At 39.4% G+C, this 144,179-nt stretch overlaps 2 protein-coding genes and 1 long non-coding RNA gene across 4 annotated transcripts in view; 2 read left to right on the top strand and 1 right to left on the bottom strand.

Moving 5' to 3' along the window:
* Window positions 1-8,525, bottom strand: part of ADRA1B (adrenoceptor alpha 1B) — a 19,312-nt gene extending 10,787 nt beyond the window's left edge. The window contains exon 1 of the mRNA XM_075056712.1: window positions 7,142-8,525. Within this exon, the coding sequence (XP_074912813.1) occupies window positions 7,142-8,102 (961 nt within the window). The 5' untranslated portion in view covers window positions 8,103-8,525. The remainder of the gene's footprint in view (window positions 1-7,141) is intronic.
* A 26,332-nt stretch (window positions 8,526-34,857) lies between these two features.
* LOC142044401 (uncharacterized) lies at window positions 34,858-104,845 on the top strand. 2 transcript variants are annotated; one of them, XR_012654307.1, is made up of 5 exons: window positions 34,858-35,034; window positions 52,390-52,477; window positions 56,820-56,904; window positions 93,077-93,146; window positions 94,623-94,703. It is a non-coding gene; the product is annotated as an uncharacterized LOC142044401 (long non-coding RNA). The 2 variants fall into 2 exon arrangements; XR_012654306.1 differs by lacking the exons at window positions 93,077-93,146; window positions 94,623-94,703 and adding an exon at window positions 104,459-104,845.
* A 27,121-nt stretch (window positions 104,846-131,966) lies between these two features.
* Window positions 131,967-144,179, top strand: part of IL12B (interleukin 12B) — a 47,079-nt gene continuing 34,866 nt past the window's right edge. Inside the window, exons 1-2 of the mRNA XM_075056693.1 lie at window positions 131,967-132,147; window positions 138,847-139,057. The gene's annotated coding sequence lies outside the window, so the exon portion shown is untranslated. The remainder of the gene's footprint in view (window positions 132,148-138,846; window positions 139,058-144,179) is intronic.

Genomic DNA, 144,179 nt, shown 5'->3' with positions numbered 1-144,179 from the left:
GACAAGTGAAAGTAGCAGACATACACAAGTGTAGAATCTGCCCATAAAGAGCACATCCCCTTATGTGTATGTTCATGAGTAAGAACAAAGCCTAAGGAAAACATTTTCCTTGCTGTCTCATAGGCTGAGAAAGGTTATTGTTTCTATTTTCTTATCCTAATTAAAATTAACTATTTCTTGTCATCCACACTATCTCTCTCCTAAAGGGTATCTCATACTTCAGATGAACAAATCACTTCTATGAGACCTGCATGAACTTCATTCACAATGGCTCAAATTTGAGAGCCTTTTAAAGACTCCAAAAATACTTATCTAGAATGGCCAAAATAAAACCAGGACAAACTCCGTTGAAGCTTTGCTGATGGAGGTTGTAGTACAAATAGGGATCAGATCCTTTTACTAAAACCCAGAACTGCTACACCTTCTTATATTACAAGCAATTGTAAAGCAGAGTAGCTATATTTGCATTTTTAAAGGGACAGTGCCTATGTATTTAACCACAGAGCTACTAACACTGGTACTCCTGGCACAGTAAGATTGTCTCTGATTGATAGGCAGAACTTAAGAGATAGTCTATCATTTCCAGAGATCCTGCTCTGGTCTGCAGTCTATGACTGTCCTTCCTACAGCATCATACAAAAGATAGTGTTGATGCATAAAGCTTTGAGAGTTGAAAATTATTTTTAAAACCTTATGGTACAACAGACCATTTGCAAGTTGGTATTTAGACGAGCAATTGAAAAGACAGGAGCTTTATTTGCCCAGCCCAGAAAGAAAAAGAAAGAGGAAAGCTGTGGTTTAAAAAAGAACAATAAAAAAAAAAAGCAACAGGATTAAGGTTTTTCATGCCTCATCTATAGTTGTCATATTAGCAAAAATTCTGAGTATATATTGAGTAACAAAATATGGAGATACAAGATATGGAAAATACACGAGATATGGAAAAATTCCATCAAACACTTACATTTTTGACACAAACCCTATATATCCTTGCATACTAGTCTACCACCTCTCAATCCAGAATAGCTATGATGACTTACACCACAGAGAGAGTTCATTTGTGTTTGAATTGTGTTGCCCTCTCATAAATATGATAAAATCAAGATCAATTTTAGTAAAAATCTTGTTTGGTACTCTAAAACTGACAGTAGATAGGGTCAGAAACCTGATGTTATTGTTATTATTATTTTGTCCAAAAGAGTTAAGACTTTTGCAGCTTGCTAACTAGAAAGAATATGGGCTAAGTTTATGCTTGTTTTGCAAAGGATTAGCTGATTAAGGGAGCCTAGAAAAACTAATCTAAGTCTGCTGACATTTCATTTGTTATACTTAAGTATCTTCAATTACTGGGCATGCTTTGGTGTCTTTTTCTCTCCTTCTCGCTTCTGACTTACAACTGAGGTGATCTGCCTTGGACATCATTGGTAAATAACAGGACTCTAGCATGGAATTGAGTAACACAGCTACAAAGATATTGTATGAATTTGCATTATATTTTTTCTCTTTTGTTACTTAGAGACTGATGGTTATTGCTTTTTGGTTTCTAGGTATCACTTCAAAGCCCATCAATATAGCTCAAAATCTTGCCATGGGCAATGGAGGAGGACTTTAATGAAGATACTAAAAAACCCATCACTTTTTGTTCATGTCTGTATTTCACAGATAGGTACACTAAAGAACATGCAGCTGAGGTCCTGAGGTATGGCCTCAATGCTTTAGGACCATATGCACATGTATAACTTTACTCAATACTTTCATTATGACTACCAACCTGAGCAATAGCACATGTGTTTACAAATGCTGTTGGCATCAGGGCCTTGTGTCCACTGCTTTGCTGGATGCTGGATGCTGAAAGTAGTGTTTCCTCTGAAATTATCACTTCTCTTTTGTCTTTGATTTCAATAGTTTTGGGATTTCCTATTACTGCCCAGTGGCTCAGTCCAGAATTTTGTTTTCGTTGGAGCTTTCTGATCACTGGAGTTGCTGCCATCGCTAAGGTTGAATAGTCAACATGAGTTGATGTCTTTGTATTTTTTCTGTATTGCTTTGCATATTTGTTTTTGTAAGACTTCAAGATTTCCCTTTGTTCCTCTGACCTGCAAATCAAAAGCCTACATAGGAAGTACCCCAGAACTTGTGCAGTTTCATCTGCTTTGATAACAATCGGTTTTGTTCTAGAAAGTAGAATTCTTTAAGTAACTGATAATTGGCATCCTTTGCAAATGAAAAGGCTTAAACCAGGGCTTAAGGGATGCTATTTTAGTAGTAAAATGAATCATCTTGAAATAATCTAGTCCTCTACATGTGACAAAACATGCTGTACTGGTCAATGAATGCCCTTATGATGTTTAGTTTTACAGGAATTGGCTAGAAAATAGGAGGAGAAGGTTCCTGCTATCACCTGTGCAGTTGAACATTGTACCAAAGATTGACCTGCAAATGGGCAGAGGGTCAGATTGCCACATATATCATTAATTTGTCCAAATTCTGTATAACTATTAACTTGAGGGCATCAAATCTAGAGAGCTAGGCTAGTTAGAGAGGGGAAGAGGGGGCAAGACCAAAATGAGATGAAAGACAAACCAGGCCTAAAGCCTTGCAGAAAGCAGAACCCGGTAGCATTGACAGCACTGGACCTAACATCTTGAAGTGTTTCCCATGGGAAACTAAGTGGCCTAATTTGGTATTCTTGGTGCAGAGATGCAGAGGTTGGCCTGATGTAACATAAATCTACATACTGTACTTGAATAACATTTTATTTTAAGAAAAATTTCATATTGGCTGACCTGTAGCATGAAGAATATTTTATGTTCTTTTTATTATTTTATAGAGAGGTTTCAAAAGCTTAATATATAAGGATAGTCAAAACAGTTGTATCTTCATTATGAGGCTCTTGGGACTTTATCCCACTGCCAGTTTAGTTACAAGAATTTTGTTTCTGACTTCAGTGGATAAGATCACAGGTTTTGTGGGAGCAGGAGGGAGTTGGGTTCTGAACTGGGAAGTAAATAATGCTCTGCTGATCTCCACTGGAGTTAAGCAATGGGCTGGGGAAGTTAGTTAAAGTTGGTTTAAGTACTGGAGGTGCTGAGTTTTCCCTTTGGGGGGGGTTGGAGGGGGTGTATCTGGGAGAAGACTGGCAAGCCACTTTGATATCTTAATTAACAGGAATTAGACTAAACTTTTACCTAGTAGCCAGGGGGAAACATATGATCCGTCATTTTGGGTTCATTTTTTAAATAAAACCATTGGCATAAAATTGGATATTCCTTTGTTTAAAGGAGGGAGTTTTAATGAGTGTTACCTTATTTCTGCAGGGCTCTAGTATCTACATAAAAATATTTTACTCAGCGTTTTTCAGCAATGCATATTTAATATAGTCCTGATGCCTAAGAAAGGACTGTATGAGGGGGAAGAAAAACATTTTTAAAGAAGCAAGATATTTACTCTTCAAAGCTGAGTCACTGAATTTATGGCACAAGAAGTTGTCTCAAAGACACATCTTCATTTCATTTTTTATGCTGTACCACAAATAATTTTGAGTAGCACCACAACTGTTTACAGACATGGAGCGTTTATGAATGTGCACAACAAGGATATTCTATAGCTCTATTGCTATCTGGAAAAAATATCTGGTAGCTACTGGAATAAAACCAAATTTCTCACATGATTCTCTTTGATACCAGTTTTGCTGCATCATCAGGTGCTTAACACTAAAGGTAGCATGATTCAGTCCTACAAAAAGAGATTGTGGGTCATTCTTTGTTCTGATTGTGTCATGATGTTCAGTACGTCATAGTGCCAGTGCTGTAATTGCTCTCCATAGCTGTATAGAGCTCTGTCAGAGAGCTTTCCTTGCAAAGCCTTTTGATTGTTGCTTGAAAAACAATCTGTGAGTGTTAATATTATTTCTTTTCCTTTGTCATGGAATATTTATTCAAGCAACATCCCTGCTTTCAGCACCTCATCAGTTCCCAGTATATATCTGCTACCTGATGCCATAACCCTTTGTCTGGGATATCAAAATGGGTAGCTGCAGAATGTATGGAAATGCTAGAGTGGAAGAATTATAGTTTTGTCTGGGAAACTAGTAGAAGAGCTGAGAACACTTTTAACATGAAGGAAACTCTTCTACATATAAGCAGATTTGTTAAGACGTGGTTTTGGGGTGTTGCAGAAAGAATGTTTACTGACTTGTCAAATGTTTTGTGGTTGGATCCTCAGAAATCCAGAGCTGCTCTGCTAACGCCATTCTCCAGAGTCATGGCATTACTGAGTGAAACAGGGAGCAACAAAAAACAGTAAAGATGCAGATGTGAGGGTATGATTTGGGTTAATGATGCAAATATAAGGTGTGAAAAATACAGGCTAAGGAAGAAGCCTATCCTTCCGGTAAAGTGAAGGTAAGTATCTAATCTGGACTCAGTAGCAGAAAAGGTATTGCAGTTTGCAGTCCTACACTGATGAGTGAGTGGGTTGTGATTAAAGCAGTCCAGGGCACCTATGGAGGGTTTTGTAAATCATCAGTACCTTTTGGATTCTACAGTTTGCCTATCACTGAAATTTATTTCATACCATTGTGTGCTTTTTGTAAGGGTTCTTAATAGCATTTCATTTAATTTTGTGACTTCAAGACACAAAGCAAAAGATTTCTGGTATGAAGAATGCAGCACTCAGCAAGAAGTCTTCCTCCACTGCTGTATCCTCTTCTCCAGTTAAGGATGGCTGCATTATGCATGTCACAAAAAGGTCTTTTCCCCACCTGTTTTAGTGAGCAATGCTTTAGTCATGCCTAACATCATTAATTAACTTTGCACTGATACACAGAAATGAAAAGTCCAAGGTTCTGGAGTGTGCTGAATAATTTAAAAAAAGATATCAGGGACAAGGAACAAAACCAGCCCTATTCCTAGTCAGCAAAACAAAGGGAAAGTACCTACTGTTTAAATGCATGTGGATACTATATTGGGTACTATGTATACCTTTTTTCTCCCTTTCTTAGACTAAAGGCTGTCAGTTAAGAGTTGGGCCCCTGAAAGGATTTCTAGGCAGAAGACAGGAGAGCCAGCAGGCTTCATTGCAATGCCAAGATGCTGATTTTTTCACTCTTCTAACCAACACAATGGTAACTCTTTCTGAACCTCAGCTCTGTGGGGCACCAAGTGCTCACAGCACTCAAGTGAGCGTGTTGGGGGTTACAGACACTCAGTCTGTATTGGGTCAGAGGCCACAGCAGTGATTTTAGCCCTTCAGCCCACCCAGCACCACTACCAGCACACAGTGTGTTGTGGTGGAGGCTCGCAGCCTGTCACCTCACTGATGCCTTGGACACAATTTATATGAAAGATAAAATTGTATTGTGACAAGCAATACATTCTCCACTCAGGTGTCTTAAGCAATGACTCATTAAACCTCACAGGAAAGACCAGGAGTTTTGAAATAACTTCTCAAAGGGAAAACTGACACTCTTTCAGGAAACTTAATTGTTTCTCACATGGCTTCTGCCCTGTGACCATAATGTTTTTAATGGACTGGTCTGCATCTGTGTTCATTGACAGCATCAGTAGCTATACTGGCTTCTGCTAGCTAAGGATATGCTCTACTGCATTCACATTTGCTTTTTTTCTCCAGAGTTCCTTCAGTAATACAAAATCAAGGAGGGAATCTACTTTATCAGGGGATCATGACCTACTAGCTACATATCTAGTACTACTACTGGTACAATGTGGTTAAAATATATTTCTGTCCACAGGTATGTATTTTTGCAATGGTTGGAAACTTGCTCTGTGTTATAAACTTTCTTTAAGAGCCAGCACAAGGGCTTAAACTTCAGTAGCCAAAGAGAACTTTGCTCACAATTTTCCTTCTCTTTGGATTTTTTCACATCCTTAACATTAGCTTTATGCAGATCTTGAATCATAAAGATTTTTAAGTTTATGATACATTAAGCTAGAGATTATAAAGTTGCCCTGCAATAGCTTAAGTGGTTGTCTTGCAGTAAAGATTCTAGTCTAAATGGTATTACACATTCACTGAAATTATAATTTTATAATACTTCACTAGGCCAGGTTGCTGAACTCAGTTTGGTTTTCTATAACAGTCTAAAAATATTCGCTTACTACTCAATTAGAAATGTTTTGGTAGGGTAACTAAGTAAATACGAATTCAGAACATTAATAAAGGCTTTTTCTCCCTTTTCTTTTCCCATCTCTTTCCATATTTAGGCTGCCAGATTGTCTCTGTCTCAGAGAAATGAATTTTGGACAGATATGTTTGAGAGCTTACTAATTCAATATCTTGAGATATTCCGCTTCAGAGGTAGTGCTAGTATGAAAGACAATACAAGCAAATTTCAGAAGGACTTGGGAACACAGAGCAAATCAAAAAAGCAAACAAAGGGCTACATCAAATGCTTTAATAATATTTTAAAGTTGAAAGTGAACAAAGTAGCTGCCAAAACCTCACATGGCAATCTCCTGAAATGCCTGAACTAAGCAAGACCTATTGAAACCAATGAGAACCTTTCTGTGGGGATCAGTGGGCTTTGTGTGATTGCTTTTAGGATTTGATCAGTGATGTTTGAACTGAGAACTAGAACTTTTTCAGCTTCCCAAAGCTCAGGGGAGTTTTGCACCTCATCATTAGATCAAGTTCATTTCCATTTAAGACACCTGATAATGCCAGAAGACCTACTGTATTATAGTCCAAACATGTAACAGTAAATTAAAACAAGAACATTTCAGTGCTGAAATTCTGCGTTCTTATCTAGGATTTTTGTTAAAACATCCTATAAAAATGTTTCTGAAACCTAATTCAGTTCAAAGACCATAAAGGGCGATTTAATGTATAAACTCTGAAGATGTGGTCCCCTGATTTGACATCTGCCCCATTACTGAGAAGCACTACCAGATGAGCAGACTTTCTGCAGGCTGCACACTTCACAAAGTTGCAGCATGACTCTCTGAAAAAGCCAACATCAGAAGTAAATCACTTTCACTTCCCTTCCTTTCATCTGTTCACTGCAGTTCTCAAAATGACATCTACATATCATTCATCTGATTTTTTTTCTATGATATTTTTGTAGTAAACATCTAACCCTCTTCCTCCCCCTCCCCTTGCAATCCCTTGATTACCAACTTACCTAGTGGCAGAACAATGAAGAAAGGTAGCCAGCACAAGATAAACATGCCAACCACAATTCCCAGCGTCTTGGCTGCCTTCTTTTCTCTAGAGAATTTAAAAAGTTTGAAAGCTAAGGAGTTCCTGGGATTGTGAGCCTTGGATTTGGTGTTGTTTAATGTGTCCTCGTGAATGTTCCTGTAATGAATCCGTAAAGTCAGCTCCTTGGAGTTGGACATTTCTTTCATAACCCCAGCTTCCAGGTTTTTCGTAGTCCTTTTTGCCACTATGTAGACCCGACAGTACATCACGAGGATGACGATTAAAGGAATGTAAAATGACCCCAAGGAAGAAAACAAAGCATAGAATGGTTCTTCAGTGATGCGGCACTCTTTATCATCCTTGGGTGCTGGTTCTTTCCAGCCCAAAAGAGGCCCAATAGAAATCACCATGGAAAGGACCCAGACACCTAGGAGAGCTAAAATTGCCCTTCTTCTTGTTACCAAAGTTGGATACTGGAGAGAATAACGTACCCCTATATATCTATCTATAGAAATTGCACATAGACTTAAAATAGAAGCTGTACAGCATAGAACATCAACAGCTGCCCAGATATCACAAAATATCCTCCCCAAAACCCAGTAGCCAAGGATTTCCAGTGTAGCAGAGAATGGAAGGACAGTAAAACTCAGCAACAAATCTGCTATTGCGAGGTTAATTATGAAATAGTTTGTAGGGATTCTTAAATGTCTATTGCAAGCAACAGAGAGAATTACCAAGATATTACCTATAATAGCAAAAAGTATAAAGGCACCTAGGATAAGCCCCACAATTATCGCCCTACTGATATCCAAGGCAGGTGAATCCAGATTGCTTGCTGTCTCATTGGAGTTGTTTGCAGAAAGATTGCCATTATTTAGTGCAGACACTTTCAAATATCCAGGTATTGATGAATTGGATTTATGGCCAAGGTAGGTATTCATCTTAAAAATCTTCCTCCATAGCAAGTTATGATTGGATCCCTTGCACAACACGCAGATGCTTTGAGTTCAGTTGAAAGTTATCTCTCTACCCAAGAAGTTGCTGCAAAGCCCCGGCCAGTTTTAGATTGAGAACTCATCTCCCCAGGAAGCTGTCAGCCATGAGCACGTAAAACTTGCACAGCGTGAAGTCCTCTGAAGCCTGTCAGGAATAATAGGCTGTTCAAACTTGCTTAATTTCTCGTACGAACTCGTTTAAACAGAAATTAGCAGGCAGAAGTCTTGGCTGGAGCTCGAAAGTAGCTGTTTCGATCATGACGTCCCTGCAATAAAAGACAGGTTTACTGTTTTCCCTTGTGCATTTGTGGTTCTGTTGGAAGGATGCCCCTGTCTAGCTGCTGTGACATGCGTCTCCAAGAAGGGTTTGTCAGCATTTAGGCAGCTCTGCATGAACTCGCTGGCTGTGCTCACACTGCATGTGCTAGTGACATCACTGCGGCTGGCCCCGTCACAGCGCTAGAGGGCAATGCAGTTCAAGTTAAAACTTGCATATCAAAATCTGAAAGCTAAACAAATGGAATATATCAATCTTAATTAAAGCATTTGCCACATAAATCTGGATTGGAAACCTTTTAAAAAAAAAGTTTCATTATCTGAGAAAAATATACTCACTGGGATGTGGTGAAAAAAGCGATTTCAGTACAAAATGATCTAGCGCCCTTTGCCTTTTGCTCACCAAGGAAATTTATTTGAGTTTATTTTGTAATCGAAGCGAATCACATGCCATTTTAGAGAACTAATCATCTCCCACCTTCTAAGGAAAAATAGGTAGGTTCCAAAAATCCCTAGTTTATTCATAGATTCAGTATTTCATGATGGCATAAAAACATACTTGGGAGTAGTTTGTTTCTAATTGTAAACTTTCTGTTAATAAAGAAAAAGTATCAGATGATCAAAATCTCTACTAAGATCTTTATGTTTGTTCTATACTCCTATGTATCAGGCACATCTGTGGCTTCATCTCCTCTTTTCTACCTAGATAACTTTTCTAAGCATAGGTACCTGATGAATCCCAGCCTTGAACAGAGCTGAGCACCCTTACCCACAGCCAAAGTGAAGGCAGTGAAAAGTATAAAGTAGTCTTTTCAAGGTACTCTTTATGCTTAAGTATCTTCCTATATCTTTGCTAAGGGCTGTGAGATCACTGGGACTGTTGTTAACTCATTGTAGCTCTGGGAAGAGCTATCCTCTTACAGTATCCTATAAATAAAAAAAATAGGTAACAACTGATTTATTTTTTAGATAATAGCCTTTAATGTTGAAAACAGTGGTTTCTTGGTTTCTTCATTTTGTGTAGCTTTCGGTCACCAGGTGGGGAGAGATCTTTATAGCTCGGTGCCATTAAAAACAAAAAGTGAAAGATTAGCTGAACATATAACTGCCAAAATACTGTTCTCAACTTTCTGTCATCCGATTATGTCCTACAGCTGTTGTCTGCAGTACTCTGGGTTACTGTATATTGATTTTCCTGTTACAAAATGTACTGTGTTTAAAATAAAAGGTTCATTTTTAATAAGACAGCTATGGCTGAGAGTTGCAGAGTGCTGGTTTTAAGGACAAACCATGTAAACAAAAGCTCTGGTTGAATTTTATTTGAGGAGTGTATGGCAGATGTTTGTATAGCCCTTCCCAACAGGGACTATAGCAAAGCACTATCATTCAAAAACTTTTCTTTGAAACATTTACAAGAATGACATGATAACATGTCATGGAGTCACTGAAGGGAAGAGCAACAAACACTCAATTTATGAGCTTAGCCTCAGCTTTTCTGCCTCTGCTTTCTCCAAGGCAGAGCTTTCATTGCTAATAAAAGCAGTTAACAGCCTTTGATTTTGGACATGTATCCTTCACGCTTACCTTCACGCTGGAATCCACATAACCACTCTCAGTTTTGTTTGTGATTTCTGATTTTGTTTCTCTGCCTTGTCTGTTTAAACCATGAATGCCTTCAGGCTAGGGGCTCTCTCCTGTTGTGAAGGTGCGGACACAGCTGTCAGGAGGTGTGATTACAGCTGTGCGCAGCCAGGGCATCTGATTTGGGACCACTCTCAGTGGAGTTGCGGCAGTGCAGAAGGCAGCAGGAGTAGCTGCTTGCCTGGGCGTCCTGGTAAGATTGGATAGCCTACAGTGAAGCCTGCATCTTCCCATTCTTGGTGCTTAAGCTAAATTGATTAAAACTAGTTTGATCAGATCATTAGGTCCAGACATAACGATGTTACAGCCTTTGGCATGTAAGAAAATATCACTGCAAAATGTGGAGAGGTTGGATAAGAAAAGATCAGTGAGGGAGTAAACTGATCTACTTCAGTTTTTTAGCTGGCAACATGTGGGACGTGCCCAGCCTGCAAAGAATAACACAGTGACCTGTAACTCCTTCCTGGCTTCGGCCACACTACATTAAGATTTTGTAGCCCCGAGGAACCAGATCTTTCAAGAGCCTTTCAACAGCCACTTCCAGGAGTCAGCTAGTTCCAGCTTCCCTGGCAAGGTCCAGGACACTGTGCCAACAGCAGTGGCGGGAAAGGGCAGAAGGGAAGGGAGTAGGGATTCTAACTGGTAGTGTTCGGACTAAAACCCGTTTCTTTGCTCAGTGTCTTTTGCTGACAGGGGTACTGGAACCAGTCTGCTTCTCTTACTAGTGCTGCTGTCTGTGCCCCTCTAGATGAAATGACAGAAGAGTCCTATTCTAGGGGTCAAAGAAGAAGACAAAGCTACTGCTCATCTCTTACATCCCTACTGAGAAATCTGATGTGTTTTCACAGCTCTGTTTACCAGTCTGTGTAATAACATACTGGCTGAATAGTCATGAGGCTCAGCTGATTAATGTTCACAAATTGCCTTGGGATCTTCAGTGCCAGGTGCTATAATAAAGCAGACTGTATTGAAACCCAGACATGAACATTAACTATTTATCTACCTTTGGATGAATGATAGAATTGGTACCGTGAAAAATAGGCTACTTTTTCTGCCAAGTTCAAGGTAGCGCTTCAAGCAAGTGCAGTTGAAAACATCTGATCAGAGAAGTGCAGATAGTATTCGTTGCAGAGTTGCTTTCATTCAGATGAATCATAGTTTTCAATGAAAAAATAAATTTAATAGCCTGGAGATTCTACTCAATATTATTTCAATAATGATGTACAGCAAGACAGGATGCCCTTGAGGTATTCAAGGTACTTCTGCTGGGAGCCTGCTGAAGCAGCAAAAGACTGGATACAGAACATACATTTGAGGAAACATTGAGAACACCTTCATATGTTCTTAGACTAGTTCAAAATTTGAAATATGCTGGATTTTTAAAATGTATTTTGTTGTATCAGATAAATGATGCAAAAGGAGTCCTATTGTCATGGCTCAGTTTTGTAAAAAGCTGTGTTCCTTTTATTCTTCTTTTACAAAATGATGTTAAAAATATGTACTGGCATTTTGATCTGATTTCAGAAACAGAGCAGAAGCTCTTCCAGAGCACTTTTGCAACACCAGTGAATAACAATACAGCCTGCTCCTAATTGGGCATGGGAGTATGAACTGATACAGAATTTAAATGAGTATAGCTACATATAGTTTTATATAATTCCTCTTAATTCTTTGATTTAATTAGAAACCCTGATAACTCACAGAAATAAACAATCAGATATGACTGAAGGAAAACAAAGCTATAGTGTCAGAAATAGTTTAGCTTATTCACTCTGATTTGAACGGTATTGTGAACATGCTTTTGTATTTGATAGAAGTGTTATTGTCATACCAGCACAAATCAGAAAGCCTTCCTCCCATGAAAGAAGTATGAAAAGCAAGAAGCAATGAGGAGGGCATTGGATGCAGCTGTAGAAATATCTCACTTCTCTGCCACTGTCTCTGATACTAAAACATTCCAAAGAAGTGGAGTGAGGATGTGGGCTTGGAGAAGGTTTTTTTGTATGACTGTGGGTTGGTACGTAGACTCATGTGATGCATAAAATGTATCTGCAGCTCAGAGAAAGTGAAAGACACTGATTGTTTGGCACTAGATGATTTTCTTCATAATACACCACCTCTGTAGATGGTGTCAGTCATTGAAAATATACTGATAAAAAGATGAAACTCTTGTCTGTTTTTGTAGAAACTTAAGTGTTAGTTGCATAGCTACACTTACTTTATTGCTTGTTTTATTAATTACAGATGGTGAAAAATGTTACTACTGTTTTGCTATGTGTGTTCTTTCTGAAGTCTTCTTTCTTTCTCTAAGGACCACTGGACAACACTTAAAATCCTCAGACAGTGTGATCCACAAAAATTCTTTATTTCCATTACTGCTGATTAGCAGATCTTTGTCCTTCATAGAAAACCTCTTTGGCTTAGCCAGAGTTGTGAAAAATTTCCAGAGACACTGGAAACACACAGGATTATAGTTTCCTTACATTTCATGATTAAGCAGAACCTAGTTTCCTTTGAATGTGTGCACATAAACCCTGAACCTCAAGAAAGGGTCAATTTCCGTAATGAGAAAAAATGCATATAAAATGCTAATTTTCAGTTGTCCAGTAATAGTATTTTAAAACTTGCGGGTTTATTTTCAGAGTAAGAAAAATATATCATAGGATTGTATTGAAAGCTAAGGTTATTAGCTTGAACTTGCTAAAAGAAGATTGCAAACATTCGCAATTTTGAATAATCTTTTTTTTGTGTGGTGATTCGGTGCTTGTCATTTTTATGTAAATAGAATTTAAAGAGCATTGTCTAAGTAAAATATAGCCAATTAACAAAAATACTATGCTTTTTCTATTGTCACTTGCTCTTAAGTCCTCTTCCAGATTTAGGTTTTGCAGGCCCATTTCCCGCACTAAAACATGTTTTTTCTCAAGCTGCTTTAGCTGTGCATTTCTGCTAGAGCTGTGCTAAAGACTCCCAAAATTACTAGTTACTGATATAGGCCCCATTTCAGAAACAGACTTCATGAGGATGATGTCAGTTCAACTTTTTTGGGCAGAGGGTAGTGGACTGTGTCTTTAGGTCTGGTAAAAAATCAGAATTTGGAAGTCTGGAAAAAGTATGTCCCTGCCTTAAAGAGAGAGGAAAATAACAGCCTCTCTCTCTCTAGCAGCAGGAGGAATGAGTGCATGTCCATGTGTCCATTGAAAATGCTTGGGAAGCTCATGGACCCACTTAATGCTGTCAGTCTTTTAAAAAATGTCACTGAGCAATTGAATTTAAAAAAAAAAAAGACATGCCAATGTGGAATTCACAGTACTGAAAATTACATCCTCTCTAAAGGCAAACCTAGGTGTTACAGGTCTCAGATAGTTTGGGGGGATTATAGTCTTTTAATGCAAACGGCACTTTATCAGAAACCATGGGGCTAATTTGGTGTACAGGTTCCCCTCAGGCTGCCATCTTGTCACATGGCTCACGTTACCATCATTTAGACGGACAGATACTGTTTTGTGTCTTCTGCTTTGAGACTCTTACCTGTGTTTCATAAAGTACACAGTTTGCAAGCAAACACTGCACTAAACAGACCCACAAAGAGCAAAGACAGGGGGAGGACCTGCTAATCTCAGCAGGCTCCAGGATCTCTTTTTCTTCCTCTGTGTATCACAACATAGTATCACCGTAACATCCAGGAAGCACAGATGACAGCAAGCTGTTTCATCCTCCCGAAAATAAGAGAAAACAGGAGTAACAAGGTGCTACATCTGAGTCTCTCTGCCTTTTCTCTATGCTTTATCTAAACTATTCATTTTTTCTGTTTATCTACCTCCATGTTTTGATCATGTGGTCCATGACCATTTGCTCTCTTTTGCCACCTGCCCTCTGCTCCCTGGAGTTGGGGAAAAAGAAGAGGGCAGAGCAGTAGTACTCAGAAGACGGTCTCTTATCATCTTCCTGTAGCACTGGTAGCAATTCTAGCCTGCACACTCTGCTGCTACAAATACAAAGCATCACTTAGCCAGTAGCACCGATGAACAGCTATAAACGGGCTCCTTCAGGCGGCTTGAACTAGGTCATTGGGTTGCTGATTGTCAAAAAAAAAAACCCAACGCTTCTCCCTGCTCGAAGATAGTACTACTGGCATCTTCTCAGGAGAGGACTAAAACTGCTGGAGAAGTAATTATCACAGAGTTAGATAAATACCAGACAAATATCACCAGAGGATGAGGAAAAAAGTGAGAACTCATGAAGTCCTGACCTTTCTTCGTGGTCTGCTGGCAGGCTGGCGTACAGGGTATAATTTTCTTGTTATTTATGACCCTCTTATCAATTCATGCAGACAACTTATTTTCTGCTTGTGGTTGCACTGGGACTATCAGTGAAGCAGAACACGTGGTTCTATCCTGTAACATCCCCTACTTTAAAAAAAAAAAAAAGTTTCTATAGGAACAATCACTCATGTTGTTCTTTTATAAATTGCAGGTTTCTTCTTAAGTGTTTCCACCTACTGGCATTGAACAATAGCACATTTCTGGGAGCATAAAAAGAAATTCTTGTGGTGGAAGAAAATTTTACTTTATTAAGTCTCCTTTGACTTTTTCCAGGAAGTCACACTGGCTTGGAGTTGATTGCAAAATGTGGAGAGATCACAGAGCTATTGGAAGATAATATTAGCTGACAAGATGTTCTGACAAACCATAATGCAGTAAAAAATAAATCTTACTAAGTTACTCATATAAAGTATAGGATATCTTTACTAAAAATAAGAAAAAGCTATGAAGCTATGTTTGACACGTGCAGGATTATAGAGCTGTACTGATTTTTTGTATGAATGCAAAAATAGTGAATATCTGTCATAGAATATCAATGGAAAGATGCTTGCAAAATTGCCCTGTGCTTGGTGAGCTGGTGTGATAGAACTGCCTCTGCACTCTATGTGCTGCTGCTCTGGTTATACAATGTGCAGTCTTGATTGGTTTCCTCTTCTCTATCTAGAGATTTGGTCACTTAGTTGCTATTATACTGCAGTGTGGCTAACCAGAACAATGTGGATTAAAGCCATAAATGCAGGAAGAGAAAGAGAAACATTTCAAAGGGTTTTCTTGTGCCTTCTCAATTGTTGCTTGAGATATGTATGCCTTGTAGAAAAACGAGTCTCCACCCCGAAACAGTGAGCATAGTCCTTATTAACTATGCCTGGAAATTAAAAGGGATGAAAGGAAAATGTGTGTTAGACTCAGGAATCTCTCTCTAATTCCACAAGACTCAATTAGTTAGGAGCTTATTCGCCTTCTCAAACCACTGAGATAATCTAAGAATTCTCAACTCGGCAATGGGAGGTAAAAGTGAATTAACTTAATCTTCAGGAGCCATTTTCACAGGCATCAAACTTTGGGTACATAAACTAAATAGCTTTATTTAAGGCCATGGACTTGCCACAGTGAATACTGGCTAATTGGCAGTGCAGGGTACACAGTGCTCCCTGTAATTAATTTCTAATAATGGTTGATGCTTTGGCTGATCAGAAGCCCTATTTTATTTTATTTTCTTCTCATCTTTCATCCTTCCTTAATAGTCAGATTTTCCCTTGATCCTAGCTGTGACTTTTAAAGTATGTTTAGATTCTTTCATAAGAAAGCTGAGAATGAATCTAAGCTCCAGCAGTCTAAATATTATATACTACAAAGTTTGGCGTGGCTCAGGTGCCTGAAAGAAACGCTGGCTGTAAGTCAGTTGCCAGCTCATGACAGACATCACTTGGCATGCAAGTGGCTGAAAAGCTTGGGCCATTTGAAGGACTCATACTTTAAATAAAACATAGCAGAACACAGAATAAGTGTTCTATGAGAAAGTTATTACAATAAGATGATTTTGTCTTTGGTGAGTGTAATAAAATAGACCTGTAGCAAAAGTGTGCTGGTTGGTCATGGCTGGTCTGTATCCCATCTGCAATGATAACCTGGACAGAAGCTGTCCAAAAGAAAGTGTAAATCCCTTACAATGCTGTGCTAAACTGCACTGAGGAAAGAGGATTTCTTCCTGATCCCGGCTGGAGATGAGTCCTAAACCTTGGTGAAATCTTTGACATATGCAATCTTTCAGGATTTTAATCCAAGAAGGGAATATTTGTGGGAACCAGAGGAGTTTCAATGCTTGTGTTTTGCATGGGCTGACTGTTAGCCTGCTCAGCCCAGCAGTGGAACAGCTGTGATAGCTGAACTAGGCCACTGCTTCTCCCAGAAAGGCTTTTTAGCCTGAACACTGATGTCTGCGAGATAGCTATGTGGCTCCTTGGCCAGAGGTGGCTAAAGCCTGGCCAAGGTGAAGTATGAGTGGATTGAGACAGATCTGTCCATGGCTGCCCAGACTTCACCATGTTAAATGCCATCACAATTTATTTAGAAAGTTGCCACACTTTATTTGAACTATTCTGCAAGGCTCTGAGCAACTTTGCCTCTCTTTAAGTCCTACTGGTGAATAAGAGGGCTTGTTGGATGCTGGCCTGAGCTTCCTAGGTAAAGCAGTTGAATTGTGGTGATGGGGCAGGAGGGGGATACCAGGCTCTCCTGAAAGAATCCTTTCCTTTCCTATGCATTTAAACTATCCAATAACTTGACTCTTTTAGAATAGAATTACAATGGAATGAACTTGAGGTTTTAATCTCCATATTGTAGTCTGGTCTAGATCATAAAAATTAAAATTAATACAGATTGCACAGTCTTTTTTAAAAAAGGCACATGGCTAGATATATTTATTTACATTAAATAAACTAGTATTCATTTAAAATATTTAACGTGACATTAAAAGGGCAGTAATTAAATGTTGAAAAAAGAAAAACATTTTAAACACAACACATAACTCATGTTACTCACTGTCATAAAATAACATTGTGCCAAGAGCTGTGCAAGATTAGAAGTAGATTAGACATTTATGTGGCTAACAAAACAATCACTCATAAACTAGCTAAGATGACTGCATGTTATAAATCTCCATGCCTCAAGAAATAAACTTGAAGGTAAACTCAGGCTGGATAGAAGCTTCTCAAACCAGCAGATTATGTCATAAGTAATTAGTCTCATTTCTGTGCCTTCTTCTGAACCATTTATTCACTCTAATAATTAGATGCTGAGCCTAGAGTAATATTTTCAACAGAACAGAATTGTGGCTGGGAAAGAGATTTTTCAGAGATATCTAGGCTGGCTCAAAAGTTGCACTGAGTGGGAATTGTGCTGTCTTGATATTTTTTACCTTCATCTTTAAGCTCCAGAATACCTTATTGACCCTTAGAAACTTCTGAAAACTTCCTCCCCCCCCCTCAATCTGTGCGCAAGAGCCAGGATTACCTCTGAGCCTGATGATAGCCCTCCCTTTGTTTTTAAATATCCAGGTGGTTTATTCTGCCTCTAGCAGGTCACAGCAATTTGGGTCCTAAAGTACTGAGGCATTGGAAATCAAAACTTGAATTTTACAGGTTGGGGGCATTTTTGTGAAAGACCAATATTTCCTTTTTAAAAAAATAACATAAATGTATTTTTCATCTGTCTCCATTTCATTAAGTTCTGATCATGGTATGCACAGTACTTCATTACATCTTTATGCTGTTCAGAATTTGCAATTGCAGCATAAATACCTTATTGCCAGTAAGTGGATGGGGACTCACTGTTGATAAACACTGAAATTCATCTTGCTGTGGTGATATACCAACCCATTCTGATGTTTTGCCTTGATGAAAATGCCTGGGGGACTCAGTGACTGAGTTTTATGTATGCAATAATACAGGCCTTAAAATATAGACTCTAGATCTTAATTCAAAGAAATCAATGTCAATTTATCATCTAATTTGATCTGTTCCTTTTCATAAATTGGTATTTAGATATATTCCAGGATATCTTTATTGGAATCAAGCCATTTTTTTGTTCTTGAAGTATTTTTTACTTCTAGTTTTGTTAAAATATGGATATCTCTGAGAAAAGGAGACAAGTCTAGTCTTCCTGTCCTATTGGTTCCCTCTCCAGCTAAAAATACTAGAGAAGCTGGAAACTTGTATTTCTCCTCCATATCTCAATAATTTTCCAGTCTTTCCTTTGCTGAACTCATTGCAGTAAAAATGATAATGATAATGCTAAATGGCAGAATTGCTTGGAGAAGTATTGTAAATGGAGAGAAAGTTTCTTTGGTCCAGTGTTGAAAACATTAAGATAATAAAGAAGTAAAGGACAAAGAGGACCTCTTTACTATACCAGAAGGGAATGAAAGAAAGAGAAGTTTTTAGCAATCATAGCAAAAAGAACTGTAACAGTGACTTTTTTCATACCTTCAAATGTGCCACTCCTAATTGTCTGTTCACCTAAGCAGGAGGAAGAACATTTTGCACCATTCTGTAGTCTGGAACTTGCTGAGACAAACTGTCTCTTTTGTGTCTTTTCTTCTAAGGACAATTAGAGACTTCTGTTTAAGTAGTGAATCAAGACATTCCCTCTTCCATAGTACTTTATTAAGACTCAGCTTGTGAGCCAGCTATTTAAGCGTTACACATTCTCCTCCTTCACAATAGTATTTTGAATGCATATAAACATCTCATAATACTTTAAAATATGCCCTAGTGGTTTCACGCCACTCAGAGTAAATAAAAGAAGTGCGTGCTACTCCATCTTTTAGACATGAGTGTAAGAGGAGAAATAAATGAATTTTTCAGTATTACCCCGTGACAGTTGAGCACTCAGTAGCTAGAACACATACTTACTGGTGGAACGGTGAGAAAGAAAAGAATTAGAGTTTGGCTTGTATTTCCTGTTAAAATGAACACTGAACTCTTCTTTGAATTAATGTTAAATATTCATGATCTGCTACTTTTTCCATGTCTTGTTCTTGTGAGAAGCCATGAAAATCTATAACCACTCTTTATTTCTCCACAGAAAAATTAAGTGAAAGGAAACATCCATTTCTTGGCTTTTTCCTGTCAAGATTTGGAATAATTATGTGTACAATTAAAGCAGCTGGGAAAGACCTAATTCTATTTAATTCTAATTAGGTGTGCATTAGATATAAAAGTGAACTGCATTGTGTATTGTCTAATAGTTGATGGTAGTGTAGGAGAAAAATGAGAACAGCTTTATTTTATAGAACTAAAATAATCTCTGCTGCTTTCATATTCCTGTGGTTTAACAGAGGGACATGCAAGATCTGGCTGCTGCTTATCCACACATGTCCTGTGGCAGTGCAGATTGGGAGAGTGCAGATGGTTTTAGAATCATTGCATAAATGGGTTCAAGCCAGGGAAATCACCTGATCTCTCCATATTGCAAAGGAGAGAAAGAAGAAAACCCACAAACCACCTTTGCAGGTCTCACTTTGATTATTTAACTACTTTGACAGGTGCCTAAGCAGTCTAAATGTTTATTACGGATGGCATAGGTATGTTGTGTCTATCAGTGCAGTGCCCAGATTCATTACACATAATTTGGAGTCAGAAGCATTCACTATTACATGGAGTTTATGCTCTATAATCCTTTTTAGCATCAGCAACTAAAACCAGGTAGCAACAAGAAATACTCTCCAACAGGAGAAAAATGATCTGATCATTATCCAGAAGCATGAACAATGCTCCAATTGCCAACTCTGGCTAATGCTACCAGGCAGGAGGTCTGGCTCCTGTGAGCAGCCTGTCCCTATGTCCCAGACCCTGTGAAGTCTCATCACTGGGACAGTTGCCTGAAGCATTCTAGTGCTAAATGCAGATTGTACAGCAGGACAGGGAAGGAAAGCTGATGGAATTCAAGCTATTAAGAACTTTATAGTCTGTAACCAGCACCTTGACTAACACCTGGAGGTTTACTGGCAGCAGTGTAGAGCTTAGTGTAGAGCAGAGATTGCGTAGTTCAGTAGCACTCTACTTTAGATTCCTCACAGAGCTATTAATAATTTATTAAAGGTAAACACAGTTATCGATTTGTGATTTTCTTCCATAAACAATATAGCTGTAACAACAGGCATACAAGATAAGGGCCTTTTCCTGAAAAGGCCTATAACCGCACGAGTATCTACTCTTGAGTTCATTTACCTAAAGCAAAGCAGTGTGGTGCTGCAGAATGCAGCTGCGTCAAGCTATTGCTTAACTGAGATAATACCTTTTTGATGGATTTTTTTGATGGATTTTGATGGAATTCACATTTTTTACACGCTCCTTGCAAGAGATATTCTTGAAAGTGTCAGAAGTCACTGTGAGTCAGAAATAAAAGTGAGCTAAAGGCAGCAGTTTTGGCCCATCAGGGATAGTTTCACTTTCAGAGAGTTTTTGCAAGATCATTCTACAAGCTGTCCCCCACTGTCATCAGGCAATGCATGATCCACAACCAGTCATAACCACCTGTCCTGGAGAATATCTCATTATCCTGCTAGGTTTTGGTGTAAAGAACTAAATGACAAAGGAGCACTATGAGTAACTGTGTCTGGGGAAAGATCAGAGGAATACCTGAGAGCTCTGTGAGTGAAACTGTCTGCATGAATCTGTCAGGAGTATGTGGAGGGACATACAATGGAAGTCTTTTGGAAAAGCTGAATGCATCAGTAGGTATGGTACATTGCAATGTATGGAAAAGGAATAGGCACTTGATAGCATCCTCAGAAATTCGCTTTTTGAGTTATTGCCAATGGTTTCTGGTCCCTGAGTTTTTTAATTATACAAAATACATGTTTCAAACAAATAGGAAATTACGCTTTAGAAATAATCTGTTGATGAGCTGATATATGGGGTGTCACTTGGATAATTTGTGTCCCCTCCAGGCAGTGCTTCTGCAGATTTGTCCATTCCAAGTCTGTTGCTCAGGTTACTATTTGTTGTAATTAAGAATGACATTCTTGACTCCATCACCATACATATCCATTAGAAAAAACAATTCAATAAGGCGTCGACTAGCTTACAAGTTAGTGATGCCAAATGAAGTCATTAGACTTGTCAGTCAGTCTGGCACCACTCTTCTGATTAGCAACTTTCCTTTTTTGGGTAGGAATTACCCAACATCTCTGTGGCTTAAGGAGATTTAGTTGTAACCTGAAACTACTCCAGCAGTCTCATTAAAAAATAACTCACCTTTGTTTAAGGACATCTAAGGAAAGAGCATTCTGACCTACTTCTGACAGGAAGCTAGTCACAGCTTCTTTCCTTCTGACCTTTTGGAATGAGCATGAACATTTGCCCATGATGAAGATAATGGAAGAAAATATGTATGAGAATGAGTCACCGAAATTTTTGTTCAGAAGGCAAGATCCAGGATCCCAAGAGATCTTTATTTATAGCCTAAGCAAACTCAATGGAGAGTTTCAGCAGGACAAATGAAACTGCAGAAGCTAAAGTAATGAATAATGATAACTCAAATGTGCTATTTCCATCAGAAATTAAATGAGCTCATTATGGTAGTAAAACTGCAAAAGAGCTAAGACAGTTTTAATTCTGTGGAACCCTGCAAGTCTTTTTGGAATATATGTTGGAGAAAAGGTCACATTTCACTTGTTGCCTTTCTCTCTAAGCAGTGCAGTAGATGTCTAGAATAGAAACAGCTACAAATCTGGAGAATATTCAGAATAATACTATGGTCTGCATCTCATCTTTGTGTCTGTCTGTCTGTCTTCAGTCCTACCACCTCAGAGTGTGATACTACCATAAATGTATTGAAATATATTCAAGGACAAAAAGTATTTACAATTGCAAGGATAAAATCAGACTGCCTCAATGTAACATGTCTGTCACTCTCATCTTGACTGTGATCATGAAGTAACTGCAGCCAGAAAATAGATCCTGGACTTCTCCAGAGCTGATAGAGGAGAGAAAAGTTCCTGTCACGCAAGTTATTTAATGAAAACAAAGGCTGGCATGATTTTACATGAATGATTTGCCTGTTTATATATGTAACAGAGAGGCACTATCAAGTTAACAGCAGTACAATGTACATTAAGAATATCACAAATGTCACAACACCATTCCTCAGCCTGTGGGCTGCGATCTGTTCTCATCAGACTAATTCTCTGGTACACCCCACCTCTGCGGTCTGTTGTAGAGAAGCAGTGTTGCAACTAGGTAGGGCACTGGCCTGAGCATGAGGAGATGGTAGTTGTAGTCTGAGCTCTTCTAATGGGTTGCTGAGTGAATTTAGACAAGTCATGCACTCTCTCAGTGCCTCAGTTTCTCTACCTTTCACAAGGAAAAGATGATGCTAGTCTTTTAAGTAAAATACCTTGAGACATTTAACTGAAAAGCAATATATCAGAAAGATACTATTCTTAGCTGGGAGGAAAATACAATTCTGTGAACACCCAAGATTTCCCCCTTCCCACATGCATATGTATATTTTCAGACCCACTTTAGTACAAGAGTGATTTCTTCTGTTTATACTTACAATCATGATTCCTGTGTCTCTGCTTCCGCTAGAGTGAATTTTTCTCAGAGCCTTTGTAGCCTTTTACGCATACTAACAGGGTAAGTGCCTGTTCATCTGTTGTGTGACTCTGAGGCTGTTACAGAGAGAAATAACATCAATGTTTAAAAACAAATGAGCAACTGAGAACTTTAGTGATGTACCTGTCTCTGTGACGTCCTTCAGTCTTGGGAAAATGGAGCGGTTGGAAATACAACTTGGGTCTTTTTGGTGGTGGATGTGTCAGCTGCAGTGTGTGCTCCTGCTGGCTGTAACAGGAGTATTTTTGGAATGGATGAAGGGGTGATTCTCTTGCCTTGCTTTGCACGTCACTGTGATCTCAGTGCTGCCGAGTATATGATGCGTCTCAAACTGCAAGTCTCGCTTGCAGCAGCTGCATGATGAATGTAAACTGCTACTAGAAGAAAGGAAGGTAACTCCCAAGTAGGGGATCATAGCTATTTTTTTCACTGTTTATTGCTGGATTGTACCATAAGCAGTTTCCATATGTCTGAAACTTAAACTATGTCCCTGGTAAGCAAACATTTTAGAGATGCTGATCGGTATTCTCCAGTGAAACAGATTTTCATCACAAACCCTTTGAAATCTTTACAAATTCTTTTAAATTCTTTGTAATCCAAACTTTCCATAGCAACATGGAGGTTTTGCTAAACTTTCGTTTACTGTTATGTGGCAGAGTGGAAGTTCTGATCAGTATCAGAGCGATGAAGGCCCATCATGAGATAGCTCTGTGACAAAGTTATTAATCTGAATTATGGGTAAGCCAGCATTCAAATTACTCTTCTACCTGTCTCAAAGTGGGACATCCAACAGCTCACCCATATGGCTCTCATATTTCACTTCTTTCCCATGGTTGTAATGAGATTTTCCTTCCATCAGATTTCTCCTTTTGCCTGCCTGTTCCTGGCTGGCACCATTCTTTGAATGCTTTCAGTTGGGTACCTGGCTAGTAGATGCACTCTCCAGCATGCTTGCAGAAGGATTGGATAAATGTAGGAGTGGCAAGTAGGTAAGGGGTAGCTCACCATTTAGCTGTACCTAGAGCAGGGTCAAAACTAGGGCTTTTTTTTCCTTTTAGACTGAAGAAATTGTAAACTTGGCTAATAGCTAGATGTCTCCAGGAATATGGGAAGGTGTGTACTGGAAGGGAGCTGTTGGAGACTTCCAGACATGGTGGAAGCTACTGATCTATGATCATGGCAAGAGCTGGAGTGGAGGTCACTGCTAGCATGTAGATAGGTTTGCCCTAAGTTTGCCAGGATTGTCCTGATGTGTCTGCTGTATTTTGAGAAGGAACTGCTGCCTACAAGTGAGGCAGAGCCATGGGCTGTGGAGGGCGTTGAGGGGAAGCAGTGGGGGGGGGGGGGGGGACTGTAATGGGTGAAGCCTACTGGGAGGGAGGCTTAGAAACTCCCACTGCAGGGTGGTGTTTGACTAATTCTTACTCCTCTGGTGGGAAATGTCAGATGGACAGTTAATGTGTTTTGCTGTTGCTGAAAGTCTAACAACTATGCTTCTAGTATCTCCAGGGTGATCTTCTATCATCCATTAAATGATGGCCCAGACATCATTCCTGCAGTAGCACGGGAAGCCCCAGAGCAAGCAACTGTGATCATGTGTTATGCAGTTTAAGAGCAGCGGGTTATTTGTCTAAAAAGTTCCATATTATAAATGGAAAAGTAGAAAGCAGAAACGCTGTATAATTTGCAGATCCATGTCCAAACTTACATTAAAGAACAGTAACATAAGAGATCATTAAACATTGCACAATGAACCTGATTGATTTTGAGGTTTTTGGTAGGTGGTAATAAGGAACCTCATTAAATTTTCATGGCTCAAGGCATATTCCAATTTTCCGCAGCTTTCCATCTCCCAAGTTCTTATTTGCCATTATTAGTCAAGAGTCTGAAAGTATTTTGCAAACATTAATAAGAATATATTCACAAAATGTACATCTTTAATAAATATCTTTAAGAGTGGGGTTTTTTATTCACGCAAGTGAAAAAAGCCAGATTAAACATATTCTGAATAAATACGACTGCATTAGCCTGAAGTTATTACAGGTTTAGAAAGGAAGTAATATGCAGGAACATAGAGAGGAACAGAGGCTCATAGGTTAGCATTATGCACTTATTTTGATTGGCTTGTTATTTATTCTATTCAGGTGAAATTAAAAATAACAATACTTTGGTAAAATTCTTGTTCTTGGCATTTATTCAGAATTGGACTGATCAAACTGCTGAGATGAGTGCTGGAGTTCTCAGTCTAGTTACAGTTTACTCCTCTTCCCTGTTTGGTAAGTGAGTGAGTGAAAGTTTAGCTGAAAGGCTGCAGCTGTTTGCTTAGCTTCTGTCCATGGAGATCCAGAGCTGTGGCAGTGATGATTTAGAGCAATCTGACCCCAAATGATCTTCCAAAAATGACAAGATGTGGCTTCAGTTCCTGGCATTCTCACAAATAGCAGTACAAATCCATAGTGTTAATTTTGCTTCAAGATGTAGAGTTTTATTTAGAGAACTTATGCCAGAGCCTGCATATTTCTTAATCTTGCGGTTATGGACACTCATCATAAAATATATTCTTTGTCTTTCTTAGGACTTTTCTAACTGCATAATCTAACTCCAGTTTTCCAGGTAAAATGTTGGCCCTGTAAGTAAGTGGAAATTTAATGGAACTAATATTTTAATTTATTGAAGAAAAAGAACTAAAGGGGTCAGAAATGAAATGTGTCACTGCACAACTGGTTTTACCAGCTATTTCATTTTTGCTGTGATGTTGTCATTACACTAATTTCAGTGGGTTTTTTCCTTTTATCTATAGCCACACTTTCCACAAATCAGACTCAACCTTCATTTCAGAAGACACAAAACTTTCTTATGCATCTTTGATCTTTTGTATGTTAGCTGAAAACACTTTCATAGGAAAAATGGATCTTATTAGTGTATTTGTGTCTTAGAAAGAAAATAGTTTTCTATAGTAAATGGATTTTTCTATTTATTGAAAAGAACGTGTTTGGTCCTGTATGTATGAAATTAGTTAATTGAACACACTATCTTCAACTAAATAATTGGCCTGCATATGTTACTCTTCTACTTATAAATGTTATTTCTCTGTACCCTAAAAATACTTTAGTGTAACTGTTACATGTAAAATGCATTTTAAGGAGAAAGGTGTGCTTGTTACTTGCCAACTGCTTTTCTTGTTGCCTTATCTACTAAAACCAAATTTAGTTAGTAGAATAAGGATAAGCTCCACAAAATTAAAAATCATAAATGACAGTCTTTTAACAACCGGTAGTAAATAATAAAGCTATTTTCTTATGACTATCATTCATGTCATACTGAAGACTGCTTTATTTCTTTATTGCCACCTATGTGAATGTAATTGGCTAGCTGGAAAAGTGTTTATTAAGTACAGCAGGTACACGTCCTACCAATAAAATCTTTAAAAGAAATGTATTAGACAAATTAAAGAACATGATGGTATAGTTTTCATTATATGCAAACCTTGCATTCTGACTAGAGACACCTTCTCTGCAGCTTCCTAAATAGGAAGCATCCTTAATCAGAGAATGGTTTTGGAACCTGGGTTGTTCATCTCTCTGTGCCCATCAATAAGCAGATGCAGTGTTTCATTTGTATATGATGATTTCAATATTGCTTCTAAATTCTGCATAGATAAGTTACAAGAAAAAAAGAATCTGTATGAATAAAACACCAGTGCTCCTCAGTGCTCCTGTTCTTATAGATGTCAAGGAAATGGGATTACTCTATGTGAAAGTAGATATGACAATAAGTGTAAAGAATTGCAAGCAACATTCAGATGTAACATTATACTACACCATATATATTGTAGTTTCTTTTCTGTATCTCAGAATACTTTCAGTTTAATTTTGCAGTGCAGCATTTAATGAATACTGAAAGTCTATTCCCTATCCTGTCACTCTGTTCCATCATCCCTGCTAAGTTTTTGTTACTGAGTTTATCGTTTTATCCTCTAACAGATATACATATATATTTTGTGCCTCCTAGACTTGGATGAATATATGGAAAGCATTATTAATGTTCTTAGATAAGGAGCAACGCTAGCATTTCATGTCATAATATTTATTTTTGTTAAGCATTATGCCAGCTGTCCTGTGTTTTATGGAGGTATAAGCAATGATAACATGCTGTGTCATCTGTAGACATGCTGCTGACCTACTTGGTTTGACAGAAACAGAAATTATACTAGACTGGGGATCTCCAAAATGGTCTGCTTCATTTGTGTTCATCCAAAGGATATGATGCAGACTGCTTTTTGCTTGTTTTGTTCATGAGACTTCCCACATTTCAGAGGGTTTTGCTAAGCATGCTACTTGAATCTAGCAGGGGACTTAAGCTGATTGCCCTGTAGAGCAGCTGAGAAAGGCCAGCCAAAAATGAGAAGTATTTTCAAGTGTTTTGCCAATGCTGCTGGGAGAGGTGCCCTGCAAAGGCATTCAGATTTCTGATTCACAGGCTTGTGGGATATAAATGTAGCACTTCTGTTACAGAACATCTGGATGGAGAAGAGCTTGGCATCTGCATAGGTCAGTGCCCTGAAGGACATGATCCTCTGAAAATGTCACCTATGTCTCATCCTGAGCAGTACCCATTCCCATGACCTGCCTGTATAGGTCTAGGCCAGATCAGGGTGTGCCAAACTCTGCAGCTACTGAGGAAAAAATATGAGTCCTGGGCTTCTCAGTCTGAGTCTGTGACCACACTGATGTCGTGGCAGCCAATAAAATCAGATGCACTTTGAATAAAATCATCAAAGAGACTCAACATATCCTAGAACTAGAAGAGCTAGAAGTGCTGGTATTAGAGTATGGAGTCATGAGGCAATGAGAGCTTCCCGAGCTCATGTGGAAAGGCTGGCAGAAACTGATGTTATTTAAGAACTGGTGCCAGAAAAAAACCCAACAGTGTCATTTCAACCCTCAGTTCATGTAATTTATAAACTGTCTCTTGCTTCCCCTCCTAAAGCTTCAAACTCTGTTTAATGAAATTAGTTCAAGTTTATTACCCCCCTGAGGTCTAATTTCTCCAGACATTGTTTCATTTGTGTGTTTTACCCGTTCTATGCTGTAATGACTACTCTTTTCTTTCCTATTACTTCAGTCAAGTCATGGCTACATCAAGCTGGTTTAACACAGTAGTGATTTACGTTTGATGAGGAGACTGCTGGTGCAACTCACAGCTTGAGCACTGCTATTTCTACAGACTTCTGTTTCTGATTCATCATTCTCCTTCACTTTTTATTCAGACATTTATGGATCGAATAATGAGTATGATGGGTTTTTACTTAGATGAGTTTTCAGCAAACTTATGGCAGACATTTTGACAGAGGTATGGATGTTCTGGGTTATATCTAATAGCAACTTAATGAACATTTTATTAAAATAAACTTAGTTAATGTTTTGTGGTTGCATGGAGCAGTAACTATCTACAAATTTGTGGTCAGGATAGCTTAAAGTTCATTGCAAATTTCCTCTTTCTATAAGAAGGAAGAGCTTCCTTTCTCAGCACCATGACATAAGGCCAGAAGGACACAAATGCAGTTAAATGCTTGTTTTACAAGTGAGAATGTAGTGCAGAATTTTAGCCAACTGTGAGGAATAACATTTGGTATCTACTGTTGATCAGTTAAGGATGATAAATGAAATTTCAGCACACTGAAATCTTGTGCTGATGCCAAGACAGTATCTGGGAAATGTGAAAAAGATTCCAAGATTTTGGGACTTTCAAAAAATGACACAAGTAAGAGTCAGTGTTACAGGCAGATAGTATATTGGTGATGCAGGACTACAGTTTGGGGGAGAAGGCATATTTTTCTCTCTAAACAGAGGTGCCCAGGTTATACTCAGACTCTGTCCAGTGTCTGAGCTGGACTGGGTCTCCCAAAGCAACTGAGCCAAGCAACAGCTATGCTGCTGGCTGCCCTTCGTCTTGAGGACTCTCCAGAGCTGGCCTGTGATGGGGGCATGGGAAAGAGTAACCCATGGAAACTCCTTTAGTGTCCTACAAGATTTTCAGTGCTGGCTTCTTTGCTGAGGGCCCAAGGCACTGCCTCTAGCACATAACTAGATCTGTATCTGTCAGCGGAGTGGATTACTCTGTTGCATGTGTTCATGTGCATCCCCAGGTACCTTCAGGATAGGCTGGGTGACTGATCCTTGCTGTTCAGTTACTCAACAGTGCTTTCCAGCCATCTTCCTGAGGCACTGCTACAGCATGCTCTCAGCATCTAAGTGTCTGACAGTCCTGATTATAGAAGTATTCTTGCAAACTCATTTATTTTTAAAAGGTTTTCTAACTTCTCCATTGTTTGCAGATAAGGCTTGACATTCAGCGGGGTGAAAAGTCCTTGCATCTTTCCACCTTCTAGGCAGTTCTGGTTAGGCTGTGTTACCAACAGCAAAAAAAACACGAATTCCCTTCTCTCATTTAAGAATTCCAGGACAATATTGGTAGGCTGATAGCTTCAAACACTGAAGCTAGACACAGACTTGGATCCCCCTTCCCTGAGGTCAGCAGCAGTACAAATTGCAGTGAGGGGTATAAGGACAGACCTGATTCAGATAGTCTTACCAGCAGTATACACCCACCATATTTCCTGTCTCCCACTTTTGCACGTTGGCACAACATCTGAAGTAGAGGTTCCTGGGGAAAACGAATTAAGGAGGGTGAGGTGGGGTGAATTTTCCCTTTAATCTATCTGTATCACATATGCAGTTCTAGCAGTAATAGTAGGAGTTATCAATCTATCATAATCATGTGGCAGCAATTACATTTACTTTTAGCATATACCCTTGTCTCCTTCAATTTTCAAAATGAATGAACAAAGAAAGAAAAAGTTAGCTCCAGCTTCAATACATGTAGCATTTCTACCCTTTAGGAGTTTTGACTTTACAATTTAAATTAATTTAGTTCAAATTTGATTTCAGTGTATATATGATAAGCTGAGGAAAAGTAGACTACTAATTATCATGAGGACTTGGAGTCAGGTCAGGGATCAAACCTGTAGCCTAAACTATGAAACTGTTTGCAGCTGTGAGGAAAGTCACCATGTTTCTCCATACTTCATTTTAGTAGACGTTAAGCTTTTCATAGTGGTACAGTAGCATTCGTGTCAAAGGATGTGAATCAAAGCTTTCGGAGTGTGAGAACATCCTCATGTTTTGTACTGACGCTGCTGGCAACCAAAATAAGGGGCTGAGAGTGACAGCAAGAAATGGGATTCTCTTCTACGTATAACAAGAAACCGAAGAGAGGGCTGAGACCAGGCACTCACTGTTGTTCCCACATGCAGTTTTCGCATCTTCAAAATGCATAAGAGCAGCATGGATGAGACTTTAGCCAATGATTGTAAATGGAGTATAATGATAATAGGAAATGAGAAAATGATGGTAAACACTGGAAGGAAAAAGGAGAGATTTGGAAGGCTACAAACTCTCCTGGCTCACACCACAGCCCAACGATCAGGGATTAGGAAAGATTATCCTCAAATTCACTCCACCTGAGGAGTCAATTAACAGTCTGGCAGCTGAGGTAGTGTTAGCTGTTGTCAGACTGAATTTGGGGCTAGGTGGTGTGCTCTCTCATGGGGAAGGGTAAGTCTTGTCTCCTTTTGATATTCTGATTTAAGAGCACTGTGTGTATTCAAAGTATTTTACATGTTACAGATGTAGGTTTTACAAAGCTAATCTCACTTTACATAGGTGCTGTGTTCAGAAAGACGTTTTCCTGGGATAATGGATGCTGGAGATTGTGATCAGGGGCTACTGTAATGCTTACTGCAGGTAGCACAGAGACTTACTGGGTTCAGTGGGCCTGAACTAGCGTGGTGGGACAAGTTTGCTGCAGGAAGCTTGCTAGTTTCAAAGCTATTGAGGAATATGTTTTCAAAGTTATCAAGGAATGCAACCAGGGATTTTTTTTTTTTGACTAATTTGTTGCTACTCTGCTAGAACCTTTTATGTAGTGTCTGCCATTCCTCTGTGTGTTTGCCATGAGTCTCAATAACTATGCCTAAAATGACAAAATCCTAGGGACCAGCAGTACCTAGGTTTTTAAGAGAAATGTAAGTGGAAGAAAGTAAAACTCCTAACTCTGTTCCTGTTTGTGGCTAACAGTTACTGGATGTTTCTTCCTTATCCAGCAGAACTGTCTGCCCTCAGGCTGGCTTTATTTGAATGAATGAAATCCTTAGAGATTAAAATACTATAAAAATTCTGTATAAAATTGGGAGGCTATGTGGGAGAAAGGATACAACTAGAGGTGGATTAATAGTACAAGTAAATAGCTCCAGGCAACACATGTCAGTCATTTCCTTTGGGATCTGCTTGACCCTTGTTGAATAGGAAGAGAAGCTGGCTTTGGCCTGTAAACCCACAGATATCTCATGACCTCTGTGGAAGTTCATTGCCTAAATGAAGGTTTCTTGGACCCAGTGGCATCAAGGGACCTACAGAAGCTTTGCTGATGATGTATTTCTATGGACTGCTGCTTCCAAAACTTCACCCCTTGGCAGAGAGAGGGCTTACTGCTTATGGTGGGGAATGTGATTTCATTTTAGTTTTCACGTCATTGTGTTTTTGACAGAGCTGAACAGAAAAATTGGAGAAGCTTTGCAGTTTTACCACATACAAAGTATATTGTGTTTAACAAATAAGCCAAAGAGTAAAATACATGCTTTTAAAACTTGTTATATTTGAAACATGTCTGGTCATTACAAGGAAATAGAGAGTAATCTTAGCCTTTTCTTTACCCAAACTTGAATAAGATACCAGTGGGTAAGCTGCCAGAAATAGTTCTGGGAACATAAGGGAGTCACCTGAAGAGTCAAAAGCTTTTTTTAAACCATCATTTCACTAGGTGTTTCCTTATTGCTATATCTGCTGCTACAGTTAACCTAAGGTATGATTTTGTAGTTGTTCTTCCAACAGCTGAAAATAGCTAGAGTGTCTTTGCTTTGTTTTAGTGATCAGTGCAAACTTCTGTTGGAGCATGTCTCTACAATGAGGTATAGTCATTGAAATGGTTTCAACTTGCGTCTGTGGAAATATATTTATTTTTGTATCCCTTGACCTGTGGGAAAATATTATTTTGAATATCAGGATGAGATCATGGGACTGGATGGGGAGAAAACATCACAGAAAGAGTTAGTTTGGTTTTCAAACTAATCAAGATATAGTATTCAATATTCTGAGTCAAATGTATTGTGACTATGCTAGATTTTTCTAAATAAGCTACTTACAAAAATACAAAATCTAGTAGAAAAGGTTTCTTGGCAAAGTACCACATGAACATTTATTTGCTTTTGCCTTCATAGACACTAATTTATCTTCTCCAATGAATGAAACAGTTTAAGACAATAGGAACAATGTAAGCTAATACACTGAAAACATGAGAGTTTATTATGACATATTACTAGTAAGACTGCTTTTTTTAAGCTGTTGTTACATCAGCTTTATGGTCCTTAGTCTATGGTAATTAGTAAATTATCACTCAGACATGCCTTGTTTCAAGCAAGGATGCTTCTACAGCTATAGGAGCCACTGAGTTTCGCTGAAGATCTTTTCCGTAAAGTGAGTTACACATAATTTTTCAAAAGGGAAGAATGTAAGGTAGTCAACAACATAGCTAATAGATTCTTTCTTCTCCCAGGAGAGAAAGGATCCTACCTGTTTTCAATATCAGACTATAGGAAATCCATCTTTAATGATGGTGAGTTTTCCGTAATAGTTTAGTATTAAGGATGGCACTGTCATCTGCCACTGAAACTATTAAACATGTTTTACTGACTTTAAAGCAAAAACAGTGGCATTGCAACATATGCCAGTCACAGTAAAAGCTCTTCTGAAATCTGCTCTGTGCATTTACCTGTCAAAAAAATCAGTTGTTCTTCACAGCCTAACATTTAGCAGAGAGTACACTACAAAGTGGTCAGAGTCCAGTTTCGTTAAAGGAGTATGAGAGCAATTTATCTTTCTTCCCAAACAATAAGATGACTGTTGAGCTTCCAAAGGATTTGGATTAGCATCCAGAAGCCAAGAAAACTTCTCACCATGTTTTGTTCTTTGAGCTGATATTCCAGGGAAAGGTAACCAACAACTATAGTGCTTGAATGCCTTTTCATTGGCTGCAAGGTAATAGTGGTTACTGTGAAGAGGGCACATACTTCCAGACATGTAATTTCAGGCTGATTTGCTGGTGAAGAACTGTAAACATGGACAGGTAAACTCAATAAGTATTGCCTGGAAAAGTGGTAGGGATTTCTGCTTTCAAAAGCTGCCTTCTTCCACATAAAATTTAATGTATAATCTGTCCAACACAAGGGCTGATTTTCCTTCCTGATATTTGTTCTGAAATTATAGCATTGTTAAGAAGATAGAGTCAGTCTTGGGAATATATTCAAATCTAGCTGACGTAAGAAAGTTTAAAAGACAGCTAGACCTATTGAAGAAACCCCAACAAGCATAGTTTGGTCAACACTGGGCCTCTTTTAGAGGCCTTTGTGGACATAAACACTACTGAAATGAATTCTTTCTGAACAGGGTTAGCCTTAGCATTTTTTTCCAGGCTTTCAGGAGCCATTGGTCAGCTGGTGAGTGCGACAGCAGGAATAATGGTTGTGCGTATCACAAAATCATTCCCAGGACAGGTATATAACGCTGTTATGGTTTACTTGGCTTCTCCTTTGGAGCACTCTATGCACAGGTTGGTTGTGCCCGATTCCTCCAAGGCAGCAGAGCTCTGCTTTGCTTCCATCTTGCTCCAAGTGAGGGGATGCTGCACAGAAGGACAGCATTGCTCTTTGGGGGGAGCAAGGGATGAGGAAGGAGAAAGCCCTGGGTGACAACAAGTGGTGGGAAGATCTGAGTGCAAAATCTAAAGCTCAAGTGATGGGACAAGTTGGAGATAAGGAACAGATAAGGATGTAAGCACAGAATAGATAAAGCTGTTCTGAAAACTTTTCCATAGCTGTCCAAACCTGCTGGTTGCTCCTCATCAGCTCAGCTTCCATTTTACTGCTTTTGCTTGCACTTTTACCAATCAGACTGAGAAACAAAACCTGAGATACTTCACTCTTACTTAAGAAGGCCAGCCACTCATGGAGGGCTCCCGTGAACATCTTTGGCTCTTTGATGAGTTAGATTCTTCCTTAGCTGTGTGCACTTTTGGGTCCATAAAACAGTGACACGCAGTACCAAAGTGGAGCAGTATTTTCCACTCACTCCCAGTGGCTTTTCGACCACGTAGCACTCCTTGTGTTCTCATTGGTGAAGAAATTAAACATGCTGACATGCAATATTCTCCTTAAAACATTTCTTGACTCTAATGAAGAATTTGGACAAGTTTGCATCAGTTTATTCCAAAAGTTGTATCACTCAAATGAGTCTTATTCCTCAAGAAATTTTGACAAAAATCTTCAAAACCAACCCGTGCTAATTTCTCTATCAATGCCTATTTCTTTCTTGTCTCTTTGATTGGTGTGTTTTCTAGCTTCTGAATTATGCATAGTGCAGACCAGACATTCTAGTGTATTGATACAGGAGCTAAACACAAATCCTAAACTTTGTTGTGTGGCATGGTTAATTGGCGTTTGTATTATTTATTATAATTTTCTTTAATTCATGGCTGAGAGAGAGATGGGGGGAAGTTTTTTTCTTCCCTTAACATGAATGTTTTTCCAATATTATTTTAACAATGGGGAATAAATCAATATTTCCATCAGTAGTCACAAGAATAACATTAAAGTTATTTTGTTACGCATAAAGATACACTTTAGTCTTTCGTGGCCCTGCAGCATGAGTTTCACATTTTTGTGTTTATATTACAGGTAGTTAACATCAATGAGGAAAGTCCTAGAAGACAGTTAATTCCTATTTTTATATGCAATTTACCGCTTTTAGTCTATGCAACTATGGGATGACTTTTCTTGAAAAATGACAGACTGACTTTGTTGTAACCGGGAAAATAAAACGTTTTACTTAGCTTCTATATATACACCTCTTTCTTCTCAGAGCTTCGGATTGGAGCGCTGAGTTTTCTGATAGCTAGGATTAACTTGTCAGTTGGAGACACAAACAAAGATGCACTCATGTTTTATAAAGTAGTGATCTAAAATTTCTTTTCATATATACAGGACTGAATCTTCCATTGAGCAGATTCAATTTGAAAATGCAACTGTTTCCTGGAAAGACATTCAGGAAAGCAAATGGTGCCTGACATGGAGGAGAACACAAGAGATCTACATCAGTGGACTGAGGTTATGCACTAAGATTGAGCAAATTTTTGCTTGCTTTCTCAGCGAAGCAGAGAAATCTAGCTCTAGTTGCTCTTGCGCTTGGGAGCTGCCCTTGGATTTCCTCCCATCAGAATTGCCTGCCCTTCCCTTCCTTTAGAGCAGAAAGGCTCTCAGTCCACTGCTGCAGCCTGAGCTTTTGTGTGCTACAAGAAAATTTGTTTACTGAACCAGAGGGAGACTGGCAAAGATAGCCTATTGCTGTGAGTGTTTACTGGGGATGTTTATTGGGGAAATGAAAACAGATCTTTGCTGCAGTAAATCTGGCAAGATGAAGATAAGGAAGAGTATTAGTCGTTAGCACTTATATTTGAAAAAAGGAGTAGTTCACTGAGAGATTGCTTTTCTTTCAGCGTTAACTCTACCACCGAGTTGTTATTTTTGCAGCCAGTGGTAAGACAATGAAGTTTTACCAGGCCTGTTAATGAAGTGGTCTCTCTTGTAAAGGAGATTTGAACAATATATGTTTCACAGAAAAAAAATAGCAGGATAGTCCTCTTAGAAAAACTTCATTGAGTAAAGAATTTAATTCAAGTATTTTTATTAAAGAAAACAATTCTTACCATAAACATTAGCTTAAATTTTGAATAACTGTAAGGAAAGAAATGTTACCAACATTCCCCTTTCTGGAGGAGGCATCCATTTTATTTAATCTCAGAGCAGTTTTACATTCTAGCAACTGGGATTTAATTACTATCTCCTTTTCTAATTCATTTTAAAAACTTTAATTATAGTTTCCTTCAATGGTCAATGCTTTGGACACTTCATATAATTATAAGGAATTGCTATGTGATTTTGTATTAATGAATATTCACTGATTACAGGAATCTCAATATCTGTTATTATTAAAATGTTCCAGCCAGAGTAAAATTCAATGATAGCTTAAAGACAGAGTGCAGGGCCATCAATTTTTTGGGTGATTGAATAAATGAGAAGATCATATTGTTTTTCAGCTTCATATCTGTTTCAAGAAGATGATGGACAGATCAGCGGTCTGTTTTGCTCAGTGAAATGGAAAACATGAAAACAGTAAACCAGATATTAATTAGAAAGGGGCTGGGACACAAAAATGAGACTTGAATTTTAAACATCAAATTTTAGGGAAATGAGTAGATTTTATTCATCTTCTGGATTCAGATAAAAAAGGGGAGGAAAAAGGAGAATGAGGAGTTCATGTTTGAGTATGTCTTAGCGGTACTTGGCAATGAGAGCTTGGCTCAGACCCCCTGTGTTTATTTCTGAATAGAAACAATAATTGATGTTTCTCCAGTTGCACAACTGTTCTGCATCACTATGCCATGCAAATCAGGGTAGCATAACACAGTTACATGTACTTTAGTGTACTTAGTACACTTAAGATAATTCTTGAGGTACTTTCATTGCTGCTTTTTTCTTTTTGTGCTATGAAATGACCTAAAACTATATTTAGAAAGAACTCTTAAATGGCAAAGTAAGCCTCTATTAATGTCTCTGGAAGTTGCTGGGGTTTGTTTTGGTTTGTATTTGTTTTGTTTTAGGGTTGGTTTTTTTGGTTTGTGTTTGGGGTTTTTTTGTTGTTTTTTTTTAATGTATGGGAGGTCAGGAATGATGTATTGGTTAGATTTGCTTATCTTAATCACTAGCCTCAATTATATCCCATGGGTATTGCATATTGCGTGGGCGAAGTTTTGTTTGTTTAAAATCTGTAAATAAGTAAAAAGAGTCTAAATTCATCAAACTGGAAAGAGAATAATCAACAACACTGGGAAGAGTAGTGAAAGCTGAGGTTCTCAGAGATTCCTTCTTAGCATTTGGCCTTGGGAGTGTTGAAAATGGTGCTCTTTATATTAATTTATAGAACTCAGGGTTTGCTAAGCAGAGCTGAAGTTTGCTTTTTGGAAATCATCAGCTAGGTTTCAAACCCTTCTCTCCCAAAGCACATCTTTTTTAGTGGTGGTTCCATGAAAGAATAACTGTTCTACTTGGTATAAATTGTGAATACAAATATATCTGTTCCAAGTTACAAACATGAGTTTACCTGGTTACTGCATTTTGTAAAAATGGAAGGTCTGCACTGTGAGAAAATGCTTATAAATCTGAGGTTGTTTCCCCGTCTAAATATTGAAAATTTTCTGATATCAGTAAATGTATGCTGTTTGTGAGAGTTTCACCAGTGGTTGTTTTTCAAATGGTCAGAAGCTCAGCTAACTTTGTAACAGATCCTACAGATAACTTGTTGGCATTGCGATCATCTTGTGCTTAAGTTTATGGCTGCCTCGTGTCATTCAGTAACTACTTTTTCCAAGTTGTAGTGGAATACCAACAAAACTAAATATGTCAGAAATAAAGTTTGGCATGTACTGTGAAAGGGTGTGAGAACAAAGTTATATTTTCATGAGAACAAGTGTTCTGTTATGAAATGAAGATAAATAATGAGAACAAACATTGCATTAAAAAAATATGAGGATTTAATGAGCTGGAATTCTGGTCAGTCCAAGGGAAAGCTTCCCCCTGCCCTATTTTTATATGCTATTCATTGCTAGTGAACGACTACTTGAAAGCATTACCCAAATTTATATCTGACTTCTTGCAAGCTTGTACCAAATTGACATTTGTTACTGCACTATGCTTAAAATAGATTTCAGGTTTGTGTGGAAATTTACAGCTAATTTCCAGCCAGAATGGTTGTTCTTTTTTATAAAGCATTATGATTATAATTACAGACATGCATTTATAAAGTCATGATCCACATTCTTTCTGATGAGCAAGGAAGTTAACATTCCATTAATGGAAACTCAATTATATCAACTTTTCCCACTCCATTCTCAAGTGTATACCAGTTTGCTCACAAGAGATTTCAGGGAGGAGACCACCATTCCTGGTTGGACCTCGCTTTCTGGGACAGGGGCTATTGGACTTTCATGAGGAAGGCTCATTTTGTAATGCTTCTGGGTCCATGCTAACCTAGGAGCATCCTCCGTTCAGGATGAATTACTGCAGTGAACTGCTGAAGCTTGCTGCAATTTGGTTTTTAGTAACAACAAACACTATTCTTATGCTCTGGTTTAAAACAAAACCAGAAGTTTTGGGTCCAGTTCTGGTATCTCTGAAATGTGGAGGAGATCAGCTTCAGAGGAGTCAGTTCTGGACTCTTCCTCACCTAGGGATGTGTTTGGGATGCAGCATAAATGTGGTCTCTTGTTCCTTTTGTTTGTTTGATCTCTTCAGAGTGATAGGAGGAGAGCCCATTCTCAAACAGCGGCAGTTTAGCTCTCTTTCTTTGAAAAACATCTTGTGTTTCATAGAATCATAGCTTTAATGGGCAGATGGACAATTAGATCATTGAGTCCAACCTCCAGCCTAACACTGGCCATAGAAATTCATCTGGTTTCAGATCATCAGTTCCCTAAACAATAAAATGCTTGTTTTACAACTTGGAGAAGGAAACAAAACATACTTTGCTTTAGTGGAAGCATCTGTGTGACTGGTTTATTTGTGATACTGGTTTATGGAACCTATTCACACTTAACCATTGTCTCCCAGACACCAGCCACCTTCTAGCCCATGATACCATGGAGAGGCATAAATCTGGCATAAATCATCCTGGTGCAACTGAAAAACCACCACTCTGGGCAGGATGCTTTTATCTCAGCTGGTGAGAGTGTGTTTGGCTGTTAGATGAAAACCTATCAGTAAGAACTTTCAGCTTTGAGTGCCTCAGCTGGGACTGCAGCAAGTGAGCTACAAGCAGAGAGCACTGCTTTCCCCGGCTCGGGCACCGATGCACAGAAGCTGCGGCGCGGGCTGGCAGTCACGGTACTTTTAGCACCCAGGTCTCCCTGCAGGAGGAGAATAACAGTTGTTCACAAGTTGAAGCAACAGAAAGCATGCGCCCAAAGCCTGGAATTTAACACTAGAAGAAAAATTTGAAGCTGTTAAGGAAGAAAATCTGCTTCAGCCAAACTGAAATCCTTTATTGAACTAACAAACACTGTCTGCTACAAATTAGAGCCCTAGCAGAGAGAGAGCGTGCGGTATAATTGCATACCACTAGTCACTGAAAGACTATCTTAGCATTGAAGCAAGCTGATAATTTTCTTTTTCAGATAAATATAAATATTTCTGCCAAAGTAAGACTTTTACTCATCATTCATGAATTTACAGTATCTTAGCAAAGGGACGGAATGTACTGCCGTGGCTGACAAGAAAATAGTTTCATAAATAATCCTCTTGACACGTGTAAGATGTTAACATTTTTTGAGGTTTAGGCAGGGTTTGGGGCAGCAGAGAATTTATTTGCTTGTTTCAGTTTTAAGGCAACCAGGTCTTTTATTTTACCTCTCACCAATGGGTAGAGTATTTCTGTTGGCTTCTCTGGTCTTTTCCCCTTCCAAGCAAGCATTCCACAATGACTGACATTTGGCTATAGGTGAGAGTTTCCAAAACCATGTATTATTTAATTTCAGTAAGACAGATATTATTTGATTGATAATGTAATGTGATTATGAAACAGGGAATATACCATGACTTGTAATTAAGATTTACAGTTGTTCAGTATCTTTGTGCCATAAATTTATACATACAATATATGCATAGGAATCTACAACGGATGAAGTAGAGTCCCTTCGCTAAAAAACTTACAATCTAAGAAGCATGGAGACAAAACAAATATTTGTAGTAGAAGACCTGGAGTGAACTGTCAAGAAAAGCCTGGAGCAAAATACTAATAAAACGAAGTGTGTGGGACTGAAGCAGCATCCTCAGTCAGACAAGAAACTGAAGATTGTTCCAAGGGGTCTATTTTTTAAAAATAAATAGACAAGAGGAAAGAGCTGAAAGGATAGGATGACAAACTGGCAAGGAGTTTGCACAATACACACACATATGGTGCAAAAGGAAGATAGTAGTCTTTGGTGAGCCCTTGGCATTACAAAACTATTTACATTTGGATGCTTATCTGACCTGCAGGCAGCAAGGTAGGGTAGAAGCTAGAAGTGTTATCTGAATTATCTTGGAGAGATGTAGTCTGCGTATCTCCCTGTGGCAGCGTGCTGCCCAAGCTGTGTCCCTGGGTGAGAGGAGGCAGTGTGTGTTGGGACTTACTGCTCCAAGACGTCCAGGAGGAAAGCCTGCATCTGCAAGAAGGAGGGGTGAATGCTATGCAACTTAAGCTTCAGTGTGATGCTGGTGATGAACCTGAGTGAAAATTACTGACTTTTGTTTGACAAAATTAGCTTTCAGGAGAAAATTATTTGCTTTTCAGGCAGTTTTTCAATGGCAATAAAAGCCACATTTTTCATACAGAGTAGATGCTTTTGGAGAAGAATTCTTTGGTTTATGAATATCCAAGAACGTAACTTCTCTTGAGAAATAATTTTTAAATTGTCTTTGCTAAAGCTTCAACAGACTTTCAAAGGCTTACCTTTCTCCTTTTTTATTTAACAATCAGGTGAGACTTAGAGCCCCTTCTAATCATTACTTATTACGCAGAAGTGCCTATCAATGATCTCTGTCTTTTTCTTCAGGCCAGTGACTATTTCTTTCATTGAAGAAATGTATAATGAATAAAGTTCAGTGAAGCAGTAGTGCTATGTCCAGCAATGCCAGGGAAAACCCCACCTATTTGATAGTTTAAAAAGAAATATCTGAACATCAGTTGCACATCCGGTGCCCACAGGATACAGAAATTACAGGGAGGAAGTTGGCTTTAAATGGTGCCTCTGTACCCACAAGGGATACAGGTAGATACATGGTCTCCCCAGCCAGATTTCCCTTTCCCCACCAGCTACTCTGCAGACAGCTGAAGATATTATTCTGTTCATGTTTTTGTGCACTTCTGACTTCGCCATCCCTTGTGACTTCTCCAGTGACACTTCACAACTCTCTTTTCCAGTCTTTGCTTGGGTTTTTTAATTGTCTGGGGGGTTTATTTGAAATTTTTTTAGCGTGTGTTGTTTTTGCTTCTCAGCTAGGTTTATCTATTGTTTACTTTACTTTTTTGGCTTTTAAGATGCTGTTGTTTTTCTCCTCAGCTATTTTTAGAACGTCTCTTGTAGTCTGGTTCAAAAGAAATAATCCATGTCTCTGTATTAGGATCTTTCTCAGCTCCTTTTAATGACAGAATGGTGCATATCAACAATTTTTGAATGACCATGTGATCATCCCAGGAGAACTGGAATAGAACAAAATGTCTTGGTGAAATGAATTTTTTTGAATTTAATCACCAGCTGCATACTGTAGATCAGTGAGGGTGCATGTTCTTTTAAGCTACAAAAGTTAATTACATTAATAAGAGTGGCTCTGCTTCCAACTTCAGGAATTGGTTCAGCTGACAGTGGCTGTTTGGCCTGTTTTACTGCTGTTTTTACCAGAGGGCATGTTCATCAAAAGGCAAAGCATAGTTCAGGAACTGAGTACTAAACAACATAAATAAGAAATGGGAAATGAATTTACAAATTAAAAAATATAAGGAACCCACGAGACAAAGCAATTTTTTAAAAAAAGTGTGTGCATGTGTACACATTGCCTATAAGTAGCCAGGTTTTTTTAAGGAAGCATGTTACACTTATTAAACAACGGCAACCTTGCGGAGTGGAAAGAGCGAGAATAGTCCAGTTAGGAAACACAAGAAGCTGTTAACTATTTAAAGCTAAAACCATACAGTGGTTACTAGAAGGAGCAGGAAAACCTTTACCCCCATGTGTGATGCATACGGTATGGTATGTGTGGGTGCAGTGACAAGAGTTATTTATTCCATCCAGTGTTGATGAGGCAAGAAAACCTCCCCAGCTAAATTCAAATAAAAGGTAAAGTGAAATCTGTTCCTCCACCTTTCCATGTATGCCGATGCAAGTAGGAACAGTCTTCCTTGGAATTACAGTCAGGCACGACATGGAGTCAAATTGGGAACAGATGGAGCTTTTACACTAAACTGCCATTCCCTCTGCACACAGTGTTGTCCATGCAGTGGTCTATAACGAAGGTGATTTTGCCTATTGCTTGCCCTGTCTGCAGACTGCTGGGGAAGTCTCTGCAAGGTGAGGCCTTGTTCAGCACCCGCTCTCTTGCTTTTTTTCCCTTCAGCAAGTGTGCGCACACAGCCCCTCTGCTGTGCAGGTTCCCCACAGGGACAGCAACAGCAGCTCCCCTTCCAAAGGGCTTGAGCAGAAGAGGGGTGACAACTTGTCCTGTCCTGTCTTGTATTCTCCCAAAACACATAATGGCTTCAGTCATTGGAATCTGTCTCTTGTTTGTGTCTCTGTAAACATCTTGACATGGTTTGTGCAATCTATAAGTAAATGTGACTTTGAGAATGGTAGCTTTATCTATAAAGCAATTTTTACTACACCACAATGTTCACGGTGTAATAGAAAGCCACCCTGTCACAACTTGTTTCTGATCCAAACTGTACTAATATATCAAAATAAGGACATGTGCAGCTGCACATGAGCTAAAGACATGATGATAGTGCTCCTGGGACTTGGGAATAGTCTTCCTCTGCTTGTCCTGCTACTAATATTCCTTTCCTAAGTATCTGCTATGGGCTGTTGTTGGGAGATGCTGAATGCGGTGGAACTTTGTCTTGCTCATTATGGCAGTCCTGAAGAAGAAGTCATCTGTGTCCCTGTTACAGATCTGTTTTGTGGTCCTGGACAGCATCCCAATAGCAAAGTGAATGACAAGGCCTAGAAAGGACAGGTAGAAGAGGCGAGGGATGGAGTTAGGAGCTGTGGGTGGAGATCGAAGCATATTGGCAGAGCTGCTCTGAGGTAGGGCTGGATAGCACAGGGGTCCAGATCAGAGCCTCAACAGGGAAGCATGTGGGTGCTTGCCCAGTACCTTCAACACTGGCCAGTGCTGTCAACTGCTGAGAAGCAAATTCTAAGAAAAACGGAACAAAACAAGTAATCTCCTCAAGTCACCCTAAGTAAGCGTGATTAACAAAATGTGCATGAAATCTTACTATTTCTTCAGATAAATTCTTAGGTTTCAGAGTTTATATTTAAAGTCATGAGGTCACCAATTATATGCAGTTCCAAGAACACATATTTTCCAAACCGAATACCTTTTTTGGTATTGCCCTTTTAAAACCCTGACAACTAGAATAACAACAATGTCATTTGAACTGAGTGACAGCTGGACATAGGGAAGAAGGGAGGGTGCATTGGAGTGGAAGACTCTTAGAAATGAGTGGAATATTTTACTGTCATTGGCATACAGCAGAGAGATAATGTATTTCTGCAAATGAAAAAACTTTAGAGAGACTGTCTTGAGCCTGTATGCCTGTACGTACCACCTCCTGTAATGCAGGAAAAAGCTCTGTTTACAACGACATAAATTGGCTTCTTTAAGTGATGCAAATTGCATTGAAACTGCTGAGTGCTGTTATGCCGCACTGTGCAGAAGACCTGCACCAAGCCTTCCTGACAGCTTATCGTTTTACATTTCAGCAAACACATCTTATCTTGGAATTACCTAGTGCCTTATAAATACCATAAATATACAGAGGGTCACATTTTGCTTTTGGATGACTGTCAGAGTCACAATTTCATTAAGAAGCAGAGGATAGCAAGTAGTGTGCCATTGTACGTTTAGATGGGTGCATGTTTTCCTTTCTGTAAATTCTAGGGAGACAGGCAAGAAATTACCAGTGATAAAGGTCAAGAACTGAAGGCCCACTGTTCATATATACATACCATAAACAATAATAGGTTGCTTCCATAAGTTCCTATATTAATCATAATTACTTCTGTAAGTGCCTTGTAATGATAGAATAAAATATATTCCTCTTGGCACACTGACTACCCACATCTGAGTTCAGTATGCCTAGGTAAACTTCCTTCTCTGTGTATTCCTGCATTCTGCAATGAACATAGCTCTTAACTCTATTGCTGTGTCTGGGTCTGTGCTAGACATGTTAAAGTGTTCTGGAAGAGATTCTAGTGCCCTCACCTGAGGCAGTTTGTCCTGCCTTTTCGTCATCCTGCCCAGGCTTCCATCTCGACTGTGCTGGCTAGCATATCTTAGTGAAAGACACCTGAAGTAGGGGAATAGCTGGTGAACATGTAATAGGAGGTAAGTGGATTAAAAGTAATCGCTCCTGTGAATGCAAAAGAATCTTTATCAACTTTCAGTTGCAGCTCGTAATTCAACTTGATATCTGTGGAAGCACAGTGATTTCAATTTCAGTATGAAGTGCTGTACTGCACCCAAATTACTGTCTCAGCTGAAATGGATGGGATTTATACTCCTCATTTAAAATCCCTTTTTGGTTTTTTTGTGTGCAAGAAATAGACATTACCAAAAAATTAATATTTCTATTTTTATTTTTTTAGGTGAACAGAGTTAAACTGAAGTCAGAGAGACCTCTCAATGTGGCTGAAGTCAGCCACATGCAATCCATAGCATTTGCCTTGGGAGCAGTCCCACCAAAGAGCCAAGCGCAGAGACTAGGCGCTGGGGTGGGAGTCACCCCATTCTGACTTGCAGAAGTTGAGGTTTCCTTTGCAGTGTGTCTCCTCATTGCTTGTAGAGTGCCCAGACAATGAACTAATTGTATAACCTGAGATAACCAACATTAAAAGGATAAATCTGACTTCCAAAGTATAAAGCTGTAGGCTTGCTTTCAACCATGCCTATTTTCTGTTGTTGGTCAGTCATGTTGCAGGAGCCACCCTTAAATTTCAACATAACAATAGATTTTATAGGAAGGCCTATATTACAGCCATAATTAGCTGTCTCTTAGGGGAGAAATAATAAACAAATCAGTTAGTTAACACAGTCTAATTAAGGCGGTAGTTGCTAAAATCGGTTATTGTTATGTGCAACTTGATTAACATCTCCTGGGCATGACCAGGATACGCTGTATGTAGCAAGGTGATGTACATTTTGGGTGCTATGTGGAAATTCCTAATGACAGATGAATATGTCTATTGTCTTCAGTGTGCTCCTCATCAGGCTGTTTTGATGTGGTAACTTGAAGGCTGTGTTTAACCTACTTGGTCTTCTATGATTTCAGAAACATGTAATTAACATTCAGGCAGGCCAAAGCATTAATTTTTCATGTCATTCAGATGTGCATTAGTGGGCTCTCGCTTGCCATTATGGTTTATGGTTCAGAGTCCCTGGTTAGAAAGGCTCCATGTACTGACAGTGCTCAATGTACTTCTGTCTCTAGCGATGCTTAAGCACAAAGTTCAGTGGTACAGGAATGGTGGCTATGTACTAAGGAACTGATACGATCAAATGCAACAAACAGATTCAGTTTTGGAAACTGCTAGATTCCCAGTAAGTGCAGTGTCCACCAACTGAAGGGAAACTTCTAGACACAAATATGCACATAGGATTGAATATTTTTGCTCAAATGCATGTACAAAATTATGTACCCAGCACCAAAAGCCAGCCTCAAAATTTTGATGTGAATTCTTACGCGTTTTTCAGGATAATTCCAGAAGGGATAATGTTGGTGGATGTAAGATAATGTGGAGTATAAACTGAGAGATTTCTCTGTAAGTCTTCATTTGTATGATACCAGCTGGTAGGCAGAAGAGGCGAGAATGATGAAAAAGCTGTGTTTTGCTAGATAACTGCAGAAGTATTTGTCCTACCATGCAGAGGAGATAAAATAGACAAACACCTTTTTCAGCTTGAAAAAGGCCAACCAAAGTGGAATCAGTTCAATTATTTCAGCTCAGTTTACAATCAAAAGCAGTTCATATCTTAGAATTACAATGACATGCTAATGTGAATTGCAATTTCTTTCTTTATTAATGCAATATAACAAACAAAATATGAAAAATGACAATGCATCAGTGTTTGAGACCAGTTTCTGGAATTTGAAAAAACACTTAGCCACAATGGATCTTTAAGCATTATCTGGCTCGACTTTCTTATTATAACGTAGTGCCTTGAACTGAAAAGTTTTAAGATTGATGTTGTTATTTGAGAGCCTACAGTACTGATATAGCATCTAGTGCTATAATACACGAAGATTTTCACATTGGGAAATACTTCTCATAACTAAATTACTGCATCCCAAAATAAAGGGACGCTTTGTGCTAATTACTGGGTATTTACTTTAGCAATGCCAAACCCATGCGCTGAAAAGTGAGTTCAGAGCCCAGAAAATTCACAAAATGAACTCTGAAGTCATGAAGAAAAAAGAAGTAATGAAGAAGAAAGAAAACATCATAGGACCTTTTTTGCTTTGCCTTTTTTGGAGCCTTAGGTTATAAGGCTCCTTGTGTTTTCAAACCTTTTGCCACAAACGTGTAGCCTAGAAACTTTCTTTTCAACTGCTGCTAGCTTTCTCACATAATTACACAGTTGGGGCCTTAAGGAGTTACTATGCAACTTTGCAAGAAAATAACTAGATTTGATGCCATAGTCAAGGCAGACACATACACCATTAATCCAAAGAAGACAAGAACCAATTGTGTCAATAACATCCAGAGCCCCACTGTATTATTTTTTGTTGTCTTTTAAACATCATGGGGCCAGAGCAGAAGGCAGGTGGGATAAGGAGACAAGACAGCTGCAAAATCAGCTTTCTAAGTGATAGCCTGCTGCCAAGATGGGAGACAGCCTAGTCCACAGCATTAGCTAACTGGGCATAGCCAGGGTCTGAGTACAGGCTGCAGGGTGCCAGGACATGGCAGAGGGGGAGGCTGGAGAGACCGTGAATATGGACGTAAGGATGATGAAAAATAATCCATGAAGTACTTGGACAGGTGCTTCGAATGTCGGTTTGGCCTAGAGATACTGTGAAGAATAGTTGTATGTGCCATCAGTCAACACACCCTTCTGATCAAATGGTAGTGCATTCCCATCCAGTTAAAGCAGTCTTGCCTGACAGCCGCCCCAGAATTTAATTTTCATTCTTCAAACTTATGGCAAGTTTTGTGTGAGTGATAGTAAAGATACAATAATTATTGATAAGTAAGTGGATTTTTTGAAAATGTGGATTAATTTCTTCCCTTCTTTTACTGTGTTTTCCTGTTTGTGCTTCCAAAGTACTGGCTTTTCTCAGGACATAAAATAAATTATGGGGAAAAAAATTCTTGTAGCACTGTAAGCCTGCCCTGAAGCAGGAACAGAAACATAGCAAAACATTATGACTGCAGATTCAAGGGCCAGGAAAGTAAAGAGACACCTGAACTACAAGGCACTTGAGGAAGGCCTGGCAGATATCAAGTTTAATAATACATGAATTTGAGGCTGAACACAGATACAAAAATGGTAGAAGATTTTCTGTCTTTTCTTTTGCATTCTTTCAGGAGAAAACAAATACTCCCAAAATCTAAGAGAAAATGCATGTTTTCCAGCAGATTATAGTATGTAAACAGACATGTCACTGAAATTTCATACCAAGCAAGTGTTAGATATGGGGTGTATAAAGTCATCCAAGATAGCAGAAGTTTATCAGGAAATAAAACTATTAAAATTTCCATAGTTGTCTAACTATCCAGTTATCTTTGCTAGCATTGGGTCACAGATAAACAGTTAACTTAATATTGTCTGTAATATTTTTTTTGTACCGTGTACATGCGCACAAATTTTTAACATAACTAAAAAAAGGCACCTTTAAGCATAAATTGTACAGTCAGTAAAATGTAATTAGTAACCACTTCTCAGCCACCAGCACATTTTGTAAAAAAGCAGCATGCTTTTGTTAAAGTATTTTATTAAACAGTCCTATTGCTTTAGGGGTAAAAACTAAAAAAAAAAAATAAAAATCCCCAAATTAAAACAATTGGATTCTGTTCACAGTTGCTTTTCCTTCTGACCATAACTGCCTTAGAAGTGTATCTTAATTAGGTAGGTGTTAGGCTGATTTCTTTTTTTCTCTCCTATCCTTTGAATATGTTTTGAGAACTGTGCTGGTAGTTTGTTGCTGACTTGCTTGTCCTCAGGCCTGATATGCATAACTCGGGAGCAAGGGGCCAGCCCCTTGCGAGGCTGATAGGACTTCTGGAATCAGTGTCAATGCACAGAACCGCGTATTCAATATGAGCTTTCAGTAGTACTTCTGCAGTTTGCTTAAACATTATTTTGGAAAATGTTCCTTTCACTAAGTGAGTTTGTCTCAGCTATGACGGATGGAAGATGCATTTTGAAAGGATAAATCAAATATATTCAAGCTACTTCATTTAAAAATTAAGGTTACACAAAGAGGTTTGTGCACATCCACAGCAGGATGTACAGAATGGGGACGCTGATCAAATTAACTCACTCCAGAAAATGAAATTTTACAAACTAGAATTTTGAAAACGTGCAAACATATGGGTAGGGAAATAGCTGAATTATATTTAATAATGAAAATAATTTGACGGCCTAATTAGAATAGAAAATCCTAATGCTATTGTATACTTGGGTTCAACTCAACTTACATACCACACAGGACTCTGCTAGGAAGTTTGACATTGTGTGGTTTTGGCACATGCTTGGGAGAGTTGTCCATGAGCACCAGGCATTTTTCAAGACCAGGATTTTAAGTACATTGGCCTTTTCTAGAGAAGAATTAGTGACTTCTGATCATTACAGCTGAGCAGCTTATTTCAAGCACATAAACTACCAAACATTTGCAGGGAATCCAGAAAATGTATTTCTATCATCAATATTAAATACATGTATTTATACATCAAGGTACAATATTTTTAGGTCAGATATGCAAGGTGCTCATAATGTCAAATTTAGTCCACATTTAAAGAAAATTGTGTGTATAAGTGATGGAACAACATCAAGAAAAAAGCAGTAAAGCCTAACCTTACCATGCAAATTTCTTTCAACACAGTGCCATAATAGGTAATAATTATTAAATTTATTGTTTGATAATGTCTGGGAATCTGTATCAGTTTTAGAAATCTTGAACAAATTGAGTTCTGTGACTTGTGAAGCGAAAGCTATGCGCTGGAAATGTCAAGGCTGAAATATTCTTAGATATTGTCATTTCTTTCCTGTTTTATTTCTGCCTAACACCTGGAAAATTTCATTATTGCAGAAATTGTAATGCTGGCAGACTGAAACTTGTTCCTACTGAATCAATAGTAAGATCAGGGTTCTGTTGTATGTTTTTTAAAATGAACTAGTTAAATCAAGGCCAAGCTAAACCTGGTCTGTTTCTGTGGCAGGTTTCCTTAAGGGAGTTTGGAAAGGGGAACTCATCAGTTGAATGCACTGACCCTCTCCTGAGTGATATTTAAAGGTGGCTTTTTAGCTATCATGAGATAGCATGATGCGAGTTTCCTGAAATGGCTTTTACAGTACACTTTAATTGTTGAATCTGTTACCCATTAAGTATCCAGTGTAAGCAAATGGGAATGCTGCTTAGTCACAAAACATCTTAAAAAACAAGAATGGTGTCTGCTCATTTCCCCATTTCTGACTGCTGGCTAAAAAAAAAATGCCAATAGCACAAATTCCTTCAAGTTGATTAGTTTATATACCGAGCCACTGAATTGTGTAAACTGTGTTAATAGTAACATACAACAAGATAGTATGGGCAGTAGCTTGATTTTGGTGTGGGTTTTTTTTTTTCGGTTCAAGTAGCACAACATCCCTTTGCAGCCATATGGGCTACAAGTTTTTTCCAGGAACTCCTTAGTTAGGCAGTGTTTTGGAAAACAGTACTGCTTCTCATATGATGAAAGGAAAAAGGTTGCAACATCGAAAGGCAGATAGTTTGTGACCCGTGGTAACAATCAACACAAAGAAATAATGTCAGAAAACCTACTTCTGTCATTTTCAATCTTTACTGCTTAGTGAGCAGCAAGAAACTGGCTGGAAGTGGTACCTCATGGTCACAGAATAAAGAAAGTTCTTAAAATGCTTTACTAGGAATTACACAGTGATTGTGTCCTGCTGGATCCCTTGTGTCTCAGCCTGCTCCTGGCACTGCCTGCTCAGAGGAATGTTTGCCGGGCCGGCTGCACTGCAGAGCATAAACTGGCCTCAACTTCAGTCCAGTGACTCAAAATGAAATATGTCCTTCATAAGTGCCCCAGATGTTATTTCAAATATGAAGAAGCTTCCTCGCTTGCTACCATTTTTATCTTGTACCACTATTGCTAATATTAAATGAAATACCATTGCTGCAGAGGTATAGCATAGGGCATGATGTAGAACTTAAATTACACGTGGATGTTTCTGGGTCATGCCCCAGTCAGGCCATAGTCAACTATTCTTGTGCATTTTTAAGTGAGGACATTTATTAGTGAGCTTTCCTCATTGCTTGCCCACCACAGATTTTGTTCTATCTACATTTCACGGTCCTTCAGAAAATCTCCCTGATGAGGGCGATGATGACAATTTTTAAACCTTGGCAATGTTTCCTTTTACAAATGCAAATATTGGCAAGTGCCTTGACCCTTCAGTCTAGACCTGATGGTGGTATGGAAGCTACAGACTCAAGCGTGAAAAAGAACTTTCTTGCCTCAGTTAGGTTATTGAGGTCAGCAGCTATTAGAAAGAAATGAAATTAAGGACTGAAAGGGATCAGAAGGAAATGAAATGGAGGTTCATCTTCTAAAGATGATAATGAATCCCATTGTCTTGGGTTTACAAAGATTGTCAAGTAAATCCATAGCTATTATTTGCTACATGTGGTTCATAAAATGCAAGTGAAATACAATTTCCTGATAATGTATGAACTCTGCTTTCCTGCTCATTGGGTTTTAATTCCATCCCCACTTACAATTCCTGATTTTTGACTTGTTTAAACACATCTCCTCTGCCTGCCAAATCTGCCTCTGCCACTTTCTCTGGGGGAGCCATCCAGCACTTCAAAGCCATTTCTCTGTAGCCAGCGTTTCTTCTCATGGTTTCTTGTGGCAGTCCTTTCTGGTCTGACTGAGCAAGCATGGGGTAGGTTTTTGTCCAGAGAAGGGTTAGTTTGGATTCTTGGAAGAAACTTGATTTCCTTAATCCTAAATTTTCTAAGGAGAAAAGGTGGATCCAATTCCCTGTGCAGTTCTACAGCAGCCTGTTTTGGCCCTTGCACTGGGTTTAGCTTCAGGCCCTTTCACTGGAAAGGCACATAAAAATGCTCTCCTTTGAAGTGATATAAAAGCTGTGCATGCACAACTAAGGTAAAAGAAAGAAAGAAAGAGTGAAGTTGATATCTAATTTTGCTTAGGGATTATTCATGGGGAAAAGAAATGAGAACAGTGACAGACATTGCATTCACAGCTGATGTGAGTCTTTAATGGATTTTCTCCCAGGAGTTTTTCAATGACATTTCAATCTATGCAAACTTCTGGCATCTGCAGCATCCCATGACAAGGAATTCAAGCTCATGATATGAAGAAGTGTAGTTATTTTGAATCTGCTCTTTGCTAGTTTTGCTAGATGCTCCCTCATTCCTGTTTTGGAAGATCCAGTGTGTTTTTCCTGCTTTGTTCCCTCCATGCCACTCGTGGTGACCAGCTCTTTGTAGCATGTTCCTTGAGCTTTTCCAGGCTGAGGGTTCCTAGTCTGTGTAAATGTTCCTTCTACAGAAGAAGATCCATAACTGTCAGCAGCAGCTGTCTTGCCAAAGGGGCAAGAAGGGGGATGGCTCAAGAAGATTTAGTCCAAACCAAAATCCCAGCCAAGGGATGGGTTTTGAGTTTCTACGCAAAAATCTTTACACTTGATTCTTATCAATACATACACTCACCAAACCTTCGGTTTAAAGCTGCCTCAGTTCAGGGCAATTGTTCTTATTTTATTTTCCTGGTTCAGAAATAACTGGCAGAAATGGCATAGTCTATCAGAAAATGCAAGTCTGTTAAAATGCACAGTACTCAAAATTATTAAAAAAATCAATTTGGTGGAAAATTTGCAGGAAAAAAAATCAATCAAAATGTAACGACTTCATAAAGTTAAACACCCCAAAGATTTTATGTGCTAGTGCCAGTTGAACCTTTGCTACAGCTATGCATTGATACTGTTAACAATATTGAGGATAAAAATATTGCTGCAACTTATTAATATTTCCATAAAGCTACAGCTTAATTTAACAATATGTCCAAATTCACAATCTAATTTTGAAAAGTATAGCTGTATTTTGTAAGGCTGGAATTTTTTTTTTCCATTAAAATTAGTGTCACTAGGTATCTCAGCTATTGAGGTGGCTTTGGAAATTTTAAATGTCTTTTTCTAATAATAAATTATTAATAAAGTTTAGCTGAAAAATGTTTACAGCCTCAAAACTGACTACACTAATACAAATGAACTATATTTAAAAAGACGCAGAAGATAAACTATAAAAATGAAATAAGACCACTGCTAAACATTACATTTCTTGATTTCATGGCAAATTAATAGCTCTTTTAATTCCCTTTTTTTTATGTTAATGAGTGCTTTTTCTGATTCCAGTGTACTGGGTATTTAAATTTATCTCGTTAATAATGTATTTTTTAAACAGTTATCCCTTTGCTTTATTTTCATCCTGCCATGGCCCAATCCCATCACATTTTCTAGTGCTAAAATACTTACTGATGAGTTCTTTGCTTTTAAAACCAGGTCATTTGCAGTTAAGTGCTAAGGCAAAAGAGGGTTAAATGTTTCTGGATCATGGTTTTTTTCACTGCTGTTTTCAGACAAATCTGCACTGGAGCAGTAAGACCAGGATCTTGAGAGACCGCGTACTGCAGAACAGCTGGGACCATATGCTGCCCTCCATCTCGGGTAAGCCCTTCTTGTGCTGATACAGCAGCTCACTGACAGCTTGTGAACATGCAGTACCAAACACTACTTTTTGCTTCTTAATTGGTTTCTCTCAACACCTCTTCAGTCAGTTGTGTATCTCTAGAGAATATAGACTGCCTGGCAAATGATGTTGTTCAATGCTTTACCAACATGCTTCAAGCATAAATCAGTGATTTGTGAAACAATCCTCTATTTAAAGTCAAGTGAGTGACCAAAATATAAAACAGGAAGCATCTCAGTGATGCAAGCAGTTGATATGGAAACTTGCTCAGGCCAACAACTATTATTTTCCAGCAAATCTTTCAAAAATCATAAATATTTAGTGTCATGAACAGCAAATACTCAAGTGCTGCTCTTGAGAAAGCATCTGGCATTTTTCTTTCCTATGAAGAGGGTTTTGAGTATTTGGAGATCAGTCTGGTGACAAGGAAGGGATTTTCTGCTGTTAAAATCAACTTGATCTTTATGAAGCCCTAACACTGCTTTGTTGAATGCACCTTCTGCTGTAGTCGTAGAATTACATAAAACTTGCAAATTGCAGTCTACACTATGCTTTCTAAGGAAAATTAGAAGTGCCAATTTTTGTGGCATTTGTGGCAAGCTGAACACTGTATATGTGGACTTCAAATTAAAAAGCAACAAGAGAAAACAAGTATTGTAAAGACTCTGGATGTATCCATGCATCAGTTTTTACTGTGAAGCTAAATGTTACAGAGAATTAGAAATATTGTCCATAATCTGATAGTTAGGAACTGCTTGTGCTAAATATGCCTCTGTGTGCAGGTAAGGACCTTGTTAGTTACTGGCTATTTACAAGGGAACAGATAAATATAGTTTTCCCAGTTCTGTGCTCAAAGCACCCTGTGAACTTTCCCACATAATGAAAGCAGTGACCTCCAGCACATATTTTACCACATTTCTAACCCATTTCAGAGTGCAATTTCCTAATGTCAGCTGTAGCATAGAAGATCCCATGACCTTGAATGGCATGTATGGTGCACTGAGCTACACCTTCTGTTCTTTGACAGTGTGAAGGGGCGGTAGAATAGATTCCTGCACCCTCTGTTTCTGAAGCTGTCTCTGTCTGTCCTGCCTGCAGTCACAAACCTGTTTCTGTTGGGCCCCATGCTGACACTAGACAAGAGTAAATTTGTCTTGTGAAGTACCAGCCTCACCTGAGCTCAGGTGTTTGATCTAATAGAAATATTCTGTATTTAAATATTGGATGCTGGCACTAATTAAGTCCTAGTCTAATTCTTCCCTTTTTCACTTCCTTGTTTCCCAACCACCCATAAAGGACAGTATTGGCCAAAACACCCTTTGAATATGTCACTTTGTTCAGCACAATTGCCAGTGTGCGGGGTCTGCACTGGCCTGGCTTCGTTGTTCTGCTGCGTACTAGATACGAACAAGTAATTTTCCTGTCAGGAGCACAGAACAAACACAGAAAAAATGATCTACAGAAGTAGGTCAAAGGCGGAAGAATAAATCAACTTTTAGTAGAGACTTGTGCTTCCTGGCAAAGAAAGACTCTGAGAATATTCCAGATTGCTGCCCTAAAACAATCAATGAGGGAGAAAGAACACACATTTTGAAGGCAAAAATAGTTGCTGTGTGAGCACAAACTGAATTACACCATGTGTCCTATCAAGTTAATCTGATTGTACCTTGAACTGTTTACAGAATTGCAGGGGAAGATACTCAAATATGACCACTTTCCGTGAAAATGCCTTTGTAAATTAAGTATTATGAAATATTTATTGTAGTTCTTACCAATTTTTAGATATACTAAGCGGTAACAGCAGGTGTCCTGGAAACCTGTGTCCACCTCATCATGGCCATTTCTAATAAAAAAATTTTCAAAGAGAACCTCCACCTCTTCTAACTCCCCCAATCCCTCAGGACTGAGGAGATTTTTGGGGTCACTGTGCTGCATTGTTTTTGTTGAGTGGCACACAGAAAACATGCCAGGCACAGGTTAAGAGAAATGGGTATATGTCATTGCTGAAGGGTACAGATTCCAAGCACATTTCTGACATATCTTACATATGCAGCTCCGTAGGTTGCTCATTCAAATGTTGTTTTCAGAATAAATCTAAAAAACAGGGAATGCTAATTCTTCTTAATTTAAACTGAAATTCAATGAATCTTAATTAGGATAGCCTGTTGGGAGGGTATTGGTATTTTTTACAAGCTAGTAAAACAAAATAAGCTACTATCCAGTAAACAACTGCATTCTGGGAATTTCAGGATGTCTGATGATGTTTGTATCTTTGTTACCCCTGGGATGGCATCACTCAATTAGCTACAAAGCTGAGCTCATAAAAGGGAACATAAAGAGTTTTCCATATTATCCTCTGTTGTGTGCTCACATCTGGGTGAGCGCAGAATTAAAAACAAGATTATCATGTCATCATTTTTTATAAAGGAAGCATATTGTGAGCATATTATTCTGGTTATCTAATGGAAAAGGTTTGGAGTCAATGGGTTGTTTTATTCCCCACAGCCCATACAGCTGTCTCAGAATTTTAGCACTATCAAATACAACATCCAAACGTTTGACTTATTAATATATTTGATATGAATAATGATATCATCATACTAAAACAAATTAATATGAATTCGACAAAGCAGTTAACCCTCATGCTTCACAGTATAAATTATGTCTTGGGAAGAAGAAAATTGTCCATTTTAAGATTTCTTGCACCTTTCTCTATAGTGACATGAGAGTTTATCAGCTCACATATTATTAAAAAAATATTTTTAGAACTAAGCATTCTTCCTCACCGCTTCTTGGATTGCTCTGTCAGATAATATTATGTTGAAAGTAAAAGCTAACTGAAGGCTTACAGTCCACTCTGTACGAGCGTGACAGAAAGTTGAGATATAACTTAGCCAGGGATTCCAGAACGACTTGTGTAACCTTTTGGCTCAAACAAAATGTTGTTTTTCCCCTCCTCAATTGTGTAATAAATAAAGGATCAAGAAGTGAAGAAGTGCAAATAATGTTATCGGTGAGAGTAATGAGACCCTGAAACAGCATCTGAGAGATCTGGTAGTTTCTTCATCTTAAAAGGCTATTAATTACAAATTGATGGCTGTCTATAGTCTTAAATTCAGCTCCAGTCTGTTAAGCTGTGTTCAGGAATTACTGGATAAAATACAATGAACTTGACTGGGCTGGAGTATGAGTGTATGATCTGAATAGTATTTTCTATTTTTAAAATTTCTAAGGCAAGATGTACCCAAAGGAGGTTTACATATTAACAAAATTACCACTGGAGGTGTTTTACAACCAGTGAGAGGTAACCCTCAAAGGGTGGAATAAAAGGTAATTGGCACTGGAAGAAGGAGTCACCTTAAATTGTGTTTCACTCTAAAGCAGAAAAAAACTCACCCTCCTTCATTGCCCCACCATCTGTCTCAAGGTTAAGTATTTTCTGTTAACCTTCTAAAATCAAGCACAAAAGTAAATGCTGCAGCTTTATCATTTTTATCAGTTGTGCATGAGCTTATTCTTTCTTTTATAGTAAATATTAGGGCATAGGGTCACCAGAAAACTTGACTTTGAAAAAGTTCAGTCAGCAGAAGAGATACACAAATAATGCCCTAGAGGAAAGCCCCCAAGAAAATAACTGGGACAGAAGCCAAAATCTCAACATTCTTCCTGGCATATTTGTTCACAGTCTTAATTTAATTAAATCTAATGGGATTCATGAATGATCTCAGTGTTTTTGTCTCCACTCTCCCAATCAGATAAGCCTCCACATACCTATAGCCCCATCTGAAAGTGATTTTTATAATTAATTTTCTAAAATAAGTGTACTTAATTTACATACCATTTATTCCACTTACCTATTGTCTAATGAAGTAAAAAATAGCACTTGAGTTGGAATGCTCTTGCCAGTCATTGTAACTATTTCTTTACCCACTATTCTGGTAAAAGTTTTTTATTTGGCTTGTCTTCATAAATGTTCCCATTTGCTCTTTGGATCAACCTTGCTGGTTTTCAGCACAGCGGGGGCATAAAATAGCAACTAGTCTGTTGTACCTGGAACTGGAACCACCTGTCATTTTAGAAATTCTGCAGAGAGCTCTCCCTTTGTTTAACATTAGCCTTCAAGGACTGAGTAGACTGTATAATATGAAATGATTTATATGCACAAGCTGATTAAGCTTTATTTGGATTTTCTTGTTAAGCAGTTTGCTAATTTACATATTAATATTACATTAATTAAAAGAAGGTTGCTGCCCACCAACCCCTCATTAAATGCTAAGCCTGCTCATCTGATAGATTTTTTTTTTTTTTTTTTCCCCCCAGGTCTCCAGCACAGAGAAATATGGAACATGCAGTGCTCTTCGGAAAGGCAGAAGACCGAATAAAGCCAGAGACTTTCACCGCCAAGGTAAGCCACAACTGGCAGTTCAGCTTCCTACAGATGCCTGCCAAGACATCCCAGCACCTGAGCTTCACCCTGTTTATAGTTATAACTATGGTACTGCTCTGCTTTTCCAGAAGCATTGTATTTTCTCTTTTACTGAGATGTGCACATACATAGAACTACACACAATTGACATTTAAATGAGAACTGTTTGTCCAGAGAGGAAAGAGAATCTCCATCCTTGGTGACATTCACACCTGAAACAGGGATGGCCCTGAGAAATGTGTTCCCACCTTGAAGCCAGATCTAACATTAAGGCTGGTCCTGCTTAGAGTGAGGGGGTTGGACCAGAGATACCCAGAGCCTCTTTCCAACTGAAATTATGCAGTGATTCTCTAACAGTGGCACTTCTGTATTTGCTCTGGGCACAGGGATTTCAATTCTATGATATGGACCACTGTTGCTTTAAACAATGTGTTTTCTTCCGGGTAGTGTCACCTCTCTTTGAAATACCTTATTTGTGTTCTGGAAGAAAGGCCTTTTATAGGTTTTGAGGAGCCTGGATTCACTGCAAGAAGTGCCACTTGCTACACTTTAGAAAATGGCACAAAATTAACAGTTGATTGTATTTGCCCAATATCAGATGAACTCTGTGTCTGAACACTGAAGAGTTTTTTCCACTCTTTCCAACTTTGCAATTTCTGTGTTTTTAGTTATTAGTAGACATAGCTTGTTTATAGATGCTGTCTTCTAGGAAATGTTCAACAACAAACAGCACCCTGCTCTCCCCTGCCCTTGTCCTCAGATAACTTATTGCATATTAGAACTATTTCCTTTTCCCTGAAGCACATACATTTTTCATCCACCATTACAGCCAGTGAAAGAATTTCCCCTCCCACTCTGAGTGATTTTAAGTATTCACAAATGACAGTTATAAAATGTTTTGGATGAAAGCAAAGTATGTCCTGCTGTTCTTTAGATGCTTCAAATGTTTCTGCAGAAATTATGTATTAATCTGCGTACAGAGAAAGGCTGAAAATAATTTTTATATTGGAATTAGTTGTGTGTTTGTGCATACATGTGCATGTAACATAAAATAGTCTACTGTGACAGATGCACCCTACTTTCAAGTTGATGAAGGCAATCTGTGATGATTAAGGTAGCAATTTTTTTTTAATTGCCAAAATTATTTCCAGAACTACTTGTAGAGATATTGTATTTTTCTTTATTTATGTTGGTAAAACTGAAATACTCTACAATAATTTAGTTTCTTCATTTAACATAATACTTAAAAAATCAGAAGCATTATTAATGATGACTTTTAAAGATAAACATAATTACATTGTCGAAATATGCAAACATATTTTCTAGCTATTTTCAGAGATGATTACTGGTTAAGTAGTTAGAGATAGTTTTATGGGACTAAGAAATAAAATAATTCCATGAATATTATAGGGATCTAACTCTACTTTTCTGATGTTACTGTCTCTGAGGCAACAGGGGTTGCTATGAAAAATGCTTTGGCCACAGTCCTGTCACAATGGAAAGAATGTTATAAATATATACAATGTTTCAGAAAATATAACTTTTTTTCATTTTATTTTTGCTGCTGAAATCTGACTAATATTCTGAATTGATTTTTGTATCTCAAAACTTTCCTATTCTGTAATTTTGTGATGGGCAGTGCTGCTCCAGCCTTCATTAGGTAAAAAATGTCACCACACAAAGATTTGCTATCAGAAAAATTACTTTCATCTTCCAAGCAGTGAGATGAAATAAAATGTAAATAGAGCATGTCCTTTGTTGTGCAACAATGTGGAATATCCCATCTCCTTGGTTGTGGTGTTTAGCTCCACATTTGCACAGTCCTTTGGAGCATCACTTATGCAGCCTCTGGAGGGAAAACTGACTGCTGGACATTCACGGAGGAGTCCCCCTCTGCTCCTCATGAATGTGCTACCTCTATTTTGTGAAGATCACGGTTAGCATTGAGAAATTAAAGTCAAGGCTTTTGGCTTCTCCTCTGTCGTCTATCATGAGTTCCTGGGTGGTCCAGCTCAGTAAGTGCATCCATCTGTAAAAAAAACATTCTGGTAGAAACTAACTGCAGCACATGAGAAAAGTGTCCTTTTCCGTACAGATTGTTTCAAAATCAAAGGCTTTAGTATTTTCTACTGCCTTCCTATATTGCTTTTTTTCTGCTGGAAGAGTGTGTTCCAAAAATAAAGACTATAACAGAGGGCTTGTACTATACTCATCCCTTGTACTTCAGGTGAGGTTTATGAAGATCCCAGGTTTTCAGCTGTGTTCACAAAGCAGGGCTTTACTGGGGAGAAGCTAAGGGAACATCCGTTATTTTGTTAGCACTTTCTAGAGCAGTACAAGTTCTCTCCTCACAGTGCAGGAAACTGGCCATGTGACTGCAGGGATACTTTACGTTCAGTTTAGTGCTGCCTATATCCCGTATTTACACACAAGAAAAGCACTGGCTGATGCCTGCTTTCTGAAACTATGTGAGGCAAAGTTGAGGCTGAGATGTGGGACCTCCCTTTTTCTCCAGCCTGATTTGTCCATCACCCTTATTCTAAATTTAAGATATGGGTTTACAGAATGCAAAAGGAAGACTCAGAAATGCTGGCAGTTAAGTTAAGCAGCAGAACAGCTCATGTTTATTTTTAGTTTGAAAAAGTGGATTTTCTTTTCCATATGCTGATGTTCTGCTGTCAGAGCCCGGCTGGTAATGTGCATGTTTTTGAAAACTTTGTGAACAAGTAAATGTTAGCCATGCTTAGATGGACCTTTGGCTTAGCTTCTGACCCTTTTGAGGTTATTTTTGGCAAGGAAGTTCCATAGAATAATAAGCAGTGGGATTGAAATGTAGAGAAGATCCATGCTCTGCATTGATGAAAATGCTCTCAGAAAGCTTTTCCCAAAGGAGGCCTTTCTCTTCTTAGTCTACAGTTCACTGTCTGTCACCTCCTGTAAGCCGAACCCAAGAGGCAGCTTTAGTGCACCTGTGAACCTCTGCCTATCAAAGCCAGCAGGCTCTCAGGATTTCTTTTAGATTCCTTCAGGAGTGACACCTGCCAGATTCAGAAGCCAATGACGTGCTGCTTTTCAGCATCCCAGAACTCTGGTGCCTCTGAGCCAAAGCATATATTTGCTCAGAATCACAGATGCCTCCTATCTTTATTGAACAGCTATTTCAGCCCAAACTGAAGACTGTAGTCCCAGAAGACCTTGAATTAAGTTTTGTGAAAAGTTAGATAGGAATAGCACAGTGCAGCGAGATGTGTAATGCACATAGCTGATCTTTGGCCTACTTTTCTCTCTCTGGGAGAATAATATCTGTACATAAACACTGTCTGTTGGACTCCTTGCCAGCTGCAAATGTTCCCCCTAAGAAGAATCATGAGCCTCCTGTACTAGTAAGATGTTGGACATACAGGTTTATGGTAGAATTCATCTCCTCTAACTTGAGATATCTGTCATGTATACATCAGCTCTGAGCTCCTTGTCCAGGTTATCCTCACTGGCAAAGCAGCACCTTTATGGGATGATTCCTCTCCTCCTAAAGTAGACTGAATGAATTGCCCTTTAGGAATGCCAGCTTCTCCCCTCTGATACTGAAGGGAGTCTAGATAGCTAACTCAGATGTTGACATCTGTTTGTTAGCTTCTAAATATGGACCAGATGAATGGGCTTTCAGTGTGGAGATATACCAGCTGTTACTGTCAGAAACTAAAGACACCCAGGAATTTAACCTTCCTTTGACTTTAGAGGTCTGTTACAGCCCTGTAGGCTATATATTTAAAAAATCATGTCAGAAAAAGCATTATCACATGTGGACATGAAATGTTCATTACCTGAGTGTCTGAAAAAAAAAAAAATTCCGGTATATGTTTTTCTGATATCTTCCCAGCATGATCAAATTTATTTAGTCTTTGTTACATCTCATTTTTAGAGGTTAAGTGATAACCTAGACATACTATATTTTGATGAGAAACAGATGCCAATCTAGTGATTAGTGATGAGTTATAATGTATTCTTCTTTTTACCTGAAACCCCCTGAAATATAGGATTTATTTAAAATTTTTAAAAAAGCAACTCTTCTATTACTGCTCCTATTTAATACTGTATCTTCAAAATTTAGCTGCCAATCCACAATCCTGTAAATGTCTTTGAAAACTGCATTAGTGAAGGTACTTTTTAATACAATGACAGTGTATTTTAGTTCTGTATCCTTAATTGTAATTTTTATTCATCCCAAATTTTGATGTTATCCTCGTAATGCCTTTGACAATATAAAGCCTGCTCTGCAGCTTTTTCAGTTCTTTACTATGTTATTAGTATGGAAAGCTGCCCATTTTCACTTTTTCAATACAAGAGACATTTGTAGATTGGCTAACAAAACCTCTCAACTGTAGAGAAATAGCCATGTAGTTGCTGAGAATGTGAGTAGGGGAAATGAATTCTGGATAAAATGCAGGTTTAAGTTCTGAGACCTTAAGTTCTCCCCATCTTATCTGGTCCAGCACTGTGCAAATATCACTTATTAATGACATAGCTTTAAATTTCTGCACAGTTTCCATCATTTTATATCTTGGGACTTAATCACACTTCTATTGTAATTTTATTAGAAAAGGCTGATGTCCAGATCTTGTTAAAGGAATGAAGGTGATAAATATTCCTCCTTTTTTATTGTGTCTGCTTCTGATGCATTTATAGGAGAGGTGAAAGGAAAGTAGAATAAAGCCATCCAGATAAATTTTTAATATATAGTTTTATGATTCTGCAATAGCAACTATATAACGAGGCTTGTGAAATAGTCTCTGTTACGTTCCCAGCTTGTAACTCCCCAATGCTACAGGTTTGTGCCCAAGAAAAACATTTTTGCCCACTTTGAAAGTTATCTAACTTCAGTTCATGCTATTTATGAAGCAGTATCCAAATCCACAGTTTTGTGGATTTCAGCAGAGTAAATTCTGTTGTGGCATGCTATTGAAATGATTAAGGAAGGTTTCATACAGCCAACTACTTGCAGTAATTTCATTAGAAAAAAGAAAGGAAAAAAGCTGTGAACTTTTCTGCAGAATTTCCACTTGTTGGCCATACTATAATATAAACATTTCAATTAATAGCAGTTTTACAGATTTTGAAATTAAAATGTTAAATCTGAACTTCAGTCCCTACTAAAAGGAAATCCCCAGCCCCATTGCATGTTTTTCTGCATAGGCCTGTATGAAGGACAGATATTTTGGGAATGATGCAGTAGAGCAGCACAGATTCATGTGCTCTTCATTTTGACACTGAATAGGAGAGCTTTCCATGGAGAGCATTTGTTCTGCCCTTCCCTTTCCACACATTCTACACCTATACCCATGATCACCAGCATGTAACCCGTAGCACCCCACAGATGATATAGTGTTTTTCTCTTTCTGTCAGTCTGAATTTCAATACATTATTTCCCATGGCATGAGCAAGCCTGGAGGGTCTCCCAGGATGCTGTCTGCAAACTATATGCTAGTAATTGCTGCCTTAAGTGGTCTGAAGGCAACCCAACCTGCTGAGGAACGGGCTGCATGCAGCAGATCTCCAACCAGAAACGTACATCTGTCTCAAAGGTAATACTTGCGATAGGGGACATGGTTTTATCACATGGCTTGCAGCTGTTGATTTATTCTGTCTAACTAGGGATTTAGAGTGAATAATCCTCTCTATTTGCCTAATGCCAAATCATGCTGGTGTGAGAGCTGGGGAAGGGAACAAGAAAAATGCTGGATCCTTGTTTAATTATATTCCTGCTCTTATCTGCTTTTCATCCATTGGTCTCCAAGCAATTCATGAAACAGGCCAGTAATGCTATCTCAACTTCTGTGTGTCTCAGTGGCAAAACAGTGATATGAGTAGGTGCAAAACACAGAATCTCTGAGTCCCAGGCAACTACCCTATCTGTGACAGTATTTTGAGAAGGTCTTATTAGTCAACATTTTTTCTATTTTCTCAGTGTTTGATAGTACATACAAATTCTTTTTTGCTTGTTTGTTTTAAACACAGATGTCACTTTAAATTAGAGTAAGAGTAAATAAGAGCAAGGCAGTAGAATTCCCATATAAAAGAAAAAATAAACAAAAGGGCATTGTTTTATCTTTAAAACTGTTTGCTTCTCCCCTCCTTCCTCTCTCCTGAACTTAAAATACCCAGCTATAATTAAATATCCTCCTTTTAAAGTAGGGAACTATATTCACAGGATTGAAGAGGCCAAGAGGCAAAGCCAGGATGGGAGAGCATAGCTTTCCCCAAGCCCTGTGGTGGGAACCACAATATTGCCTTTGCTCCAATCTCTTCAGACGGTTTCCCAGCAGGATACTGAGCTATTTGTACATATACTGTCCTGGTTTCAGCTGGGATAGAGTTAATTGTCTTCCTAGTAGCTGGTATAGTGCTATGTTTTTGAGTTAGGTATGAGAACCACGACAACCCTGATGCACAATTAGAGTCTATATGCTAAATTAATTTTAATATATTCTATAAAATTAATTTAAAAGCACATATATGCAATTAAAGAAGTCTTCACCATCTTGGACCTTCCTTTATGACCCATATCCACTGTCCACCTCCTTGGTTTTCCCTAAATCCCCCGCTCTTTTCTCTTACTGCTGCTTTATAAAGAGGAAGGGTTAAATGAGTATCTCCTGTGACTCTTGTACATCGAGGATTCTGACAGGGCTGGTGCCTCTTTTCCTGTGCAAAGGGGGATGGTTCCTGCAGAGATCTCTGCTCCCTCATGCTTTGCCATGGGTACCCCAGAATTCCTCCTTTGGCCACCACCCTGCAAAGGGGGATGTCACTGCTGCTCTCTGCTGGGGTGGGCAGAGTGCAGCCCTCACGCAGCAGATCTTCACCATTTGATTTCTTGAAGGATGAAGGCTCTTGTAATGGGATCTTGAGCCAGGCTAATGCTTCAGGTCTGTTATGTGTATGTCAGTCTCTCTCTCAAGAACTTGACAAGCATCCTGGTGAGAAACAGATTAACTCTTAGAAATGTACAGTTTAGATACCACTCTGTTTTCTCTTCTTGGACTGTACAGGTCTTACTGTTCCCATGACTTTAGATCCTTTAGTTGTAGTTGCACCTAAATTAGGTGTGAGTCATAAGAGGTCTAACTACAGCTCATAACCTCTTCCCCCTCCTAGCTAGAGGCTGTCAGATTCTGGAAGAGAGCAGGAAAGACCTGGGTAAATGCATGATTATAGCATCCTGGCAAAACCCCTTCCTGCTCAGGACCAGATACCCAAGCAGACCAAACACAGAGTGGGCACCTGTGTACATTGCAGCCTGTTTGGGGCAGGAATGCCAGCCTGCCACCCAGGGCAAGAATTCCTCTAGAGTGAGCGGTAGTGAGAGCAGGCAGATCAACCTGCTGGACTTATCCTGCCGGGTCCCAGCCTTACCTTCTCTCTTTCTCAACAACAGGGAACTAAGCAGGACTAACAGCATATGATGGTAGGATTCACAAATTCCTCTGATGTGTTGAAAGAAGCAGCAGCTGCCTTCAACTCTCCTTGCTCCCCCCCCCAAATACATATAAAGGAGGGTCTGCATAGTGGCACTGCAACAGTGGAACTTCTGGGCTTCCAGGTCTGTACCTCGTAGCTGCCTCCCAGCATAATAACACTCAGGCTTCAGCGCCTTTTGGCTGTGGCTGTGTTTCTGTAAGACATGAAAAAACAGCCTGTGAAGTATTTGCAAATGTGCAACTACAGCTGCATACACACATTCCTATGCATGCAACCAGCAAATAAACAAGATGGGTAAAAGTAAACCTGATAAACTAGAACAGAAAATTTATTTTTACTTGCTTGTAAATGAGTACCGTGATGCTGATGCTGCAGAAGACAGCTGATAGATTTTATTTTTTCTTGTGTCTTCAGAAAGGTTTTTGTATAGGAAGAGGTTGAAAAACATTCCTCTTTGGCAGGCTTTAAGAAATTCTAGCTCCAGGTTCTGAGGCAGACCCAGGAGTCCTGTTAATACTTGGTTGTACAGCCATGTTTGAGAAAGTATCCTTATTTCAGAGCACACAAAGACAACATAATCATTAATAAAATAAAAAAGCGCACATATGTTCCTGGGGCACTCAGCCAGTATAGTATAGTTGTCCTAAAAGGATACAAACAGCAGTCTGAAAAATGAAAACCTGCTGCTATTATTTATTAATTCTGGATCTTCTGTATTTTTCCTTTTTATCTGTATCTACAAAATCTGGTAATCTGAGGGCAGTAACATCAATTAACAGTTTAGTTGAAGTTCCAAAGATTTCCTAATTGGAAAGGCTATAGTCCAATGGCATGCTAATTAATAAGTTCCATTGCAAATGCATTCCAACCAGCAGGAAGTTGTGTGGAAGATTTATTTTTCAGCATGACAAAATCTCTAAATACAAAATGTATACATATCTCTGATGGAAGAGGAAAATGGAGAGCCAGATAGTTATGCTGGTGTAGAAATCAGTGTAATTGCAATGAAATCAAAAGAGTTACTGCTCATTTACAAAGTGTAGCTCAGAACAGACTTTGCGCTGAAGTGCTTTCCTCCGTGGCCATTTATCATTGCCTTTGAAGCCATCTGATGGAATTTGGAGTGGGCTGAAGTGGTAGTTCAAAAAACATATGGTATGGCAACAAGACAAAATTGAAAGCAGCGTGTTGTGGAGACCTGCATGAATCAGCCGTGCTTATAAGAACTATATATAGAGAGAAATCTTCTTCCAAGGAGATTTTTGTGGGGAGCATACAAAGTACTTAACAGACTGTCTGAAAGTAAATCCTGACACTATAACCTGCAGAAAGAAAGAGGCTTTGGTTCAGGTTCCTTGAGCCAATATAATTCTGCAGATTCCAACAGAGAATGTGCTGGATGGTTTTCCTCTGGTCGACATACTTCATGTGTCCAGGTGCTGGTTGATATTCCAGATTCATATGTTTATTATTTATTTGTGATGGTTCTTATTTTCTAGGCATCCAGATTTTGTAATATAAAATACTGTGGAATGCTGAAGAGAATCATTGTTATTACATGTTTCAGTTTATAAGACTCAATACTGCCAAGGTACAAAGACTAAACTGAAGATGTAGTTCACACATCTTAACATTGTAAGCTGAAAAACATTGAATACAGCAGACTGATAAGAGAAATAAGATCTAAACGAGGCTCACCCTCTGGAAAACAGTCCTCCATCCATACTGGAAAACTGAACTGCAATTGCAGAAGGAAGGTGGTCTCAGCTGGTATCCTGCAGTGACTAGATTGTCAGCAGTGCTATATATACCAGAGATTTTGTTAACACCTTAAACCCTACCTGGAAAAAGCACTGAGTAAAAGTTCAGGTTTGTGTTTCCCAGCTGTGTTGTGATAGGGCTAACTACACAAAAACGGATGGTGAGATCAGTTCTTCAGTCAACTGGGAAATTTTAGGAGATAACTGAATGAATACAAAACCTTCTCAAACACCAGAAATGTCTTAATTTCTTCACATGAAAATGCTTTTAAAGACATGATATTTTATCAGGAAAAATGTTATTTTGATTACCTTTGGGCATGTGTATTGCATTCATTTGTATATGAAATCATAGGCAAATAACGATAATACTGAAGTTGATCTCCAGGAAGGATATGTGACTTTTTAGAGCATTAACAAAGAGTGATCAAAAGCTTCAATATGCCCCACTAAGAGATAAGAGAGGCAGAAGCAAAGACTGTAAAAAATGAGTGCATTGTTACCCTCTATGATGGGGCCAGGGACAGGCTGGCTTTTGCAGCTGTGTTTAAACCAGGAGATGTTTATCTGAACATTAGGGCTGGGAGGCAGCAGAGCACCCCTGAGGCACACACATGGTAGAAGTGCCTGGAGATGTCCTAAGTATTGCTTTGGTCAGCATGGGTTGGAAGAGTGAACCAACAACCATCTGGGGAAAATCTGAACAGAAACAGAGGGGGCATTGCAACTCTGCACTTTCCACTCTGTGGGGATTATTTTGGTCTCTCTCCTGGAGCTTGCATCAGTTATCTGCTCTTGGCTGAACACCCATTCATCATTTTATTACTCTGTGAAATCAATGAATCCCTATATAAAGCCTTATAAGCTTTAAATAGTCCAAAATTAGTATGTGTAGTGGACAGAGGCCAATCAATCAATTGACAAAAATTAATCTGTCTTGTAAAGAGTGGCCTGCAGATCAATTTCTTGTGTGAGCTGAGCCGTGGTATTGACTGAGCTGTGGGAACAGATGATGGACCTAAAACTTCTGCAAATTAAATGATTTAAATTAGTACTGCAACTATTAAATCAATGCTAGACAGAACAAGAGGTGATATGTTCTACTGTTTATCCTAAAATTAAATCTGGACAGCTGTTGAACAGTGCTATTTTTCATAGATTTATGGTTTTCTGGGCCAGCATTCTGTCCTGTTCCAGTCCTTGTATTGTTTTTTAATCACTAATTTGGAACTGAATTATAATCAGTGTGATTAGGGGTAGATAGCTTCAAGGATTTTTCTATAGATGACAGAGAAACAGAAGAGGTGATTGGAGTTGCGTGATTCAGTCCATGAAAAATGACCAAAGTTAGTACCTCTTTTGGGTATATCACCAGAGCAGCACTCAAGGATCTTGAAGGAGACTTCATTAGCATGAGCTTGCAGACCAGGGTAAAGCATTTTATTCACTCAGGGTGCATGTGTGCCCTTGAGTGCTGTTGCTACATGTGTAGCTTTTGGGGGACACACAAGGATTTGGTTTCCACTGTAATTGATCTAAATCCTGAAATCTATTCTAAAAATGAGGGGAAAAAAAAAGTTAGTATGGTAATAGAGATGTCTTCCAGCTTTGGTTATTTTCCAGGTGCAAACCAGCAGTTTTCAATATCTGGGAGCAATAATTGGAACAATTGAAAAAATGTTACGTTACATGACTCTTCTACACAGCTGTAAGGCTGTCACCAAATACGCTTCACTAACTAACGTCATATTTGCATTCATGTTTCCTATGAAATAATTCAGCTGATGAAAAATACTGTTTTCTGGGCTCAGAAACAGGGTTGTACTCCAACAGAGGTTTGATAGGGGCTTTGTGGTTGGCAATGCTGAATGTTCAGATTGCTCTTGACAGGATTATTGTTTCATAATAGTACTTGTGACTTTTCTACTCTTTCCTTTTCAACAATAACTGTTGCTCTTGCATCTGAAGTTACACAACAAAAAAGTGTCAGAACAGCTGGAAAACGATGGCTAGAGAGTCGTGGTCAGGCAGTGAGCAGGGGAAGCTGGCTCAGGGAGGCACCATGTAGGGGAGCATGTTCAGCCAGCCTCTGAGTGCATGGTGAGGGCTTGAGGTCCTTCAGTTCATGATGGGCACTATGATTTCTGTTGCAGATGGTATTCATAGCCCTCAATAAACCAGGAAGCAAGAAAAACAACCAGGTTGAATACCAAAGTACTGCAGGGAGTATTGGACAGTGAAGACAGCCTCCTGTTTCATGTTTTCCTCTGAGGCACTGTGTTCTGGGCTGGGTGGGCTCCTGATTTCACCCTGTGCCCTGGTTCCTAATTCTTCACTAGGATGTCTTGAAAACATATGAAAAGATGAGTGAAGGCGGCCCTGGGTAATAGAATAAACATATTTTCACTCATTCTTCTCTCTCCTAAATAAATGTTCCTTTTCTCCAGTAGCTGGAACTCCACTGTCTCCTTGAAAGAGCCACACTTAATTTAGCAGATAACACTGCGTTTTTTCAGCTGCAAAGATATTTTCTAAATGCATCCTGGAGATATGATACTGTTTCATCTCTCCTATCTGTTTTCTTAAGAGAGTACAAAGTAGATCAGTTGAAGAGCAGCAATTGTAAAATAGAAAGTTCTTATTTGTGTGCATTTATATGTATGTATGTTTATATATGCACTATGGTTCACCTTGATCTAGGTAACCGCATATACTGTGGTCATTTTCTTGCACTAGCTATAGATGCTGAAGTGATTTGGGGTGAAATTCTTTGCTGAATCTTGCTATTGCTATCATAACACTAACTTTAAACCACATGGAAGATTTTAAGATCAATAAAAAATTTCAGACTCTCTTTTCAGTGCAACGTATCATGTTTACAGCTGCACTGTTGCAGCCATTGCTGTAATTCAGGTACTACATTTTCAAGTGTTACTGAAAAACACATCTAATTTTATGACATTTAATCTCAGAGCATTAATGGAAAGGCTCGTATAATACAAATATATTTGCAAGCAAAGACAATTAGCCTAGCAGTAGTAGCTAGGTAAGGAAAGCTGTGGACTGAGAGCAGAAAGGGCTGTTATGTTTGTTACAATGCCAAATAAATTATTTACAGCAAGAAGCCATTACCTGTTTATTTCCAGTGTCTGCTCTTCAATTAACAGAGTGAATATGCACCTTTAAAGGAAAAAAAGATGTAATTTCTCTTGATGCATTAGATTTTTGTTACAGCCTAGAGATGAGATAATACGTATGGATTTTATTCTTAGTCATTACACTAGAGTCCATTGCTGAGAGCCCAGCTAGCTCTGGGGTCTTTCACCCTGCTTTACTGGAGGGATGCGATTACCTGTACTCTGCAACCAGTGACATTTTGTAAGACATTTAATGTAGCATTAGAACTTTAACGCTTTCAAGCATGAGATGGAAGGGACCCTGGGAGCAGACCAGGATAATACTTCTCCCTCTGTGGAGCCGCACTGCAAGTGTAGCAAGAAAATTGCTGGTAGTGTGACAATAAACTGTGTCTTTGTAAAAGAAGCTTGGTCGCTTAGTCCAATACACTGGGCCAATACAACAAAAATAATCTGATTCAGCTCCTTTTATTGGTTGTTCCGATCTCTTCTTTTCATTGCCAGTGAGCTTCTTCTCTGTATGAATGCTCACAAAAAGCAAACCTGATGCTAATATTATTCAAGTTATGAATTATGAGAGCATAGGCACCCAGATGAGCTCTTTTTATTTCATGGGCAGAACGTTTACGTATAAATTATGCAGGGAAAGTAAGAAAGATTCACATTCATAAAACTTGGGGCAGTCAGTCAGGCAACACAGACAGTATTGGGGGACTTAGCTGCCCAGTGTGAGGTCTTGTTTCAGAGCACTGAGGACCTGCGAGGGGTGTGCTGGGAATGCCCGTCTCAGGGGCTCACCTCCTGATGCTGACAGAGAGACTGCTCAGCACAGGGAGGCATGCTCTAAGGGAAGCCTCTGGATCAGGTATCTTGGCTTGTGATCGCAGTGAATGGTGAGGAAACTTCTTTATGGAGCAATTAATTGTGAGGAGACTTGGATGGAGAAAATTGATACAGATCAGTTGTTAATCTCTATGGTGATCTGCAGATGGAAATTGCTATGCAATTGCTGAGAATAGCTGTATGAACTATAAAAGCTTCTTGCCTCACAATCAAAGCAAGATTTCTTGTGGAGAATTTCTAGATAACATACTGCTCATGCACTGAGTCCTTTTATTTCTTAAAGTGGTGCAATGAAAAAGATAGATGAACTATTGTGGAACCACCAACTCAGGAGTTCTCATCCTGAGCTCCAAGGTCAAATACATAAGAAGTGAGAAACCCTAGGCAGTGTATGCTTCTGACAGAAATTTGCAAAATAAATGAGAACTGTTTTGCATTTATTTGAACAAGTGTTTTATTCAGGCATCTTTTTTATGTTATTCCTTTTATGCATCTAGGATGCATATGCTTCAACAGGTTCTATTTTATACTAAACAAAGATAATGTGCAACAACTTTTAACTAGTTTTTAAGTATTTACTGTGCTTAATTTATCTTAATTTTTTATGTGGTGTGATGTTAATGATAAAAATATAAAAATGACAAAAAACCAGGAGTGATAAAAAGTTAAATATTCAGTTTTATAGATCTTTTTATGGCTGGAGCACTACAGAAATGAATATACAAAATACAAAATGTGAATTTTAAAAGGTGCTCTCTAATATTAGTACTAAATCCAGGATTTAATCGCTTGACTGTGCAACAGTTCATCAGACACTTGATGCCAATCAATGTTAGCTGTGCTTTAATAGTCAAGATTATAACTGATCAAATTTTAATTTTTGATTCTTTTATTGATGAAGAGAAAAGGTATTATCTACTTTGAAAAATCAGCAAATAAACGAGTTTTTACTAACTAGAGGGATGGTTTAAATTTCCTAGCTTTGAAATAATCCTGGGCTTATGAGAACTCATAATGACTAATCACACTTAGTACAAAAGAGGACAAGTGCTTATTAGAATTTTTGCCCTATTTTTGCTATTTTTACATGCATAAATGTTCCAAGATTTAACACTTGGGAAGACCCTGTATATGAAACCTGAGTACAGACCATAAGTATAGTTAATTTCATATTGAGGAAAACCTGCAAATACATTAATCCTCAGAAAATAAGATTAACAGAAGAATTTATGTCAACAAACTGCATTTCAGAGCATTGCCTGGAGCTGCTGCAGTGAAACATCATTGTTATTCAATAGCACAGTGTGGATGGAGAGCTACGAGCTGAAAGGACCTGTTGATTATTGATTATGCATTTCACTCAAACATAAAAATTTGCTTTCTTCCAGAGTGGTGTAATTACACATTATATGTTATGATAAGCCTTTTCCTTTAGAGTTACATTTCCATGGGCCTCTATTCAGTGCTCTGGTGCTGTCACCGTGTTGCCAGGACAGCGGTGAGGAGATCTTTGTCTCAGAGGATCTTTCCTGCTGCAGTGAGATGAAACCAAATTGCCCTGAAAGCTGTAAACAATATCCATCAGACAGTCCCCTTTTAAGTCCCAGCTTTCCATCGGTCCCTGCCCTCTGTCTGATAGCTCTCTTTTGCTACTTGATTAAAAAGAGATAAAACTTGAGGTTTTAGCAGCTTAGCAGAGAGTAAAGGTCGGCCAAATGTGTAAAGTTTGGATGCACATGTGACAGGGAGCCTTCTCTGTTCAAGGGGGGCTAGGAGTAACATCGTACTGACCCGAGATAAATATAGGGGATAGGTGTGTAGTTCACGTTGAACACGATCTTCTGAAGTTACTGTAGGTCTTCGGATAAAGATTCACTCTCTTATTCCTCAGGCCACGAGTCTGCTGAGGACCTGACAGGAAAAGCTCAGAGCAGTAGTAATTTGGGCCACGCTGTGTTTTCACTGTGAAGGAAAGCCCTGAAGGTCATTCATGTTTTGAAATGGCTGTAGTAAGATTTGAGTATTGTGAGTGCAATTGTGATCATAACGCAGGAATGACAGGACAGTAAAAGGAATAATCCGAGTGTCTTTGTGAGTACAGTTTAGATGGATAACAAAATTCAACAAGTGCGCTTGAATTTTTCTGCAAAAAAAATTTGTCTTTCTGTAGAATCACCCTCATCCACCTTCCTGCTAAAGAATTTACTTTTCCAGTTTCTATTAGTAAAAACCAAAGATTTTAAATGGAACAGTAGGAAATAAACTTCATTGTAATTTTCACAAACCAGGCTTCTGCTGTTTTCTAACATTCATTTTCTGCTAAATATTTCTCCCTCAGTTTTTTTCTCCCCTCTATTTTAGGTTGGATCAGTACGAGTTCTTGTACACTGAGATTTTCAACAGAGTGTTTGGATGTTAGGATCATAAATAGAAATCGAATGGTCTTTTAAAATCCTAGGCTTGTTTGTTTTCAATGTGCAATAAGGAGCTCTAATATTTTACTGCTGATGTGGATAGGGAGAAGCTAGCAGCAAGAGGGAAGGACAGTTACCAGGCTGAGAATTTATCAACAAGGAAAGACTAAACACATGCAGTGAAAGCCAGGGGATCTACAGAAATAGCTGCACAGGCTAATATGAAACAACTAAGTACAAGTTACTAAGATTAACTAGTAAGTGTCAAGGGCCATTCTACCTTTGAAAGAGTTTCAATATGGGAATTTCTCACTCAAATAATTTGCTAGTATTCGCATCTGGATCTGCTTTCTCAGCTACTAAAGAAGTTTTTTTTTTGTTTTGTACTCCTGCTATGGTTACAGGGTAGTGTGCATAAGAGGGGATAAAAACAATTTTTTGTCTTTCTTGGGTTTCTCAAACAGAATTGCTTATGAGAATCTATCAAGTGCACCCAAGTGTGCATAAACTAAGTGAAGAATTGAGTAAGAGAAATAACTAAAGGGAATGGGATAAATTAAAAGGTAAAGGGCATGAAACAGCAGCATATTCCAGTGGATTGAATTCAGAGAGTGAAAAGGCTGAAAACCTGGGCAGGTGATATCCTGATCCCCTGGGACCTCATAGCCAAAATCCCGCTGATGCCTTTTGGTCAAAAATTTTCTCTCTGCATTCTCTTCCAAGCTATGCTGTTACTTTGCTTTGCAATTGCAGGTGGCCCTTACTGAGCTAACTCAGAGGCCAAGTTACTATGCACATGTGCAGATCTGTCTGGTTGCATGCTCTGAGAATGACAGTTTTCCGACTGTCACCTCATATTTGTCATATGTCCCCCTCCAGGACCCTACAGTTGGCACCTGGTCCACGGAATCCTGTACCCCAGGCAGTGTGGTGGTATAAGCACTGTGGCCTTTGCCCATCTTACGTACTGACATTCTGAGGCATGTGCGCCATTCAACCCCAAATGCTGGTGCCTGTCCATCACATCACCCTGCTCCATCCTATACATTCAGGATGCCAATGCTGTAAATGCTTTGTAGGTGTATCCATAACATGAAGATGATAATGAGCAAAGCATAAAAGCTGCTGGCAACCTGAAAAGCCAGCTTTCCTGGGACTCTGTAAGCCCTTTACTAAGAGAGCCAGCTTTCATATGTGTCTTAGAGCTATTGACTAAAAGCACTGTGATTTGTAACGACCCCCAAGTGATTATGGAAGAATCAGTATCTGTAAAATAGTTTGATCTCAATTCATTGGCAGTTTCAACAGAAATAGTAAAAGAAGGAAAAAAGCTTGCTTGCTATGTTTCTATTTCTAGTATTTGCTATTCTGATTAATGATTAATAACACAGACTTTTTGGCATAGTATCTGTGAAAAGCTTCCTGACAATAGGAGACTTCAGAAATTATCCACCAGACTAAGTGCTAGAACTTTGTAATTTATGATGTCTTTATCTCATTTTGGATAAAGTGGTAGTAAATATAATGCAGAAAAAAATCTTGCAAGGGCAAGAGTCTAGATTAATTGATGTAAAGGAGAGAAGCTCATTGGCTTGAAAGTTCTTTCCAACTCTAATTTCTATGTACTGAGGAGAGTGACAGATAACTCTCCATGAAAAGTGCATTTTTGTTGTCTTTGCTCAAAGTTGTTCAAAGTAATTCTTATATTCAGTGGGTATGCTTAGCTGTTTGGTGGCAAAACATCTAAAAGCAATAGAAAATGTGTAACTACTCTGACTCCTTTGCTGAATGAAAAACAGAGGGTAAATGCTTTAAGTCATGGGTGTTTATCTTGTAAAACAAATAATAAGGATGAGCCAACATGTGTAATATGTTGATCATTCTGCCTTTGGCAGAACTTAGTGCATTTATGTGATATATTCTGTTCAATAACTTTAATCAATCCCTTCCAGTGTTGACAGAAGAGGAATGCAATGATTTAGAAAACTAACTTGCCTTTTTTTTTTTTTTTTTTTTTTGACAAATGCTTGTGGAATTCTCCTAATATTTAGGCTATGTCTGCAGTGATAGATGGGCAGCCATGTATTGCTAAGGCTTGACATGTGAACTAAATCATACGCTTCACCTATCCAAATGGCTTCTCTGTGAAAGTCCCCAGACCCTAAGTACCTGTGTCCACCTCAACTCTTAAAAACTGTGTGATGTTCATCTTTCAGAGCTTATGCCTTTGAAAGTAGGCTTTTATGAATTGTTTTCTGATGCATTTTGGGACAGCCTGCCTGTCCTCACATAATTTTGTCAGCCCAAAATACTGACAGCTTTATCAGCAGCATCATGACGAAGTTCTGAGGTAGCCAAGAAGGGATGGAGACAGAAAGGTCTGCTAGAGGTGGTCAAGCTGAGGGTCAGCACTGATTCAGATTTGGAGACGCACTTGGCTCATGACAGAATGGAAGAGGTGTGTCACATGCTGCTGGCAACTCTGGAGTAGGAAAAATGGTCCAACATGATCCAGCTGTAGCCTTCTCCAGCTACAGCATGAGCAATACTGGCTTCAAAGTGTCTTCACAAGTTAGCTGGCCTGCATGGACCTGTGCCAGAAGCTTGTTCCCAACTTTTGCTACCAGGGACTACAGTTCCCGCACAGAAGTAGCTTACTCTTTCATGACCATGTCCCAGTTGTGGTAGAGATCAGGAAAGCTATTGATAAGTGATCACAATTTGAATAGAAATTATGAACTTAGCTCACCCAGACTGGTGCTGAATGTCTCTTCAAAGAAGGAATAAGAAAAATACTGTACTTTGCTAGGGAGAACTCTGCAGCTTTACCGCAAACTTATGAAATTGTAATCTGCCACTGACAATTCTGCCAAAAGAGCCTCTTGTAACACAGGTCTTGTAGCAGAGATCAGCACAGACAGCATAGAATTTTGATGACCTTTCACTTCAGCAAATGTTGCTCAACCAAAAGGTCCAAGTAACTCATAACTAACTAATCATCACATTCGGAAGAACTTATTTATTAGGCTTTAATCCATTAACACAATGTTTATGTGGAAAATGAAAGACTATTAGGAAGCAAAACACTTAAAATCTTAATCTCCTGGAAGTGTGTTACTGTATAATGTTAGTAAGAATTGCTAAGGCAATAAGCAAAACAGATGCTTATTATTTGGCTAGGGCTAAATTTTTTTCCCTTCTTCCTGCCTTTCATTAACACACAAGTGAGTGGGTTCCTGAGGTTAGAGAGGTAGGAGTGAGGGGGAACAACTGGATGTACGAGCCTCTGATATGGTGTCTGTCTATAAGCAAAGCTGCTCATTCTATTCTAGAGGGTCTCTGTCTGCTTTTTCATTGAAATGAATCTGAAATTGGCTTTTAAATCCATACTTTGACATGCAAGCATAGATTTGCCAGCCTAACTTTACAAAAGTTTTTAGGTTTTCCTTAAAAAATATATAGGTCAAAATTTTCAATGGTAGGAGCCTACATATAAATTGTTAAAAAAAAATTAATAAAAAATTCAGATTAATTCTTTAATCCAATAGATGGAGCCAAATATTTTGGCTTTTAGCCAGATCAGTGTTTTCAAAAGATTTTGCCAGATTCATCCAGATGGTTCTGGAATTACCCCTCCCACTACCAAAATCTAAGGCAAAACATCTGTCATTTGTGAAAAAAATCAGCAACACTGTGCCAAAGTTCGTTAGGAACCTGGAAAATTAGACTTGGATGTGCTAATTTGTTCAATATTTGTAGTGATAACAGTGGCTAGGGTTGGGTGGGACAGTAGGGACATGAATGGTACTGTAATTTTGATAATGCACTAGCATTAATATCACTTCCTTATTGCAAAAAGGTCTCAGGTCTGTTTCCACTGTAGTTCACAGCACAAGTGATACTGAGGTTTGTCCTTTGGCTGGAACAGACATTTTCTTTTTAAGTCCAGATTCTGAGCTGTCAGGGATCTGCCTTGAATTAGACAAACTCAGACCGGAGCAGTTCTTTATAACTTCACACACAATGTTGCATTCCTAGTAGTTTTTCCACCCTCTAAATAGCTGTGATCGGTGGGTCCAATTCCACATTTGGTTATCTGCGTATCACAACTGAATGCAGAAGTCAGTTTGGGCAGTGGGGCGAAGAGAGGGAAGTGGGGTACTATAGTCAGCTGTCCCCCTTCGTGCTATTCTGCAGTGCTCAAGTTTTGCAAAGGTTAAAGCCATGTTTATATGCCAGCACCAGTTCCATGGCAATGCCATTGCTTGTTTTCTTTGTTGAAATGCAGTAACTAATTTGGATCAGATACAGAAGGACTGCAAAAGCTGTACACAATTTGGCAATTGCACCTTGGCAGGTTGGTCATTTGGGGCAAGCAGTTTTGCAGTTTCAGTGGTATCAGGTAGCCCAGGCATGTTATGTTTGCTGGAGAGCATACTAATAACATTCTCTAGAAAAGCAGATGCAAAAGTGAAAAGAGTGATGAGGTTTTTAGTCAGTTTTGGTAGTTTTTAAAGGAGGTAGGATCAGGGAGTACAAAGCAGCATAACCAATTTTCCCTAGGGAAATAGTCTTCAATTTTTTACTTCAGTCATTAAGATTATTTTATTTGTATCTGTTAAAGGTAGCTTGAAAGAATGAAGTGAAGTAAAAGATAAGATGCACCACACCTGCCATTGACATGTGCCGCAACCAGAACTAAGCATGGAAAAGTTCTGCTGTTTCTTTCCTATTGTAACTGCCCTTACCCCATAGGCTGTACATAGAAACAGGTGTATATAGAACCACATGCTGGAGCAGTTTCTGTGCTCTACAGTTCTTGTGATGCTTTTGAACCACATTAGTAATGACTGTAGAAATTGATTTGAAATACATTCCATAAGGTAGAACATTTCTCAAACAGGCTTTCCTAGTGCATTTTTAGTTTGTGTTTTGTTTGGGGATTTTTTGTTTTAGTTTTCTGGCTCTAGGAAAGAAGAAGAGAATATTGGGGAATCAGAACTGTTCAAATGTTGTCAAAACTCAAAATATCAATGAAGATAATCAGAATTGCCAAATAAAATTTATAAAAATATTGTTACCCCTCCCTAGACCTCATTAGGTCTTACCTAGGGACTGGGTTGTAGTGGCAAAGTGCTTTACAGGCATTAATAAGTTTGTCCTCACAACGTCCTCTGAACAGACCTCCTTACATCATCCATCTTTAGAAGAGATGATCACAGAGAGCTTAAGCAAGCTGTATGGTTTATATATTGCATACCATTACAAACCTAGCATTAGAATTCAGGAATTTCTTGTTCCTAGTGCCAGACAATTAGGACACAGAAAGTGAAAAAAAAAATAGTTACAAAATATTAACCAAGTTTTAATTGAACCTCAGTAGTTTTTGTTCCTATGTTCCAATGCTTCATGCTTAGAGTAATATTTAACGGCATTTTTGACTTCCTGAGAATGGAGTTTCATTTCTTATTTTTAATATCTGTTCCATGTTGCCTCTTTCTACCAAAACTCTTGGATAGTTTTTGTAATGGTGAGGAGAGATGACTACATATCAGAGTATGCTGCAAACTGCTTAGCCACGTGGAGCTGGAGCTCAGTCCAGGTTTTTCTGAGTCAGTCACTGACTGTGGTTTGTTTCTTTGGCAGTTATGGCTGAGGGGAATCCTACTGTGATATGAATGAACTCTTAGCAGCTGACAGTAGGTTTTGCATTGAGCCCTACGTTTCCAAATGTTTGTGTTTCTGTTGGTTGTCATTATAACATTCAGGTTCACTGAGAAACTGGATGAGTAATTTGGCACAACTGGCAGGAATTTATTCTACTCTGTGATCTATCAACTTGATACAAGTTTGGGTTGAGTATCCCACTAACTCCGGTGGGCTTGCATTGAGAGGTGTATGGAGTTTGAGTGCCATTGCTGATATTCATCCTTCATTTTACTCATAAAATGTTGACTTTTTCCATTCCAATAAACAAAACTTGCACTGAGACATCATGAAGTGTATCTTGTAAAGTTTCATCAGATAACATGTTCTGGTCAAGGATCAAATCAGATCTTGAAAAAGCAGGTTGTCAAGTATGTCCTTTCCAACCACATGTTAAGGTCATAGGTTGTATTAGAAAACAAGGAAAATATGTTTTCCGTGAACAGCACAAAGGAACATCAGCTTTAGTTTTTTTGGAAATTCCACAAACAATTACACACTAAATACTGTACAAAACCATGATCAGCTTTTTGAACCCCAAAAGCTGGAGAGGCTGCCAGCTTATTGAGGAGAAATAACATTTCATAAAGCAATCACAGGTTAATGCAGTGGTCCCCGGTGGCACAGGCCTTAAGCATGGCCTTTCTGTGTCCAAAACTCTTCCTGAAAGAGGAATTTCTCCTGCATTAGCAGCCCTCTTAATCCCCAAAGTGAGCAGAGGGCGGTTATGTGGCAAAAGCATGGCACGTAATAAGTAGCCCCTTCTAGAAGGGCCTTATCTTGTACAGAAGAATGCATTGGAATTCTCCAGAATGATTGAAACAAAAATCTAACAAGCTGTACAATAGTTTTAGTTCTGTATTATATCAGGGAGTTGTCCGAAATATTTTCTAAGGAACACTCTCAGAGCTCCCCAGAACCATATGAAAAAGGGGTAGTAAATCAGAGAAACCCACCTGAAGATGTCACCTGCTCCCCTAGGAGTTACTCTTCCTTGCACTGCAGTAATGTGGGTTCTACAAAGTCAAATTTGAAGCCGTCAGGGCCAAAGCTGAACCAGGACCTAGAAGAATGACACATACAGAATACTGACTCTAATAGATTGTGTGGATTGAAATGAGTTACTTAGAAGAACATTGCTTCCTGTGTCTGTCTCTCTAAGACATTGCAGGAGGCATAAACAGAAATGAGCACTTTTGTCACTCACTGTTAATATCAAGAGCAAGATACAGCATTACCTTTTCCAAGACTATCCAGCAACTAATGTAATTGCTTCTGCTTCCCATATCTAGCTGGGTTTTGGGGTAAGTGCAACAATGGCAGTGGGTGCAAAAGGCTTTGATCACTGTTTTAGCACATCTACCTGGACTTTGCAAAGCATTTGACACTGTCCCACATGACATCCTTGTCTCTAAATTGGAGAGACATGGATTTGATGGATGGACCACTCGGTGGATAAGGAATTGGCTGGATGGTCACACTCAAAGACTTGCAGTCAATGGCTCGATGTCCAAGTAGAGACTAGTGACAAGTGGCATTCCTCAGAGATTGGTATTGGGACCGGCACTGTTTAACATCTTTGTTGGCAACATTGAAGGTGGGATTGAGCGCACCCTCAGCAAGTTTGCCGGTGACACCAAACTGTGTGGTGCAGTCGACACGCTGGAGGGACGGGATGCCATCCAGAGTGTCCTTGACAGGCTTGAGAAGTGGGCCCCTGTGAACCTCATGAAGTTCAACAAGGCCAAGTGCAAGGTCCTGCAGCTGGGTTGGGGCAATCCCAAGCACAAATACAGGCTGGGTGGAGAATGGATTGAGAGCAGCCCTGAGGAGAAGGACTTCGGGGTGTTGGTTGGCAAGAAGCTCAACATGACTCAGCAATGTGTGTTTGCAGCCCAGAAGGCCAACGATATCCTGGGCTGCATCAAAAGAAGCATGACCAGCAGGTCGAAGGAGGTGATTCTCCCCCTCTACTCCGCTCTTGTAAGACCCCACTTGGAGTACTGAGTTCAGCTCTGGGGCCCCCAACATAAGAAGGACTGGGACCTGCCTGAGCAGGTCCAGAGGAGGACCACAAAGATGATCAGGGGGCTGGAGCACCTGTCCTATGAAGACAGGCTGAGAGAGTTAATGTTGTTCAGCCTGGAGAAGAGAAGGCTCTGGGGAGACCTTCTAGCAGCCCTTCAGTACCTAAAGGGGGCCTGTAGGAAACCTGGAGAAGGACTTTTTACAAGGGTTTGTAGTGATAGAACAAGGGCTAATGGATTTAAACTGAAAGAGGGTAGATTTAGATTAGCTGTAAGGAGGAAATTCTTTACTGTGAGGGTGATGAGGCACTAGAACACGTTGCCCAGGGAGGCTGTGGATGCCCCATCCCTGGCAGTGTTCAGGCCAGGTTGGATGGGGCTTTGAGCAACCTGGTCTAGTGGAAGGTGTCCCTGCCCATGGCAGGGGGGTTGGAACTAGATGATCTCTAAGGTCCCTTCCAACCCAAACCATTCTAGGATTCTATGAAGACATGACTGATACTTTGCAAATGCTGTGAATGAGCAGTAGTAATAACATTAAATAGAGGATTTAGTAAGGAGGTTTTAAGGATGATGAGGGAACATAGGGATGTTACAAATGGATAATCTGCTTTGAAGCCAGAGAAGATGACAGTGAAGAGGCAGCTCTGCATGCTGCATGGTAGAAAGGACGCAATATTTGGGTGAAAGAGCTGATATCAAAGGGCTGTCAGGGCAACTCTATTTTCAGCTACAGTGGTATAAATTGTAGAATCATAGAATGGTTTGGGTTGGAAGGGACCTTTACAGGCCATCTAGTTCAACCACCCTGCAATGAGCAGGGAATCAGAAGCAGGTCTAACCGGATCTATTCCACATCTAACTAGCACTGTAATCCAAGATCAGGTCATGCTTGAAATTGATAGCAATGAATATCAAGTATAGGATGAGAATGGAGTCAGGTTTCCTGGTAGTGTGAGCAATATGGGATCAGCTGAGATTAATACCAACTGAGAATCTCTCCAATGAGGTACCAGCCAGCTCCTCCCAAAATCAGTCTTTGTACTGCTAGCCATAAGAGCTGCCCTGGCCCAAAACAGAGGATCCTGGATCTGCAATAATCCCATTGCAGTTGATGATAAAACTGTGACTGAGGTCAAGGCAGATGTGGTCATGCTCTTAATTTAATGGGCACATGACAAGAAACATATTCTTGCTGCATTATTCTCAGCTCTTTCCTGTTATACAAAATATAATTTCTTTAAACACACAGAAAAAAAGAAGCTAGTTTTAGGAAGTTATTACAAATAAGAGAACTGATGTTAGATTTAAAAGAACTGGCATTAAAGTTAAAGGTCTTTTGCCTTCAGATATCTTTTCTTAAAAGTATGGTTCTTTGAGGACAGATGACCTCCCTCGGTAATCCCTGTAATGAAAAAGTCAACAAATTCACAGTGCTTGAATTCCTGATTGTGTTGATCTTGCACTGACTTTAAAAGTGCAGTCAAAGGACATCTAAGCTCTTGCTAAATCAAACTGTATTTTCATTTGTATAAATGTAAGCAGTATAAGCCAATGGACAGTCCATGATGGATTCCAAAGCTCTATAACATTTCTTCTTTCTGCCATGTGGTAGATCATCTTAAGTGCTTCATGTTGGCAGAGATATTTGACTCAAGGCATAATAAATTGTTTATGCAGCAGGCAAGTTCATAAACATATGTTCTAAGGTGAATTGCGAAACAGACCTACCAGGAACCTCTACCCAGGAACAGGAAAAATCAGCAAAGTCAGAAAGTTCAAGAAAATCCATGCAAAAAATTAAAAGGCCTGAAAATATATCCCTTATCATTCCTAAAAGAGTAAATAAAACCCCAGCCTTCTTTATTAATAAGCGTGTCAAAGTGTGACTTGATCATATGCTACAAACAGCAATTTCAAGAAGAAACTATCAACCACAGACAAAACCAACTTTGATACTTCCTTTCTGTTACCTAGAAGATGAAGCTTGATAAATTCCGGTTGGAAGTAACAAACATGTCTGTAAAGTGAGGAAAACATTTATTGATGGCCATAGCAGATTATATATTCTTAGCAATTATCAAATCGATATGGATCTATTTTTCTAAAGAAATATTATATTCAGAGAAACAAAAATTCACTCACATCTGTGATATGAAATTTTACTGAGGCTTTAGAATGCTGCTTTTGGCTTTGTAATGTATGAATACATAAGTGAATTGTGATGGCAGATTTTTCAGGTCACTGCATGAAGAATGTAAATGCAAATCCTTGCTGTGCAAGGTCTAGGCTTAGCTTGGATCAAAATATGCAGGCATTAATACTATTTTTTAGGACTTTGAAGAGGAGAATTGCATGCACTTTTTCTGAGTAGCTGCACTGCCCGAGAAGCAAAAACAAGGAAAAATCTAGCATCTGGTTTACTGTGTTTATCCATTCACTACTTGCTTATTGTTTCAAGGTAATGAATTTTCTTCATATGCTGTTTTTCACAGGAAGCAGGAAAACATCATTTTCTCAGCTATATGCAGCCTACTCCACTTTGATTTTATAGCCCACTTGTAATGTCTACCTTCTCACAAAGCTCCACAGTCTGCTGTCTGCAATTTAAGAAGATCCAAACACCAAAGGTACTTCACTTGATGAAAATTGACAAAAGTATTAGGCAAATAAGAATACCTAGATAAAGTTTAATGCGGTAAAGCTAGCAATTGGGATTTTTTAAACATTAGCCTAAAAAACTGTGGAAAAAATTGTACTGTAATATCTGACATTTCCTTTCAATTGTGTAAAGAAAGGTCTGGCAATGGTGTCCTTATTGTGCTATTTGTGAACCACACACTGTCCACAGTAAGTGACAAGACATTAACATTAAGCTATAAAGGTATTAGAGGATGGTGGAGCACTGAGGGCTCACAGAATTGAGAAAGCACTTCACTGTACTGCATTAGGTTTCAAAGAGAAAAAGAGGGCAGACATTGTTGCCAGAAATGTCTTTAAATGTGCCTAATTAGGATCTTCAACTTAATTAAGCTTTTATGCATTATAATTTTTGATAAAATTGGTTTGATTTGTTCTGAGGACAGATGCTGCTAACAGACTAAGACACATTAGCTCTTTGCTCTACCTTCAGCGGTGTTGATATATGTAGTCAGAAGCCATGACTTTTCTCAGCTTAACAAGTATATATACTCTGCAAGGAAAACTGTTGGACCAGCAAAGCAGATTTTCTTTTTTTTTTTTCCCATTTTTTAACGTTAAGATAGTTTGAAAAAATATTTCTTGAAGTTTTCTTGATTTACAGTCATCTAATAAATAAAATGCCTAGGGCAAATTTCATTTCTGCTGTTGATATAAGTTCTATTTGGCATTTAGAAGAATAATTGGGCAGCAGAACTGGCTTCGAACTGCTTTAACATCACCTGCACCCCTAAGCCAGTAATATTCAGGTTTATTCTCCCAGGGTAGAAGAGAGCAGGTTCAGGTCTACTCTGCATACTGTACTTTCCTGATAGGTCCTGAAGGAATTTCTAGCAACCAGAGTTGAATAAACTCATACTCAATATTGTAACTCCTCCCTGGGTTGACTGTGCCTAGTAAAGGCATGAAAAGTTTGTGTGAGCCAAAAATGGTATCTTATGAGCAATTCCTGGAGAAACTGGATTATAGCATCTTAGCACTTGTGAGGCTGGTGCAGTCTCTGCATAAGTCTGCGAATGGAGAATATTGTCTTCATGTCCCAACATTGAGTCCTTATAGTTGCTGCTATGGTAGAAGGAACTGTACTTTCTCCTCTTGTGTAGAAAACGTTGAAAGATGCTAGAGGGAGAAAAGTTGTTGAGGACCTAAGGGAGCTTGGTCAACATGCTGCTTTCTCCTTTTGGTCCTCTCTACCTAAACAAAGGACTGATAAAAGAACTATCTGTGACCACTAAGTGGGCAGCAGCAGCACGAGTTACACTCATGTCTGAGAGCTGAGAGGACAATCTAGATCATTCTTCCTTTTTTTTTTTTTTTTTTTTTAATTTTAAACTTTATTAAGAAGAGCCCAGAAGTAACATTCTGGTCCCTTGTCTGCTTGTCCTTGTAGGTAGTGCAGGCTGGAGGGTCTGTTGGTAATGTGATTGTTCTTTCACTCATTTCTGTAAAAGCTTTTCTCATTGATTTCTCGGAGAAACAGACACATAAACACAGGCTAGCTGTTTTTTCTCATGCTCAGGCAACTTTGAAGTTGGTCTTGTCAGCACAGTTGCTGGTTGGTGACTGTTAGTAGCCTGGAGCCTCCCCCTTCATCCTCTCCTCCCAGCTCCACTGCAGGTTTTACATGTGCGACTTGTAATAGATTAGGGCTGTTGTTATGAAGTACAGAAAGTTCTTACAACAGATACATATTCTTTGAAGCAATGGTGCATTTGGTTTGCTACATGTTTGGGGGTTCTGATTTTTAAAATGAAAACTTTGGGGTTAATAATAGTAATAATAATAGTATTCAGATGGAAAGTGCTAACTGACAACTATGATTGTAGTCTGACCTAGCCAGACATATTCAACAACTGTAGCAATTGTAGCATCATGTTACTAAGTAAAAACTTTCAAGATAGTCTCAGGCTAAATAGAATTTATTTCCATATAGCTCAGCTTACTCCTCCTTTCCCCTTTCCTCAAGTTACTCCATGAGAAACTTGAAAATTAAATTAAAATGAGTTATAAAGGTGGAGACATGGTTGTGACTGCCTTTGAAAAATCAGTCAAACCATTCTTGCAAGCTCTAAGATTTTTATGACTGGAGAAAATCCTTCCACAGCTCTCAGATCAACTCTGATAATATGTGAGATTTCGTTACTAGTATGGTCATGGCAGGAACTAGAGATGAATTCATGTGACAGCTTCTGTATTCCAGCTGCTGTGGCTTGGGAAGTAAAATCTGAAGCAACTGCAGCAGTTAATAAATGGTACAAAGTTCAGGTTGGGAACCCAAATTCCTGTTCTGATTGCCTGGCATTACCTTTCACTCCTGTGGAAAATAGTATGATAATGGTCTTCTGTATCTGCTTTTGCATTTATTGGTATTAAGAAACTGGAATTGACCAAAGCTTCTTAACTGCCTTCAAAATCTAGTTACAATGCAATCATCTTCCAGGAGTGTTACTTTGGAGAAAAACAGTCCAAGCTCTTACAAGGAAGAGCATAGTCAATGCTCTGGGGCATATTGCTATTAAACGAGAAACATGAGTGTGGAAAAGCAAAGTTCTATTACTTTGGCAGTGTGGGAGGGTGATTGCCAGTTTACTGACCAGTAAAACCAAAGGGTTCAGTGAATATCCTCCTGAGTGATGCTGTATTTCAATAGCACTTTCTATTTAAGCTTTTGCAGCACTTTACAAACGTTAATGAATTTATCGTCTCACCAGGCTCTACATTTTGCTTATATAACAAGATACCATAAAGCAGGCATACCACACACAGTCTTAAAGCTTCCCCGCCTACAATGAGCCTTTCCTGGAAGTAGCCCTTAGAGTGCAACATGTATATCCACCATATAACAAAGAGGGAAAACGTGGCATGAATGGTCAAGTCCTAGTATTGTTTTAATCATGGGTAGAGATACCCTTTTCAGAGAAACAAAGTCAATTAGCTTGGATTGGAAATCTAACTCTCTAATGGTTAAGACAGGCAAGATGGTTCCCACCCCTAGAAAATTACTTGCAATGGTAGTTGTTGATTTTACCCTACATTTTATGAAACAAAGGGAAAAGGTAGCTCAGCACAGCCATTTTTGAAGTTTTTTTCCTAAGAAACCATCCCCAGAGAGTGTGGCCCTTCTGAAAGAGGTCTGTTTCCTGACATTTATTCACAGGCCATCCCTCTTCCCATCTCTGTCTGAGCTTCACAGCAGTTGGAAGGAGAGGATAGAACAAATTTCTTCAGGAGAAGGAATTAAAAATCAGAGAAGTATATATTTTTACAGAAAGCAGTAACATAAGAATGGCCAGAGAGTCACAGGACAGTCAATGGAATTAAACATTAACTGAATTTAAAATGGAAACATAAAAATAAATCCTTGTTGCGCAACATGTGATTAACTCTGGGAACTCACTGCCACAAATATTTATTGGAGCACACTGCAAAGTACAGTTCTATAAATAAAAAAAACCCATGCTGCATTAATAAGAGAAATATGCTATATATGATAACATAAAGTGTAGTATTGATGCCAGAAGAACATAAAATAATTACAAGTAAGGAAACAGCTGCCCATCGAAGATGTTGTTGGTTTTAAAAGGCAGGGGCATTTTTATGCCTCCTCAAGCTGTCCGCTGAGACTTAATCTAAGATCCTCTCCCATGAAGCAAGCTGATGAAGGTTGATGAGCTTATAGTTATTGGAGGAGCCAGAACAAAGATGGTCGTAGTCCACTTGCAGCCAGCACTGCCAGTCCGCACATGCATGTGGGTCTTGTGGGTTCCCTCTCACTAAAGCAGTTCTCCCTGCTGAGGAAGCAGGCTGGAATCATGTATGAAATTAATGTGCCTCAACAGCCTGTCCTGTCTGGGGCTTTTCCTTATTACTCAAAGTATGTCTTAGCACGAATGTATCAAATGCCAGTAGGACTGATTCTTCAGGGAGCAGAAAAGAACGCAGGGAGGGCACACACTAGAAAATGCATGCCATCTTCCCCTTTTTACTATGTTAGATAGATATGTTCCTGAATGGGGAATTGCTGTCTTTGCCACCTGAAAGAAAAGAAAAAAGCAAACCCCAACTAAGGTGAAAGTCCAACAATAAAAAGTATACAAATTCTGTGGTGAAACACTGAGTCAGAGAGTGAAAATTATAGCTTTTAACATTTCCCAGGAGATACATAGCTTGGAAATGGTACTTTCAAAACATGACGTACTCTGGTGACCTGAATGACTAGCTAAAACAACTCCTTGCTCTTACAACTGGAAATTTTCTGTGGCATTTTACAAGCAGCAATAGTTGTGTGTGGCCTTTTACAACCGAGGATACAAACACAGAGCCAGGTCACACATTAGCACTGCACTCAGACAGCTTATTCATCAAATATTTGGCTGGGCTGTAAACCCCTCATAATTACATACACAGATTATACTGAGAAGGGATGTGAAGACTGAGTTCAGGTCTGTCACCTCTAGCCACCACTTATCTGGCCATCTTTCAGCATGCAAAACTAACACAAACATGCTATTCTTTGCTAGAGGCTGCAGAAGCTATATTTTCAATGAAAATTAAGATGGACCCATATTAAATCAACAGCTTGAAGAGGAGTTGAAGTGTTGTCTTCCCAGGGGTTAGACACTGCTCATTCTACCCTGGCTGTTTAGAGAGTGCTTAGAGAGCTCTAGATGAAGATGATGTGGAAAGCAAACTGCTGATTTTAAAATCATTAGGTGTCTTGGAAGTTGAAAGGCCTAAACCATGAGTGTAAGGAGTGCAGTAATGTTTGGTATCACAGGATTTCCCAGGTGGGCAAAATCTTCATGAAATCATCCTAGAAATCTTCAGCATCTTCATAGCTGACCCTTTGCCTTAGTTTAGTTTCAAACTGCTGCTTTCCAGCTACTTTAAGCTAAGGTGAATTGAAACCTCATCTACCCTGATCTTTCACTTACCCTGTGTTTTGTATCAGCTCCACCATGAAGGATGTGGAAAGGAAAGGGAATATGTATTTTGAGAGTCTATAATTATAATGTAAATACTATTTAACATTCACAAGACCATCTATGCGTGGGAAAGAATATTTGTTCTTTAAATGTATGACGTTGAATTAATGGCATCAAGCTGTATGAGCTGGCTTAGCATGCCTGTAATCTTTCTGAATATAATTGCTGCTTTCATGCTGCAAGTATCACACACACACGGAGGCAGATATCTGTGCTTTGTCTTGACTGCAGAGAATATCAGTGTGAGAAAGATGCTGCCAAGATGTGCGATAAAACCACAGTATGCAATTTCTCACACATCAACACTTAATTAAGACAACTTGCAAACCTTGATGGGAACTGTTTGGGGTTTTTTGGGGGGGGGGGGGGGGCGGCACAGCTGTACTCTTTAGAAAGGAAAAAAAAGGCAAGTGGGGATTTCTGTTTTCCTAAAAGAAGAGAGTTTGTCTGATTGCCGATAAAACAACTTTCAAACTGACATTAGTAGTGGTGGAGCAGGAAAGTCTGGCCATTTGAGTGATCAACTACTGGTTTTTTTTTTCTCTTACTCTTCTTGAAGTAGTAATATTTCTCATATTCTCCAATTCTGAGGCATGCTGCTATCTTCCCAGACGCAGATGGATTGGTGTGTGCTGTTAAATCTAAGTACATACTGCTTGAATACTGGCCAAGTTCACTTCCAAGAGACTGACTTTTCAATCTTGATCAAATTATGATTCAGTGAACTTTCAAGCTGTAGCAAATCTGTTTCATAGCTAAGGACAACAGAAGGACAGCTTGTGTTCAGCTGATCTTATTTGCACCCCATGCAACTCTAACAACCTTCAGGGTGATACTTGCTCCGGATATAGACTGTGGAGTACAGTAAGATGGTCTTTCTCATTTTGTTCTTTAGTGCCAAGAGGGTAGCAGCCTGGGGTGCTTGCGATCTGCTTGCTCCCCTTTGCTCACTGACTGATGAACATACGATTGTCCAATTAGTACCACATGTAGGAAAGAGAAAAGGAACAAACAATGCAGATAGTGTAATTTCTTCCATTCAGGAAGCAAAATAAAATGGAACTGCATCCACAGCATTGGTGTGAAGAAATACTGGAAGGAGTACGAGGAGTGTTAGCTGAACAATGTTACACTTTGCAGAGAGCTTTATTAGATGGAGAAAAATTTATTAGTGAAACCTTTCCAAGAAAGAATTTAAAAAAGAATACAGTAGGTTTGGAAAAGGCAAAATTTTAAAGGTTTAAAAACAAAGCATCAATTTCTAAACCTAACTGAAGACCTAACAGGACACATGTTGTTGAACACTGTAGAATAAAATTGCCCTGTATAATCAGAGAAGAAAGCCAGAAGCACTGTTCCTCAGGAACAACCACAGAGAAAGCTAGCACTCCAGGTTAACTAGAGTAGTTCAGGGAACATCAAAGCCTGGACTGAGAGAGAGGGAAGACTTTTGCACAAAAGGCCACTCTGAGATACTCTGTGTGCAGGGACACTGATCAATACTCGGAACCCCTCTTACATTTTATATTGGTCTAGTAGCTTCATATTTATGTTAATTGATTATTTCATTGCAGTTCTATTCTTTGTCCTGCCTACCCCTCCTTCCTCTTTCATTCTGCTTTTCCTGTGAAAGACTGATAGTTTATGAGGAAGAAGAAGCTATTTACTTATGGAAGATAATTCCTGCAAGAAGTTCAGTATTCTTTGTAGCTAAAGAATATTTCAAATCCCAACTTGTGAGTCTTCAGTCTTCTGAGGTGGTATTGACCCCTGGACAGATAAAAGGAAATAAGAAATTCAACTGACTTATGCAAAGACACCCTGTTTATCCCTTGAACTCCCCCAAGGATTTCTTGGCTTGTGCCTGAAGTGTCTTAGATTTTAGGACAGCATCTTGTGTGCAAAATCTGAAATGAGTACAAAATGAGGCTTACAAATACCCTTTTCTTCCAACTTTTCCATTTTTTTGTCTCTAGTATAAATGAAGCTGAGATAGTACTGTGCATAAGATACACAGTATAAGATAATAGTAAATGCTGGTTGTGAAACAATTGCTAAATACATGTAATACCAATACTTCCACAGATGAAAGTGAGAAGTGTGAAGGAAAGCTGGTTTGAATGCAGGCAGCTGGATGAAAATTTCTAGTCCCCATATCTGCAGTTAAAATTCACATCACTACTGAATTTTTCTGTTTTCTTTTTATTTTATGCAAATAAATGGTGACTTGTTTTTCATTTGGCACTGTAATGAACATAAAACCAGGAGAGACCTAAATTCAAGAAACATGGGAGTTTGCAAAATATTTGAAATGGGAGAAAATTAGGAAGAAATGTCAAAGGCAAAAGAGCAAGACAGTTTCCTCTGTGGAGCCAATGCCTGGTTCAAACCCTGCTGAAGTCATAGAGTGTGAAAATACTTACGATTTCTTTAATTTTTTTTAATTTGTTGCTTTTTTGTGGACATCCACTAGGATGAGAAACAGAAACATAAAAAAAATTCTGAGGAACACTGGAAGAAAACTTGGCTCAAGAAAATCCACTTTCAAAAAATGTTTATCTCAGGATTGTCAGACATAGAAGGCTCATGGCAATGTCTGACTCTCGGAATACTTCTGTAAACTGAGACCTGGAGTGCATTCTTTACAAGACCATGTCCTCAATAGGAAACTTTAGAAATTAAAATCAGTTTAGCACTTCTTGACATTTTTCTTAATAACACTACAAGGAAATATAAATTCCAAATTATGGAACAATTTAAATGATTTCTATATTGTCTGCTGAGCTGCATAGAAGAAATGCTTTCTCCTTAAAATTGTTTCTTATTTTCCCTCTTTCTAGCCTTCCTGCAGTAGGTACTGCTGCAAAGCCATCAATCTGAATAACTGGCTAACAATCTCGTTCACTGACAGGTGAACTGATGGATATTTCAATCTAATATATTCTAATTTCAATCTAAGATATTCTATACTTTAATTGTGATCAGGGGAAAAATCCCAATCAATCAAACTAAACCAAGGACATTTCTTCTGGCTAGAATAAGTACATATTTATGTATATATTGTCTCTAGAATTCCTTGTCTCTGACCTGTTTCATTAACCCATATTTAATTTTCATCTGTTGAGACATTTTTACTGAGTTAGAAATAAAGAAAATAAGTACATTTTAAGAATGTCTTGAAATTATTTTTAGTCTGTTTTCATAGTGATCCAAAACAGCTATAAAAGTTTTATATGCTTTTTTTATGTTTATACTGAACATTTCTTGTTCTTAGAATTAATGCATTTTGCAGCATCCTGCCTCACGCAGGGCACTAAGGGTGCTGGTTTTCTACTGTCATGTTATATTCCAGCTCGGAGAATTAGAACTCAGCACTGGCTAGGACAGACCCTTAGGTGTTTATCAGATGCAAAGATGGCCTAAGGAAGAGTTAGGAAATGTATTATGTCATGTCAGTACCTTAACATTCGGTTTCACCTGGTATCAGGCCATGGTGAAATCAAGGCCATACATATACAGTTTCTTACAATGTCAGGAGTGACTTTCTCCCACGAGGGTGCTTTGTTCCCAGATGGGACAGAGCTGCAGGTGCACCACAGCCTATCCTCACTTGCCCCGTGGGACCCGAGCCTTCCTCTGTCGCTCAAACTGTAAATCCTTATTGATGCATTTTAACAGATAACTAGAAAATTCTAGTCCTTTATAATGAGCAAACCCTGGATCCAAATATTCCAATTTCAATTTGCAGTCTTCCTTCAACCTGCCTACGTTCACATCCAGATTTTGGGCACGAACCTCTATTTCTTTGATGAACAGACGCTGAACCACTGAGCTCAGTAAACCTACAATTTCCATGCCATTTGGTAGTTCCCACAGCTCAGAGCCCTGTCTGGTTTCCACACAGCAAAGCACAGAGAACAAAATTTGTGATGTTGACATTTAATTTGCTTTGTCAAAAATATTCCTTTCAGCTTAAAACTTTGGAAAAAAATCTACTACAACATTTGCATTGTTAAGCAAAATTGGGAAATAAATATGATTTTTCAGTTTGTTTTCTTTTAGAAAGTATTCTCAACTGGAATGGAACAGCTTGTGCTAAAATACTCAATTATAGCAGAATCTCTCCATGAGGCCACTTGACATTGTTTCTTCCTTTCCTGCAAAGGATGTGATAGAAACTAAAAGCCTGACAAAATTTACATAAATATATTCTATTCTTTTCTTGTACAGCAGGTAAATATGTGAGACACCATTGTCAAGAAGATTTATCATATCTATTCAAGTGTAGAGGTAGCATGGATTGTAGCACAAATTGTTTTAAAGAGTAGGGAGGTTACTGCACTGTCATAACGCATATGTGCGTGCATTTACCCTACCAGACTGCTCACTTAACAATAATGAATAAATGCTTACTGGGGAAACTCTTCTCCTGACCCCAGTATACTCATTTTTTATTGTTAAATCTTCATGCATTACATCTTACTGATCCTGCACTTTTGTTCATCTTAGTAAAGAAACGTCTTTACTAACCACAGGATACCTGAGCTACTAGTGAATGACAGTGTAGAGGCATTGTAACGGGGCTTTGTTCTGGGCTAGCTGGTTTTGTCTCTGTTGTCCTCACTGGCCTTGGGTTTAGGATTCAGTGTCAGGGCAGATCCCCAGTTTTTAAAAGGCTTCATGTGAAGAAGCAACAAAGCGTTAAAAAGTAAGGTGAAGGTAGCAGTTACTGGGATATGTATGGAAATGCTAAAAATCTGAGGATGTTCTTGGGTACCTCCCATGTGGCCAGGGACCATCCCAGATCGGAGAGCGCTGCAGGCGGTCCAGCACATTGTAGGCTGGAGTCCCCAGCTGGTGAGGGAAGTGGATAGGTGTGGGTATGGCATTAAAAAACACAAGTGACAGGGAAGAAGGGAGAGGCCAAAAATGAATTAGACATCCTGTTTTCCATCGTGGCCAAAGTGGGCTTTAAAAAGGCATGTTTGTACCTAATCAGTCTTTCCATATCCTCCATTAGCTTGTTCAAAACCAGATGACAATTATAAAAACAGGCAGTGGCATTAATGACTGCTTGTGATCATCTTGCGCTCTGATTCCTAGGCTGGCCACAGAGGGGACTCCTGCAGATGTCTGCTTTAAAACAAGATTTTGGGCAAGGCTGTGGCTTGAGGTAAGGAACTGCCTTTGGCTTCTGCTGAGCGTTACCATCACCTTGGCAACTTGACTGCAGAAAGCTGTGACTTCGGCCTGCTTCTATAGGATGGAAAAACAGCTATTGTGTCTGAGGTTTCGTTTTCTCTGTATTATCCCTTAAATTTTTAAAGCACTCTTTCTCAACCTATTTATAGGACAGATAATTTAATCTGAGAGTTGAGTAAATGTGCTAAAATACAGCCTACACTGCACTCTTATGAAAACTTACAGTTTTGTTTTCTTTTACTCTGTTCCATCAAAAGAAAATAGTCATTTTCACTGAAAGTACATGAGTTTTTTATACAGAAAGAGATAATATTTAATGTGTTCTTTTTTTAGAAAGTGAAGGTGAAAAATTCTTTTAGCACTTTTAGGAAATTGCTCTATTTTCACCTGTCAAAACCATGGCAAGGTCTTACAGTCAAATATGTTTTTTTCTTTTCAATGTGGTCTGCTAGAAAAAAAGACAAAATTAGAAGAGCAGAAAACAGTAAGCTAAATCTACATAATTGACAGAAAATTGCCTAATTCTCTCTGCAGAGAGAATTTATAACTTTATAATTTATAGCAGTTACAATATTTACAAGTGATGGGAATATAAAGAGGATGGTATTCCCTTGAATGTACTTACAGTGTAGTTCAAATATTTAATGTTTGGATACTTATAGCATCCCTGAGGTAGGGAATTGCTACTGTTTTCTCCTTACAAATGGGAACAAAGAAATTAAAAGTTGCTTGCTGAAGGTCATAGGAGTCTTTTACAGCAAGAAATTATGTCTCTAATTAGAGATTAAGGCTCACATTGTAACCACTAGCATTCTTTTACTGGATTGTTTCAGTGTGGTAATAATTGTCTGTTTTAAAGGATCACAAACCACACCTAAGTGGAACAAATTATCTGGAGATTATATTAATTATTTAGTAATTAAACACTGCAACAATCCAGTCAGCTGGCCCCATCCCTAAGGGGCAGGCATGGCAGTGAGTAATCTTTCAAAAGTTCTCCATGTTATTTTCATACCCATGAGTATGAACTGAAAACAATCTCGCCTTTTTCACTAGGAGGGCATGTAGTAGGGTGGGCAGAAATAAGAGGAACTCTAAAGATTTCATAATGTTACCTGATTTAATAATCTCCTGCAACTAAAAAAAGGCAGAGGAGAAATAGGGGGAAAGTACATCTGACTCATTTCTCAGTCGTTACTTAGCTGCTTATGAATCAGGGTGGCATTTATCAAGTGCCACTGGCTCTCCCTTTCCTCAGCCATCTTTTCTGGTGCTGGCTGCTATTGCATACAAAAAGTATTTCATGGTTTTCCTCCTTTCTCTCACTCATATCCTGGCTTCGAGTGCCACAAGAGAATCCTGGATCTGATGCTCAATTCTTCTTTATCTTCCAACATCTGACACTCATGTTTCTTTCTTCTGTATTTTTGCTTTTTTTTCTTTTCAGTAATGTTTCCATGTGTCAGTAAAGTCCAGTGCAGCTAACAGAAGAAGCAGACTCCTTCCTTTGGTCAAACGTAATGTGGATATAAGCCCTCATGGCTGGTTATCTCACAGTTTACAATAACAAGCCACCCTGTTTGATGAAGAAGTGATGTCTGTATTCTGTCTGGAACGTGTATAATTGCAGCAGTGGACTTTGGTTGGTCGGTGCCATAGGTGGACAGAAGTAAACATCTTCCAGCAATATGAGGGGAAGTACTTGCTTTCCTGAGGAGAACAGCATTAGAAAATGCGTTCTGTTGAGTAAGTATTTAAAACGTAAACGAATTAGCCAATTTCACTGAGAACTTGGTTCCTTCTTAAACTCTGTCAGATGTTCTTGTCTTTTTATTGCTTTCTGCATCTCCAGCCTGATGTCCCACATGCTTTAGCTGGAAACGTAGCAGAGTTATATCCATGGCCAATGGACTAAGCAGAGAGTGTGGCCACTTTGGTTTAGCTGCTCTGTGGACAGCTCTTGTCGAAGGTGGGATGTGATGCCACCACCCTGTGGTCATAAGAACTAGCTGCTACAGACTTTGGGACAAAAAAAGATGAGAGGGTAGCAAAAGCAGGTAAAAAAAAGGTTGAAATGAAAGTCAGATGAGGATAATTGGCTGCATTAACACAGATCTACTGTTCTAGAAGAGATCATCTTATAGGCAGCTTCACTATCATGCCTTAAGCTGTCACTAATCCTGGAAGAATCCTAAATGTTTGGAGCTAAATGGTTAGTATTTATTAGGCTTTAAAGATCTGTTATAACTACTATCCAACAAGAGATTGTTGGAAGTGTGAGGCTGAATACAATTCTCTACTGATATGTCTGTGGTTTGTGAGTATGATTCTCCTGCAGATGGTTTCATTCACACAAATAGCTTAAAATGAATTAAAATGATTTAATAACTTCCTAACTGACCTATGCAATTTTTCTACTCCTGTGCTGTGGCCTAAGGCATCCCAGCCCTACAGCGATGCTAACTTTGAGCAGCTCACCCAGGGAACAAAACTTAGCCCCTTCTGAACAAAATGCGTCTCATGTAGCTACCTTATGATAGCCATGGAGGGGGCGTGGAGGAATGCATGCTATTTATAAGCATATGGCCATACATATATTTTTTAAATTGATGTTACTTGTGATAAACACAGTATAAAAGAGGATAAAATAAAACCTGACTATTTGTGAGAATTAGCAGCACAGTATTGGTAAAGAAAGCAGGTAAATGGAAGAATAGGGACGAAGACAGAGCCAAGGGCACTGCTCCAGTGTGGGGCACAAGCTCCCCACACTGCCTTAGCACGACTGCACTTTAATTCTGCTTTGCAGTGACCTCTAGGGACAAAAGAGCAGATCGGTCTCTGATGGGAGCATTAACAGGGGGAGTAATAGCACGTTTTGAATGGAAACTCTGTTCACTGAGCTGAGGTTGCCATTTCTCACCAGGCTCCGCTAGCCTACCTGGTGGAAAAGGCAGGGGTTTATTTGTGAAAGCGGATCAAGATTTATAGCCTTGGGTGGGCACTTTAGACAAATGTTTCTTCTTCTGTTATCAGTCATTGTGAACTGGTATAGCATGAAAGAAGGCAGTAACTGATGAGTCGCTGGACAGAGATTGTTCATCTGACTGAGAACAAGCTTGATAATTTTTCTAAAAAAGTTATTTCTTGGTCTGAAACTGCCCGGAGCTCCGAATGGATTGGATTCCCAAAGGTCACAGGGCTGTTTTCTTCCTAGGACTTTTGGCTAAGGTTAGGACCAGGGCGGAATAGCCAGGTTATAAATACACTCCTAGGCACAGTTTGTGACAGCTGCCATGTCATTCTTAGATTTTCTTTTCTTATCCAAGCAGGAAGAACCAAAGCCTCTGCTCACTCTGGAGAATCACAAAACACCCATGGCGTCTTTCAAGATCTGCAGAGCTAGAATTGTGGTCATGCTGAGAGGTTCACACTTAGTTCGTGATCAAACAGTCTAGCATGTTCTTGGTGAGAGGTTGCATATAAAGAGGCAAATCACAGCTGCAGTATTTCATCTGGCTTTTTTTTATAAGTCACAATGTATAAAATTCCTGATATCAATATATGTCATAGCAAGGATCATAAGAAATCAGAGAACTGTAGTTATAAGATAGTTCACCAAATTTATTCAGCAACATTCACTGTGTAAAAAGTTTCATCACATGCATAGCTGAGCTGTTCTCAGGATACCTCTGTACATGACAGGTTGTGTTTATATGAATAAATTACTTTGGCAAAAAAAAGACCTAACCCAATAAAATAAGTCAGCCATATAGGAAAAAAAAGTCCTTTATAAAATCAGTTGCATATGTTTTCAGCTAGATGCCTGTTACAGACTTACATAGACAGACCCCAGGAAGAAATTACAGGTAGCAATTGCAGAACCTTATAAATAAGCAAAGGATGTTTGAGTAGTTCTGCTTATGGGGGGAACTTTTGGAGAAAGTAGCCAGCTCACAAGGAAGATTCAGTTTTCCACCAGTATCATTGAACTAAAGAAGCATGAATGAACCCCAGGGGTGTAACAGACAGAAAGCCATGCAAAAAAGGACCAGAAAGATGCAAGTGAGAAAAACCAGGAGGATATGCTGGGATAAGTTTGAAGGGAGCAGTTTCTCAAGGCCAAACAGCTTCAGTCTGTACTTTTGTTATTATCCTGAGTAGTTCCAATCTTCTGCATTTACTGAGTATCATTGTCTTCTTCAGAAACCTGTTTTAACATCAGGAGTGGGGAAATTCAATATTTCCTGTTGCAGCAGCATTTAAAAATTCAAGTGTGTGAAGAACTCCAAAGCAAATAACCACTGAGGTCTCTTATTCTGAGCTACTTGTGCAACTTTTAAGATAACTGTTTCCCTCTTTGACAGCCAAACTAGAGGGTTATGGACACAACTCACTATCAGTATTGGTTTTTCCCCAGTAGTGGGATCAGAGGATAAAGCAACTGATAGCCTGATATCCTCCTCTCTCACTTTCAGCTGTCTGGAGCAGGTCACAGGGCCAGCCTTGATCCGCTGCCAATAAGACCATAAATCTCTTTAAGGCTCATCCTCCTTTGTGATTTCTGATACAGCCTGAGTTAGTCTTGGTAAAAATGTGATGAAAAGAACCTTTTTTTTTAATAGGATTCTGGTAAGTTCCTCTTCCATATCCAGCTGAAACAAGAAATTTCAGTTTTGCTTTGAGAAAACTACAATAAAGCCAAGCCTCAGTAGATCTGAATTTTAGGCAAAAAGGTTTTTATCTCTTCTCACACTATGCAAACCATCTTGGCATAATGCATGAGCATGGGGATGTTTCACAGAGGATATCCATGGCCCTTTCCAGCAAAACAGTGATATCCACTGGAGTAGGGGCCTTTGAACTAAAAGATCTTGTCTCCCAAGGATTAAGGAGATCATCTGCTGCAGTTGTTAAAGCCTACCACAGATCCTGGCATTTTTTCCTCTAAGTCAGGAATTTGCCATCATTGAAACATTTTACTACCACCAGAGGCTGAGTTTCCTAGGAGCTTTCCCAAATCTCCACTTCACTCCAGGCATTCAAGCATCTGTGCTTCTGTTGTAGTCTCATCAGTTGAAGGTCTGCAGTAACGCAGCTGGGAGGTTGCGTACTAGTGACTTGTTCTCCTGTCACTGCACTGCACCGTGTTCTTTGATTAATTCAGACCCCAAAATCTGTTATCCTTTATTTTCCTTAAGAGCATCCCAGAGATTCCTCTGTGACAGTGAAACAGTAGAGTCAGCATTTAAAAACAGTTACTTCCTTTGGTTAACATAAACTTTCTGAGAGATAGAAATCAGAATGTGATTATCCACCCAGAGTTTTCAAACCTATCTCTGAGCCAGGTGAATGGGAACAGGACATGAAAAGGTGCTTCCTTCCACTGCCGGGGCTCAGTGCTTGCTGGAGGAAGAGGCCATTCAGCAGAAGAGGATCAGAGATAGAAAGTGATTTTTCCATTATGAGTTTTCTGCAGGATTTCCTTGTGCAAGCTAGTGCTCTGTCTTGCATTGCTGCTTCCTGCTGTCCCCTCAAGGCTACAGGCCTGGAGTAATGTGCAGACACAGTGAGAAAAGAAAGGGTAATGATGTAGCTATGCTGGCATGGGAAATTCCCCCCCTTATGTTTCCTGAAGACCAGGTGCTCGGGAACCAAATTTCTCCGCAACCTCTGAGCAGCCAGATGGGCTTCCTGATTCATGTGGCAGCAAACACCTTCCCAAACCAAGAGAACACTATTCATGTCTCTACTGCTTGCAAATGCCCAGGCTATGATATTTAGCACAGAAGTGGATGAGCAAAGCCATATCTATTTTTGCCCTCGCTCTGCACGTCTGATGTGTAGGTTTACCCTACCAAAATCCAAAGATGCTAAAGATAAAGTTCAAAAATATAAAAGTATCGCTGTCATTTAGATAAACACACTGAGTTTGCTGATCCCTCATTAGGAAGGCACTGTCATATTTCATTAAATCTTTGCATATCAGACACAAACCCACACAAGAAACTCATCAGTATTTGGGAGCAATATTTCTGCAGTATATTTGATGTACCTCATTTTTATTGCATGTCTTCTTTACTGGTATGTAGGATGACTGCAGTTTACTATAGGTGATGGTAATAATGAAATATTCATTGCCAATCCCATATTCCCTAATTTGCCTGGCTGCACCAACACACAAGAATATTTTGCAGCAGTTTGAGCTGATGGTAATGATGAATCATTGTGTAGAACTAACTCTAAGTAAAACCTGAGAATCTGCACATAGGAAACCCAACCAAATTAAATCAACTCCCTGTCGTAGCCTGGTGGTATCACTTTGACCCACGCTGCGCCGGGGCTGTCATTCTCTTGTGTCAGCTGTGCCTGCTTATGCTCGTGTGCACTGAGGGACAGGACTATCTCAGGCAGCAGCATGCAGACTGATGGCCACTGCGATGCGTTGCTTCTGTGCATTGCACACAACCACTGAAACTAAACTGGCACAGCTACCGACAGTCATCTCTGTACAAATCTGGGTATGCAACTTTTAAAAAAGTAGCTAGGTCTCTCTTCCTTTTTCTTGTCACAGTGCAACAATTTGGTATGAAACCATTCCAAAAGGAAATCTTTTGGTTTTTCTCTGAGGTTTGGTTTATTCCTCTGTCACATATGGTAGGAAGTGTCACTGGGATGCTCAATGCTTTCTTTGTGCAAAGAAACCTTCAGTGAGGTTGTTCAAACTAAAACTATTCTTATGCTTGAAGTGTGTAAACCAGAAACATTTTTCAGTTGCAGTGGTTTTGCCATTTTAGGATTCCAGTTCAATGATAATTTTTGTCCAACTCTTCTGGTGCAAGGGTAAAGGATTGTGTCTGCAGATCTGTTAGAAAATGGCATTTCTATAATCCTGATCATTTCTAGTTATCTGCTAACCTATAATAATTTTCTTGTCTGGCTGCCAGTTTAGATTTGGGTTTTTGAACTTTTCTTCAAATCGGCTACATTTCTTTCTTTATTTTCTGTCCCAAAATTTCAGAATGTCTTAATTTTCTTCTCTTCTGGTCCTGTGAAGATTTATAATTTAACTATGAAACTGGACTCAGTCCAGAGATTTGTAACTGGTTTAAATATCTCCAAAGTTTGGATGTGATCAGACGATTTTGCTCCATCTCTTAAGTTCTCTGTTATTTGTATTTAATTATTTTTTTCCTATTTTAGATATATTCAGATAAAACTTTTCTGACTCATACAGGCTGCTGTCTCCGTCTGAATTATCACTGTTTAGGGATAATATATATTGCTGTCAGCCACATGGTGACATGTTTTTCCATCTTTCTGTAAGTTGTTTTTCATGCATGGCATTTTCTTTTTGCTGTCGCCATGGGGGGGGGGGGGGCTGTTTTAATTTTGCATAGAATCAGTTTAGTCTACTGCTTTTTCCCAAGGCAACTTTTTATCTGAATCTTACTTGTTCTTTCAATTCACAAATTTGTTTACTTTAAGATGGCTATTCGTATGCTAAAATCACAGCCTTCAGAGCTGTCTAACACTGGAGGTAGGATGAAAGCAGGAGACTATAAAATGTCACTGAACTGTTGATTGTTATTTGGTTCATATAAAGGAAAAGAAAAAAGCCTGGTGAAAAAGAATATAGGAAATGAAATTTTGGCTTTCCACACTGAACAATCAGGTCAGCCTTTATTCCACACTATCAATGCCAGTTAATTCAACAGTAATTGTTTCCACTGTCGTAACGGAAAAACTATTTGGGACAAGGGATGTTTCTTCGCAAATACAAGGGATATTTGGCTGTGGTTTATGACTGAACTCCTAGGTGAGACTCGGACACCATCATAACAAATACTTAATGATGAAAATGATAATTACTACTTCTATAGAGGCATTACTTAGCTGTGCCTAGCTTGACTCTTGGCAATAGAGTCAGCACATAAACTAACCTGAAGACAGGCAGATAATTTCTTATAGAAGAAATGGCTTAATCCTGTAACAGCAAGGCTTAGGTAGAGTTCATATGAGGATATCAAAACACATCTGGAAAAGTCATAAATTGTCATTCTGATAGAGCTGTTGTTCAAGTCTCATTATTACAGGCTGTTTTACAAGACAGCATGTAAATCTAATTAGTCTGGAGAAAAAGAGACTGTTCCAGATGTGTTTGCATCTTTTCTTAATGACATAGGCATCTCTACAAAACAGCAGGGCACCTGAAGAGACCAAGTAAAAGGAAGCTTTCCAACAACACCATAGGTTTTTGGATCATAAGGCCAATGGGCTTTATGTTTCTCTTTTTTCGGGAAGGTTGTTTAAGCCACCTAAGCCACTGGAAAGTACTTTAAATGGCTTATTTCAGTTGTCCCCTGTTTCTGATGCAAGAGAAAAACTTGACACTGGGGCTTTGCTTGTGCTGTTTTTCTCTTTCACATCCCCTTTTTCTGATCACAGGGTCTCACTCAGGTGGCTTTTTGATTAGAGTGGCCTATGTCTGTCTTGTTAAATCTGTTCCAGAAGCAGCAGCATTATTTATGGCTGGGAGCCTCAGGCAGAGGGGTGGTAGCCTGAGGCCTGGACCAGGCAGCTGGCAGGACTGGATGTACCCTGCAGAGGCCGTATCTTGCCACAGCGCCTTCAGGCAGGACCTCTGCTTCAGGGATGCAACAACAAACCATTCAGCTGTTCCCTCTGCTCCTCCTGCAAGTGGCCCCGGTGTTGGAGAAGCCTGGTGCAAAGAGCGTCAGGGGCCTGGATTGAGCAGTTCTCTGAGTCTGGAGGTGACCTGGTGGTTTAAATGTCCCCGCTTTCTCCCCCATCCTCTCATCCCTGCATGTGTCCTTTTATTGCTTTTGGAAATATAGTAGTTGTTTTCTCCTAGTTGTACTTATGTCAAATATTTAACGGGGTTGTCTAGCCCTCAGCAAAGAGCACTATAAAGAGGAAAAGAAAAAGCAAGCCGAGGACATTTAGTAGGTTTCCTGGGGAGCAGGTGAGAAAAGACGGGCTGTGTACAAAGGCAGAAATCCAGCAGCAGCATAAGGTATTCAGCCCTCCCTAACTAACTACAGCTGGAAGTCACTAATAGCTCTGACATGTACAATGTGTGGCAAGTGATGTGAAGCTTTTCCTTTTGGAAGTGTCTAAGAGAAATAAATCTCCATTCAGCATTCATTTGTCTCTATTAGGTCCATGCAGACTTCCTATCCTGTCAAGCTATCAGTCTACCAATGCAGATACCGGCTGCACCTTGTTGCTGAAAACAGCCTTTCTTTCATCTGGACTCAGTTCAGCTCCTACTCCTCAAGTTCAAATGATTTTGATTTGAAAGCAGCTCTCTTGACAGCAATAGCCACAAATGCAACCATTATCAGCTCTAGGCAAAAAGTCCTTGAGAATTTGATATAAACCTTATTTCGGAAAGCTTTTTCTACACAAATCCATGGGCTTTTGCAGAAATATCTCTTGGCTTTGCGTTAGAAAACTCAGGGTTACATGAGACATGAAACTGTATCTCCTCATTTTCCCTGTACGTGAATCCTTCATTTCATCAGCTATAGAAATGCTTGCCACTACAAAACAATGGCTGTATGGATCCTTCCAGAAAGGTACATTTTTATTCAACACTAAATTTATTACTTGTTCATTACCATTACTGTAAATTATTTACAATTAACATTATTCACAGCCTTTTTGAAACCCTATAGAGTTTTAGTGAAAATACTTGAAACCTCATTTACTGATCATATCTGTTCAAACAGGATCTGCATAGCTTGCAAGTTGTTAACGAATATTGAAGTTGATACAATTTTACAAATTATCTGGGCTTTTGAAATCATGTTTTTCCAGTTTCCAAAAACTAAGCCACATTCCAAAGACTGAAATTAATCTGAGTTTCAAATGAAGTCATACTTCTTTACTAGCCCATTGTCAATTTTCATCTCAATCATCAATGTAGCAGGGAGGCTTGGAAATTTGGTAGGAATGCTGTTAGCTCCTAGACTGGAGAGAGGAAGATGACCCAATGGTAGGAATGTTCACTTGGAATAGAGTATTGCAGGCTATGGTGGAAAATATGTAAAATTAGTGTGTATAACAGCTATACTAGCTGACACTGCCTTGACCTCAGTCTTTACCACCCAGGTCACATCTGGGCTGTGTGGGAAATAAGTTGGGAGAAGGAGCTTTGGAGAAGCTCAACTCCACCATGACCAGACCTTGCTAGCAAAGGAGACTTCCCTGCGGTGAAACTGGCAGCACTAGAGCGGCATCCCTCCTGATATCCCTCGAGCTCATCTGAGAGCTCTTTGAACAAGCAGAGCTTCTACCACTACTAACAATAGCAAGGACATATCTAATAACATCCCAAATTAGAAAAGAAGAATCCTATTGCCTTTGAGCTTTTAAAGTAATTTTTTCCATGCATTGTTTTTCTCCTAAACCAGCTGCTCTCAAAGCCTTCACTTAATGCTTATCCCAAATTGCAACTGTAGGGTATCTTTGAGGACAGGAAACAGTGATCATGCTGGTTTTGATAGGTTGATAGAGAAGAAAGTTATGGAGTAGTACATAGAAATAGTTATGGAGAGGAAAAATAAACAGGTCTTTTCTCATCGTACTCAGTCAAACCACCTTCATCTTGAAAACTTTTTGAACTAAGAAGTAATAAAACACATTGATAGTGCCACAGCACTGCAAATCTAAGTCGACTTCTAAAATGAAGTTATTTTAGGGCTATGTTTTTAAAATATGAAAGGTCAGTGTACTATTCAAGGATTGCAATTACTACGAATGGCTTTGTAAGGTTCATGATTGGATTAAAAAAGATCAAAGTCTCATCTGAGCAAGAGAAGGAATTACTTTCCAGTAAGTCAGCCTTCCCTTTTGAAGATACACTCCACGTTAATGGACCCGGTGAATGTCTTTTTACAGACTGATTTCTGTAACTTCAAAAGTCTTATTACCAGCCCAAAGGACCTTTCACATACTGGATTTATGAAATGCAAGTTTTGAATTCCTTTCAGTGATGTAAAGGAAATATTTAGAATTAGAACAGCAGGAGAATCATTAACTCAATTTCAAACATTTCTGGTTAAAAAAAAAGAGGTTAATAATGTTCCACTGAATCTACTCCTCTCTCTTTCTTCTTTAACTGAACCACAGATTTTCTTCCCTTGACACCAAAGCTGTAAACTCAGCTTGGTTTTATCTCAAAGGAATTTAATGCAAGGGCAGTGACTGTCTTTGAGAGTACATCAGAGTAACTCTCTGTTATCCTTGCACCTATAGACCAGGCTCATCTCAGAGTGGAGAGTTTGCTGGCTCACCCTGGGGAAGTAAGGGATGCGGCTCATGGGTGCTCACAATCACCACCAAGAGAGGGACTTTCTCAACTCCGCCACAGCCACGTGATGCACGACTCTTTTGGGAAGGGGAAGATCACTCTTTGGAGCAGTAACTCAGAGCAACAATGGGTGAGTCTGTCCGTCCTGTATCAGAGTGGGGGAAACTGTGCGATAACAGAGTAAAAACAGAAGCAAGAACTTCCTCCATCTATACAGTCTGTGGACCACCAACCATCTGAAAGGCAGCAAAAAGGTGGCGATTCCAGCTCATGCTGGTCCCCAGGAACAGGTGGGACCTAGCTTGTATCATCAATATCTTCAATGAAAATGTTGGAAGTAACAAACATTAAAATTGTTATTATTGATGCACTTTTCTTCTTCTTTTCCAGTTGTCAACTCATAGTGAGATACATGGTGGCCTTTTGTTGTTTTTTACTTTTTCAGAAAGGATGGGTGGTCTTTTAGGTAAAAAGTCTAGGAGTGTTATTCTGGCACACGCCAAGGAAATAATGTTCTTTGGTTACTGAACTTGCACTTCAGTATTCTCCTGAGAAGGATCACTGTATAATTAATTGGCTACTAGTTGCAACTGAAATGGATTTTCCTAGCCTTTGAAAACTTGCAAGTGTCTACAAAATTTGTCCTAGCTGAAAATGGAATGAAGTGTGGAAAAAAAAAGTACAATGCCCAAATAAAAATAACACTATTATTTTCTTTCAGAATGTTAGAAAGCTTTTATCTTCCAATGCCTCTCTTCTTAATTTTTAATATTTTCACTATTACTACTAGCCTAGGTATAGGAGGGCTTTTGCAATAAAATCTCTGCAGGTAAAAATTTTTCACTTTTAACATTTTTAAATGTTTTTATTTTTTCTAAGTTAAAAAATTAGTCTTGGTTTTCTCCTTTTTTGTTTAATGTTTTGATTTTGAAAAATGTATCTTTTCTGATGAAACAATTACCACCGAGAACTTCCCAGGTTTAACTGGAACTAGTAATTGGATAGTGAGGGTTCATCAGAGACCTCTCAGCTTTCCCCAAGCCAACTGTGCCTTCTTTTGAATAATTCATGTCATCTTATTAGTGTATAAACATTTATTTTTCATATCCTGATGGATAACATTGTATCATCAGATTCTTTACCATGATTATGAATTGTTTTCTATATCATACCTATGTCATAGAACAACCTGAGAGTTTCTCTTGTGTTTCAAACATGGGTTATTCTACAGAGGAATAAGTGGAAACATGGGACGATCAGAGCTAGTGAGACTTTTTGACTACTGAAGGCTAAGCTATGTGAAAAGGAAGGAGTGTTCCCTTTCCAGAGGAGCAGGAAAACACAACAGCAAGAGGAACTGTGAAATGTGCTAAAGGAAAGATAGGGTTCTTCCTTCTCTAATGCCCCAAAATATGGGTGGGCTGGGGGGAAAACACTTGTAGCAGCATGCATGGAAAGCCCCTGGTCTGTGTGAATGATAGTGATTGTCTTTTAAAATATGTGTGCAATAATCACAGATGCTTTTTTCTGCCTCTCAGAAGACAATAAAAGAGATTTAGAGTTTTGTTCAAGAATGTAAACACTGAGGTCAGTGCTGCTGGGAAAGTAACTCAGTCCGTAAAAGGCATATTTGGGCTCTCTGTCTGGATTAGAACCACAAGTGAAGATGTCCAGCCATTCCTCAGACTCTTCGTGGTGTGCTCAGTGCCCCCAGGCTCACAGCCCGGCCATCCCCAGCTGGGACCCAATGCAAGCACAGAGGCTCTGGCACCAGCAGCGCCGGTACTCAGGACCCCCTGTGGGCCCCAGCTTCACCCATCACAGTCCATCCCAACAGGTCCAAGTGAGGGTCCACAGGCTCAGCAGGACAGCAGCAGTGGCAGATGCAGTTGTAAGCCCTACAGGCAGGCATCAAGGGTAAAAGCTGGGACCTAAAATCTCTTTGGGGGATTTCAGTAAGGCAAAACAAGGCCTTAGGCAGTGCTGGTTTGAAGGTATGTAGCTAGCTCCACGTGCTGAGAAATAAGGAACTTTATAAGAAGAAAACTCACTAAACCTAGTATTTGTGTATATGGTTACTTTATATTCTCCCTTCCTGAATTACTCATTTAATATCTGGCCACACGCTGCTAAGGGCTTCAGGGAGAGATCAGAGAGAGTAATTACTCTCACTTCTCCAAAGTCCACACAGCACATTCCCAGGATTGATTACTCTCTTCATCCTTTAAGTTTTTGTCCCTGCCAGCTCTGAAGCAAAGAAAGACAGCTTTTTAATTTCCAGTCTCGATCCTGTCTCCTGATAACTGATCAGGGTTGCACCTACCTGACATTCATGATGCACACCAGATAGCTCCCTGATGAGAAAAACACCACTGGCTTTAATTTCACATATGAGAAGCTTCATTCAGGCTCTCCAGACACTGTCATTTGGGAAACCCCGACAGTGGCTTCTGCCTGGTAGTTGAGGAAAGAAAAACAGTACCGCAATGGCTCTAGAGCATCTGTGTACACACACAGAATGAGCCATCCCAAAACAACTGGTTAAACTGATTGTACCAAACTGACTAGAAATCATGGCATTCACCTGGCTAGGTCTAGAAAAAAATGTCATATTCTTTTTAATGAGGGACAAAATTCCAAGTGTGATTGCTTTTCATGAATTTTCAGTCCAAACAGCATCTCTTTTGTATACAAATGGATTTACTGCACCTAGGATCAACAACCCAGATTTTAAAATGGCTTGTAGGTACTTAATTCTCAGACACCAAAGGTGGCATCCTGGCCCCATCGGAGCCAATGGGAAATGAAAGCATAGATGGAAGCAGGATCTTGTCTACCCTGTCTTTAACAATCCTCCTAACTCTGAGTTTCCAAAGAATCCTCAGTTAGCTGTTAAAATACAGATTACAAAAGCTGGTGTTAAGCGATTAGTAAAGGAAAGGGCACATTTGGGACAGTGATATGAGAGAGGTGTCTTGGTGACAATGACAGCATGGCAGGATGAGGCAGTGGAAAATGGAAAAAGAGGATCGTGGCAGTTTAACCTACCTGGGAGGCGGGTGCCAGTTGGTTTTACAGTCATTTCATGGAACAACTCCTTGTGGTCATAAAACAAAGCAGGAAAATTTGGTACCCTTTTGTGGGTAGTGTCTCTGGTCAAATGTGGGGGTTTTTTTCTGTAAACATGCTCACGATATCTAAAGTCTCAGGGAATAGAAATGGTGTCCCCAGGCCTGGGGCAGCTGGTCCTCAGCCATTGGCCCTGGACTCCTCAGAAATTCTCTGCCAGATGTACTGAGGTCTGAAGTGTTTAATTGCACAGAAAAAAGCAGTAGTCCTGTCAGGAATCTGGAGACATTAAATAATCATTCCTTGAAACCCAGGAAACTTCTGAGAGTTCTGAGTATTTTTCTCCTGAGTTGCTTGTGGAGGGGACTCAGGCTGCTTCCTGACTGAAGGCAAAACCTCCAAAGCTCCAGAGACAATTTGTTCCTTCTGCATTACCCTGCTGTCTTCCTAAACCACACTGAAAAAGTAGTCACATCCTCTGCCCGAACCCAGAGAAGATGAGAAAATGCAACTGTTCCGGCACAACAGGCATTAACTTCATTTTGTTTCAAGCCCCATTTTCAGAATTGGCAATCCAGGAAACATTTCTGCAATTTTCTGTGTCCAATATTTGAAGGAAACATGTAAATTTCTTGAAGCTGCCTCGACCACTTTAAATCCCACTGGACCACTCCAAAAAGAGTCAGCAGATGCAGGCTGTCAACAGGAGCCAAGGGCTGGGGCAGCTCTGCCAGGCATGTAGCAGGAGATGGGGAGGGGTTGGATGGGGCCATGGCCTTTTGCTCCTGTGTACAGTCAACCACTGTGTTGTATGTCACAGGGTGGGAGAGAGGGGGTTTTATGCAGCTTTGCTGTCACTCATCTTCATCAGAGTAACCAAGACAGTCCTGGAAGACTCAGAAGATGGATGAGATACAAATGCCAACCAGTTTGTACTCCCTTTTCTTACCTAGCTAACTGCTGACCGGAGAGTGACAATTCTTGTGTATTTGTGAGTGTGTCGGAAATTTGGAATCTGCTTTTAGAACAAAAAAGTAATCTAGGGCTGATTTATAGTCCTGAATGCCCTCAGACCCCTCATTATCTAAAAGGCAAATCTCTGAAGTGATTGACTGCACGCTGCTGCAGGTTTTCTCACTACTGTGTGGCAGCCTCAGTGCTGCTGCTTTTGCAACCATCTTAGCCTGATTACACAAACAGTTTTGTGGGAACATCCAGTGATCTCAGACTTTGTTTATGAAGCACTCCTCAAGACTGGGAAGACTTAAACCCTTAACTGGAGCCAAAAGAACAGATGTTCCTTTTCCTTCCTCAAGGCAAGAGCCTATGGGGAAAAAAAAAAACCTTAAATGAGTTCATGATAGGATATCCTCACTGTGTGCTTTCATCTAGGTAAAATGTCGAAACTGTTGAATAGAAATTTTAAGAACTATATTAAGATACTCTAAATTCTCAGTGGAGGAGTTACCCATTTTCTCTGGCTTTATTTTTAAACGCAAATATAAACAGCAAAGATTGTTCATGCCTGATAGCATTAAAGAATCACTGTTGTGGGAAGGGACCACACAAGGTCTCAGATCCAGCCTCCTGCTCACAGTGGGGTCAATATTGACTTCAGATCAGGTTGCTCAGGGTTTTGTTCAGACAAGACAAAGCAGCCTCCAAGGACAGAGACCCTACAGCCAATCTGGACAATATGATCCAGTGCTTAATTGTTCTAATAATTCCTTCCCCCCCCGCCTTACATTCATTCACAATACTCTATGTTTCAATTTATGACCATAACCAAGAGACAAAATTGCCTTTCTGATGACTTGTGTCGTATCTTGAGTGCCAGGCAGGACTTTCAGCTTCACAGAGCTCATTCAGGAATAGCTCTTTTGGTGGATTTAAGAAAATGGCTGCTGCCTACATTATATGTTTCAGCTGCCTTTTTATCTAAGCTAGTCCACATTTTAATGTGAATGAACAAGCACAGTGAGAATAAAAGGATAAAAAATGCAACCATGAATCACATCCTGCCATGGCATCATCAGCATAGTTCCATCAATGTCAAGATGTGGCCCTGTTTTTTCTTCCTTAAGATAAAAATTATAAGAAATATGTGGTTCATCACATGAAATTTCTAACTCTTTAAATGTTCTCCTTTTCTAGACATAGTAATTTTTAAGAAAAGTTCAAGCCACTGGTCTTTATAATTTTTCACTGAATGAAAGCATAAGGATACTTCTACTGAACCAATGATTATGAAAACATATTTTGTCACCTAAGTAAAAAATACTTTGAGTTTATAAGGCAGCTTCCATCTAAGAATAGGAAAGCATTTCAAGCAGTCAGTCTGCTTAGTGACTATGTCAATAAGTAACTTACACCTAATTTTATTGGCAGGGAGTACTGAGAAAGATTAATGCTTTTATCCTTCAAAGAGATGTTCCCGCACTGGTGCTTGTGTGGGATTTACCAGGGTGCTCTGATGTGCAGTCCAGCTTCCTCCCTTGCACAAAGTTTGTCCATTTGGACAAGCTCTAGATAGAGTTGGAAAAACAAAACCTGCATGAATCTTTCTCTGAAGTGATAGTTCTGAAACACACGTCCAGATGGCTCAGTCATACAGTGGGTTTTCACAGCTACTGCATGAAGCACTGAACAGTGATGGGGAAAAAAAGCACTAGTATCCTGCTTATTTTGTCCAACTTAGCAAATGTTCTGCTTGGAAGGAACTGAGTTCATTTGGAGCCAGTTACCTCAGCTCTGAATGCCAACAGGAGTAAGATTTCCTTATTAATATACAGAGACTGTTAGTTGTGACCAGTGCTCTCTTTTTGATCTGCAAATTAGCATATTTTTTCTCCTTAAGGAATGATTCATGGTGCTCTTTGGCCTATCCAGCGCTGGAGCTATTTAGGTGACTAGTTTCTTAAGCAGCCCATCTTACAGGAAAGCAGAATTGCTTCATGAGAGGGAAAGTATGTATGTAGTCACTACAGTATGACTAAAATGAAAAGAGATTATTTTAATGCACAGTTAGTGATAACTTTGCAGGTCTGCACAAAGGATTTTGCATGATGGATAACTCAGAATGTGCCTGCTCAAATAATTTGGCCCATAACTCTAAAATTCAGCTCGGCAACCACAGAGTAATTGCTACTTCTATCAAACCAAACAGCAAAGAAGAATCTTTTCCCTTGGAGTATCAAGTGGCCAGAATCTTAGGTGGTGTAAATCAGTGTTTACACAGGTTACAGGATGTGGCCCGTATTGTTAGCTTTTCTTCTTTCCATCAAGCTTGCTAATTAGCAAAACAAAGTGCAATGAATTAGCAAATGCATTAACCAGGGCTTTCTCTCACAGTCTTTGTGAGTCCTTGCTCCTGCTGGGTTTGGACTGACTCCTCATTCCAGTCACAGGTATTTTCATGAGAACAGACTGTTTTTTTCATAGGCCACAGCTGTGGCTCTGAGAAGACTGAGAAGATGAGATTAAAAACTCCTTTAGTCACAGCACAGCAGCAGCAGAGGAAACAAAGAAATCACACTATTAAAAACTGCTTTGTTTTTTTTTTAAGTCTATGATACATTAAAAATCCTTTCCACAACTTGTTGACTCAGTCTTTGGTCACTGTCTCTTATGAGACCTACCTGCTCAAATCTTCTTCAAAACATTTTGGAGATCCATGTTTTTCTCTACCCAAGCACACAAAACACTTCTGCCATCTTGGCTTCTTCCTCCTGTCTCTCCTTTCTACTACTTACATTGCCTGCTTCCCCCCCATCCATACAAAATTCCACTGATCTGATTGTTTTCCTTCCTAACTTTTCCTTTATATACCTTCCCACCTTCCTAACACTGTGCTTAAATATGCAGCTTTAAGAAACACATGAGCATCAAGGTGTTAAAGTGAACTCAGTGCACAAATTGGACCTGAAGTCTCCTCAGCAACACAGTGTTTTGTTCCTATAGCTGCCCTGAATCCAGCATTTTAGAAAAGTTTTCCATTTAATTATCAGGAAATTGAAGCTGCTGCATAATGTTTTATTTATGCTGAACAAAAGGTTCTCTGGGAAATATATGATGCCAGTTTTGCAAGTCTCAGAGAAGGACTTCAAGCACCACAGGAAATTAAATACAGGCATAAACATTCATAAATAGCATTAAGTAACCACCAAGGCTGGGAAATTCACAGTGCAGATTAGTGTGTTTTGAAGCCAGTAGTTTTGAGCTTTAGCACTGCAGCACTGTACTAGGAGGGTCAATGCTATTATTCCCATAGCATAGATAGAGGAACTGTGGGTATGGACATGCCAGTGATTCCTTGTGCATCAACAAAGGGATCCCTACAGAGCAGCTGTAATTGCCCAGATTCAGGATCATGTCCTATACCATACCACAGTAAGCATCCCACCATTGGCAGATGTACATTCATGTCTTAGCCTGCTTCACTCATAGTAAATAATTTTGTCTGTGTTGTGGTGGGCAGGGAGGTGAATTACTGGACTTTGGGGAGAAGTAAAAATTCTCTAAGTAGACCTGAGGGGATGGTAGGAAGCCTCAGAAATGCGGGAAAAAAAAGTGCAGTCCTAAATAATGGGGAAGGTAGTTTAAAAATAGATAGTTTCCTTCAATAAGAAAACTAGATTAAGGTTTTAAGAAACACAGTGATGAGAGAGGAGATTACTGGGGATTCCCTAAGTGAGGCTTATACAGCTGATTAAATTTTATAAAAGTGGTGTAAAGTCCTGGGAGCACCCCTTCCAAATTCCTCACCAAAATTTCACAGCAATCAAAGACTGTTTACAGCTAATATGTCTTACAGCAAAACCGGGATGTACTAGCAAAATGTTACTAGAGATGAGTCAGTGATGAGTATATATACCCACGGTGCAGTGATATGACACGGTGTGATGTACCCGCGAATTTTCCAGGCCACATGCCCGGGGTCTTTTGCTTGATATAGACTCCTCTCCATCTTTTCAGAAGTGCATGAGCTCGATTAACGCTGGGGTTGATGCGCTAGCCTCAGCTTGCAAGGTGGGCTTTGCATTTCCCTGCATATTTCACAGCCTTCAGGAAAACCATGGAATGGATGTCTGGCTGGGCTCTATGAGAGCTGCTGCAACAGCCTTTGCTATTTGATAAACTTTCCCAATTTCATGGCTTGGATAGAAAAAAAAAGAAATGTTTCTCCTTTGACTTAATGCAGAGGCATTTGAGGATAATGAGGAGCTTGAATTTCCAGCATTCATCCTCTAATAGTGATAGATTTTAAGATAATATACAATGGTAGTAATCATTTGACTAAAGCAGTAAGATATGGCTTACTAACTACAATAATGACTCAGGCTGCATTAGAAAAAATGTTAGGTTGATCAACTCATCTCATTTTCCTTTTGACTTTTTCAGTTGTTATATTGCTTCTTGAGATGCCAGGCCATGCAGTGAACTATTAGCCTAACAGGTAGTTGAACTAAGACTGACAGCTAAGACTTGTCCTGCTCCCGGTACAACAGCTGCTGGCTGTGCCAAGGAAAGCTCTCTCTGCCGCACTGCAGAATGGACCATTGTGCTAAGGTCAGCTGTTTTGCTTAACACATACATTGCTAAAAATCCGTGACTTTTTAAGGCCTTTTTTTGCAGCCTTTGCTAAGGCCAAGAACTGTGTCAAGGCCAATCCAGGAGTAGATCCTGATGGGAGTAAGCAACTATTGTTCATGAATAACAATAGCACAATCAGCCCTTAAATGAGATATTTATTCAACCTTTCTCATTTGTCTTCTATAAATCATCTCTGTGTTGGCATCTCTTCTCCCTAGAGAAAAGGACTGACTAACAGCATTTTTATTACAGTGAGCAGAAGACAACAGTGGGAGTAAGGAGTCAGGATGCCTTAATATTGTATTTCAGAGGTGTCATTGAGAATGATCATTAATAGCCCTGTTTGTACATCACAGCAGGGAGTCAGGAAATGACCTTCAAACAGGGCTAATGGTCAATGTATTGCAAATGCAGACAGTTCCTAAGGTAAAGAGGAGTGATTAAGCATCTCACAGCTCCAAATGAAGTTCCCGACTTTCAAAGAGTGATCTACAACATCAAAGCAGATGGCAAGGTGCAAAGATGAGCTTGCAGATTGCTTGTATTCTCTTCTCCAGTTACTTGGTATTGTCCATTGCTGAGGCAAGACACTGAGCTGGTGGATTGATACAGCTGCTCTTTTGCTCCTGTAAAATTGTCACAATGCTGCTGCTTTGTAATGTGCCTTCCTCCACTGGATGTGTGTCAGTGACACAGGCTGAGGGCAAGTAGCTGGGAGCCTATGTGATAGACTTGGGAGGACACCACAGGAGGACTGAATAGCATCAGAACCTTTTCTTAGAGCTAATGATAGTTTTTCTCTTTAATGATTTTTTTCTTTTCTTTTTGAGATGCCTCTTTTCTTGTAGTGCCATTGTAGGTAGCTACTCAGTAACCTCTAACTTTGGATGCTCAGATTTTTCAGTACCTCATCTGTTCTGTATCAGTGAAGAATTAACAAGTTTGGTATTAACACTCTCCTGGTGACTTCTCCAAAGCTGACAAGGATATTCTTGCACTTGCCATAGCTTTTGATTAGACACAAGTTCTTTTCTAATGTTCTCTCCCTCTGAAGCACATTTTTTCTGTGTTAAAACGATGTGATTGAAATATTCTCTGGAGACCCTCTTTGACAAAATTGCCGCCTGCAAACAGGCAAATCTAATGGAAGGGGCAATGCCACCAAATAAATCTTTAACTTACAGCATGAACAGAAGGCAGAGTAGAATTCCTCTGGCATTTTCTCAAGTCCCACTGTTTCTAATGATCCAGTGTTCCCTACTTTATATTAGAAACACTTCAGAGCTATTTCTAATTTCCAGTCTAGTGCATAAGCCATTCCGAGGATCTTCAGATGTAATCTTATTTGTAGCCAGACCTCTGTGAAATTACCATGTATTTAAAAATGAGAAACAATAAGTATTTTCTTTGCAGAAATTATGAATGCTGTCAATCAAGTAAAAAAAAAAGAGGTGAAACAGAGATTAATTTGATTTTTGTATATGTGAAAATATGTTTCACCTGTAGTGAAAAGGTTCCTTTGTGGTTTTACATGTCATCATATTTTTTTATTTTTAGGTTTCTTTAATAAGTGAGTTGATTTGGCATGACAAAGCTTCACTTGCCATTCACTGGCATTCGTTCCAATAGCAGTATTAAATAGGTCCAGAACTGGAAGCGGCAGAGCTGTGCCAGATCAGCTCTCCAGATAGGGCATTTAGCTGTGCTCTTAGATTGTTATCCCAGCTATAACATCAAGTGGCAACACTGGTTTTGGGAACCAGGCTGGTATCTGTACATGGATGGTGTGCTGTGCAGACATAAAAGGTGTCTCCGAGTTGGTGTTGCACTGCGTGGGAGGGTAAGTCCTGCCATAGGTTAACCAAAATGCCTAGTGGATGGACCCAGATCTTCTAAGTCTCAATGTCTTGGTTTTTACTCAAGACAAATCTGTAAAGATAAGTATGGTGCTTGCTCATTATTTTCACAAATCATTTTTTGTTATCAAGTATGCTGAGAACAAATTCCTGGGGAAAGGACAGGTTGTATTTTTCAGAAACACTACTGAAATGATAAGTCCCTCACAGAAGGGGGACTTGGAAGTTGGCCTGCTCTCAGCAGAGGTTGGACCATATGACTTCCATGAAAGTCCCTTCAACCTAAGTTGTTTCATGATTATAAGATTCTAAATGAACTACGTGCATTGAGGCGGACAACCACAGTTACCAGGTGAATGGGAATAGACACTGAAGGAGAGCCTCTGCCTACATGCAAGACTGCTCCAAGTGAGCATGGCAAGATTTGCAAGCTTGTCATGTCCATTTTGTAGTTATGCTGGTGGTACTGAAATCCCCAGGTCTGTCAGCCGTCAACACTCTTTTAATACTTTCACTCCTCCAAAAATTTCATTTTTTGTGTAAAGTAAGCTGTAGATGATTGGATGAATGCCCCAACATAGGCAAAGCAGTACAGCTTTTCCTCCTAAGTTTGTGCTTCTCAGTTTATTAGAAAAAAGTTGCAACACTCCTAGCTGCAATGCAGTTCTTATCTGTATTTAAGGGCTATACATCATTGCTACAGAAGCCATGTACATTTACTTATTGATTTTTCTTTCTTTGTTTGACTGTTATTTTTAGTTATAGTGAACTATTGCTAAATTGCAAGAATGGGAATCTGTCACAGAGGCCAAATGACTTCTTGATTTTGTAAGAGAAAATGTTTTGCTCTTGACCCTTCTCTGATATTGTCATTTTACGGTGAGCCTCGGACACCAGCCAACCACTTGTGAGACTAGAAGGTAGTTGGCTGCTCTTATCTTGGTTACTCTGGATTATGGAGGCATGACTCAGAGCATACACAGGACTAAGAAAGTAGTTTTCCAAGTTGGCAATGAGAAAAGATGGAAGGAAAACAGGCTTTCCCACTAGCAGGCATTAATTTGATTTCCTAGGGCTACATGCACTGTGTGAACTGCTGTGTCCTATGCAATCTTCAACTGCTCTTCATTTCAAAGTCCCACTAGCAATTAGTAAACAGCCCTTAGGGACAGTCCAGTGGGTAGAGATGAGGGAATACCATCCTGATTTAATCACACACTAAGTAACATACGCTTTGAAAGTTTGCTTGTCAGACTCTCTGATTTTGATATTCTGTTCTTCCATACAAAATAATGTCCTGAAATGAAAAATTATTCAATTATACTTAAAGGCTAATTCACAAAATTGAAACCTTTGTGAAATGAGAAGGGACAGCAGCTGAACACTGAAGTTTCAGTGGATGGTGTGAGCTCTTGGAGGGATTATGAGTATGAGTTCCAGTGAGTGCAACTGAGTCAACTAGTTTAATGACAAGGCTAAATACTCTCCTGAGATATACCTTGATCTAGCAAAACTTTTAAGCACAGACTTAAATCAAACATCGCTGAGCTTGATATATGAACACATGGAATTTTGGTACTATCACTTACGTGGTTAAACATGATGAATTTGGTCAAAATGGGAAGTTTCCATTCCACTGGTGATTATAGGTTTTCAACCTTTTTTTTTTTTGTTTCTGAATTGAAAGACAGGCTAGAAGAAACAAATTGAAGATAAACAGATTTAATTTTCAGAGCATCTTCATTTTCTATTAATTCAATTGGGACTATGAGACCTCAGCATTCAGCAGATATTAAGAAAAGGTTCAAAATGCTTAGCAGCTTTCAGTTTTTAAAGCATTTTTCATCTTCTCCACACTTTGTGAATAAGTGAATATTTCATGAGACGTGGGAAAACAGAAAAAGAAAATGTAAAGAAAGGGGGAAGTGCCACTTTCATTCTAGGAAGTTCCATCCCATAAAAATAACATCAGATTTGACAAGATACTTCACAGTGGAAAAAATGCAGATACTTTCCCTACTTTTTACTTTGAAACTCAGATCCCTTAGTGGGACACTTGCATAAATTCCACTAAGAGTGGAAATGTAATATCCACAATTAGGCAGAGAGAAAGAGTACAGCATCCACTGAAAAGAATTTGTTGGTGAATTTGTAACAGAAAAGTTCAATTTCGTTTTTCTTACCTTGCTAACGGTCATTGAGAAAGAAGTACTACAGTATTTGGAGGTACAGAAACACATACATTAGCAGAACATTCTGTTCTAAACTATGTGGCTTGCATCTAAGAGTACAAAGAAAACACACTGGTTTTAAAATCCTTTTCTTTCTTTCTTTCAATAATTGTAGCTCACTTTATCAGAACAGTAAAAGGCAGTCTTGCCAGATCCCAGTGAAGATGCTAGTTTAGCTAGCTGCTGAATGAGGAGTACAGGATTTGCCAGACTGCACCAGATTGCTCAGCCAGCACTTTTAATCATGTCCTTCAGCCTTTGCCGATACTGCACCCATGTAGGACAGAGTAATGAAGTGTGAGATTATTCCCCACACAATGTAATGCTAGTTGACAGCGGCAGGATGTTATTCACTGCCTTGAACCTTCAGATCAGCAGAAGGCAGTGACAGCAGAGCTCCAACTTGTGCTTCAGCACGGACAACTTTTCCACATGAGTAAAACAACATATAACATTGACACTGGCTTCTGACCTCGGTGTTTTACCAGATCTGAGCAGTGCTTTCATGGTGGTTACAGTAATAGCATTCAGGCAGCATGAGCAAAATTTTATTACCTGCTGGTTTAAGTGCATCTATATTTATTTAAATGCCTATTTGTTTGATTGTTGCTTTTAATTCTAGTTGGACGAAAACAAAAGCAGGTTTTAGGGGTGAAGGATGACATTCTCTGTGTTGAAGTGAAGAGGAGTTACTTCTGGTGTGGAAAGTTAGGCTAGAGTGTGATCAGGCACTCTGAGATATGGCTGTCCCTCCTCTTCCGCAGGGTGGCTGTGCTGAGCCAAGGTGGGTGATCCACTTCTCTGTAAGCTGATTTCTGCAGCTGTGTAGGAGTGTGCTACATTGAGGAGGTACCCAGCAACATTTCTGGCAGCAAAAACAAACACTGTGGGTTTTATCAAAATTTTCCAGTATGTTTTAGTTCCTGTAGAAAGAGATATCAATCTTTTTGGTGTGAAAAATATTAGGCAAAATCTTTTTTCTTTATTTAATGTTTTGTAAAAACTTTGAGTGTGATGATTACCCCTCATTTTCTGAGTGGCTCTGAATATGACTCATAGCCTGCAGGAATCAATCATTCAGTAAAAAGAAACTGCTAAGCAGGCCTAATCACAACCGTCTGATGTAGATAGATGGTCTGTATTTATACTGAACAATGGTCTCTGTCCCAGTTGGGGCAATCCCAGCCATTCCAGTCTGATGGCAGGAGGAACTGTAGTAGCACTAGCAGAGCCACGTTACTTGGGCCAGAGCCCTGGGTACAGCTCTTTGTATTTATAGCACATTAATGATGAACATAAGCTATTCTAACATCATTTGTACACAATTTTATTTAGTAGAAAAAAAATGTTTTAGTTCTGAGTAAGCCTGAAAAAACTATAGTTCTGTCTCTTTTCTTGAGAGAAAATCACTTCTTAGGTTTTGCCAAACTGTGGTCCTTTGTGTGTGGAGGTGATGACACAAGAAAGCTATGTGGAACTGGGATTCCACCAAGCAGAAAGTTCCCCGAATATGAAGTATTTAGTAACCTGTGGTTGATCAGTGAGAGAGTCAACAGATACCTTGAAAAAGCATCTCTTGTAGACAGGCAAGCACTGCATGTTTGCTGCGAATGAACAGAGCAAATGAATCACACTGTCAGACCAAAGTGGCATCTGCTTCATAAAACTTCAGAGCAAAATGTTAGCTAACAGCAGTAGAGGAGAGGTTCTGGGAAAGAGGAAGGGTTATTAGTGAACTTAAGCAATGTGACTGCAAAATCTTGTTGAAAGTATGAAGAAAGCCATCATTCAAAACCATGGCTGCATCTAGCTATATATGTCTGTTTAGAAGATACCTAGCTGTGTGCCCTGCGCCTGCTGGAAAGGATGGCAATTGATGCTAGGTATGTGAATGCTTCCAGTAATGATTGTTGCTGGCAAATCTGCTCAGTGGACACCATCTCCTATCATTATCCTCCTTGCACACTGTTCCCATCGGTTCACACTCATGTAGCCAACACTGCCAGTTCCTTCTCCACCTTCAGGTGTTGATCAGAGTTTTAATTTCCATCTCTACCTTCCCTTAGTGCTTCTGTCCAGCTATGCCAAGCACTGCCATGGATACTGGGACTTTGCATTTTTAAAACTTCATATCTGCTGCTTTGATGAAACTTGTTTCCCTTGCACAGTGATATTTCTGGACATTTGTAGTTAGTAAGGAGTTTATGTTGAGGAAATGAAACAAAGAGGCAATGAGGCTGCATAGAAAGATGTAACAATTCACGTGTGTTGACACGATCCCTGCTAGAACTATTTCATTGGGATCCAATATGAAGTAGTCTTTCTAGGTTAAAGTCACAAAGATAGATAAAATCCCACCTATCACCCCAAGCCTTTATCTGGGCCATTTCTTGGCCATGACAAGAAGTGTGCTTCTCTCCTGTACGATACACAAAAACCCAATAGGTTTCAGCTTCATGATCCTCCTCGTGCAAAAGTGTGTAAAACTTTCTGAGTATAGAGTCTGTGCTTACTAAGCCATGACTGTACAAAGGCTTTAAGGGGGCACATCTGCACAAGTATCACTGGGGCTGTGGCAGACCAGCTCAAGACCTGCCACTAGGGAAGCATCATGCATTAGTTACTCTTTCCAAGTGGTGTCACCAGCCTTCACTGAAATAGCAATTTCAGACTACCCCATAAACAGCAGAAGAAGAAAGAACAGAGCCAGCAATCCTTGTATGAACCCAAGATGAGGGTGTGGGTTAATAAAGAGATGGAAAATGTAGATCACTTTTTAGCCCAATGCCCAAAATACTCAGACAACTATTTTCTCAAGTGACTAGGAATAGTATAAAGACTTTCCAATAAAATAGGATGAGGAAAAATGGTCTACAGGAGATGGTGAAGAATAAGGGAACTATTAGGGAGAATGTTACAGCATGTAGTAACCACTCCTAATCAGAAATAGGTCACCGTAGAGATGGTATAAAAGCAGAACCCCACAATGTGTTAGGGCTCTGCCAAGCCACCCTAACTGTATCCAAGCAGAAAGCCAGTTTCTGCCATTTTAAGTTCATTGCAATTTCTGTCACTAAAATCCAAGCTGCTTTTTGTTCGTTTTGAAAAGGAGTGTGAGTCTGTATGCCTGTGTATACATGTGAGGAAATTAAAAAATGACAATGTGTTTGCTCCTTTTGAGGCTGACACAAGCTAAGCAAGATAAAAATAAGCAAGTGAAATGAGCCCAAGAAGAAGGAGTGCAGAGGAATTGCTTATCACCACCTCCAATTCCTACAATTTTGCCTTAAAGTAAAATGCAGCTTTTGAGGTAAAAAGATGAAGAACAGAACCAAATCAACTGGAATAAGCAGAAACAGCTTTTCTACTGTTTCCTTGGGGGGTGATTCAAGAGCTCCAAGTGGGTTTTAGATCTTCTGAGATTATCATTCATCTTTGGCCTTCCCTCACTCCACCCTGTCAGTTTTGTTGAACTGTACTGCATGGAAAGTATTTTTCTTCTTTGGCATGGGACCAGCAGGCGAGAGACATTTCAGCAGCTCTGTCCTGTGGGGATAGCAACTGCTGGATTTTACTAATCCATCTGAGATTATTGCTCTAGTTCAGATAATGGAAACTACTTTTTTCCTACTATAGGTCCCTCCCTTTCCTACAGAACTAGCTACCAATTCTGAACTAGTTCTCTATTTTCAAGAAAAGAGAAGAGAGTACCCGACTCATGAGGAGCTATTTAACCAGATGAGGACTTTCTCTGGGGCTTGTAATGCTTCCTAGGGAAATGGACCATTGCTTCTTTCTGACAGAGGAATTAATCACTGAGCGTTATTAGCAAGTGAGAAAACACACACACACACTTTCAGATGTCATCTTCATAGCTTTGTGCATTTATCAAGAGACTAATGAGGAAATAGTATAGAACTCTGATTCCCTCACACCACTTAATTTGCATGAGAAAGATATCTAACCTGGTGGAAATTACTCCCAGGGAATGCCCCAGCACAGTATAGCTTTCTGCTCATCATGGTAATGCCAGAAAAACTTCCCTGCAGCATTTTTTGCTACCCCAGGGGGTTTCAGTGCAGAGGCTGAGGCCATGTTTTGCTTGTTCTTGGCCAGCTTTGTGCTAACTAGAGCAGCTTTAAGGCTGCTCTGTCTTACACAGGGAGCCACATGAAGAAACATCCTTGCACCTATCTCTTTTTTGGGTGAAGCAGAGCAACAAGGACACGGAGAATTACAGTCATGCTTTTATTTCTGCCTTTCTGGAGAAGAATGGAAAGGAAGATGAGACAAGCTACCTCTGAAAACTTTGTGGGGCAATGCCAACACATAAATTGTCATTAAGTGAGAGAACTAGTTCTGCATTATTGAAGCCTGAGGTTTAAATTGTATCTAAGGGAATTTTATATTTATTCCCTCTGAAATTCAGACAGGTGGAGCACCATAGGATTCCTTGACATTCCCAGTGGCAGCACTGAAGATAACTCAAATTGTAACACTCCACCCCACTCCTGGGACTTCAAAAAATACAGCAATAGATATACAGACAAAACAGATGGCTGTGAGATTTTGGCAGAAATAGAACACAGCATCTCTGGGGAGCATGAAGAAACAAGGCATTCATTCCACTATGCCAAGTCATGGATCCCTCACAGTTTGATCGAAGAAAGGTTTCTTTTGAAGAGCAAACTGTCATGGAGCAAGTAGCATAATTTTGGGTACTCTTTTGCCTTCCTTCTGCTGGCTAGTCCTTCTGATCCCTCTGTTCTTGGACATCACTTCTCTTTTAGAAAGTGTGCTTCTGGCAGCAACTCCCATCACACCCCAAGAGTCCCTCCTAATGTGGGCTCTGCAGGAAAGCAGTCTAGTGGGGAGGCATGGTATGGCTCTGCTGAAGTTGTAGCTCTTTTGCATATTGAGAAACAAGGCCAAGTTTCTCTCCAGAACATATTTAGCCAAACATTTCCACCTATAGAGCTAAAGCCCTGTGATATAAAGCGCTGAGGATGGGCTTGAAGGATCTTGAGCTTGGTGAAGAAACTTTTCCTTTCTTCTGACCTCAGTCAGGGAAATACACTCAGGATTTATACCCTACTCCTTTTAACCAATGGAGACAAATTTTTCCAGAGGTTCACATGTTATTCTGGCCTTCTAAGAGGAAACAGGTGCAAAAGCTTTAAAAACTTCTTCAGCCAAGAAGAGTTTTTGAGTATTGGCTAAAGATGCCGTGCCTGTAGTAAAAATGGTACATAGCTGTCATAGTCATAGTCAAAAGGAAGGACCTGACTCTTCAGAGGAAGAACAGGTCTACAAGAACTTGTTCTTCAGCTTAAGCGATCGGTAGTCCAGGGCAAGTCCAGTGAAAACACAGTAGCAAGGTACCTCCTATGGAGAGGAGATGAAGGTACAAACTCCAGTGTGGAAGTGTTCCTGGCTCTTCAATAACATGATGGCCTTTGCTGCTTGATGACATGGCCCAAAACGTATGAACAGAGTACTGTGATTTCTCCCTTTCTGCACCCAACACGGCTGCATTCACTGACAAGCTTATCTTTCCTCTTGTGAGAATTATTGAACATCCTAACCCAACTCCCAGCCTTCCAACAGGTCATTTTGAAGATTTGGGGGAAAAAATGGCTAGTGAGATGATGTTTTCGAAACAAACAATCCAAATTTCGCCCCAGCTGACTGGTTCTCTTCTAGTGTTTATAACATTTCAGAAATATATATATAAATATATAAAGCACAAATTGTTAATGGTTTGGCTCATGAAGCTCTGGGATGAGGAACAGTCTGTGGAGCTTAAGGGGCTTCTTTGTACTTTGCCAGTTGCAACCATTTGATACGGAACAGTCTTTGCTGTTAGTAAGGAAGTTAATTGCTGGGACATGAAACTGAGGTAGCATGTCTTATTGCAGCTCTCCTCTGAGATTACTGAGAAACTACTGAACGGAAGAGAGTCTTAATAGCAATCCAGTATGGACCATTTCCCCAGATCTTCAATTTCTTGCTGAAGATTTGTATTTTTAATTCTTTTAATGAAGGTTGTCCCCGAGGTCAAGAAATTCCTAATTGACACTGACAAGCAGGATTATACATTAAACAGCGCTTCCAGCTATGTGCTGGCAGAGAGGCTTTTGGGGCAGAAGTTCTGGGGGATCTCACTCATTGCAACCCCTTGCAGCGGTTTGAGGCTTGGTGGTGTAGAGAGGGGCAACAAGCTCAAAACTGCCCTTTTAAAGTAAACAAAGTCATCAGTTACAGTCCCCAATTTCATCTTCTGATTGAACTTGTTTGAGGAAGGAAATCATATTTTTAGGCTTATTAAGTTGAATTTTCTGCCAGCAGCACTATTTGACTGGAATGCACACATATGGAAATGAGTTCTTATCTGTCCCAACACACTCCTGATGGAGTTAGCTCTGAAGAACCTAATGGAGGCAGTGCTGGTGTCTGGACAATTTTCTTCATAGCTGCTTAAAGTTCTGTTTGTTAAATGTGTGTGCTATGTCTAGAGAAGATGGGTGCAATACTGGTCCCAACAAACACATACTAGCCCTAGTCTAGGTCCACAGGAGGATAATTTTCTTGATGTATCAATGTATGAAGTCCCACCTGCCTTCATTCCCACCTCACTGCCATTCCAAGGAGGAAGGAGGCTATGGCAGGGAAAGGCAGTATTTCATACAAATTAGAGACATCCTTTTTCTGCATAGGTCCTGAAGCCTCTTCTCCCAACTGTAAGCATGTGGTAGTGAAAAGAGACTCCTAGAAAAGCACCTAATCTCCAATACACTCCTATTCCTGCTCCAACAGCCACTGCTACCTGAGATGCTTCCCCCAGCCCAGGACTGCATACCTCAGGGAGAGAATGAAGCATTTGGTGTAAAGCTCAGGCTCTGATTTAAGCGGCTGGAGCTAATGAAGGAGTTCCTGCTTCCCAGCCATGCACAGACCACTATTATTTATGCATCAGCCCTCCTTGCATGGCTTTAGCCTCTGGCCCTGGTGGGTACAACCATCTGGGGCTGCTGAAGCCGTCTGCAGCAAGGCCGTGGGGGTACTGGTGGCTACACCTGCCCTGCGCTAGCGGAGAAGCCATTTCTATGGGGTGAAGCTTCATGACCCCTTCACAGCCTTAGTGACATCAGCATTTCTCTTGTTTTTCTTCTAAAATGAATGTGACCCAAGAAATAGATGACTGTTTGAAGCCTTTTCTGAGCATTTAATTTATCCAGACTTCTATGCCACAGGCTATTTTTTTTTAATAAACAGAGTCTGTCTGCCAGGAAACCTGACTAATATACGGGGGGTTTAAGAGCAGGAATACAGCACAGGGCATCATCAGCAGATAAATTTTAGTAAGTGTGAGTATATGCAAGGAGCTCACAACTTAAGTTTTACCCACTGAGGACTAAACTATGTAGAATGTGATATGGGGTGAAACTACATTGGTGGGAACACAGAAACTTATTGACTGGAAAGCAGACATTTGGGGAAATACTGACCTCAAGCAGCTGTCTTCAGGGATGTTCAGAGCTTTAAAGAAGTCAATTCCTTGCTACCTTAGTAGCAGTGTATGTTCTTATGCAGAGAGATAAATGCTGTCCAGAAAGAAGCACTCTCCAAAATATCATACTATCCATTCACTACCTGTGAGATACTAACTTTCATAAAAGGGCAGTCTGTGAGCATTCCCTGGCACATTTTGAATGTTTTTTAAACTTTCTAGTTATTCTGAGCAAGTGGCAATTGCTTATGTCAGTTTAAAAGTCTACAAATACTAGCTTCCTTCTTCTTCTGATTGCATTAGTGATGGTCTGAGCTGTACCAGCTGGCTTCAGGGCAGGCTGAGATCAGATCTGACAGGGTCTGAAGTTCTGGTATGGCTCAGTAAGGTACTAAGCATGATTCACAGCACCAAGATCAGAGCTTCCATCAGGACTTTCATCCTCACTGAGACTAGGGAAGACCTGAAACTGTGGGTTTCCCATTCTGGAACAGTTACATAGCAAGGCTGAGGGCTGAGCCAGCTCAGCAAGAGTGTGCCTATCTAGGGCTTTAATTAATACAGTATTGAAGACAAGTTTTCATTGTGTTTTGGTTGCACACACTAATTAGGTAAATAGAAATTCTGTAATTTGCTGTAGGGATTTTTCTTGTGCTTGCTTTAGTGATGGTACATTCAGAGCAATCTTCCCGAGGAGATCCTGTGAGCTCACATACTGCCATCTGGGGAATCCTGGCATCGTACTTTCTTCAGTGATCACTGCAAACACTCTCTGGGATAGAGCTTGCCCCCAGATTTTCTTTTTCTACCCGCCAGGAGATAAGCTAAATTTGATCATCAATACAATGCAGTTCTGAGGAGAACTGTTATCCTAAAAAGAAGAACAGCTGGAAATTTTATGCCATTCAGTAGGGACTTTGCTCTATTGATTTTATGTGGAAGGTACTTTGAGGAGTTAAATGCTTTAAATGGCTGAGTGATGGTGACTAGCTTCCATGTTTCTCTCTACAGGCTGTGCTAGAAGAAAGGTCCTCTGGAAGACAACTTGGAGAGCCTGGGCTGACCTCTTGGTTTCCATTTCTTACACCCATCATTTCTGTTGGCTCATCCATTGCTGAGGGAGAGCAGCCCTGGGGGTGCCGTGGGTGAAAAAGCTACCTCAGAGCTCCCACTGAGCCCAAAGTGCTCCTCAGCCCCTGCAACTCCTGCAGCGACTGGGGACACCAGCTCTGCCCTCCCTCGCTGAGTGCAGAACCACTCACAATTTCAGGGATCGTTTTTCTAACAAGCGTTGGAAAGACAGCAATGTAGGAAGCAGGCACTTCAGAAGTGAACAGTATTACTGGTAATTACAATAAGCAACCAATCTCAAATTTTCACAACCCAAGAGCAAAAGAGTGGGAATTACATCTCAAAAAGGCTTAGTCGTGCAGAAATGGCACACAGATTGGCATAATGAAAAAAGGAGATTTGAGAAAGCTGCATATATTCAAGATAGTAAAAAATGTCACATATCTAATTCAGCACAATTGAACAATCATTGGTTTACTGTCTTCTAGAGCAAAATAAATGTCAAAGCAAAAGCAAGCTGATCTGCTGCAACAAAGAACACCTCCCAGTCAAAACATTCAATTGCACGATATTACTTTTAACTTAGCAGTATATTGCTTTTTCTAAATGATATGAAGTGTAAATGAAAGTTGTAGACTAAAGGAACTGTGTGTTGACTGGGTGGACATGCTGTGTTTCAATTACATCTTTGTTAATCATAGTTAGAGGTGTTACCTAAATAATGTGGCATTATCTCCTTAACTAAATGGCTGGCAAATGCATTTATCAGCAGGAAAATGAAGCAAAACAAGTGCAAGATGCCTGAATAATTGCCACTAAACTTTCTAGGGGGACTAATCCCCCCCCCGCCCCAATAGGCTTCTCTCTCCTCCTTTCTATTAAAATTCATTGAAAAGAGGTACAAGTGGGAAAGAATTTCAGGAGCTGAAGATGCCTTTAGAATGAGCTAAGCAATTTCTGTTTGATGTAATTTCTTACAAATCCAAATATTCAGAGAGACCACCACAAAGTAAAGCCATGGAGATATTGTGTTGGTTGATGTCAGGCCAGACCCACCACAAGTAACAGCTGAGAGGACTCAAACAGAGCATGAAAACAACAGTGTTTCAGGTCGCCATTTGATGGCAAGATTATTATTGCTTATGAATGCCTACAAGAATAATTCTTGATGCATACTTATCCAGGCTGTGCAGATTTGAGGAACACTGCCAGGCCATCTTCTGAGGTACAGTAAAGGAACTAATACGCTGGAAAGGCTGAAGGATAGTAGGGACGAGGCAGAAATCTAGGTTGAATGTAGTCACTGCTTGTAATTATATCAGTTGGATTGGCAATATGGGCACCTGGCAGGAGAATATACCCAGTTCTGCAAATACATACGTGGTACCATTTAATGCACACATCTGCTTCCTTTCTTGGTCTGTAGATAGTGATACCACTTTGCTAATTGCCATGAAAAAACTATCTTAGTAGGAACTACGGAGAATGAGACTGATGATCCAGCTGCTAGGCAGAGGCCTTTGAGAGTAGCTGTTCCAGGTACAATGAAAGGACATTGCAGACTCATCAGGGAATTTCTTCCCTTGCTCTAAGGGGTTATGCCTTGTCCAGTCAAGGCAATGCTATAGCTAGTCTTGTCTGATGAACATTAAATCAGCCATCTTATGTTTATGCATTACACTACAATCCTTAATTACTTGATTGCATACTATGTCGATGGAGGAGCTGTCTCAGCCACTGCCCAGGGTGAACTTTGTGGGGTAAATCAGCTGCATAGCAAAGCACTGTTCTGTGCAAGACTGCCTTCTTGTTGGAGGCTCAGAAAGTCATAGACTGAGTCAGTCAGTGATCTGCCTGAACGGACAGAAGGGATAGCTGCTGAGCAAGTCACCTGAAATCAAAGTCTCCAGAGGTGGTTGCTAATTGTGTCACTAATTTTGTGGTAGCTGTGATATTCTAATGTACAGCACCAGGACGTGCTTTGTAGCAGTACTGGCAAAGTACAACGGCAGTGAATGCTGATTAGTGTTATGCCATGAAAAAATGAACTGTTATTGATACAGTGGTGAGTATGGGAGAAAATTGTGTTGAAGGCATCCCCAAAATGTGCATCCTGATCAGCACACAACTTTTGTTTTTTTTTTTTGTCTGAGCAATAGGAATTGTGCCAAATTCAGCTGGAAGGCTGTTATGCAAATAAACACCAGTGACGTGAAACTCCCAGATTAGTATCACTAGTGACGTTAAAAAGAAGTTATTAAAAGCTACATATTATATGTATTGAATCATACCACAGAGAGGAAAAAAGTCCCTTAGATTTTGATTTAGTGTTGTCCCTTCCATGTGAATAGCTGGGGAAAGGCTATTTGGTATTTTTATTATAGAGCCATACAGAACAGGTATTTAATTTCATTGCCATCTTCAAGGAACCGAACCAGTAGGGTAATCTGGGCCTAAACTTGTCCAGTTGCTTCCTCTGCCCCACAAAGATAGGGAAACTAAGGCAGTGAAGTGGCCAGCTAGGAGGCTGAACATTTTCTGCTAAGTCTGGAGGCAGGAGGAGGTGGAAATCTGCAACGTACCTGACACAGAAAGGAGGTATGGGATGTATATTGCAGTTTCCCAGGAGTCTTGTTACTAGTAAGTAACCCTGTAGTCATAAAAGCGTAAGTGGAAATCCACATGCTGGTATGATGGAATTGGGTTGTCCCATGCCTCTAAGCCCAGCTGTGCTGACCCTAATAAGCACAGGGCTTGGTCTGGTCCTTCTGGTCCTCCAACCTTTTATGCCCTGGCTCCATTCTGCAATATGACCTCCATCTTGCTGAGTCTAGTAAGAAATAAGAGTTCTCTGATTTTCAAATACAGTAGAAGTATTTTGGTATGTCAGCTCTCCTAAGACTAAAGATCTTGGTCCTTTTTTTAATTTTTAAGCATTCACAAGGGTCTGCAAATCTGGCTTTCAAGAGCACATTGTGTGTTTGATTTCATTTTTATCACGGTTTCCCCTAAAAAAAACAGTACAGTTATAACAAGACCCCACTAACTTTGTGAAATAAATGGAAAGACGATCCCTTCAATTTGCAGATACTAGCAAAATCAAGACAAGACAGACTTGGAAAAGCCAGTTTAAAACCAGAAATAGGGAAGACAGGAAAAGCAAGAGGTAGTATAGTCAGAGCAATTTATCTTTGAATTTTGCTTTTTTTTAATGGAGAAAGAGAAAAGACTTGTATTAAGTTAATCTTGCCAAATCCTGATAAGAATTAAAACAGTTGCAGAAACGGTTATACTGGTAAAAGCAAAACCCTTTGGAGGACCTAATAAGTTAATTTTCTTGGCAGAATTAGGAAATAATCAGCTGAAGAGAATCAGTGGATACAGACAATCACAACAGAGAAGGGGGAAAAAATCTGTTCAGTGACAGGGCTGGCTCACAACTTAGGGATTAATCAAAAGGGACAACTAGTGTAGTTGCCTGGGTCTCAGTTTAACAAGGTACTTTAGTATGTGCTTAAATTTAGGTGTGTAAACTGACTCAATAATTTAGTAGATGACCTCAGCAGAGCCTTTCTAAGTTATTCTATGATTACTCTCAGCAGTATTAACTTGTTGATGTTTAAGGACACATCTATGTCAACTATGTAACTAAATTTGGATTCTAGGGTCTACAGCAGCAGACAATCATTTACTTTCAGTGTTTATGAAAAGGAAATAGTTAGGCCCTGAAGAGTTAATGCATCTATTTTGCTTCTTACTTGCACTGAAAACTAGATCAGCAGTAAGTTTATTACATTCCCTAAATCATCCCAGACAGACAGCAACAACCTTTTGCAAGAATTTTTCTAGCTGGCTGCTTGAGGACAAATTAACTCCTACTTCAATTCTGATACCTTTGAGGATGTTTTCCCCACAATGACTTTGATGTTTAGTGGACCAAGTAGAGTGGAATCAGGAGAAAAAAAATAAAAAGCATCCATTTGACCTGCACTGCTTGATGCTGCTGTGATAAAAATGTAGTTTATTTTTAACAGATATTTTGGGAAGATCCATCCATTCTAACTTAAGTCAAAAGTACAAAGTTATCTCAGCTTCCCTGTAGCAAGTGGCAAATGGCAAGAGACAGGATATTCAGCCTATCCCAAAATAGATCCATAATGTAGAATAAATTTCTCTTCCCCTCCACTGGCCCGATGACTGTCTACTTTCTCACTAAGTAACATCAGAGGATATGAACTTGACTTTCTGACAAGGAACGGCCTTTTTGTTTTGCTCTGTTGTTGTCATCATTTTCTGGTTAAAATCCCCCAATATTTAAGATTGTTTCCTTTTATTTTATTAAGATTTAGCTGACAAGTTGCAATTTTCTTTGATGTTGCTCATTGCTTCATCATTGCTTCTGAGGAGCAATGGTTTGAGTGCAGAGTATGTTTGAGATATTCTACAGAAACCCATTTTCTGTAGCAACATAATTTTCAGCAGCATATAACCATGAGGGAGACATGCTGGCTTTCCTTGTGAAGCAAAGCTGCCACTGGATTCTACACTTCTGCTAAGAAATCATGGTAGGGGGTTGCTCCAGTGCTGCCCACTCAATAGACATGATATCTAAGAGAGACTTTAATGGGAATTAGATAAGGCATTGAAAGATTTGCTTCTTTGCCTGTCTCTGGGTTTGATGGCTCTCTGGAAGAGAAAACTCCACTTTCATAATTCATACACCTCTTAAGCACAAGAATTTTTTTTCCTTAATCTTTGAAAACTGGGGGGACAGTGGATTTTGTTGCCTGGTTTTCTGTTTTAAGGGTTTTGATTTAGAAATATCTTGCCTTTTTTGAAGAGTTTCTGGATAAGGAGGTTGAAATGAGTTAAAATGAATATTTACAAGAGCTTGATACAGTAGTTGGCTTGTTGCTTCTTGTCCCCTTCCGTCCCTCACAAAGACTACAGGCCTTATGGCTTTGCAGTGTTTTCAGATCTTTACAGCCCTCACCCTGTCCCTGACTAGTTTATTAGGATTTAAAGATTTTGCATTTCCAAAGGCAGGGTGCAAACTTCCTTTCCATCTAATACTGAAAGGGTTCACAATTCCCACAAGAGGACATAACAAACCTGTTCTGCTGTTATTTATGGAGAAAAACTGTTTGAATAGTCAGGACATGCCTGCTTCCTTTGTGAACATATTCACAAATCCTAAGGCCTATTAAAATACAAGCATAAATATAGAAATACCTGCACCAGGCCGCCCTTATTCATGGCATGCCACTTGTCATTTTTGACTTTGAAAGCTTTAGTCGGCAGTTTGGTGAGCAGCATTTATCCTGTATGACTCCATAATAATGAACAGCCAGTAGTGAAAAACCCAACAGTAGAAATTTGTCCTCCAAAACAACTCAGTTAAAACCAAAAACATTCTCCTTTTACTTGAAACACCTCAAAATGGGATGAAATAAAAGGATAAATTGAAAAATATAGGTTTTGGTATAAACCATAGACTATACTGTAATAAAATAATTCCAAATAATACTTGATCAAAGGCTTAAAAAGGCTTTACCTCACTGCTTGTGCTGACCATATTTTTCTTAGCTTGAATAATAAAAAAAAATTCCTTTCCAGTTATAAAGAGATTTTCAGTAGTAATTAGAGTGTTATAGAGACAGGTAATGTGGACAGGGGGAGTTTTACAATTAAGTGCCTTTGAAATCCCAGTAGTTATTGATCTTCTGGTATATTTCAAATTCTCATTTCTTTTTTCTAATTAGTTTTATTGAAGTGTTTGTATGTGGTGGAACAATACTGAAGTGTGTGAGCTGTGACTACTGCAGGAGAATGCATACTTGTTAAGCTTGCAAGCTCTGAGTACACTTCTAAGCATATTTTAATATGATGAAGGCATCTCTTGGTCTTACATGCTAAAGTCTACATTTGGGAGTGATTTGACTTGACCAAACTTTTTTAAACAAGTGTAGCAGATCGGAATCTACATACTTTAAGCATGTATTTCTTAACAAAGTGTGATTCCACACTTTTTCAGAGTATCTCCTCCATATGGTCTATCAGCCCATAATTCTCCCAAAAGAGGAAGAGCTTATTGTTAATTTGTGTCTATTTCCTCACAGGAAATCTTTTAGGATTTTACCATGGAAGGAGCCATATGATTGATGGAGTAAAGTGTCAGGAGCTGTTAGACAAAATAACGCTGGCTGTATATAGCAGCTTTACTGCAAGATCTTGGACACCTTTCACATACCAGACTCTGGAGGCCCAAACTGTAGAATTTTCCTCGGATCTCAGGGGATGACAAGGTAAGGCAGCATGTGCACAGCTCCAGGTGTGGAGGCCATTAGTGGGATCTGGTGGATGCCTTCCAGTCTGGAATAAAAAACTGTGTGCCAAATTTCAGAGTACAAATGGAGATAGAATATAAGGGAAGGCTCAAAGCAAGCATCAGATTTGGCTGCAGCTGGAGCAGGCTCTCTCCCACTCACTACACTGCCTGTGTACACCCCAAATAGAGATTAAGCTGTTAAGGTCCTAGACACAGGCAATATGAAATGTCTTCTTCCTTTCCCTGTGTTCACACTTCTTTCCACCCTCACCACAAAGTCATCACCCAATAGTTGACAGACCTTTCTTGGGCATGAGAAGTAGTTCGTGGACTCCCAAGGACAAAAAGCAAATGTATTGATGACAAGCTTAGATTTGTTAATAGGGCTGCAGTTCTGCTTACTTCAGACCCAAGCCTACCTATACATGCAGCAAAGTTCACTGTATGTGCTATCTGGAAAAAAAAAAAAAAAAATTATCTGTAATCGTCATCACAGCATTTATTTTCATAACATGTTAAAATATTGCTACTATAGATGGATTTCTTTTCTTGCCAGTGTGTTTGATCTGAATCCAATACAGGTCAGTCAGATGTGGTATTCATAGACATTTTTGATCAGCTCACAGGTTTCAGTGCTGACCCTGTTGACATAAGCAATATCTGTAAATTCATTTGCGCTGAATAAATGAAAAGAAGGAAAAGTTGGGGAAATTAAATCCCAGCAAAATCAAACAGCTTGCATAGTATAGTGCCTAGAACATTTTGTATTGACCTTGTGCATAAAGATTTGAGAATGCAACAGCTATTGCATGTCATTCAGCAATTTCCTATATGAGTCAGTGCAGAGGTATTTATCACCAAGAAACTTGCAGAAACCTTTGTTCTTAAGTCACTTGAAAGTAGAGAGGATGACACACTTCAAATTATAAACTAAGTTAGCTCTGTAGTGTGGTCTGTAGTCCTGACCTAGACATTGGTGTCTGGGAAGCATTCAGTGGCCCTTCCATCCAGCCTGTAAAGGTCACGGAAAAGTTCCCAAGGCTTTTAGTTGCATTTGTTTAGGCCCAAATAGGAAGGTCTTTTCTAACTTTACTTTCTGTGCTTCCATTAGAAAACCTGATTTCTCACTTGTAAGGCCAAATTTCCATTAGGCCAAATTTCACTTTCACTTTGGAAAAATAGCAGCTTTGGGGCGATTTAGGCTCACCTGCCGGAGAGCAACATTGAAATTAACTTTTGCCAGTTGTCTTCAGTGCTTCCGCTTTCATTAGAGCTTACAGAGCATTCCCTGTGTCAATGTAGCTTTTTAAGTAGAGAAACTGCCAGCTCATCCTCCTTCTCCCAAGTACACCTCCCTTTGTACAGGTGTCTTTGTCCTTAGCTGTGGCTCCGCCATGTCACCTTAGAGTATGCAGCAGCAGCTCTTTACTGTGACCAAGCAGTCTTAGAAAATAACCGAATAAACTTTGTCACTAAAATCTGAATTTCTTCTAAGTTGTGATCTGAACTTCTTCTAAGTTGTGGAAACAAGCTCAAGTGGGAGGGCATTAAGTTCCCTTTTTTCTTATCTTATGTTACCCTCTAGTGGCTGAGTCCTTGAGCATCAGCATCTAAAGTAAAGAAGTTAACTAAAGGTTTTCATGCATTGTCCTTTAATGACCATACTGAACCTCTGAATTTCCAATACATTTTACCTTTTTTAAAAAAGCTTTCTTCAAAATAATAGAAAACTTGCAAAACCAATCCAAATTAGTTTATCTTTAAAGGAAATGAATGTGAGAAACAGTGTCTTCTTGCCAAAGCAGAAAAAATGGTTTTCAACACTGAACAATAAAGAACCACAGCAGGAGGATAAAAATAGACCCTAAAAATGGATAAAGGTCTATTTTTATCTTCACTGACATCTTTCTAGACTAGGTAAGGAATGGGAAAGGCAAAAAGGCAATGAGTTTAAATATGAAATACTTAGGAAAGGAATATATTAAAAACTTCCATTTTTACATGTAGTTGTCACGGAGGAACAATCATTCAAGGTTCCTAGGGAATAAAACTGTTTTAAATTTCAGCTTCTATTTCTAATTTCAAATTCTTTTAAGGATTTGGAGGGATTTATGTAACATAAATTGGTCAATATATTTATCTCAGGGGTTTAGCCAATGTAATCACTAAAATGCATTGTTCAGTTTGTTCATTCTCAATTATCATTCTAAATTTGTCAAAGAGTCAGAACAATGTGTCTATTACTATTAACAAATTAAGAGACTCTCATTAGTTTAATTCCAGTTAAAGCAATAAAATAAATCTCAGGGCAGTCAGGTAACTTTTCACACTTCTATTATTTATAAAGGAATAGAGAGATCCAGCTGCATATTTTCTTCAGAACAATTACATTAAATTTCATATTTCTCTGACTTTGGTTACATTAGAAATGTTCAGTGAGTACTCATCATGTGCTGTTTGCACTGTCATGGTAATGAGTTATGTGATAGTAGTTCTGTTCTGGCAGGATGACTTACGTAAATAACCAATGTGACTCTAGTTATGAATATAAGAACAGAACATTCAATTTGGAATTACATTGTTTCAGTATGATTCTATTGTTTATTGTAACTAACAGAAACAATTCAATCAAATTTGCATAACTGCCCAATAGTTAGACATTTCATGTGAAATATTTAATGGGCACTATTTTCCTCTAGCAAGTCTTTCCATAAGAATTATATAGCAAAGCAAACTCAGCAGGCATTCTTGATGAAGACATTTCAAATAAACATGTAATATTGTTAGAAATTCATTCAGGACATATTGGAGCTTGGAACTCCAAGCATATAAATATTTATGAATCACAAAACAGTCCCCAAAATATGGTCAGATCAACATTTGTTTGTAACTGGAACAAAATGTACAAAATGTTTTTCCCCACCACTCAAGCCTAGTATATGCAACGGTCCTAAACACAAAGTTGCTGGATTTTTTTTTGCTGCTCTCAAAATGATGGCAGCTGCCCAAAAGACCATCCTCTCTGTCCATGGAACTTCACCGTAGTAAAACTCAAGTATTGTTGGGGATATTTTACGCCTTGCAGTCCCAAACAGCTATGTATTGTGAAACCTCAGAGAAAAGAAATCACACCCAAATATCCACGCAGCACAAACGTAACGTGCAATTTCTTGGGTTTTTTGCTCCAGTGCATTTGCATTCTGCAAACATCAGACCAGTTGCATCCGATGCCTTGAGCACGGAAAGAGCACGTTTATTCTGTGCCACAGGCTGCTTCCACTATGGAGACTCGGGGCTCCCCTGCATTCACACTGCAACGCTGCCTCTCCTCTTCCCTCTGGACTGTGCTGCTGCGTGTCACCTTGTGCAGATGTGTCAGGGACCCACAACTGCAGACATCCGTGTGGCCCCGTGCCCAAAGAGAACCAGATGCAAGACATATTCCTCAGGCAATAACTATGCTCTGTTGTTTCTTCCCACCTACAAATGTGTTCATGTAGTAGTAATGCACTCTGGGTTTCCCCAGACATATTATCTTTACCTACCTACGCATTTTTCTAGTCAAACAGCAGAATTCTGGCTATTTATTCAGATTCAAAGAATAACTAGGTGCTACATTGTGTACTCATTTTTTCCATCCGACCAGTTCTAGGTAGCAATATAGCACTTCAAGATGAGTTGAATCTGACAGTAATGCTTCTAGCATCACTTGCACTAACCGTAGTGATATTCAGGGCCATGTAACTATTAAGGAGGAACTTCTCTTGTTCGGCCCCTCCTTGACAAAGACTGGTCTGTGGGAGGTTGCTTTGTCATTGCCCCGTCCCCCAAAGAGAGTGCTTTTGCTAAGGTGTTTCTGGAGCTACTACAGGGAATGAGTGCAACCTGCGCTGGATGACAGTTGATTGCAAAGAGTGCAGTGGTCTGGAACCAGAAGGGGAATTTCTAGTAACCTCTGTTATACAACAGCAGTTCTTCTACTTCCATTTTCAAGCATCCTGTTACTGTTAGTACTTTTTATGTCCTTTGTCACCAAGACATGATGCTAATAGTAGAAGTGTTAATTTAAGCAAAACAAGGCTGGTTTTAATACGAGGCTGAAAAGATCTGAATATGAGGAAAGCAAGCAAGGCATCATGCCAGCCTCAGTTTATACTTCTTACACTTACAGAGAGAGGCCCAAGGTCAACTGGGACTGGAAAAAAACCTCCCAGGTTCAACTTACAGTGCTGGGTGAGCCTAGGTGTGCCATGCTTGGTCTGGGATGAAACACACACCGTCTCTTATAACACCTGTGGGATGACACATCCTATGCTGTGCACATATGCAAGGATTAATCTGCCAAAACTGAAATGTGCACTCTAAGTCTAGCCATTGAAGACAAGATTCATAGTTCAGAGTTCTTGAGACACACTGCATGTTAGGGATTCAAATCTTCCAAGGTGTCTATATGCCATAACTTGTACTTATCTCTATGAACGGAAAGTTCTTAAGCTTTCTTACTTTTTAGGTAGTTTTATTTTGTTGCTTGTGTGGAAGAACCAAAGCAAGAGAACAGAGGTCTCTGGCTTTATTTGAGCATTCCCAGGCAAATGCCATTTACATAGTCACGAAACACTCCCTGTCTGTATCCTCCTCTCCTTCCTCATGTCTAACCAGGTGCCTGACCAACTTAAGTACAGAATTCTAGTAAATGATACAGCTTCTCACATATCTCTCTATCTCACATCTTAGCTTTCCTTGTATGTCATGAGACATTGATTAATTCTCCAGAGTTAAGAATAAAGTCACATCTTCCCTAGGATCTTAAGATGAGGTTTTCTGTGGTGTTTAGCTCAAGCTGATAGCTTGCATGAAAACAAAGTCTCTCAATTTCTCATTGTAAAGATTGATCACATCACATTTTGAATACAGGAATATCTGAAGACTTTTTATATGTTTAAGGCAGCAAACTTCGAGGGCAGGTGAGAGTATGAAAATACTGAGAATATCACCATAAGGTTCAAACTTTTCCACCCACAATAAGGCCAGAGAGTGCCAGTATAGAAGAGGCCTGAACTGTGTTTTTACTATCCCTTTTGATTTCAGCCTTAGAGACTGTGAGGGAATTACCACTAATCCTCTAGAGCTATATAATCTGGTGCCCTAATGACCACTGAGTTTAGATTCTGATTATGAGACCATTTTCATCCCCTTGATGCAACTTCAGTGAAGACTAATATTTCTTAGAAATGGAACTATTTTTTTAGTAAAATCATTCTCTCTTAATCTCCTTGTGTCCTGTATTGCCTTGCTTTGTCTTGTATGAAGACTCTGCTTTGCTAGCCTCCTTCCAAGTTTCAGAGATAACAGGACACAGGTGCTCACAGCTAATTCCTAGTTGAAACACCTTCCTAAACACACCCTTTTGTTGGAAGGTATAAATTGCTGTGGAGTCCAGCTTTGTAGGGGAAGGGATGTTTTGGTTTTAGGGCTTGGCTCTCAGGTGTGCACAGACCCATGTGTGTTGTTGCTCTGATGGTCTCTGAGAAGACAAGAACATGAGGAATTCCTTAGATTCATACTCAAAGCTACTTCTTTCTAGCCAGACCTTTCTGCTTGGTTCTCTTTGTACTCTATGAATGCTTCTGCAGTGGGAATCTCCAAAAGTACAGGAATTAAATTAGGTGAATTATCTTTGAATTGATCTAAAAATCTGTAGTTTCTTGGGATAGAAATCCTTGTAGGAAGTGCTTTCTCATGGTTCTTTCAATTTTGAAGCTAAAGTCACATTTGACATACAGAGATAATTAGCTTTCTTTCAGTATGTTGCTGCTTTGCTTTTGCAAGTGGCTCACAGATTAGGAGATGAGGGAAGTGGGAGACTAATTATTTAAAGTGAATTTAACAAATGTTGTATAAGCCTCAGTAAGGTCCACCTGTATTTTGGTTCACAGGCAATTTCCTTGTTTTCAGAATATTATTCCTCAACACACCACATTTTTATAACATGAAGCTATTATACTTCCCTTTAATTTTCTAAGCTAATTGAAGAAATAGATGTTTGTTTCTTGGCAACATACCTTCTTTTGCAACCTCTAGTGTGTATATTCATATATAACTAAGTCTGTCACTCTACCAAATTAAAAATTCATAAGTAAAAAAATTACTACTTGAGCCTAGAAATAATTAGAGTTAGGAAGTCTCTGAACAAACAGTTTCTGTTTCCTTGAAAGTGCTCCAAGGTCCCAAATTCTGTAATCCTTAATTACAAACTCCCATGGATTTCAAAGGCAAAATTTCAATAACTAGAAACTGCAGAATTTAGTCAAAGATAAGGGGAGGGGAATCCTTTGGGATCCTAAGGAGAATCGTGGATGTTCTAGTCTGTAACACCTGAGGTGTTACTGTGTCATTAAGAACCAAATTCACACTTTTGGTTCTCAGCACTTGATTGAGTGCTGCAAAATGTCTTTCAGATGAGATTTCAGAAACACTTGAATGGTGCTTTGTGGAGCTGTGGCCTTTTGACCACCTTGATTAGCCAAACATGGAGCAAAGCTAATGATGTCTCCCAGATGTCTATAATCACAACTTAGAAAGAATGGGGAGTGGTAAAAAAAGAGTGATTCATGATGCTTTGTGAAAACAATGCCAGTTAATGTTTTAATCACAAAATGTGATGTTGGTTTTGCAGGTCTTCTGCTTTGCTAAATACAACATAGAAATTCTTGGTAGATGTTAAGCCGGCCAAGAAAGATAAACTGGAACATGCGTCAGGAATGGAAAGTTTGGGCTGACTCGCATGTGTTGATATGAAATCTAAAACTCATTAAAATGTAGCCATGGAATGGTGGAACAAGGTATTATTTCTCACATAGGAGAGCCAGAGCCTTAATTTCAGAAAGGTAGGTACTGTACGAGTAATTTATTTTTCTTTCTTTTTGTGCACAAAGGCATTTACTCCACAGAATGTGGATGATTTTCTTGCTGCTTAGTAGCTTCAGGAACCCCAACAGTATCTGAAGAGAATCAGAAAGTTAGACTCAAGCATCCATGTCTGCCTGACACCTTGATCAAAATTCAGTGCTTGTACAAGCTGCAGAGAGATTCTCTTGTGCCAGCTGCTGTATCTGAGTGTTTAATGAAATATAACCATGGTACAAATCCTTTTTGAGTTGAGTCCTTAACAACCTTTTATTAAGAAAAAATTTCAAACCTTATAGCTCAGTTGGTGGTTGGGCAGATTTGGAATCACTTATAATAATGTTGAACATGATACTCTGATTTCTGCTTAAGACAATCTTGGACTAAATTGTTAGAGCTACTGTGAAAAATACAGGAAAGCTAGGTATTGCCTAGAGATGAGAATATCCCTCAACCTTTTAAGAAATTCTTAGGAAACAGAGGCAATAGTAGGGCTTGTTTCTTTCATGGTTTTGTTCAGCCTTTGGAAAGTGTATCAGTTTGATTTTTAGGCTGTACTTGCAAACTGGGTATGTGCAAATGGGTAAGCCTGGCTGGATTTAAACATGGTAAGAAGCAAGAGAAGATTTAAGGGAGCAGGTTTACACATGGGAAATGCTCTCTTGCTTTCCTTATTCACTTCATGGCAAGATAGTCATGCCAATAATGTGAAGTAAATTAGGCTTTAACAAAACACCCTGTTACATAAACAATTTTGATATTTTAAAGCTGTTTCGGGTCATTACACCTACTAATTGAAGGATGCTAGGGGCAGGGAGAATGCATAATGCTAATGTCTGAAGACTGTGGTTCAGGACACACTGTGCATTGGAGAATCACCTCTAAGGTGGGAAATTTTATGGCACAAAATCTAACTTCTGAGGGCTAAGAAGCTGAGATCTTATTTAACTATCTGTATTTGAAACAAGTCTATGGAAAAATGAAGAAGCCTTTTTCAATGAAAAGGGTACCTTTCCCATAATACTTAAAAGAAAATATAGATTTTTTTTTTTTCACCTCAAGAAGATGATACCATTCCTCAATTCTAAATACGGGTTTGCATGTGTGTGTTTGTGTTGTATTTTTTTCTCAAAACACAATGCTGTTGTCAAAACTGTCTAACTCTCAAAGACTACAGAGAAAATATTGGAGAACTGAGAAACTGATTTGGGAATACTATGTCAGTGATGTTCTGACAGTGTTTTAACAAGGGGATCCACAAAACAGGATCTTTTCTAGCAGCAGTGAAACCTCTAGGGAAACTTGTGGGTATGTGTTTGCCAAGATGAGAGATAAAGGTTGAGATTCATGATAAGAGGACTGTAGAGTTTGTAAAATGCTTGTGGTATGTTTGTTTGTGATACACTACTATTGTTGCTTGGGTGATTAAAAAAATCAGACAACTTCTAACACAATGCAACAGTGGTTTGGAAAGCAAACAAGGGTGGATTTTTCTTTCCAGATTTTTTTTTAACCAAAGGGATAAATTGTCTGTGAACTGGTAGCAGAGATGTAGGGAGACCCCCCCTGCCCCCGCTATGCAGTACTTGAGCATTTTCTGAACAAACCCTCGTAGATGAAAAATAACAAAATCAAAGATTATGTAAAGACTTCGTATTCATGGGATGCAGTTTAATGTCAGGACTACCACCACTGAGTTGTAACTCAAAGGTCTGAGGCTGCAATTTTTTTATCCAGGACCTGAGCTGTATGGGGGCATGTCTGTCCTGCTGGAGGAGCGTCTTCCAGCTAACTCACTCAACCGCTCATAGCCTTGGCGAGGGCAGCCACACACAGCAACCAGCATGCAGAGTGCCCCAGCCAGTTTACTTCTGACCTCAAAATGCCTGTCCTGCTTTCAACCACCCCCCCCTCCAAGGCCTCTGTTTTGGGGAGAGAACACAGTATTTGTTCTGCCTATGTACCATACCAGTAAACAACGAAAGTCTCTGGAAGAGTGAGGAAAGGCTGATTTTGCCTAACTTTTTGATTTGTTCCCTATAAAGCACAACTTAGAGCAACTAAGTTAAGAATATATTTTGCTCACATATTTGGTGTTAGGCTGATTAATGGGATAAGGATCAGAGAGGACTTTTCAGTGAGATTCAGTAGAGGACTTTGGGAACTTCTTTTGCATTTTTCTGGCAGCAAGAGAACTGGTCCTTTTTTCAGGTGTTTTGTCTCAAATTCCCTGGAGTTGGAGGGACTCATTATGCTTATTATACTCAATATAACGTCATTGGTGTTTCCTGCTGTGTTACTGTGAGACACTGGTTTTGTAACCTTCAATTTTAAAGGTATTTAGAGGGGCATTTCATGGCTTGGGAAGGGGCTGTTCAGGGGATGATTTGGAGTAAACTTCTCTTGTGTAGTTGTGATGATGTGGAATTGATCTTGCTGATCCAGGTGTCTCTTCCAATTTCTTTTTTTTTAATAAGCATTTCTTTTTAGAGGAAAGATATCTCATAAAGAGATATCTCAAAGGGGATAAATTTCTTTGTGCTTTTTATCATTCTTCCTCAGGGCAAAAAATATGGACATATGAACTCTTTGACCATTACTGAAAGGCATGGTCTTTCTTTTCATTGTCAGCTACATCTTTTTAAACTTGAATCTACCAATTAAGGGCATTATATTCACACATGTGGAAAATGAAAGAGGAAGAAAAGAAAATTGCCCCAGTGAGTTTCCCCATTTCATACCCCTACTAGCCTTGTAAGAGGTCTCTTGATGTCATGGGAGTGAAGCTACCGGGGAGATTTTCCACCCACCCGTGAGATAGGAAGTCAAGTGTATAAGGATTACATTGCCTCCTTAGATACTCCATTCTTTAATTACTTTATGATTTTGTTCCTATGGAAGCAAGAAGTTTGAATGCTTATGAAGACAGACAACCAACACAGAATAAATGGTCACGGACACTGAAGAAGCTGTGGCATTTCATATCGCTGTGTGCCCCCATGCCTGTGAGGAGGGGAGCTCGCGTCCATAGTTATTCTAGCATCCGCCTCAACCCTGCAAATTCTGTTTGCTGAGACACAGTAATAGCCTGAGGAGGACCAGAAGGGCCCTAAGACATGGAGTGGAGGGTCTTCTCTACCATGGAGAGGGAGCCACCTCTGTAGCAGAATGGCAGTGAGGAGTTTGGATGGCTGCAAGTTGTTTCCAATCCAGGCTCTGCTGGAGACCCTCACTGCCTCCTCCTGCAACCTTAGGGTAAATTTGTGAGATTGCTTCAGCTCACCTAGCAGCACAGTGCTGCAAAATGGAGCAGTCCTGCTTCTTTCCATGTTAGCCACCGGTTCCCAACAACGTGCTCTTGGTGCTGGGCCGTAGAGCTCATCGGCCTCTGCTGAAAGTAAAGGAGCTGTCTGCCAGGCAAGGAGGTGCAATATTTCCAGCAGCCAGGACTTGTAAGTACACCCGGAGAAAAGCAAAGTCTTTCTCATGTTTTGGCTCTGGGTCCTGGAAGCCCTTTGACTCTGGGCAATTGCCTGGGCTGTGGAGGAGCCCCAGCGTGGTAGCGCAGCACTGCCATGGGGACGTGTGCCTCAGGAATGGCAACCGCTGACCAGAGCTGTCTGATTCAGCCAAAAACATGAACTGGGTATAGGCAGAAATAACAAAAGGGAAGTAGAGCGAAGAAGAGAATTGACTGTACATTTTTTTAGGAATCTTTTTGGAATTTGTTAATTCTGAGATGAATTGTGAGCATTAGTCTTGCAAGTGAGATCACCCTTGATATGAGTCTTTAACGGGAATTTATCTATTAGAAAGTGGACTGAAACTACTCAAACTTTCTATGAAGCTACCCATTCGAGATCAGTGGCTTTCCATCAATGTAGATTAAGGTTGGAAGTGATTCATAGGTAAAAGACTCATTGTCATCCTCTAGTTGGAAATTCTTTATACGATTTCTTTCCAATTTTTAAGTCATTTGCCTAAACAGAGAAGAGGACTGACCTTGTAATTAAAGCACGTGGCAGAAGCAAATCGTGTGTGTTTGTGTTACTTTAGTCAGGTAACTTAATCTTTCAGTATATTAATTTCTCAATATCAAACACCATGATAATCTGTAGAGACCTTGTGAGTTCCACAGGAACAGTGAAGACTATCAATGTGAAATTATTGGAGGGAAAGTACAAATGCTTAAATAATAGTAATATTAAAATAATGAAGGCAGTCGCAAAAGATGAAGTTGAAAGGGGAAGTTGCATTCTGCCATGAAGTAGTTCTTGGTGGATTGAACTTTGACAGTCCAGTTGTTTTGGGCATACCTGAATGTCATACTCCATTTTTAAAGAATTTGGATTACAGCACTATATTTCATTTCAAAAAATTACCTTAATACTGTCATTTGCTTTCACAGTACCTAATACAGCTCAAAATTACTTATCTTGTATTTTTTTCCTACTTAAAATACCTGCCTTGTGGTTCTTGTGCAAGATCATCCTTTTCCTTACCTTTTCGTTATCTTTTCCTTCTCTCCTTTCCCTTCTCCTCTACATTCCTCTCATCACTTTTGCCTTTTCTTCCAAGAAACACATATGCAATAGTGAGATAAAATCTAATTTTTTCTTTACAATGTGGTGGTTGTTTTCAGGAAAATAACATTCACCTTCACATTTAATTTGCCTAACTGTGGTGGGTTGACCCTGGCTGGATGCCAGGTGCCCACCAAGCTGCTCTATCACTCCCCCCTCCTCAGCTGGACAGGGGAGAGAAAATATAAAGAAAGGCTCATGGGTTGAGATAAGGACAGGGAAAGATCACTCACCAATTACTGTCACGGGCAAAACAGACTTGACTTGGGGAAAATTAGTGTAATTTATTACCAATCAAACCAGAGTAGCGTAATGAGAAATAAAGCTAAATCTTAAAACACCTTTCCCCCACCCCTCCATTCTTCCTGGGCTCAACTTCACTCCCCATTTTCTCTAACTCCACCCCCCGCAGCAGCACAGTGGGATGGGGAATGGGGGTTACAGTAAATTCACCACACGTTGTCTCTGCTGCTCCTTCCTCTTCAGGGGCAGGACTCCTCACACTCTTCCTCTGCCCCAG

The sequence above is a fragment of the Buteo buteo genome, chromosome 24, assembly GCF_964188355.1.
Source record: "Buteo buteo chromosome 24, bButBut1.hap1.1, whole genome shotgun sequence".
Taxonomy (NCBI): Eukaryota; Metazoa; Chordata; class Aves; order Accipitriformes; family Accipitridae; genus Buteo; species Buteo buteo.
The sequence above is the reverse complement of the archived record's forward strand: the minus strand, read 5'-3'. Positions and strand labels throughout refer to the sequence as shown.